The 144,179-nt window shown below is 47.1% G+C and overlaps 1 protein-coding gene across 1 annotated transcript; it reads left to right on the forward strand.

The window, feature by feature from the left end:
• The first annotated feature begins 23,789 nt into the window (after positions 1-23,789).
• Positions 23,790-114,501, forward strand: irs2b (insulin receptor substrate 2b). Its single transcript, XM_072476269.1, has 3 exons — positions 23,790-23,910; positions 29,992-33,324; positions 112,552-114,501. Exons 2-3 carry the CDS (start codon positions 30,108-30,110, stop codon positions 112,554-112,556), a joined length of 3,222 nt encoding a protein of 1,073 aa, XP_072332370.1. The 5' UTR covers positions 23,790-23,910; positions 29,992-30,107; the 3' UTR covers positions 112,557-114,501.
• Positions 114,502-144,179: the final 29,678 nt, after the last annotated feature.

Raw genomic sequence — 144,179 nt, forward strand, 5'->3', positions numbered from 1 at the left:
GGGTAGGAGGGCAGAGGCAGGCAGCTGGGTCTTCACCCCGGGTGGGGACCTGCAGCACCAGGCCCCAGGTGGTCCCACTCCCACCCCAGGCAGAGAGGTGGGAGGATAGAAGGCAGGCATCAGGGCCTTCACCCCAGGAGGGGGCTTACAGCACCAGGCCCCAGGTGGTCCCACTCCCATGCCAGGCACAGGGCTGGGAGGACAGAAGGTGGGGCAGGTGATGTTGAGGATTAGGAAGGAGACTGTGGAGCATTCACCTACAAGTTGTTTGTTTAGAAGAAGGTGAATTTTCAATCAGCTTTAAACAAAGGTTCCACTTGTAGTTACTTGCAGCTGGAGCTTGTTAATTAGTTAATTGGATTAGGCCAGTTTTCAGAGGCTAGATTCACAGTATAAATGTAAGCCAGCTACAGTGCAGACTTTGTTTGCACTGAGTGCTGAAAGTGGGTGCATTTGAGTGCTCTAGTGAGAGTTTGGTGACTGAGGGAGTGCTGAATGTGGGTGCATTTGAGTGCTATAGTGAGAGTTTGGTGACTGAGGGAGTTAGGTGAGGAGGGAGTAAGGTGCTCCTTTAATTTCATTTCCTACATTTCCTCAAAGAGCGTGAAGGGAGCCGGGTGTTTACAGGGAGTGCAGCTGACTGGGAGCAGAGTCGGAGGGCGGAGGTCCAGTTGGTCCACAGTGCAGCTATATTCTGTAAGGTAAGAAGGGATAGAGGCTGGGTCAGTTGCATGCTCCTCCTGTAGGATGTGGGTGGTGAGGGATACCACCGGTGTCCCCGCTGACTATACCTGCGGGAAGTGCACCCAACTCCAGCTCCTCAGAGACCGTGTTAGGGAACTGGAGCTGAAGCTGGATGAACTTCGGATCATCCGGGCGGCAGAGAGGGTGATAGAGAAGAGTTACAGGGAGGTAACCACACCCAAGGTACCGGAGAAGAGTAGCTGGGTTACAGTCAGGGGAAAGAAAACAAACAGGCAGACAGTGCAGGGATCCCTCGTGGCTGTTCCCCTTCAAAACAAGTATACCGTTTTAGATGCTGTTGAGGGGGATGACCTACCGGGGGATGGCCCTAGCGGCCAGGTCTCTGTCACTGAGTCTAGCTCTGGGGCTCAGAAGGGAAGGGGGGAGAATAGAAAAGCAATAGTAGTAGGAGATTCAATGGTTAGGGGAATAGATAGGAGATTCTGTGGTCGCGAGCGAGACTCCCGGAAGGTATGTTGCCTCCCGGGTGCCAGGGCCAGGAATGTCTCGGATCATGTCTTCAGGATTCTTAAGGGGGAGGGTGAGCAGCCAGAAGTTGTGGTGCACATTGGTACCAACGACGTAGGTAGGAAAAGGGGTGTGGAGGTAATAAACAAGTTTAGGGAGTTAGGCTGGAAGTTAAAAGCCAGGACAGACAGAGTTGTCATCTCTGGTTTGTTGCCGGTGCCACGTGATAGCGAGGCTAGGAATAGGGAGAGAGTGCAGTTGAACACGTGGCTGCAGGAATGGTGTAGGAGGGAGGGCTTCAGGTATTTGGATAATTGGAGAGCATTCTGGGGAAGGTGGGACCTATACAAGCAGGACGGGTTGCATCTGAACCAGAGGGACACCAATATCCTGGGAGGGAGGTTTTCTAGTACTCTTCGGGAGGGTTTAAACTAATTTGGCTGGGGAATGGGAACCGGATTTGTAGTCCAGCAACTAAGGTAGCCGATATTCAGGATGCCAAAGCGTGTAGTGAGGCAGTGGGGAAGGGAACACTGACAAAGGAGAGTACTTGCAGGCGCGGAGATGGGTTGAAGTGTGTATACTTCAACGCAAGAAGCATCAGGAATAAGGTGGGTGAACTTAAGGCATGGATCGGTACTTGGGACTACGATGTGGTGGCCATCACAGAAACTTGGATAGAAGAGAGGCAGAAATGGTTGTTGGAGGTTCCTGGTTATAGATGTTTCAATAAGATTAGGGAGGGTGGTAAAAGAGGTGGTGGGGGTGGGGGGGGGGGGGGGTGGCATTGTTAATTAGAGATAGTACAACAGCTGCAGAAAGGCAATTCGAGGAATATCTGCCTACTGAGGTAGTATGGGTTGAAGTCAGAAATAGGAAAGGAGCAGTCACCTTGTTAGGAGTTTTCTATAGACCCCCCAATAGTAGCAGAGATGTGGAGGAACAGATTGTGAAACAGATTTTGGAAAGGTGCAGAAGTCGCAGGGTAGTAGTCATGGGTGACTTCAACTTCCCAAACATTGAGTGGAAACTCTTTAGATCAAATAGTTTGGATGGGGTGATGTTTGTGCAGTGTGTCCAGGAAGCTTTTCTAACACAGTATGTAGATTGTCCGACCAGAGGGGAGGCAATATTGGATTTGGTACTTGGTAATGAACCATGGCAAGTGACAGATTTGTTAGTAGGGGAGCATTTTGGAGATAGTGACCACAATTCTGGGGGAAGGGCAATTATGATGCCATTAGACGGGACTTGGGGGGGATAGGGTGGAGAAGTAGGCTGCAAGTGTTGGGCACACTGGATAAGTGGGGCTTGTTCAAGGATCAGCTACTGCGTGTTCTTGATAAGTATGTACCGGTCAGACAGGGAGGAAGGCGTCGAGCGAGGGGACCGTGGTTTACCAAGGAAGTGGAATCTCTTGTTAAGAGGAAGAAGGAGGCCTATGTGAAGATGAGGTGTGAAGTTTCAGTTGGGGCGATGGATAGTTACAAGGTAGCGAGGAAGGATCGAAAGAGAGAGCTAAGACGAGCAAGGAGGGGACATGAGAAGTATTTGGCAGGAAGGATCAAGGAAAACCCAAAAGCTTTCTATAGGTATGTCAGGAATAAGCGAATGACTAGGGAAAGAGTAGGACCAGTCAAGGACAGGGATGGGAACTTGTGTGTGGAGTCTGAAGAGATAGGCGAGATACTAAATGAATATTTTTCGTCAGTATTCACTCAGGAAAAAGATAATGTTGTGGAGGAGAATGCTGAGCCCCAGGCTAATAGAATAGATGGCATTGAGGTACGTAGGGAAGAAGTGCTGGCAATTCTGGACAGGCTGAAAATAGATAAGTCCCCGGGACCTGATGGGATTTATCCTAGGATTCTCTGGGAGGCCAGGGAAGAGATTGCTGGACCTTTGGCTTTGATTTTTATGTCATCATTGGCTACAGGAATAGTGCCAGAGGACTGGAGGACAGCAAATGTGGTCCCTTTGTTCAAAAAGGGGAGCAGAGACAACCCCGGCAACTATAGACCGGTGAGCCTCACGTCTGTAGTGGGTAAAGTCTTGGAGGGGATTATAAGAGACAAGATTTATAATCATCTAGATAGGAATAATATGATCAGGGATAGTCAGCATGGCTTTGTGAAGGGTAGGTCAGGCCTCACAAACCTTATCGAGTTCTTTGAGAAGGTGATTGAACAGGTAGACAAGGGTAGAGCAGTTGATGTGGTGTATATGGATTTCAGCAAAGCGTTTGATAAGGTTCCCCACAGGAGGCTATTGCAGAAAATATGGAGGCTGGGGATTGAGGGTGATTTAGAGATGTGGATCAGAAATTGGCTAGCTGAAAGAAGACAGAGGGTGGTGGTTGATGGGAAATGTTCAGAATGGAGTACAGTCACAAGTGGAGTACCACAAGGATCTGTTCTGGGGCCGTTGCTGTTTGTCATTTTTATCAATGACCTGGAGGAAGGCGCAGAAGAGTGGGTGAGTAAATTTGCAGACGATACTAAAGTCGGTGGTGTTGTCGATAGTGTGGAAGGATGTAGCAGGTTACAGAGGGATATAGATAAGCTGCAGAGCTGGGCTGAGAGGTGGCAAATGGAGTTTAATGTAGAGAAGTGTGAGGTGATTCACTTTGGAAGGAATAACAGGAATGCGGAATATTTGGCTAATGGTAAAGTTCTTGAAAGTGTGGATGAGCAGAGGGATCTAGGTGTCCATGTACATAGATCCCTGAAAGTTGCCACCCAGGTTGATAGGGTTGTGAAGAAGGCCTATGGAGTGTTGGCCTTTATTGGTAGAGGGATTGAGTTCCGGAGTCGGGAGGTCATGTTGCAGCTGTACAGAACTCTGGTACGGCTGCATTTGGAGTATTGCGTACAGTTCTGGTCACCGTATTATAGGAAGGACGTGGAGGCTTTGGAGAGGGTGCAGAGGAGATTTACCAGGATGTTGCCTGGTATGGAGGGAAAATCTTATGAGGAAAGGCTGATGGACTTGAGGTTATTTTCGTTGGAGAGAAGAAGGTTAAGAGGAGACTTAATAGAGGCATACAAAATGATCAGGGGGTTGGATAGGGTGGACAGTGAGAGCCTTCTCCCGCGGATGGAAATGGCTGGCACGAGGGGACATAACTTTAAACTGAGGGGTAATAGATATAGGACAGAGGTCAGAGGTAGGTTCTTTACGCAAAGAGTAGTGAGGCCGTGGAATGCCCTACCTGCTACAGTAGTGAACTCGCCAACATTGAGGGCATTTAAAAGTTTATTGGATAAACATATGGATGATAATGGCATAGTGTAGGTTAGATGGCTTTTGTTTCGGTGCAACATCGTGGGCCGAAGGGCCTGTACTGCACTGTATTGTTCTATGTTCTATTGTGTATTGAGTCTGACGAGATAAGAGAGGTCTTGAACGAGTACTTTTCTTCTGTATTTACAAATGAGAGGGGCCATATTGTTGGAGAGGACAGTATGAAACAGATTGGTAAGCTCAAGGAAATACTTGTTAGGAAGGAAGATGTGTTGAGCATTTTCAAAAACGTGAGGATAGACAAGTCCCCCGGGCCTGACGGGATATATCCAAAGATTCTATGGGAAGCAAGAGATGAAATTGCAGAGCCGTTGGCAATGATCTTTTCGTCCTCACTGTCAACAGGGGTGGTACCAGGGGATTGGAGAGTGGCGAATGTTGTGGCCCTGTTCAAAAAAGGGACTATGGATAACCCTGGGAATTACAGGCCAGTTAATCTTACTTCGGTGGTAGTCAAAGTAATGGAAATGGTACTGAAGAATAGGATTTCTGAGCATCTGGAAAGACACTGCTTGATTAGGGATAGTCAGCACGGATTTGTGAGGGGTAGGACTTGCCTTCAAGTCTTATTGAATTCTTTGAGGAGGTGACCAAGCATGTGGATGAAGGTAAAGCAGTGGATGTAGTGTACATGGATTTTAGTAAGGCATTTGATAAGGTTCCCCATTGTAGGCTTCTGCAGAAAGTAAGGAGGCATGGGATAGTGGGAAATTTGGCCAGTTGGATAACAAACTGACTAACCGATAGAAGTCAGAGTGTGGTGGTTGATGGCAAATATTCAGCCTGGAGCCCAGTTACCAGTGGTGTACCGCAGGGATCAGTTCTGGGTCCTCTGCTGTTTGTGATTTTCAGTAATGACTTGGATGAGGAAGTTGAAGGGTGGGTCAGTAAATTTGCAGACGGTACGAAGATTGGTGGAGTTGTGGATAGTGAGGAGGGCTGCAAAGAGACATAGATAGGATGCAGAGCTGGGCTGAGGTGTGGCAGATGGAGTTTAACCCTGAAAAGTGTGAGGTTGTCCATTTTGGAAGGACAAATATGAATGCGGAATACAGGGTTAACGGTAGAGTTCTTGGCAATGTGGAGGAGCAGAGAGATCTTGGGGTCTATGTTCATACATCTTTGAAAGTTGCCACTCAAGTGAATAGAGCTGTGAAGAAGGCCTATGGTGTGCTAGCGTTCATTAACAGAGGGATTGAATTTAAGAGCCGTGAGGTGATGATGCAGCTGTACAAAACTTTGGTAAGGCCACATTTGGAGTACTGTGTACAGTTCTGGTCGCCTCATTTAAGAAAGGATGTTGAAGCTTTGGAAAAGGTGCAAAGGAGATTTACCAGGATGTTGCCTGGAATGGAGAGTAGGTCTTACGAGGAAAGGTTGAGGGTGCTAGGCCTTTCCTCATTAGAACGGAGAAGGATGAGGGGCGACTTGATAGAGGTTTATCAGATGATCAGGGGAATAGATAGAGTAGACAGTCAGAGACTTTTTCCCCCGGTGGAACAAACCATCACAAGGGGACATAAATTCAAGGTGAATGGTGGAAGATATAGGGGGATGTCAGAGGTAGGTTCTTTACCGAGAGAGTAGTGGGGGCATGGAATGCACTGCTTGTGGAAGTGGTTGAGTCGGAAACATTAGGGACCTTCAAGCAGCTATTGGATAGGTACATGGATTACGGTAGAATGATATAGTGTAGATTAATTTGTTCTTAAGGGCAGCACGGTAGCATTGTGGATAGCACAATTGCGTCACAGCTCCAGGGTCCCAAGTTCGATTCCGGCTTGGGTCACTGTCTGTGCGGAGTCTGCACATCCTCCCCGTGTGTGCATGGGTTTCCTCCGGGTGCTCCGGTTTCCTCCCACAGTCCAAAGATGTGCAGGTTAGGCGGATTAGCCATGATAAATTGCCCTTAGTGTCCAAAATTGCCCTTAGTGTTGGGTGGAGGTGTTGACCTTGGGTGGTGTGCTCTTTCCAAGAGCCGGTGCAGACTCAATTGGCCGAATTTATGATTAATCTAGGACAAAGGTTCAGCACAACATCGTGGGCCGAAGGGCCTGTTCTGTGCTGTATTTTCTATGTTCTATGTTCTATGTCACCAACGGCGTCTCGGTCTTCCAACGGGCGATGTACCGAATGGTTGACCGGTACGGACTGCGGGCCACTTTCCCGTACCTGGACAACGTCACCATCTGCGGCCACGACCAGCAGACCACGACGCTAACTTTTCAAAATTTCTCCACACTGCCACTCTCCTCAACCTCACTTACAACAAGGAGAAGTGTGTGTTCAGCACGAACCGATTAGCCATCCTCGGCTATGTGGTTCAGAATGGAGTTCTGGGGCCCGACCCTGATCGCATGCGCCCCCTCATGGAGCGCCCCCTCCCCCACTGCCCCAAGGCGCTTAAACAATGCCTGGGGTTCTTTTCGTATTACGCCCATTGGGTCCCTAACTATGCGGACAAGGCCCGCCCACTCATTCAATCCACCGTTTTCTCACTGACGGCCGAGACTCATCAGGCCTTCGACTGTATCAAGGCCGACATCGCCAAGGCCGCGATGCACACGGTCGACGAGACGCTCCCCTTCCAAGTCGAGAGCGACGCATCAGACGTCGCTCTGGCCGCCACCCTCAACCAGGCAGGCAGGCCTGTTGCATTCTTATCCCGCAACCTCCATGCCTCCGAAAGCCGGCACTCCTCCACCGAAAAGGAGGCCCAAGCGATCGTTGAAGCTGTGTGACATTGGAGGCATTACCTGGCCGGCAGGAGATTCACTCTCCTCACTGACCAACGGTCGGCTGCCTTCATGTTCAACAACACACAGCGGAGTAAGATCAAAAACGATAAAATCTGAGGTGGAGGATCGAGCTCTCCACCTACAATTACGAGATTTTGTATCGCCCCGGTAAGCTCAACAAGCCCCCCGATGCCCTATCCAGAGGTACATGTGCCAGCGCACAGGTAGACTGACTCCGGACCCTGCACAACAATCTCTGTCACCCAGGAGTCACCCGTTTTTACCACTTCATTAAGGCCCACAATCTGCCCTACTCCATCGAGGAAGTCAGGGCTATCATCAGAGACTACAAGGTCTGCACGGAGTGTAAACCGCACTTCTACCGGCCAGACCATGTGCGCCTGGTGAAGGCCTCCCGCCCCTTTGAATGCCTCAGCGTGGACTTCAAAGGGCCCCTCCCCTCCACCGACCGAAACACGTACTTCCTCAGTGTGGTCGACGAATATTCCAGATTCCCCTTTGCCGTCCCATGCCCTGATATGACGTCTGCCACCATCATCAAAGCCCTCAACACCATCTTCGCTCTGTTGGGGTTCCCCGCCTACGTCCACAGCGACCGGGGATCCTCATTTATGAGCGATGAGTTGCGCTAGTTCCTGCTCAACGGGGGCATTGCCTCGAGCAGGACGACCAGCTACAACCCCAGGGGAAACGGGCAGGTGGAGCTGGAGAATGGGACGGTCTGGAGGGCCGTCCAGCGGGCCCTATGGTCCAGAAATCTCCCGGCCTCCCACTGGCTGGAGATCCTCCCCGACACACTGCACTCCATTAGGCCGCTCCTGTGCACCGCAATGAACGAAACCCCCCATGAACGTTTATTTGCCTTCCCCAGGAAGTCCACATCCGGTGTTTCGCTCCCAACATGGCTGGCAGCTCCAGGACCCGTTCTCCTCCGTAAACACATGCGACTCCACAAGGCGGACCCGTTGGTTGAGAGGGTACAGCTACTCCACGCCAACCTGCAGTACGCTTACATAGCGTACCCCGACGGCCGCCAAGACACAGTCTCCCTCAGGGACCTGGCACCAGCTGGTTCCCCACACACACACCCCCTCTGCTCCAACACCACCCTCACTTCCCCCGGCGCACCCCGCCGCAGCCCCCGCTCCAGGACAATCTGTCCTCCCCTTTCCCGCACCCGAGGATGAAGAGGATTTCGACACGCTTCCGCAGTCACCGAAGACCAAGCCGACGCCGGAGTCACCACCAGCACTGCGGCGCTCTTGACGACATATCAAGGCACCGGACCGCCTAAATTTGTGACATTTTCTGTGATTTTTAAAAGCAATTTGTATGTATATAGTTCTCCATCATCACCGCAGGATTTATTTTTAACAGGGGGTGAATGTGGTAGTCATCACTGATGTATATATGGGTTTTACGGTCAGGCCCCTGTACTACAGGGGCCCCAGTAGGCGGAGTATAAATGTGTGTGCTCTCCATACAGCAGAAATTTCGTCAGCTGCTGTAGGAGGCCACAATTACATTCTACTCACGTCTCGTCGTAATTGATTGTGCATCACGGGCTACAAACTTAACCTGGGCAAAAGCGAGACATTCCCAGTGAAACCAAAAGGGGGAGGGACAGAGCTGAAGCGGCACCCGTTCAAAATGGCCCAGCACAGATTCTGTTACCTGGGGATCCAAATAGCCAGAGACTGGACTCAGATCCACAAGTGGAACCTGACCAGCCTGGTGGAGGAAGTAAGAAAAGACCTTCAACGGTGGGGCTCACTCCCACTCTCCCTGGCGGGAAGAGAGCAGATGATCAAGATGAACGTACTGCCAAGGTTCCTCTTCCTGTTTGGATCCATCCCGATCTTCATCCCCAAGGCCTTTTTCCAAAACATAGACAGGCTAATCATGGCGTTTGTGTGGGGGGGCAAGAACCCGAGAATTCCCAAACCGACACAGCAAAGAGGGAAAGTCAGAGGGGGCCTGGCTCTACCGAACCAACAGTACTACCACTGGGCAGCAACGGCAGAAAAAGTGAGGGGATGGGTACAAGAACCCGACACAGATTGGGTACAAATGGAGGAGGCATCCTGTAAAGGAACAACACTCCGGGCCCTGGCCACACCAGCACTCCCATCTCCTCAACAAGGTACACAAACGAGCCCAGTGGTAGCGGCCACGCTGAGAACGTGGACCCAGTTGAGACAGTACTCCAGGATAACCAAAATGTCCGTATGGCCCCCACCTGCGGCAATCACAGTTTCCCCCCAGCCATGCTAGATACCACCTTCAAAAGATGGAGGCGGGATGGGGGCACACTGACAGTCGGGGACTTCTACGTAGAGCACAGACAGGCGACACTGGACGAACTGACGAGGAAGTGGAAACTATCAAGAGGACAGGAACTGAGAAACCTCTGAATAAAGCACTTCATCCACAAAGAGACAGTAGGGTACCCCGGGGCCCCAGAAAGCTCACTACTACAGGACCTGATAGGCACAAGCAGGGAGAAGGGGGGGGCGATGTGGGAAAATATACGGACAGCTACTGGACAGAACCCAAACACCACTGGACGGGACCAGACGAAAATGGGAGGACGGACTGGGGACAGAGGTGGGATGGGGACTCTGGAGGGAAGCACTGAGCACTGAGGGTGAGCTCCACCTCCTCCTGTGCAAGGCTAAGCCTAATGCAGCTCAAAGTGGTGCACAGAGCGCACCTGACCAGAACCCGAATGAGCAGGTTTTTCCCAGAGGTGGAGGACAAATGTGAACGGTGCCAGAGGGGCCCGGCCAACCACACCCACATGTTTCGGGCTTGCCCCAAGCCTGCTGGGTTCTGGACAGCCTTCTCCGAGGCAATGTCCAAGGTTGTGGGGGTGAGGATGAAGCCATGCCCAATAGTGGCAATCTTCGGGGTATCGGAGCAGCCAGAGCTACACATGGGGAAGGGGGCCAACGCCCTTGCTTTCGCTTCGCTAATCGCACGCCGGAGAATCCTGCTCGGTTGGCGATCGGCAGCACCACCCAAAGCTGCAGACTGGCTCGCTGACCTCTCGGAATTTCTCCACCTGGAGAACATTAAGTACGCCACCCGAGGGTCAGTGGAAGGCTTCCTGGATACTTGGGGGCAGGTCGTCGGCCTGTTCCAAAACCTGTTCGAGGCCAGGAACGAGGAGTAAGCCAGGGGAAAAAAAAAAGATGAAGAACCAAAGGACTGCGTAACCTGGGTAGGGAAGGGGGGGGGGGGGGAGGGGGCGGGGGATGTCCCTCAAGGGGGCTGAATGTGGCGCAGTGGTTAGCACTGGGACTGCGGCGCTGAGGACCCGGGTTTGAATCCTGGCTCTGGGTCACTGTCCGTGTGGGGTTTGCACATTCTCCCCATGTCTGCGTGGGTTTCACCCACTCAATCCAAAGATATGCAGGTTAGGTAGATTGGCCACGCTAAATTGCCCCTTAATTGGAAAAAAAAATAATTGGGTACTCTAAATTTAAAAACAAATTCTGTCCCTCACATTTTTGTCAAATAATTTCCCTGCCACTGACTTTAAACTCACCGGTCAGCAATTACCTGGTTCGCTCCTACTTGCCTTCTGGAATATTGGAGCCACATTAGCTGCTCTCCAGTTCTCTCCCACCTCACCTGTCGTCAGACAGGATTTAATTTCAGGACCTCTGCAATGTCCTCCCTTGCCTCACACAGCAGCCTTGGATACATCTCATCTGGGCCTGGGGGTTTATCCACTTTTAATCCCACTAAAATCGCTAACAACTCTGCCCTGTTAATGCTAATCTGTTCAATTATATCACATCCCCACTCCATGTTTTCTATATCTACATTGTCCTTCTCCACAGTGAACACAAAATAATAATAATCGCTTATTGTCACAAGTAGGCTTCAATGAAGTTACTGTGAAAAGCCCCTAGTCGCCACATTCTGGCGCCTGTTCGGGGAGGCCAGTACGGGAATTGAACCCACGCTGCTGGCATTGTTCTGTATTACAAGCCAGCTGTTTAGCCCACTGTGCTAAACCAGACCCTCATTTAATACTCATTTAATACCTCACCTATGTCTTTTAGCTCCACACACAGGTTGCCACATTGTTCCCTAATGGTTTCCCTGGTAACACTCGTGCCCTTAATGTACTTATTGAAGTGTTGGGTGCTCTGAGGTACAGACGAACCAACACGGTTGCGATTGGTACAACGCAGTTTTATTCCATTGAACTATTTATACATCAGACTTGGTACTCAGCACGTTGTGACTGTGTGAGTGTCTTGCTTTGAGGTCCTGGCCCTGTGCCGTCTCCAGATGGACTGACTCGGAAGTGTTGTGTTTCTTGTTTTATACTGTGTCTACTTTTGTCTGTGATTGGCTGTCGTGTTATGTGTGCTAATTGATCCGTTGCTCTGTCTATCATTATGTATGTGTTATGATGTATGTTTGAATATCATGACATCCCCCCTTTTTTTACAAGATTATGTGCCTACGTGGTTATAAATATAAATGTATCCTGAGTGCAGCTAAATGTGTGTGTGCGCGTAATATTTACATCATGTACATGGGACTTAACTATATACAAGGGGCGATGTCAGGTGTGACATGCTAACGAGGTTGTACCATAGCAAAAAGAAAAACAACGTGGAAATTTGGAACGATCAAACGAATGCCAGTAATGAGAAAACAGAGACATGTTATAAAACAGTGGTTGCAAAAGTTCAACATGTGAACAGTCTCATAAGTCCAGTCTAGTAGGTGGGCAACGAATTCGGGTTGACCGCCTCAAGGGTGGGTCGAGAACCAGCGGCAGAGGTGCGGGCCTGGCCACGGGCGGCGACAGACGGGGCATGGTAAATGGCAGCTCCACGAAGTCGCTATCAGGAACCAGTGGAGGACACGGCGTCTGTGTAAGGTCCCATTGCGAGCGTGGAAGTAAGCGAAGAGCTCGGCGATTGCGCCTACGGACGGATCCATCAGGCATGCGTACCAGGAACGAGCGGGGAGCCACGCGTCGGAGAACTTCGGGAGGTGCTGACCAGCCACCGTCTGGTAGGTGGATGCAGACGTTGTCTCCAGGGGCCAGGGAGGGAAGATCAGTTGCCCGTGTGTCATACGATCTCTTCTGGCGACCGCGCTGCAGTTGCATCCTATGCAGTACCGGAGCATGGTCTATTGTTGGTGCCAGGATGGAAGGCATGGTGGCTCTAAGGGCGTGACCCATCAGCAGCTGTGCTGGTGAGAGAGCAGTGGCTAGTGGGGCTGAGCGATAGGCCAGCAGGGCGAAGCAGAAGTCCGACCCGGCACCAGCAGCCATGCTTGGCAATGTGAACGCCCTTCTCCGCCTTTCCATTTGACTGGGGGTGCAGAGGGCTGGACGTCACGTGTGTGAACCCATACGAAGCAGCAAAGGACGACCATTCCTGGCTGGCAAAACAGGGCCCATTGTCCGACATGACAGTCATCGGAATGCCGTGGCGAGCAAAGGTGTCTTTGCAGGCCCTGATGACAGCAGACGACGTTAAATCGTGCAGGCGTATGACTTCGGGGTAGTTTGAGAAATAGTCAACTATGATGACATAGTCCCTGCCGAGCGCGTGCAACAGGTCGACACCCACTTTCGCCCAGGGGGACGTCACCAGCTCATGGGGCAGAAGCGTCTCAGGAGGTTGCACCGGCTGAAACCTTTGGCATGTTGTACAGTTGAGCACCATGTTGGCAATATCGTCACTGATGCCCGGCCAGTATACCGCCCCTCGGGCCCTCCGTCTGCACTTCTCGACCCCCAAGTGGCCTTTGTGTAGTTGGTCGAGAACCAGCTGGCGCATGCTGTGCGGAATCACAATCCGGTCCAGCTTCAGAAGGACAACATCAATGATGGCTAGGTCGTCTCGTACATTGTAGAACTGCGGGCACTGCCCTTTGAGCCATTTTCCCGTCATGTGGCGCATCACTCGCTGCAGAAGGGGGTCGGCCGCTGTCTCTCGCCGGATACGGGCCAGACTGGAGTCGTCAGCCGGCAGATTTGCCGATGTGAAAGCCACCTGTGCCTCGACCTGACATACGAACCCCTCCACATCTGGCGGCGTGCTCACTGCTCTGGATAGGGCATCCGCCACGATGAAGTCCTTCCCTGGAGTGTAGACCAGTTGGAAATCGTACCTCCTGAGTTTAAGTAGGATGCGCTGGAGGCGAGGGGTCATCTCGTTCAGGTCCTTGTTTATTTTTAGAAGCTGCTGGCGTAGGCTGCGCGAGGCAACCCCGAAAACGATCTGGTCCCGGATCATGGACTCTGAGGTGGTGTCGTAACTGCAGAACTGCATGAGTATGCGGAGGTGTGTCAGGAAGGACTGAAAGAGCTTATCCTTATCTTGCAGGCGCTGCTGAAAGACATACCTCTCAAAGCTCTTGTTGACCTCAACGTTGAAGTGCTTGTCGAGCTTGAGGAGGACCGTGTCATACTTAGCTTTGTTCTCGCTTTCCGCGAACACCAAGGAGTTGTATACATGGATGGCGTGCTGACCTGCGGTAGTGAGGAGCATGGCAATCTTCGTTTCGTCCGAGGCGCCCTGTTTTTCATTGGCTTGCATGAAGAGTTCGAAGCGCTGCTTGAAGAGCGTCCAATTTGTGCCCAGGTTCCCAGCGACTTGCAACGGCTGCGGTTTGTTGAGGGTGTCCATGGCTCAGGATGGCAGATTTGCTGGTAGGTATCGATTCACTCCTGGTATCATGAGGTGTTGGGTGCTCTGAGGTACAGACGAACCAACACGGTTGCGATTGGTACAATGCAGTTTTATTCCATTAAACTATTTATACATCAGACTTGGTACTCAGCATGTTGTGACTGTGTGAGTGTCTTGCTTTGAGGTCCTGGTCCTGTGCCGTCTCCAGATGGACTGACTCGGAAGTGTCGTGTTTCTTGTTTTATACTGTGTCTGCTCTTGTCTGTGATTGGCTGTCATGTTATGAGTGCTAATTGGTCCGTTACTCTGTCTATCATTATGTATGTGTTATGATGTATGTTTGAATATCATTACACTTATAAAACGCCTCGGGATTTTGCTTTATTTTTCCAAGCAGTGATTTTTCATGCCCCCTCATCCCCCGCCTAATTTAATTTTTAAGTACCCCCTGTACTTTCTATACTCCTCTAGGGCATCTACTATCTTGAGTCCGCTGAATCTACCACAAGCCTCCCTTTCCTTCTTTATCCAATGTTGTGTATCCATTGAGATCCAGGGTCCTCTGGATTTGTTTTTCCCACGCTTTACAGGAACATGTTGACATTGTACTCTCTCTATTTCCTTTCTGAATGACTTCCACTGCTCTGAGTAGTTGCTCCCAGAGCACTTTGTCCAGATCCTGTCTTATCCTATTAAAATTAGCCTTCCCCCAATTCAGAAAACTTGGCCAGGATTCTCAGAGCCTGCGCCGGGTCGTAGAATCGGCAGGGGGGGAGGGGGGTTGGGGGGGGGTTGCACGAAACCCGCCACGCCACTCCGACATGGACCGGCGATTCTCTGGTGACCGGAGAATCAACACCAATCGCGTCGGCGCGGTCACCGCGATGCTGGTCAGGGGCCGTTGACAGAGGCCGAGTCCCACCAGGGTCATCTGCATATGGTCCTACCCTGCGGGACTTCGGCGTTTGGGCGGGGGGGGGGGGGGCCCGTCCTGGTGGGGGGGGGGGGGGGGGAGCCGACTCTGGGGGGGGTCCTCCACTGTGGCCAGGTCCGCGATCGTGAACAATTCCGGGGGAGGCCTATGTTCCTCTGCGTCGGGCCCCTGTAGGGCTCCGACATGTCGCCCGCGGGCCGGCGCAGAGACGGCCGTGGCGGCATGCACGGACCCGCGCCAATCGTGGTGGGCTGGCTGTCGGTGCCGGAGCAGTTCACAGCACTCCGGCACCATTCTAGCCCCCGAGAATGGAGAGAATAACTGGGCCTGAAGATCCGTTGACACCGGCGTTGCTCGCGCCGGTTTTGACGCCGGCGTCAACACTTGGCCGGGATTTCAGAGAATCCCAGCCCTTATTTCTGGGCCAGGGACCTTGATTCGATTCTGACCTTAAGTGACTGTCTGTCTGGAGTATGCACATTCTCCTTGTGTCTGCTTGGGTCCCCTCCGGGAACTCCGGTTTCCGCCCACAGTCCAAAGATCTGCAGGTTAGGTGGAGTGGCTATGATAAATTGAACCTTGGTGTCCAAAGATGAGCAGGTTAGGCGGGGTTCAACAGGATGTCGTCTGGGCTTGAGGGTTTCAACCATGCGGTAGTTATTTTCTCCAATGCCTTCACACCCTTCCTATAGTGCAGTGCATACTGGATGAAATGCTCCAGCTGAGGCTGAGTTAGGAAAAATGTTACTCAAGCTGGACTATGGTTTCATGCTTTCTGTCTTCCTCCTTTCTTCAAAAGAAGTGTTATGTTTTCCAATTGGCTAGGACGTTCCAGAATCTAAGGGTTGGATTTTATAGCAACCCGCCAGTGCATTTGAAGGGGGAGGTCTCGTAAAATAAAGCAGGTGATCAACCAACTATTTTCCCACCCACCCCTGACCAGCCCTCCATATTATGAGGGGTGAGAGAGCAAACATATCATCAGGCAGCCCGCCCTTACAGCTATCAAGGTTCTTAGCGGCCACTTAAGGGTGTCAATCTGCCTCGGACACAATATTCTGGTCTGCGGGAGAAGGCAGGGCTTCACTGCATCCACCAGGGACACCCACCCACACCCTTCCCCCCACTGACCTCCAAGATTGTAAGCCCCATCTATCCCTCCCGTTGGAATCGCTATCCTGATGCCCCACCTTTTCTAGGGTCTGCCAACCGGCCCACAAATAAATGACAGACTTACCTCAAGTCTGGAAGATATCTTCTTGTCTTCTTTGGGACTGCTTGTAGTTTCAGCAGTGTAGCTGCCCCCTCGGAATATCCATCCTTTGGGAATTCTGGAAGATTGCATCCAAGGCACTCGTTATCTCTGCAGACACTTAAGGTGGCACGGTGGCACAGTGGTTAGCACTGCTGCCTTACAACGCCGAGGACCAGGGATCGATCTCGGCCCTGGGCACTGTCCGTGTGGAGCTTGCACATTCTCAGTATATCTACATGAGTCTCACCCCCACAACCCAAAGATGTTCAGATTGGCCATGCTAAAATTGCCCTTTAATTGGGAAAAAAAAGTACAAAAAAAAAATTGCGATAGCCACTTCTTTTAAGATCCTAAGATGCTGGCCAGAAACGTGTTAGCCTTTAGTCCCAGTATTTTTTCTCTAATTATTTGAAGTAATTCCCTTCCTTTTGCCTTGTGATTTTTTCACTATTCTTGGAATGCTATTTGTGTCTTCCACTTTAAGGGTAGATACAAAATACTTGCTCAAAGTCTCTGCCATTTGCCCGTTTCCTAAGCATTGTTAATTCCCCTGTCTCACTCTCTAAGGGAAAATACTCACTTTAGCTGCTCTTTCACTTTTTATATATTTGCAGTCGGATTTACTATCTGTTTTTATATTTCTTGCTAGTTTTCTCTCATAATCTAATTTCTCGTTCTTGAATTATTTTAGTCATCCTTTGCTGGTTTCTAAAGCTTTCCCAAACTTTTGGCCCATCATTAATCTTTACAGTATTATACACCTTTTTAAAAAAAAATACTATCATTAACTTCCTTAATATCCAGTCTTTCTCCTAATGTTGGATAATATGTCATGAGAAGTAACCAGACAAACCTAAAAAATTAGTTGTCAATCTGGTGAAGCTAAAACACAGGACTACACATGTTCTAAACAGTGGTATCAGCAAGCAATAGACAGAGATTAGCAATCCCATAACTAAGGAAACAGATCAAAGCTCTTCAGTCTTGCAACACCCGACAGTGAATGGTGGTGGACATTGAAACAATTTAAAGTTTTAAACTATTAACTGAACTTTCTTAATCAAAAAACATATAAATAGGGGTGGATGGTGGCGCGGTGGTTATCACTGCATCATCACAATGACAGGGATCCGGATTCAGTTCCGACTGATGTGTTAGGCAGGTAGGTTCGATGTGGACTGCACTCGATGCAGGGAAGCTAGAAACAGACGTCTAACACTGGAGAAGATCCAACGCTGTTTTATTCAGTGATAGAACTGATACACATATTCAGCTGTGGGTTGACACTATACTGAACTGACTGGAGACCTTGTAGTAGCCTGACCAGACTTACTAGCTACCGCATGGTGTTTGCACTTGCTAGCTCGTGGACTCTGACTGTCTCAGTGGCTGGGTCCCGAGAGAGGAGGAAACCTAGTGCCCTCTGGCTTTACAGTGGTAGTGACCTGTCTGGTGATTGGCTGCACTGTGTTGTGTGCTTACTGGTCATTCTGTGTGTCAATCACTGTCTGTCTGCATCACATTATATACATGAGTGGATATTATGAGATCTCCCCCTTTTTTTTCGAAAAATAAATACAAAGGTGTGCGTGCATATATATATATATATATATATGCCTGACTATATACAAAAGGTGTCTAAATGAACGTATATACATAGGAAGGTGTCGATAGTGCAGATAGATGGCAAACAAAACAACATTTACAGAGGTTAAATCAATGAAGTCACAAAATGTATAAAAGTTCAGTCTACAGATTCAGTCTTTGTGGTGGGCGACGAATTCTTGTCGATCGCAGCAGAGGTGGATCAGGAGCCGCCTGCAGGTGGATAGGCAGGATCTCTGCCATCGCGGTGGTCGCATGGGCCGGCAGGATTGCTGGTAGATCGGTGGCCTCGTGGCAGAGTACGTCCGGAGGAAGCATCGTAGGCGGTGGGGCACTTCGGTCAGGTAGCGGGCGTGGAACTCTTCGCAGTGCCCGTCTATTGCGCCGTAGCAGGGAGCCATCAGCTATGCTGACAAGGAACGATCTTAGGGCCACTTGTTTGATCACAACAGCTGTGGCTGACCAGCTGCCCTCAGGCAACTGGACATGAACATGATCAGTTGGGGCCAGCTCGGGTAGATCCTTGGCATGAGCATTGTATGTGGCCTTCTGTTGGGCCCATGAGTGGATATTATGACACCGACCTCGAATGACAGTCTGTGTGGACCATGCATGTTCTCCCCTTGTCTGCGTGGGTTTTCTCCGGGTGCTCCTTTTTCGCCCTACAGTCCAACTATGTGCAGGTTAGGTGGAATAGCCATGCTAAATTGTCCCTTTGTGTCCAAAGATGGATAGGTTAGGTGGATTGGTCATGCTAAATTGCCCTTTGGTGTCCAAAGGTTAGGTGGGGATTACAGGGATCGGGCAGGGGAGTGGGCCTAAGTAGGTAGGATGCCCTTTTGGAGAGCTGGAGCAGACGCGATGGGCCCTATGGGCTCCTTCTGTACTGTAGGGATTCTATGGATTCTGTTAGTCATTCAAATCAAAGACATGTTTAAAGTAAATATCACTCCACCTAACTCCTTGAAAGTAACAAATGAAAGCTGTAATTCTAAATAACTAACTTTTATTTGAGACATAACACTATTTGAAGCAGAGTGGAAGAATTCTTCTGGTGTCCTGAGCAATATTTATCCGTCAACAAAGGGGCGCCAGCACGGTGGCACAGTGATTAGCACTGCTGCTTCACAGCTCCAGCGGCCTTGGCTCAATTCTGGCCTTGGGAGTCTATCTATGCGGAATTTGCACATTCTCCCCGTGTCTGCATGGGTTTCTTCTGGGGTACACCAGTTTCCTCCCACAGTCCAAAGATGTGCAGGTTACGTGGCTTGACCATGGTAAAATTTCCCCTTAGTATCCAAACGATGTACGGGTTGGGTGAGGTTATGGGGATGGGATAGTGCGGGCCTAGGTAGGATCCTCTTTCAGGGGGTTGATGCAGATTTGATGGTCGAATGGCCTCCTTCCACACTGTCGGGATTCTATTCTATAAAAACTAAAACAGATTGTGTGGTCATTGACCCATTCTTGTTTGTGGCAGCTTATTGTGTCCAAATTGGCTACATTGTTTTCTAATTTACAACAATGATTACATTTCAAAAATACTAAATTGCATGAGATATTATGGACGATGCCTGAAATTGCATGTACTTTCTTTTAATTAGCCCGTTCTTGAGGCAGCTGTTCCCCTTGGCTTTCCTATCAATGTAAACATCTGTATTTGACTTGGACATTTTTCTTTATTCTCGCTCAGCAGTCTGGACTGACCAGTTCCTTCTTGCAGAGATTTTTATATTGACTACCAGATTTAAAAAGAGTGGCTACTTCTTTACATCTTAAAAGAGTTACAGGGACTTGCTGGATTTTAAATAGTGCACCACTTAAATGTAAAACGAAGCTGTCTCTCACCCACAATCGGAAGTAATCACATAGCATTGTTCAAGAATGTCCTCTGCCAGGACCGCAACCGATGAAAATTGCAAATTTATTTTAAGGTAAGCTTGTTATTAAGCATCTGAAATTCAGCTTTTAAATTTGACTGCTCGCGTACAATGACTCGGTTTTCAAAGCCACATTACACTAAACCAGGGTGTGCATAACTGTAATATGACAAATTCCCACAGGCAGTAACCATTATAGATGTGGGAATAGAATTTATAATGGAAAAAGTTGACAAGAATTGCATGTAGAAATACTATAAATACAAAGAGAAATAGATGTGAGTCATGTATGCGTGATATATATATATTAGGCATATGATTATTATTGTTACTTTAGGGATCCAATTCGACTGTTATCTGTTTATAGTTTGGACTAAGGATTTGTGGTGGCAAATAATACATCAAATTCTCTTATCCGCACGTAGGATTTCAGAATTTTTGCTAGTGTTTGGAGAATTTAATTTTGCGACCCTGTACATTTTTCTGTGAAGCACAAATGAATGGCCTTCCTTATAACCTATGTTCAGCACAAAATGCAGTTGCCAGTATGGATTAAAAGTGACCACCTGGGGGCAGCATTCACAGCTCTGGGTCAGATTATTCTGTTCATTTTCCTTTTTGCGAGAATACAAGAAATCCTGAATTTCAGAATTGAACCATCTTTTATAAATCAGATGGGCAGCACTGAATATCTAATTTATATTTCTGAAAGGACAGCTGTCTCAATAGAATATGGGTGAACTGTACAATACTTTCTTATGTGTCCCAATGTTTTATTACTTAAACAATCTGTTACCTGCACAATGTGGTGGATGTACTTTATTGCATAGCAAAGCGGAGACTGGGAGAATATTCCAACTTACATTTGTGAGTATATAAATTTGAGAACTCGTCAGATAAAATATTGAGAGTCCCACAATTGAAAGCTGGCCTCAAAGCTGTAGGCAAACAATATTTGTGTTTGTCCACTCAGCCAACTTTCAGGTCCTTTAAGGACTAAAGTTTGCATTTTTTATAAATCAAATGCATTTTAATCAAAAAGAACATTCTGCACAAAACTATGATCCAGCAGTGCAGAGAAGTGAAGAACAGAACATGGATATATCATAAGCTCAAAGGATATATAATGTTTGCGATATGGTTTCAAATGTTCCATTGGACTCTTGAAATGTTTAACAATAGTTTCATTCCTGTAATGTTTCATATTGCTCTGAAAACATTACGAACAATGCAGTTGTTATTTTCATCAGCTTGCTGATCAATCATTTGCTCTCATCTTACCAATCCTCAGATCTTGCAATGAGAAAGAAAAACAAATAAGAATAGTTTTGAGAAACACGTTATTCTTCTAAGAGAACATTTCACTTTTGAGATCTTGTCTGTGTGAATTAAGCAGAGATCCATGTTCTATACTTGGCATTTCTCCTGGAGCTGTCAACAGAGGATGAATTCATTTATCTCAACGACACACCCTTCTGAGCTGTCTATATTGATGACGTGACACATGAAAGAATTGCCAAAGCAAGGGTAGCCTTCAGCAGACTTTGAACACCAGTTTGGGAGTGAGGAGGAGTAAGTCTGTCTACCAGACTAAACATCCATAGAGCAGGAGTCCTGCCCACTCAGCTCTATGCATGCCAGACATGGTCTGTGTGCCAGCATCATGCCAAGAAGCTCAACCACTTTCACTTGAGCTGCCTTCAGAGGCTTCTGGAAATCAGGTGATAGGACAAAAAAAACAGACACTGAAAGTGCTCAGCTGATATAGAATGCCAAACATCCACAACATTATGAGACGGGTACAAATGAATTGGGCTGGTCTTGTAGCCAGAATGTCTGACGTTCACTTAGTAAAGCAAATCTTCTACAGAGAGTTTGAGCCTGTGGTTCACTTCCAGGGCAGTCAAAGGAAGCGTGACAAGGAAACTCTGATGACTTCACTAAGGAGTTTTGATATTGGCTTCAAGTCCTAGGAGAAGCTCACCCTGGACGGCTGCACCTGGCGCGACCAAATAAAAAATAGTGCGGTCCCCTTCGAAAGCAAGTGCGCCTTCAGAGGCATAGAGAAAACACATGGAGAGGTAATCCCAAACCAGTACCTCATACAAAACCTGTAGTATCTTATCCAATTTGCAGCAGGACCTCCTGGGAGCAGATTAGCCTCAGCAGTAGCTACTGGAACTCTTATCATAAACACCCCAGAGGGTGAACATGACCATCTTCACCCTGATGGACAAACCAGGTAAAGTACAAAATAATAAGGCTGGGCTGGCACTCTCGCAATTCATTGATTTGACAAATTGATATTTTACATAAGAGGTACCATCAAACAACTAAACAAATCCCTTTTATTCCATTCCGAAAACCATCAGAATTTGCAAGCCGATTATTTCCTTATATAGTTAGCCATCAAAGGAATGAAAATATCCACGATGCAGATAATAATCCTTCAAACTTAAATGTATAGTTGTAGAGAAAACATTGAACACATTTTCACAATCATCAGATTGGGAAAATCAATAAATGCAAAAAATTATTCAGTTATCTTAAAAATAGATAAATAATTAAACAAAGCAATAAATAATAGATTATTCTAGGAGAAAGGGGAATTGTGCTGGAGGGAGTTTAACAGTTAAAGACCAATGACATTTCTTACCACTTTTGTGATAGTGGGGGAAAGAAGGCACTGAGATGTGGGCTCAATTAAGATTTATATATCTGTGCTATATCATAATTGAACCGAAGGTTGTATTAAAAATAACGAATGGTTATTACTTTTGTTTAAACGTCACACTCACTGACCTTTATAGTCAATGAACCTAAGAACCTTTAATGCAATTCACAAAATATGAACGTATTCACAATCGTTCTAAGGTAACTTTCAATTTAAATCTGAAATCACAAAATGGCAATGGAAAAATACCAGAATGAATGAGCGGGTTTTACGGAGGACTGTACCGATTAGCATTAAAAGCGCACGTCAGAGTTTTAAGGCGCAAACCGGAGTTGTAAACAAGGGTAGGGATAAGGCAAGTACGTGTTTAAATAGCCATTTTCGTTTTCTATTTACACTTAATGTGGTTCAATTGCAAACTGTTGTTTGGGAGTTTAACCAGACATGGGATTTCGGTAATAGTAAACAACCTGCAAAGCTCCCCCCCCGCCCCCCAGCTTTGCTGAAGCAACGACGTCAATAACTTTACTTTGTGTGAACTCCACCCCTTTGCCACATCAAAACAACAATCCCCAGGATTTAGTTCGATGCTAGGGGGCGGGCTTGCTTTAGTTTATATTTTATTTACTCATAACCGTGTCAGTAGACGGACAGGCGGGTACAAAATCAACAACGTTACCTGCGGAAACGTGTCCAACTCAAGAGTATTAAATGGTGTATTTTCCTTGCTGCAAATAGGTGTTTTGACTCTGCGTGTGTGCATGTCTATGTGTATATGTGTGTGTGTCTATGTGTATATATGTGTGTGTGTCTATGTGTATATATGTGTGTGTCTATGTGTGTATATGTGACTGTCTATGTGTGTATATGTGTGTGTGTCTATGTGTGTATATGTGTGTGTGTATATGTGTGTGTGTCTATGTGTATATGTGTGTGTGTCTATGTGTATATATGTGTGTGTGTCTATGTGTATATATGTGTGTGTGTGTCTATGTGTGTGTGTCTATGTGTGTATATGTGTGTGTGTCTATGTGTGCGTGTCTATGTGTATATGTGTGTGTGTCTATGTGTATATATGTGTGTGTGTGTCTATATGTGTGTGTCTATGTGTGTATATGTGTGTGTGTCTATGTGTATATGTGTGTGTGTCTATGTGTGCATATGTGTGTGTGTCTATGTGTATATATGTGTGTGTGTCTATGTGTATATATGTGTGTGTGTGTCTATGTGTGTGTGTCTATGTGTGTATATATGTGTGTGTCTATGTGTGTATATGTGTGTGTGTCTATGTGTGCGTGTAGCCTGATCAGAGGGTGGGCAGGTTGTGTGACTTTGTTACGTGTTTCACTACAGGAGGCTCATTTGGCTGAGATGAAAGTGTACCGCCAGCGTCCTGCATTGCTCCTGCAGCTATGGTAACGCTATTGATCTCCAGCTCCGTCTGACGCATTGGTGATAAACAAGGAGCTCCCTGTCTCACTAACGGCAACGAGCAACTTTAAACTAGTCCTAGAACAGCCTGTTCTCAGCACCTTCACATCTTGTGTTCACTTAAAATCCCAGCAATAAAAATAGAAAGAGGGAAGAAAGCGTTCGGCATTTGTGTCTCGAGAGGTATTTATCTATTTAAGATAAGTGCACGATTGTTTTGTTTGGAATTTAAAAGAAATCAGTTATAAACAAGAACCGACGTCCACTGCGCGCCTTTTATTACCTGTCAGTCCGAGCAATACTGGAGGCCAGAGGGTGCTGGCTGGGACCTCCCTCCCCCCTCCATCCTTCTCCCGCTCCGCCCTGATACCCCTCCCGACCCCCTCCCTTTCTCCCCGACCCCCTTCCTCCCCTCCTCCTTCCTCTCCTCCCCCTTGACCATCTCCCTTTGCCCCTCCCTGGTCCCCGACCCCTTCCTCCCTCCCTTCCACCCTGACACTCTCCTCCACTCAGACCCGCTCCATTCCTCCCTGGCCCCCTCTACTCCACCCTGACCCCCTCCCTTCCTCCTCCCTGAGCCCCCTCTTCTCTGCCCTGACCCTCTCCCTCTGCCCTGCCCTGGCCCCCTATATCCCTTCCTCGTTGACGCCCGTCCTCCTCTCCACCCTGACTCCTTCCCTATCTCTGTCACTCCCTTCCCGCCCTTTCTCCTCTCCCACCCCTCCTCTTCCTCACCATTCTGTCTCCTCCACCTTCTCTCATTCCCTCCTTCCTCTCAACCATCATACCCCCTCCCCGACAGCCTTTGAACCCTGCCAGATCCGTCCCCCAACAATTTACCATCAGACTGCCCCCCACCACCGCCAATCCCAGACACCTAATCCCAACCTCCCACCTGCAGATTGGCTAGTAGGATACTAGCCAATGGTCCTGCTCCCTTTTAGATGTGTGGGCATGTATCTGAGCATGCACACTGTACTGACTCTGGATTGCACATGCATAAACACCAACCATGCTCAGGCTGTGGCATGAGGAGACCCTGCCTAGAGGAATCTGGGACAATTGGCATCCTGGGAAACCACACATGGGACATACTGGAAAATCCAGGATGGTTAGTCACCTTGGGCATGGCAGTCTCTGCTGCATTTGCTGCAGGAGAAGTCACTTAACTACTCAACCTTTCTGTGTCCTTTTGCAAACTCTTTGTGTTCTCTACAAAACTTGCAGTATGTAGGTGAATCCTTACCTCCCTCTTATACTTATAATCTAAAGTCTGACCCAAGCCCAGCTGGCTGGAGAAAACGGTCAAGATTCACAACTCAGTACCTCAGTATTCTTTGCACAGTTCCATTGAAAACTTACAAACATCCGTGTCCTTCTCCCTTCAAATTAAATTAATACGTACAAACGCTGCTCCCATAACATCTGAATTGCATGCACATTGTTAACCACGCAGCAGACTACGGGGGCAGATGATCAATTTTGTCCCTGTTCACCCTGCAAGCCACTGCCCCATTCCTAAACACGTCTCTTACAGTCAAAAATCACACCCATGACAAATGATTGTCGCAACCCCTCTCACTTTTGTCTGTACCTTCTTATGTCTTGCAACAATCCCACATTTTGTGGGTTTGTGAACAGTCCATTAACACATGAACGTGTTTCGATGGAGAAAGTTCTAGCTCATCCGAATCATCAGATTGGTGGCTGAGTTTCACTCCAATGAAACAGTTTTTCTGATTAGCAGTTCCAAAGAATGTGGGTGCATACTAAACTCCACAGCTTGTGAGATTGTAAGTACAATTTACAGTTCCACAGTTTGACCATAGGAGTTCAATGGTTAAGACTTTTTTTTGCAAAATAAAATATATACTTTATTTGTAAAATATCTGAGAGTACATTACAAACATTTCAAAATGGCCATCTCAGAAAATGCAATGATATTCAAGTTTTTACAGAGATTGTGTTGCACTCTGAGGTACTTCAATACAGTCAAAGAAACATTGCAGACATTTCAAAATGGTCTTTACAAATGATGCAGTGACATTTTAAGTTGTTTACATAGATCATGTTGCAGGCTGAGGTGCTTCCACACAATTTTGATACTGGCAATCTTCATCTTATATATTCAATGTGAGTCATACAGCCCAGAAGGTTCCATACAATTACCCTCTCCTCGGTGCACCATGACCTTAAACAGTGGTGTTTCCTCATTGCATCACTGTGGCAGCTGCCCCAAGCTTTAATGCATCCCTCAGTTCATAGTCCTGGGCTTTGAAAAGTGCCAGTCTGCAACACTTGGTCGGGGACAACTCTTTGTACTGAAAGACCGATATATTTTGAGCAGACCAAAGAGCATCTTTCACCATGTTGATGATCTTCAGCTCAATGATCCAGACAAATCATTTAATTGGTAGTTGCATATCAGTGTGACCTGATTGCCTCAGCCATATTTCAACTATTCAAGAAGTAATTTCACTGTGTCTGTGTTTCATTTCAAGTTTTGTTTAAGCCCAGTTCCAAAGCCCGGTTGAATGCTGTGAGGTGAAATTTGGTCAATTGTCGACAATTGTCCATTACAGTATTTTTATTCAATACAGTCACTTGAACCTTCAACTTTGTTTTTTTAAAATTTGGATTCATTCTTATTGAATGACATTGCTTTCCCACCTTTCTTTGTATCACCAGCAAGTTTGACGACAATGCACTCTGTCCCTTCATCCAAACCGTTAATATCAATTGTAAATAGTTGAGGCTGCAGCACTAAACCATGTGACACTCCCCTTGTTCCAGTTTGCTAACCTGAAACTGGCCCATTTCTCCCAACTCTATCTTTTCTGTCAGCTAGCCAATCCTCTGTCCATAATATATGTCCTCTGTCACAACTGCATCTTGTGACATTTTGTGGCATTTGTCGAATGCCTTTTGGCTATCCAAGTAGTCTACATCTACTGGTTCCCCTTTACCTATGCCTGCTCATTACATTCTGAAAGGACACTAACAAAGTGGTCAGACTCTAATTCACCTTGCAAAAACTAGGCTGACTCTGCTTGCTTGTATTTTGATTTGCTGAATGTCCCGCTACTGAGCAAATGGATTCCAGTGTATTCCCAATGACAGATGTTAGAGAATTTTTGGTAGAATACAACCAATACATCCATTAGCTCTGCAGCAACTTCTTTTAAGATCCGAACATGCAGGCCATCAGTTCCAGGGAACTTATCAACCTTTACACCCCAGTACTTGCTCTTTAATGATGATAGACTTAACTTACCCATCCCCCCACTTTTCTTCGATCATTATGGGCAGCACGGTAGCACAGTGGCTAGCACAGTTGCATCACAACTCCAGGGTCCCAGGTTTGATTCTCATCTTGGGTCACTGTCTGCGGAGCCTGCATGTTCTCCCTGTGTGTGCGTGGGTTTCCTCCGGGTGCTCCGGTTTCCTCCCACAGTCCAAAGATGTGCAGGTTAGATGGATTGGCCATGCTAAATTGCCATTAGTGTCCAAAAAAGTGAGGTGGGGTTATTGGGTTACGAGGATAGGGTGAGGGCATGAGTGGGGTGCTCTTTCCAAGGGCCAATGCAGACTCGATGGGCCGGATGGCCTCCTTCTGCACTGTAAATTCTATTATAATGCAATGATTATTTGGATGATTTTAGTGTTCTCCACCATGTTTTCATGCAAAGTTCTTTCCTCGCCCACCTCTCTTCTTCCACATCTCCCCTCTGCTCCCAGCACTCTCTCTTCCCTCGCTCTTCCTCACTTTCTGCCCCCTCCTAACTCTCCCTGTCCTCCCTCCATCCATTCCCACCCCCATCCACTGCTTCCCACCACTCTATCCCTCTCCTGCTGCCACTCTCACTCTCTCATCATTCCTTCCTCTCCCATTTCTGCATCTCTTGTTTTCCTTCACAACTTGCTTCTCTCCCCCAAACCATCGTTCCCTCTATCGTCTTCCACCCCTTTTCTCTAACTCTCACCGACGTCCTTCTCCTCCTCTTTCCTCCCACCTTCTTCTCCATTAACTTCCCTTCTCGTCATCCCCGGCTCCTCCCACACTACCCCAGGCTCCCTGCTTTTTTCCTCCTCCCATCCATTCCTCCCGCCCAACTAATCTCGTCCCTCATATCCCACCGCTCCCCTCTATCCCTTCAGTCTCTTTCATCTCATCCTTTCCATATTTCTTCCCATCCTCAACCTCCTCCTCACCATCTCCTCTTCCCCTCCTCCTCCTCCTCCCTCTCCCCATGTCCTTCCTGATTCTCTCCTCCCCTCTACTCCCCCTATTCCCCTTTCTCTCCATGTCTCCTCCCCCATTTTCCCCTCTCCCATTATTCGCTCTTCCCTCAACCTCTCCCGTTCTCCCATCCCTCATTCAACCGATTCCAGCCCTCTTCTTCCCTCCCTCCACTATCCCCTTGCCCCACAATCCTCTACCCATCACCCTCCCCTGCTTTCTCCCCTTCACCTCCTCCCCATCCTCACTTCCTCCTCCCCTCCCGTCCTCCCCGTCCTCCCTCTCATCTTCCCCAATCCTCCCCCTCCCCCTCTCCTCACCTACCCCTCCTCCCCCAATACTCGCCCTCCCGTCCTTCCCCTCATCCACCCCATCTCCTCCCCTTTCCTCACCCTATCCACCCGCTCCCCTCCCCCTCTCCCCTTCCTCCCCTCTCCTCACCCCATCCACCCCCTCCCCTCCCCCTTCCTCCCCTCTCCTCGCCCCAACCTCCCCCTCCCCTCCCCCTCTTCCTCCCCCTTTCCTCACCCCATCCTCCCCCTCCCTCCCCCTCTCCTCTTCCCCTCCTCCTCCCTCATCTCCTGTCACTCCCCTACTCCTCCCCTCCACCCCTCCTTCACCCTCCCCTCCATCAAATCTCGCCCACCAACTGCACCCCTCCCCTTCACCTCCCTTTCCATTTCTCCTCCACCTCCATCCCCTTCCTCCACTCCTCCCACTCCACAGCTGCCCCAGCCCTCCCCTTCTCCTCCCTCAACCTGCCCACCTCCATTCCCTCCCCTTACACATTCTCCCCCTTTACACCCCCTCCTCCTTCTATTCCCTCTTGCTTCCCCCAAACTTCTCCCACCCCCCTTCTCTAAACCTCCCCTTCTCCTTCCCCTCACTTTTCCCTCCACCACGTACCCTTCGACTCCGCCCCCCTCCACTGCCCCTCCTCCTCCACCACTTCCCTTCTCCACTCTTCTCTCCCCCTCACCCTCCTCTCCCCCTCCCCTCCTTCTCCCCCATCACCACCTTCTCCCATCACCTCCTTCTCCCCCTCCCCTCCTCCCCATCACCTTCTCCCCATCACCTCCTTCTCCCCCTCCCCTCCTTCTCCCCCTCACTCTCCCCCTTTTCCCCCTCCTTCTCCCCCTCCCCCTTCTCTCCCCTCACCGTCCCCCTCCTTCTCCCCCCTCGCTCTCCTCCTCCCCCTCAACCTCCTTCTTCCTCCTCAACCTCCTTCTCCCCCTCACCCTCCTTCTCCCTCTCACCCTCCTCCCCCTTACCCTCCCTCTTCCCCCTCACCCTCCTTTTCACCCCTCACCCTCCTCTCTCCCCCCTCACCCACCCCTCCTTCCCCCCTCAACCCTCTCCTCCTTCTCCAACCTCCCCTAAGCCTCTCCTCCTTCTCCCCCTCACCTCCTTCTCACCCCTCCTTCTCCCACCTCACCCAACCCTCCTTCTCCCCCCTCCTTCTCCCCTTCCCCCCTCACCTACCCCCTTCTCCACCCTCACCCTCTCCTCCTTCCCCCCCTCACCCTCTGCTCCATCTCCCCCTCACCCTCTCCTCCTTCTTCCCCTCTCCTCCTTCTCCCCCTCTCCTCCTTCCTCCCTCTCCCACCTCCATCTCCCCCCTCACCCCCACCCCTCCCCCTCTCTCCCCCCCACCCCTCCCCCTCTCTCCCCCTCACCCTATCCCTCTCCCCCCTCACCCTCTAAACCTCTCTCCCCCTCCCCCTCCCCGTCTCCCGCACCCTCACCCCCCCTTACCCTCTCCCCCTCCTTCTCTCTCCCCCTCATTCCCTCACTCACCCTCAACCTCTCTCTCCCCCTTACCCTCTCTCCCCCTTACCCTCTCCCCCTCACCCTCTCTTCCCCCTCACCCCCTCTCTCCCCCCTCCCCCCCCTCATCTCCCCCCTTGTCCTCCCCTCCTCTTGCTGCGCTCGGCACTGTCGATGCTGAAAGCTGCTGTGTGTGAGGAGGTCACATGTTGTTTTGCTGTGCAGCCAGTCAATGTGTGTGTGTGTGTTATTTACAGCTCGCACTTCCACTCTGGTACCGACAGCGAGAGGAGCAGAAAAACAGGAGGGGAAGCCTGAAGCAGAGCAGCAAATCTGTACTCGTGTTGCTGGAGGATTTTCCCTCTTTTAGAGAATGGCAAGTCCGCCAGTATTAAAAGGGGGGTTGGGGGGATACCCCTGCCCCACTAAGGTGAAGAAATGCGGCTACTTGAAGAAGCAGAAACATGGGCACAAGAGATTCTTCGTGTTGAGGGAGCAGAGCGGGAACTGCCCGGCCCGGCTCGAGTATTACGAGAACGAGAAGAAGTGGAGGAATAAGTCGGTGGCGAAGAGAATCATCCCTTTGGAGAGCTGCCTGAACATCAACAAGAGAGCGGACGCTAAACACAAATACCTCATCGCCCTCTACACTAAAGAGGAGTACTTGGCGGTGGCGGCAGACAGTGAGCAGGAGCAGGAGAGCTGGTTTCACGCCCTCACCGACCTGCTGAACCAGGACATGTTGGTGCCTGACGTGTCGCCGCTGTCTCTGCAGCGAGAGGAGCTGGGCTATGGGCTGCTCACTCCCGCTTCTGCCCTTTACAAGGAGGTGTGGCAAGTTAACCTGAAGCCCAAAGGCTTGGGACAAGCCAAAAACCTCACTGGCTTTTACATGCTGTGCCTTTCCAGTAAGAGCATGGGCTTCGTGAAACTTAATTCTGAGGTCCCTTCCGTCAACCTGCAGCTGATGAACATCCGGAGGTGTGGGCACTCTGAGAATTTCTTTTTCATTGAAGTGGGCAGGTCGGCATCTACTGGCCCCGGAGAGCTGTGGATGCAGGTGGATGACTCGGTGGTGGCTCAGCATATCCACGAAACCATTCTGGAAGCGATGAAAGCGATGAAAGAGTTGTGTGAGTTCCGACCCAGAAGCAAGAGTCAATCCTCAGGTTCCAACCCCATCACCGTGCCAACCAGAAGGCACCTGAATAACCTGCCCCCCAGTCAGACCGGTCTTCAAAGGAGGTCACGGACTGACAGCATCACAACCCCTTTGTCAGCCAATAAAATCACGTCGTGCCGCATGAGGACAGCCAGCGAAGGCGATAGCTCCATGTGTCGACCAGAGTCTGTTACTGGCAGCCCCATCAGCCCCAGTATGGTGAGAACACACTTCAGCCGTTCAAATACGATGTCTAGAAATTCAAGAGTGCTCCAGCACAATTCTCTTCACCACAGTCGATCAATGTCTATGCCAATGCCCCATTCCCCCCCATCTGCCACGAGTCCAGTAAGTCTGTCATCTAGTAGCGGGCATGGATCTGCATCGGACACCATACCTCGACCATCCAGTGCCAGTGCATCTGTTTCAGGCTCTCCAAGTGATGGTGGGTTTATTTCCTTCGATGAATATGGTTCTAGTCCTGGGGACTTGAGACATTATGTGGGGAACAGAAGTAATACACCAGAGTCCCTTACCGACACACCACCTGTTCGAGAAGGCAGCGAATTGTATGGGTATATGTTAATGGAAAGACATATTAGTGGCCGGTCTAACCGCAGCTGTTATCAGATGGCTCGGGATGAAAGTACAGAACTCGAGAAGGGCTACAGGAAAAGAACTTACTCTTTAACAACTCCATGCCGACAGAGAGTCACATCACAGGTTTCTTCAGTTTCATTAGATGAATATACTTTAATGAAAGCTACCTGCATGGGCAGTTCAGGACATCTTTCATATACTGTCTCCCCCAAAGTCACCTACAATCCTTACCCAGAAGATTATTGTGACATTGAAATAGGATCCCAAAGGAGCTCCGGATCCACTAACCTTGGTGATGATGGCTATATGCCAATGACTCCCGGTGTAGCACCTGCACCTCACAAAAGTGATAACTACATGCCAATGAGCCCCAAAAGTATTTCTGCCCCAAAACAAATAATTAATCCCCGATCTCATTCCCAAGTGAATGCAAATGGATACAAGAACATTTCTCCAACTGAGAGCTGCTCGCCAGATACAAGTGGATACATGAGAATGTGGTGCGGATCAAAGTTATCGGTAGAAAGTTCCGACGGAAAGTTCACCAATGATGAATATATGAACATGTCTCCTGTTGACTGCTGTGCATCAGTTACTCCTCCAGACTACTTTTTCAACCCTGTAAGTGCTGAACTTCCCAAACCCAGTTACTCATTTTACTCCTTACCCCGATCTTATAAATCTCAGTGCCAGAAGAATGGAGAAAATGATAGCTATGTCCTGATGAATTCGCCGGGCAATGTGATTCTCGAAGAGCCGACATTTAATATGAAGTCGAGCACGTCTTGTGCAGCCAGTCACGCTCTTCATTCACCAATGCGGCAAATTCGGACTGACTGTTTAGTGTCGAGAGGAAGAGCTATGAGACCTACCAGATTGTCACTGGACAAGCTAAGAGCCAGCACATTACCAAGTACAAACGAGCATCCTTTGCCACCTGAACCAAAGAGCCCAGGAGAATATATTAATATAGATTTCAGCAACAAATTTGTCTATTCCCCCACACCTGTGTCACTAGAAGGTCCCTTATCTTCCATGGATTCTGGTAATGTTAAGAGGAGATCCCCAGAGTCTGACTACATGAACCTGGATCTCAATTCTCGGTCACCAAAGAATGGAATCGTTCCTGTCGGTTCCTTTGATGCGGTGACTGGATCGGCAAAGTCGTGCTCCAGTAGAAACCACCCAGCTGACATGTACCTGAAAGGTCAGGTTGTGACATCCTGCCTCTCTAACACTTTGGAAGTCGAGACTGATTATACAGAAATGACATTTGGAATCACCACAACGTCCCCACTACCAGTTTCACCAAAACACGAAAATACACAAGTGGTTAGCCCTACCACTGGTGTGAAAAGACTTTCCCTGATTGATCAGATGCCTGCGGTAGAGGTTTTCCTGCTTCCGAGTTTGCCACCCGATCCCAATCGGGGGGCAAAAGTGATCCGCGCTGACCCTCAAGGAAGAAGGCGACACAGCTCAGAGACGTTCTCATCCACGACAACTGTCACACCTGTTTCGCCTTCATTTGCTCACGATCCCAAGAGGCACAGTTCTGCTTCGTTTGAAAATGTTTCTCTCAGAAAGAATGATGAAGCTGAAGACGAACAAGGAAGCCCAATGTGCCGCAAAACCTCCACTGGTTTCCAGAATGGGCTGAACTACATTGCCTTAGATTTAATGGATGATGATTTGATGAAATGTGAGAAAATAGGACGATGCCGGTCAACTCCTCAAACCAAAGGAAGTATTAATGGTACAGATGCAAGCACGTACGCCAGAATAGACTTTGTCTCCAAGAAGTTTGACCAAGCTGCTGCTGTGGAAGGTTTGTCAACTGTATATTTTACCTATTAAGGTTTTTTTTTCTAAGCATTTATTACTATAGCTTTGAATGTGCAAGTAATCAGGAGGTTCTATTGTGATGAACAGGTAGTTTGATGTTGCAAACATTCACAATTTTTGATTTGGATCAGGGATCTTGTAAAATGGGATTTAGCACTTAGAACTGTTTGGTTATTCCTGTGCCATTTCACTTAGACGTATTGGAGGCATGTCTTCACCTCTACCCATCTCCTCTCCACCCCCGCCCGCCCCCCCCCCCCCCCAACCAGAAAAAAAGCTGTCTGCACTTCTTATTGCTGACTGGAAGCTCTTGGTAATTGCAGTTGAGTCTCAAAGGTGAGGAATACAGACTGGGTACTGTGTGATGTCAAATGCTGAAAAATGGAGCATCCATATTTTCAATATTCAGTTTTGCTTTTGTTTATTTGCAAAAAAAGTGCTGTAGCATTATATATCAAGCATAAAGCTCCTTTTAAAATTAAATGTCCTAGTTCAGCTTGTTACAATGTCCTAGTTCAGCTTGTTACAATTGCAGAGTGGTATTGGTTGTTTCTCTTTTATATTGTGTAAACCTGTAGCTTGTCAGAGGACAAGAGTTCAAAATACAGGGGGCATACAACAAAAGTTAAGGATGGTATACTTATTTTGGATTCAGCCATGCAAATTTCATCTTCACCTGTTTAGAATTTAAGTACAGCCTCAATCGAAAGGAAAGGGGAGATTGAAAGAGGGCTCGTGAGAGTGAGGAGAGAGGGAGGGTCGGTCTGAAGAGGAGGAGAAAGAATGTCTTGGGTGATCCGTTTCATCGTATAAGAGCGGTGATGGAATCTGCAGTAACTGAAAAATGCAGATATAATAATGCAAAGTTTGAACCGTAGTATAGGTTTGTGACATCTTGTGTTGTAAATACTCATATTTGTTAGTTTATATTTGTCTTCAGGAAATGCAGAGTCTGAAGCATGTTCAGTCAGTGGAAACAAATCAGTTTGTTTCTCATTACATCATTGATTTTTATGTACTTTGGGATTTTCAAATGTGCTTTTTCGACAAACTGAAACCAAAAGCTGAAATAGCAGCTGTCTTTTTGGATTTATTTTTGTACTCGGAGGCTACTGCAGTGATAGCCGAGTTTCACACCAGTTGTACATCTGTGCTGAGGCTGACATTCTGATGTTTGGATACATAATTGAGAAGATAAATGTGTCCAGCTAGAGTTTCTGAATGTTTTAACATCGGTGCACCAGGATATTCCACATGTTTTTTTAAATTAATATCATTGTTCATATGCTTTTTGTTAAGGTGTATGACTTGAGCAGTATAAGTGATTTAAGAACATAAGATTTGTGAGATTAACTACTGTGGACATGCCTCCAACCTCTGCTGAAATCTATGTGCCAGGTACTGTGGCCATTTTGATGGAAAAACACACATCTCTGGCGAACACACTTTTGAAAGCAGTTTTGTTAATAGTACAAGCACTTCCGATCAGGATGTTTGCATTCAAACCTGTGGAACACTGGTGACATTATTGTGATTTAAAAAAAACACAAAGTGAAATGTTTTTAGTTTGTTAGTGGACTAGTTGGCACAGGCATTAGATGAAAAGAAAATTGCTCTCGACAAGCTGAGTCTTGTTCAACATGATGTCAGTATGTTATTGTAAGATTCCCATAACACGTTTAATCAGGAAGTTGTGTTATTTTATATGGTGGCTGAATTGATCTGGGTGCCTGGTTAGTAACTGGAGTGATCTGTTGCAACTTTGGATCAGTACCACCTTAACAAAAAGACACCACATTCTGTTCATTCATGTTAAATAGCATGTTTGAATGCCAAAAGGATCTGAAAAATATAGCTTGTTTGTAACTGGTAGTCTAGTACTAGCTGCCAGTCTGTCTGTGATTTATTTACTTTATTAACTGCTCTTGCTATGGACAACGGGAAAGCTGCTTATTTCTGTACGTGGCATAGTTGGCGTATTTTCAAAAAAATCATAGAAATATACAGACCGAGAAATTGCCTCATTTTAGGGAGATGAATATGAGAAATAGGTTGTAGCCTGGACATTGATGGATTGGAATCAGCCACTTTCTGCATTAAGGCTCTTTTGTTGGTCTGTTAATCTGCTAAGAACAAAACGTACAAAGTACATGAAGTGTTTGCATAAGTTCTAGGGCAGTGCTTAATAAGTTGTTTACCAAAGATTCCTGAGAGCATTAGTAAAGTACTGAAGGTGGAAGATGGAAACCGGATCAATACTCTGGAGAAAATTTAAATCCGTTTTATTTAGATATACAATCATATGAAGAAAGGGGACTGAACTAATCACCCGGCCCACAGAAAAACAGTAATTTCACAAAAGTTTAAAGCAGCTTCTCTGTGTAGCCTCTCTTATATCCCACACACCGCTTCATTTTCAGCTGCCATCCTCTGCAATTCCAACTCTAAAGCTTTTCCACATTCTCCCCATCTTTAAGCGTTTGATTAAAACCTATATTTTGACCGTGTTTATGACTACCTCTCCTAAACTCCTCTTTGACTTGGCGTTCATTGTTGACTCCACTTCGCTGAAGCACATTGGGACATTTTTCTCTGTTAAAAGCAATGTCTGAAGAATTTTTGTTGAAAGAGATGCTTTAACTCTTTAATTTCCAATGCTTTTTTGGAAGATACAATTTTGGTTTAATAAATTTGATTTTGTAGTCTTTATTTGTGGTTAGAAAATAATGTTTTAAAAGTATTTAAAACTGTGGGTGGTTTAGCACAGTGGGCTAAACAGCTGGTTTGTAATGCAGAACAATGCCAGCAACGCGGGTTCAGTTCCCGTACCGGCCTCCCCGAACAGGCGCCGGAATGTGGCGACGAGGGCCTTTTCACAGTAACTTCATTGAAGCCTACTTGTGACAATAAGTGATTATTATTACTATTATTATTATTTTTGACCTAAGAGCACTTATAATGTGTAATTTTTTCAGAGAGAAGATAATTCAAATGTAACCAAAAACTGCATTTTTTAATGTTAAAAGCAAAGGCAGTTTGCTAAAAACTGAATGATATGACACAACTTACAAACATGGCAACCTGATCGCACTTGGCATAGGGGGTTTTGAGGTATATTTAGACTAAAGTAGTACCTGTCCCAGGACAGATTAAAATCCCATAGTTTAGTTTGGTTAGCCTGTGGAAGAGAATAGAGGAGGCTGGCGTAGTCACAAGGTCAATTATAGTGTTCACAAAGGCCTGTACCTACCATGAAAACTTCAGAAATAATGTATATTTCCACATTAGAGATATTCTTCAGGCACAAGCAACATAGTCTGAACTGGTATGGATTTTAATCCTTCTGCTAGAAACGCTCCCTAACGAGGCCCCTTGTATTTTATGTCTAGAAATTTTCAGATTCTTGGATCCCATGATCCACAAAAGAATCAATTTAATTACTGGTAATCGTTTCTGTGCAGCAGCTTCTGAATTAAAGCTACTGCTCTATTCCAGTCCACTCAGCAGCCCCCCGTTCTTTTAATAGTGTTGATTCACTGAATTAAGAAGTTTTCCGAGCCCTTTGTCTATGCATTTTGCTGCTGCTTCAGAAATACTTAGCTTCCCCTGGTAGCTCAGTAGACATTCACACCAGGCGGTCTGGTATTGAGAAGGCCAGGAGCACTGCACTGGCTGTAATGCCCCAGGACTTGGAGGGAACATGATCCAGTAACCCCAGATCTGCTGGAAAAGTGCCAGTATGTGGGTGTCAGATGAGGATAGACTCGAGGCTAGCTGGGTGATATTCACATTTCTCGTCAAGGCTCCTGGCTGTGGTACGTACAGAGTAGCCGTTTGGTACTGCCCCTCAGCCAATGATTGCAGCAAGCCATTCAAATCACTCTGCTGTCCACCAGCCAATTTCAGGCAGAAGATTGTCTGGAAATTGTGAAAATGTGGTTGGCAAACTATTAGATGAGGAAGAGGGAAAGCAAGTGACATAAAATGTCTTTAAAGGCATTGTTATGTCATGGAAACAATTGGAGGAATAATGGCTTTTAAATTAAACATTTAATCTTTTGGACGTTAAAGAAAAGACTTGTATACAACATAGTGGGCACGGGTAAAAAAAGAGTCCTGATTTGGGCATATTTAGCGGGTGTTTCTCGGTGCAGCTATCAAATGGAACTCTTTTTTGGCCTTGGTGAGGAACGCCCCACTGAGGCCCCATTTACCTCACTTCCTGCACTGACCAGCTCAGCTACCGGTTGGGGGTCCTTGTGGCCCCCCCTCACCCATCTCATAAGGACAGGGCATTCCCGAACCTGACCCCAGGCACTGGCAACCTGCCACCTTGGCACTGCCAGCCTGGCACCATGGCAGTGCGACAGTGCCCAGGTGACAGTGGCAGTGCCAGTGTTCCTGCCCAGAGCCTGACCACCAGGGGGCCTTCGAATGCCTGGGAGCAGCTCCCCTACCCCGTTCCCACGGTGCTGTTACACCTGGTGCATGTTTGGGTTTGTGTGGAGCAGTGCTAAACGGCGCTATGTCGAGGTCTCCCAGGTGTTGCAGTTCATCCCCAGGCCTCGGCAGCTGAAATATTAAAGTGAGCCTCACTGCTCATTTAAATATATAAATCTGGATCTTGCCCATGAGGGCAAGGTCCAGATCAGGATGTTTCGCGAGATCGAACGAGATCTCATGAGGCGTTCCAAGCATAGCAGATCACTTCAGTACCTGTCAGTACTTTAACTGGGCTACCCTCAGTGATTCAGCACCTTGTCTCTTCCCCCTCTGATGTTAAGTAATGCAGGTTGTGAAGTGTTGGGTGCTCTGCCACACAGATGAACCATCACGGTTGTGAATGGTACAACGCAGTTTTATTTCAGACAACTATTTACATTGGTGAACTGTTCACTGAGGTTCGATCTTGACCTTTGATTCTGTGGACCTATTCCTAATTCTGTCTTGAGGTGGCACTCAGCACATAGTGGGTGTCTGAGTGGCCTGCAATGAGCTCTGTGCCCTGAGCCGTCTCCTGCTCGAGTGCCCAGGAAGTGCGTGTTCCCTGTTTTGTACTGTGTATGCTTTTGCCTGTGATTGGCTATCGTGCTGTGTGTGTTGATTGGTCCGTTGATCTGTCCATCAGTATGTATGTATGTATGTGCTATGATGTGTGCCTGAATATCATGACAGGTTGAATTTCCCTCACGGCTAAATTTGTGATTGCCTGCTTTTGGTGTGAGAGCATACTGAACGCCTTCCATTTTGGGAAGGTGAAGTACTTATTCTCTGTTGCTCTTGGGAACCTATTGGTTGTTGTTTAGTGGCAGTCTTGAGAACACGTAAGTCAGCTGCCTATTTTGTATTGACTGGTCAGACCAAATAAAAAGGGAAGTGAATAATTGGGGAGGAGGAAACATTTATCTTTCTTGTGGTTATGAACTACATTTTGGATATTTGGACATTTAATAATCTTTAATGTCACAAGTAGGCTTACATTAACACTGCAATGAAGTTACTGTGAAAATCCCTTAGTTGCCACACTCTGATACCTGTTCGGATACACTGAGGGAGAATTCAGAATGTCCAATTCACCTATCAGTCTTTCGGAACTTGCGGGAGGAAACCGGAGCTCCCAGAGGAAAGCCATGCAGACACAGGGAGAACGTGCAGGCTCCGTATAGATAGTGACCCAAACCGGGAATCGAACCTGGGACCCTGGCGCTGTGAAGCAACAGTGCTAACCACTGTGCTCCCGTGCCGCCCAAATTTATAATTTGATTGTGTTCTGCATCTTCATCCAAAATGTATGTTGATAATAAAGGGTTAAAGCTTCATTGTGGGAGACTAGTTACCAGTCTTGAGTGTCTGAGTCCATGTTCCGAGTACTGTGATGTATCCTGTAGCTTTTGTTGATTTCAATTACTTTAGCTAATTGCAAGGACAATAAACTAATTGGTGCAAAAATTACTAATTGGAATTCTTTTACCTCTGGCATTTTTCTGATGGAAATTAATTTTGTCTTTTCATTTAGGCCATTAGTGTGATATTATAAGTGCCTTGCCATTCGTGTCAGCAAAGTTCCTTGATAAATAGTTACTAATGAGGTAGACGGCTATAAAAAGGGCTTGCTAAGAAGCTTCACTATTTTAATGAGACATTGTCCTAGTTTAACTGTTGAACTCAAATGTGGCTCTGATCGATTTAATAACGTCTTTAACCTGCTCTACTCTCCCAACTTCAGTGAGGGTAGGCATCTGTTACTTTGTTCCTGCCACAACAGGAAGGTGCAGATAACAATAAACCTTGGTTTACTCCATTCATTAAACACCAAAGGCATAAGGCGGAGGGAGTAGGAAAAAGCTGATGATGGTCCTCATTATGGGTATCATAGGATCAGGTGTGGTGGAAAATCTGCTTCTTGAGAATTTCAAGACTCATTTGTTTTTCCATAAATCCAGTCTGCTGTGAGAGAACCAGATTTGCTGCAGTGTGAAAGGAAAACACCATTACGTGGTGGCTTTCTGTTGAATAGCAGCTGACTGAAGACCTGCATTATATTTAGTTAATCAGATCACTGTTTCTTCACAAATTGTTTTTTATTATTTGTTTTATTCTGTGGCTCCTATTCCAGCCATTCCTTGGTGTGTGTGTAATTGTGATGCAGACAAATTCAAATCAAACATGACAAGAATCTAACACAAACCTGATGGAAGCAGAAGTAAATAAGAAGGGTCCACTCAGAATGTTAAGATGCTGATGAACCTGCAACGTTTCCAGCATTGTTTTTGCTTTTTACTATTTAAACATCTGTTATGCATTTCCTCAGTTGCAGCATTTGTTACTTCAGCAGACCACCATTAATTGGAGCTCGTTTTCTCTAGGTGCATGTATCTTGAAATGCATGTGTGTTTTGTGAGTGTTTTTACTTAAAATCTGCAGTGGGTTTCATGTCTTAAATCATTGTGAGCTGTGGTTAAAATACTTCACAAAAACAAGTGTGTCAGCTGCCTGCCAGTTGTCAGGTATTCTGTTTTCTGACTGGAATTCAGACTGTTCGTCCAAAGGTTGAACTGCTCACTTGTTTTTTGACCGACAGAGTTAGGCAATGGGTGTTTTTGAAATGAGAAGGTTATCATTTTGGAGGTTAATGCGCCGACCAAAACCTTACTCTGTCCCATAAATACCACAGCTGTAGTTTGAACATTCCTGTCAAAGGGGAGAAGGGTTGACTTGGCTCAATTTTTCTCCCTCCAAAGATCTGTTTTACTTGAGTCATCCTAAGATTGTAATTCAATTTAAAAGGAAGAACAAGAATTTCTCTTCTGGTGGATGATTCCTGGCATGATCCCTTTAAAGTCTGAGAATCAGTGTAGCATTTCTGCGTTAAGCTATTTTAAAACAATATGCAAAACAGGAGTATTGAGGTTGAAACATTATCAGTTTCCAATTCTGTGTTCTGATCAGCCAAAATTCGACAATATGTGTGATGGGTCAAAACGCTTATTTTTCCCTACTCCAGCTTCAGCCTTGATTATTGAGGGAGTGGCATATTGTCAGAGAACTGCCCTTTTCGATGAGATGTTAAACTGCCGGTTTAGCTGAAGACTTTCATTTTCAATGTATCGCTATATTTGAAGTCTGTATTCTCTGGATGAGGTGGCATCGCTTAAAAGTGGGCGTGTGAGAGAAAACGCAACTAATTTCATCAGCGAGGTGGTTTTGTTGGGGGAAGTTAGGATCAATTGATTTATCTGATGGTGGTTGAAAATGGCACAGCAAGTTACCCATTTGGAAAGAAATGTAAACTGATGAATGATTCTGGTGGTGTTATCTAACACAGTGAGCAAAAATATAACATTGTGTAGAGGGTTGAGTTTCCTGCCCTCCTTTGGTACGATATGGTGCAGGTGGGGGGGGATTGCAGGTTTTCCCATCCTTGTAAAGTTCCTCCCTGCAACCCCCCCTCCCACTCTTTAATTTCTGGCCTGCCTGCCTATTGATCCCAAAGGAGTGGGGCACTAATTCAAATGACAGTGCTCCATCTGCTTCAGCTCCTGTGCCCCTGAGTTCAAATTGACCCTCTGGTCTTCCATTGTCTTTTGTCCTCGATTATTAATGTAATTTGATGGCAAGAGACTGCAATGGCTTTACTGTGACACAAGGGTTGTATTTATAGGAAAACAGTGTTGTGTTTGCATGCAGCAAGGGCGATAAACAAAATCTAAGTAGTGAACACGCAAGCATTCAAATCTTACCATGTCCTGGTGAGTTCATCCTCCCAGAGTGATACTGACCTAAAGTTGGGTGCAAAAGAGTCACAGCACACAAAGTCATGGTGGAATTACACTGTAGCCAGCCGTCTGGCTGGGTTCAGCAGCTGCAGTGTAGGTGTCAGCCAGGCATAACTCACTTGAGCTGCCTGACTGTGATTAGAATTGAGCCTCCCAGTGCATGCTTGCATAGTCGAAACTCTGCCCCCCAGCAGTTTAGAAATGTTTAAAGGCCCCATGGTCAAGGGCTTCCGCCCTTTGTGAACATATAACTCCAAAAGTGCTCAGGGGTCAAGAACTCCGCCAGTATATTTTCTAAACAAAATTTGACAGAATACTGGAAGTATAAACCTTTTCAATGATGCTAAGCTAGAATATAAATGCAGGGCTAAGTCAAATGAGGGCACTTTGTTGACTGTAAATAGATTTTGGAAAACACGGCTTTGGTATTGCTTCAATCTAGAACTGATAGATTTAAATTGTTCGACGTTTGCTTTGATTTCTCAATGGCTAGCTTTCTTGTGCAGATTCTAAGATTAGTGCTTTTAACACTTGCATGTTTTGATGCTTCTAAGCATTTATCCAACAGTGGCATTAGGATTTTTACAGGACAAGAACATTTGTCTAACAGCAGGGCATAGGTTTACGACAAATGCAAAAAGATTTGAAGGGGCCAGGGAAATGCCTTAACATGAGAGTGTAGAATTGGAATTCTCTGTCTGAAGCTTTTGTTGAATTGGAACGAATTTGGTGCTTTCAAAAGGGAATTGGGTGGATGATTGAAAATATGCATATTAATGTGGGTGCTTTGGTTTCCTCCTACAGTCCAAAGATGTGTGGGTAAGGTAGATTGACCATGCTAAATTGTCCTTCGAGTCCAAAATTGCCCTTAGTGTTGGGTGGGGTTACTGGGTTATGGGGATGGGGTGGGAGTGTGGGCTTGGGTAGGGTGCTCTTTGCAAGAGCCGGTGCAGACTCGATGGGCTGAATGGCCTCCTTCCGCACTGTAAATTCTATAATTCTATGAAATTGATATGAGAATCTAGTCGGAAATTGAGTTTGACTTGGGGAAATTTAAACTGGCACAGACTCGCTACAATAGTTTTTTGATGTCATAATTTGAAATTATTTTTAAAAACCTGATGTATATTAACAGTTTTAACGAGAAGAAAACTGCTGTGTACTGCTTCTTGAAAGAATAATGAAGAGTTGCTCTCCATTTTTATTATATGTGGAATGAAAGCTTTTGTATCCAATGAGATATTTAAGAAGCTTCATGTGTGGGGAGAGAGGTGCTAACTTTCTTTTTTGCTGCCCGCAGTGTATAGCTTTAAACTTGATTTGTACCCTCTTGCAAAAGCAATTCGTGTTCCTTAATTATGAGCAAAGATTTATTTTCCATTTGTTAATATATTGGCACAGGCCTAGGCAAGTGGTAGTAGCATTATTGTTTCTAAGTGCGAAACCTAACCATAGACCTGAGCTCAATTGTGCAGTACCATCTTTCAGATGAGATGTCAAATCAGGTGCATAAGATACAACCCATTTGGAGAAGAGCAAGGAATTCTGCTGTCCTGGACAACATTCCTTCCTCAATCTAAGCACTGATAAAACAATGCCATTCACCTTATTTGTGTTCAAGTTGGCTGCCATGTTTGGCGCAGTGAGTTTTCTTTTGACTGTAAAACACACTCTTTGAGGCACCCTGTGGATACACTTGGGCACCATATGAAAACAGAAGTTTCACAGGCCAATGTGAATCCACGCTGTTTGAACCAGCCTCTGATTATTTTTCCGAGGGCCTCAGCCTACTTTTTTTTGTTTTATAAATTTAGTGTACCCAATTCATTTTTTTCCAATTAAGGGGCAATTTAGCATGTTCAATCCACCTACCTTGCACATCTTTGGGTTGTGGGGGCGAAACCCACGCAAACACAGGGAGAATGTGCAAATTCCACAAAACAGTGACCCAGAGCCGGGATCGAACCTGCGACCTCGGCGCCGTGAGGCAACATGGCTAATCCACTGCGCCACCGTGCTTCCCTCCTCAGCCTACTATTGATCATGTCACTAGAGCATCAAGCAGTAAGATATGTTTTCTTTTCAGATGTCGATTATGGAATTGTTCAAATTTTGGGTTTTTTCTGCCTGAAACAAATATTTATGTATTTGAACTTTAAAAATATATTTTGAACTGGAAAATCTGTAAACACTATCCTCATCACCAATGATGTGTTGGTGTCACTTTTCTATTGAAGTGGATGTGCTCACCACTTCCTGTGGAATCTGGTAACTAGAAAACAAACCAGTCGGAGGTGCAAACAAACCAGCTAGAATTTTAGTCAGGGTAAATAAATCTTGGAACTTGGTTTAACATTAATTGTTCTATAATTTATATACTGGCAATAAAACCATTTCCAAAAGTTTCAATTGCTTGATCTTTTATTCTTGGTTCATATAGGTTACAAAGAAATTAGCTTTGAATTCTAATTCTATCCTAAACTGAGATAGGATTCAATGTTTGTGCTGCTATCATTTCAGTCACATCATTTATCTAGCTCACTTTGTGTGATCCAATTTTGTTGTGTTGTCTACATTGTGAACATGAGGCTGGTTAAAACACAAGTGTTGTCTTGTCCTTGCATTTTCAATCGTTCTCACAAGTAACTGGTTGTAACATATTTCGAGAATCTAGGATTTTAGTATTTCCACTCACCAGACTGTGAATTTTCTGCCCTAGCGCCTTAATGGACCTAAGTCTGATCTATTCTCCATTGTTTTATGGAACACACCAGTATTAGTTTGGAGATAAACTTATATTCTTCCTGGCATTGATTTGGTGACATTTGGGCAGTTTGCCTTCCCAAGAATATCAGGTGTTTACCCAATAATGGGCTTTTATCTCCTCAAATGGGAACTGTGCGTCTTGCTACAAAAGGCAGAGAGTATGGCCATCTCCTTTCATGAAACTACCAACAGACATCACTTGAATCCTCAGCCATATATATTTTCCCTAGTTTGCTGCTTTCTCCAAGGGGGTAAGATCTTACACCCCCGTCTGCTGGGATAACTATAAAGATCCCTCAAGCCTGTTTTGCCATTCATTTAAATCATCGCTGAACTGGACCCTAATCTATTCACCCGCCTTTCTCCATTTCCCTTCATGGCATTAGAAAGTTTTTCTGTGCCAACGTCAGTCAAACCTGAAATTTCTCAGGTTATCCTGGAGTTTGGTTGTGTCAGAGCCAGATGGAGATGTAAGTTTTAGATAACAAATAAAAAAACAATTCCCTTGTGTGTCACAGAAGCTCTTGTCGCTACCATTCAATTAATGATTGGAGACTATATACTGGTGCCACGATGGCTGAAAATTGCCTGTTATTCTGGAGCAGTTTAAGAATTTGCCTCTGAGGCAGACTAAACCTGGCCCCTCGGAGTTTGATTTCTAAGTGGGCGATTTGTTGACCCGGGCCAAGTCTCAGGTCTAGCTTAGGCCAAAGAAAGAATAATTTCTCACAAGTGACACAGCATAGAAAAAAATGTTTTACAAGGTGAAAGACTGATTAATATCGAGCAAAGAAATGTAGGCCCCTTCACGCTATTTTAGGTTAAAGCCAGTAACCATCCAAACATGAATTTTGTTTGAACATTTGGTGGTCTGTCATAATTTAGTAATGCACTGTTTCTAGCTGCTATTGATTATATAATTCGTGTTCCTCCTTTTGAATACCACCAAACGTGACACAGTCTCTGTTCAATTTAAACAAAAAGTAATGTCTGTGTGGCATTGGTTTTAGATTATCCACAGTTCTTTTCAGTGGGAAATCCTTTAAATCCAAATTAAAACCTCACCTACTGGAGGGGTAGCATTCTATATTAACCCACTAATGCATTCCAGCTGCACAAACCATTTGTTCTCCCACTGTTGCCCTTTTCAGTTCTGTTGCCTTAATTTGTTAGGTTATCATTATGATATAATTAAAAATGTTTTGGGTTTTCTTTTTCTTAGAAACTGCAGTCTGCGATAGATTTGATATTGTTTAATAACGTCACATAAAGTTGCTGAATAATTTAATTAAGTAGACCTCTGTTCGAAATTGGGTGAACCAGTTTAGTGTAATCACTTCCATCACTTTGGATTCTTCATTTTTGTCACGTTTGTCATTATTTCAGTTGTTGTGGGAATCAGCACACTTCTGTATTTAAATGATACTGAATTTTGTTTCTCCTGGTGGCTGCTTTCTGACAGTGCTGACTGTGTGTGGTTCTCACAGTAACGTGATTGTGATATTTGGCGGGGGAGGGGGCATTAGACTTGCTGCAGCCTCTCCCACAATCATTGCTGAACTCGTCCTCTTCAACCTTTTGGTAACATCATATGAACATTTACACACTCCGCTTAAATGATTTGGATAGTTTTCGTTCTCTTCTGATGTCCAATTACAGTAAAACTCTGGCTTTTGCAGGCAGCTGCGTCCAGGCTGAAACCATGTATGAATCACTTTGCAATCCCCACCTACTTCTTGAGCTGTGCGCTCGGCATATAAAGAGGGAGGATTTAATTCATTTAGCAGATAACAGTCTGCACTAAGTGTTACAAAGAAGTAATAATGAATGGAACATGCAGCTATTTTTAGGCATTGCGTCACTCCCATCAGGCAGCCCATAAAAGGCTGAAGGGGAGAGGTAAAGTAGAAGTGTTACAGAGGGCAGGCTTCTATTTTGTTGTTTAACAGAGGCACAACCTCTTCAGCATCTCGGCAGAATAAACATTTACTTCCCAGCAGATGGCAGTCCCAGGGCTGTGCACCTGCCATTATGAACACAGCACACAAGTAATCTACCCTTCATCACTGCTGACAATGAACTAATGATTTCAGACCATCTGCCTTGCAATTCAAACAAAATGGGAAAAATATTTGTCCTTCAGCTGGGAAACAACAACACTTAGGAAGGCATGGTGAAGTGGAAAGCATATTAAGAAAGTCCTGAGTAAAGGACCGAACATTTCACACTTTGATCTATCAAAGCATTGTACTTGTTTTCCATTGTACTAGTTACCCAAAACTAAATTCATCCAAATACTGCCCTTTTTTTGCACCCACCATAATGTTTCCAATTGGTGCAGGAGTTTCCATCAAGTGTCTTGGTCTGGATGTGACTCCTGGTTGCTCTTTGCTTTTGAATTGCATTTTAGTCCAGCTAATTAGCTACATTAGGAGTATTTATTTATTATGTATATTAGGAGTATTTATTTATTATGTATAATATATTGAAGTCCTAAATTAAGAAATAATGATTTAGCCAGATCAGGATGTTCTTGCTGAAGATGAAACCATTCATTATGCAGAGTTAGCACTGTATTAGGAAAAATTACATGACGTAGAGATTAGACAAAGTTGAGCAGCCTGCTTTTGTTCTGTGGTCAGTGAAGGGAGGTTCAGTGCTTTTGTGTGTTGCCAAAACAACAGTGGGGCTTGCCATGACCCAGTGATTTCTGTGGCAAGCAGGTCAGCTCTAAAGACAGGGGCCTTGGTAGTGGGCAGTTTTTCCCTTCACCCTGATAGATTCAGACAGTTTGCCAAGCAAAGAAATAGAAATAAGATTAAGGTCTAAGTATAGTAATCAGCTAACTATGATTGACTGGCAACAGGATGATAGAATGTGTCAGTGTTTTATCTGCATTGCCACACAGCATGAGGCTATGTATTTGTTTCTGTAGTGATGACATACAAAGATTGAGGAGAGGCAATATTAAATAAAGTGTACAATTCTAAAGGGAGTGCAGGGGCAGAGAAATCTGGGGGTATATATGCACAATCAATGACAGTGGCAGGGCAGATTGCGAAAGTAGTTAAGAATGCATACAGGATTCTGGGCTTTGGAAATGCGGGCCAAGAGTACAAAAGCTAGGAAGTTATTGTAAGCCTGTATTGTTAAACCCTGCTTTGGCCTCAACTGAAGTATTGTACTGGGAACCACACTTTCAGAAGGATGTAAAGTCTTTAGAGAAGATGCAGGAAAGATTCACAAGAATGGTTCAAGGGATGAGGAACTTAGTTATCTGGATAGATTAGAGAAGGTGGGGTTGTTTTCCTTTGTGCAGAGAAGATTAAGGGGATATTTGATAGAGGTGCTCAAAACCGTGAGTGTCCTGAGTGGATGGGAAGAAACTAGTTTCTACAAAGAACAAAGAGCAAAGAACAGTACAGCACAGGAACAGGCCCTTCGGCCCACAAAGACCGTGCCGACCATGCTGCCCGACTAAACTACAACCTTCTACACTTCCTGGATCCGTATCCCTCTATTCCCATCCTATTCATGTATTTGTCAAGATGCCCCTTAAATGTCACTATCGTCCCTGCTTCCACCACCTCCTCCGGTAGCGAGTTCCAGGCACCCACTACCCTCTGCGTAAAAAACCTGCCTCGTACATCTACTCTAAACCTTGCCCCTCTCACCTTAAACCTATGCCCCCTAGTAATTGACCCCTCTACCCTGGGGAAAAGCCTCTGACTATCCACTCTGTCTATGCCCCTCATAATTTTGTAGACCTCTATCAGGTCGCCCCTCGACCTCCGTCGTTCCAGTGAGAACAAACCGAGTTTATTCAACCTCTCCTCATAGCTAATGCCCTCCATACCAGGCAACATCCTGGTAAATCTCTTCTGCACCCTCTCTAAAGCCTCCACATCCTTCTGGTAGTGTTTCTGTTGGTAGAAGGTTTGAAAACGACAAAAGAAGCAGTGGCGACATGAGCAACACCTTTTTACGCAGCGAGTGGTTCGGAATACACTGCCTGAGACTGTGATGGAGGCACATTCAAGCCAGTCCTTAGAAGAGAATTGGATAATTATCTGAAGAGAAAAAAATTGCGGTGTTATGGGGAAATGGACTAGGTGAGCTGCTCTTGCAGATAGCTGCCACAGACAAAACAGGCTGAATGGCCTCCTTCTGACCTGGAACCATTCTATGAATCAATATTTGTCCTAACATGTATGTACTGACTCTCCAAGTGAGCGTTATTACTTGGTGCCATTCTCCTGCCTTTTCCCCATAACCCTGCACATTCTTTTCTGTTTAAGTAATCATCTAATGCCCTCTTGAATGCCTTGATTGAACTTGCCTCCAACACACTTCCAGGCAGTGCATTCCAAACCTAAACTGTACAAAAAAGTGTTTTCTCTCACCACCTTTGCTTTCATTGCAAATCATTTCAAATCTGTCACCTCTTGTTCTCAACCATTTAGGAGCGGGAACAGTTTCTCCCTATCTACTCTGTCCAGCCCCCTCATGATTTTGAACATATCTATCAAATCTCCTCTCAGATTTCTCTTATCCAAGGAGAACAATCCCAACCGCTCCAACTATCTTCATAACTGAAGTTTCTCATCCCTGGAACTATTCTTGTAAACCTGTTCAGCACTCTCTACAATGCATTCACATCCTTCCTATAGTGTTGCGCCCAGATCTTTGGACAATACTCCAACTAAACTTTAACTAATGTCTTATACAAGTTCAACATAACCCCCTTTCCCTTGTGCTCTATGCCGCTATTAATAAAGTGTAAGATACTCTATTCTTTATTAACTGCTCTCTCCACCTGTTGTGCTACCTTTAATGGCTTAATGCACATATACACCCATGCCCCTCTGCTCCCCTTTCAGAGTTGTATCCATTATTCTATATTGTCTCCCCTTGTTCTTCCAACCAAAATTTATCACCTTGCACTTCTCCATATTGAACTTCATCTGCCACCTATCTGCCCATTCCACCAATGTGCCCATATCCTTATGAAGTTCTACACAGTCCTCTTTACAGTTTACAACACTTCCAAGTTTTGAATTATCCGCAAACTTCAAAATTGTCCTCTTCACGCCAAGATCTCGATATTCATACATATCAGCAAAAGAATCCTTCGGCAGGACAACAAGAGGTACAGAGTAGAAGTCAGACACTTTCCTGGAAGGGAGAGGAAGAAAAATTGCAGCACTCCTGAGGAGTTCTCAGTGATCTAGTGAAGAAATACACTGGTGGAGGGCTTGAGGCAAGTAAACATATCTCTTTTGACTGGAATGCTACCTGAACAAACAATTGAAAGCAAGGAGAGGCTTTGCTGAAGTTAAATAGCTTTATTTTGTGAACGTTTGTACAGTTTATCACAAGTGATGAGGGAATTAACTCATCAGATGGATAAATAATGTATTCGCTAAGGAGCTGTTACAATGCTCCAGTTAAAATTCTGTAAACAGGAGGAGTTGTGATATTTACATTCTATTTGCTGCTCATCTTCAGATAGAAGTTTTCAGTGTTTATAGGTTTTAACTCTGCAGTGTAGAATTTCTGATCGGCAACACCAATGGATAGAATGTTATTGCACTTGGGTTCTACATTCTTTACACAACTAGTTTCTCTTAAACAGATGAATGTCTGTTAAAATGGAGAGTGCAGTTATGGGGCGCGATTCTCTGAAATGGAGACAGTGTTTGCGCCGTCGTGAACGCCGTCGAGGTTCACAACGGCGCGAAACGGCCCCTATCCCGACCCATTCAGGGCCCGAAAATGGGCTAGGAGCGGCACCGCGTCATTTACGCGCGCCAGGCCTTGGCGCCACGTAAAGGCGGCACCGTATACATGACGCGGCCGGCGCCGCATAACTGGCGTTACCCGCGCATGCGTGGTTACCGTCCTCCCTCGAGTCCGCCCCGCAAGAAGATGTCCGACAGATCTTGCGGGGCTGAGGAAGAAAGGGGGTCCTCCTTCAGAGAGGACGGCCCGACGATCGGTGGGCACCGATCGTGGGCCAGACCCCATTTGAGGCCCCCCCCCCGGTGCAGAATCCCCCCTCGCCCCCCCGCAGGCCGCCCCCCCCCCCCAGCTTTCCCGCGCTGTTCCCGCCAGCAGCGACCAGGTGTGGACGGCGCCGAGGGGAACCTGCCGTTTTGGGCAGCCGCTTGGCCCATCCGGCACTGAGAATCGCGGGGGTACCGGTGAATTGCCATTTTGGCTGTCTCGGGCGATTCACTGGAACGCGCCGTGCAAAACGCGATTGTGCCAATCTGGCCGCTTCCGTGAATCGCGGGAGGGCGTCGGATCGGCGTCGCGGGAAAATTTGGCGACCCAGGCGATTCTCCAAACCGGCGCAGGAGCGGAGAATTGCGCCCAAGGTTTCAGGGGCGAAATTCTCCGTTATCGGCGCAAAATCCGCCGATTGGCGCAAAAAACGGTGCAAATCCGACTTGCGTCACGTCGGAAAAATGGGTCGAAAGTCTCCGGCCCGAAATGGCAGCGACATGGACGTAGCAACGACGTAATGGGATCCGCGCTTGCGCACGTGGTTGATGCCGTGCAGCGTCATACGCGCCGCACGGCGTGACGGCTCATAAGGCCGTGCTGCGCCCCCCCCACCCGACCGGAACACCCGACCGGAACACCCGACTGGATGGCTGGCCGCCGCTCAGCCCCGAGGTTCGAGTCACGGGATGTGGAGGCGCTCCTGGACGCAGTGGAGCAGAGGAGGGACGCCCTGTATCCCGGGCACGGCCGCAGAGTTGCCCCACGCCACAGCCGGCGTCTGTGGAGGGAAGTGGCAGAGGCCGTCACCGCTGTGGCCCTGACACCACGGACAGGCACCCAGTGCCACAAGAAGGTGAACGACCTCGTCAGAGCAGGCAGGGTGAGCCTCCCCCATATCCCCCCCTCCCCCATATCCCCCCTCCCCCATATATCCCCTCCCCCATATCCCCCCTCCCCCATATCCCCCCTCCCCCATATCCTCCCTCCCCCATATCCCCCCTCCCCCATATCCCCCTTCCCCCATATCCCCCCCTCCCCCATTACCCCTCCCCCATATCCCCCCTCCCCCATATCCCCCCCTCCCCCAAGGAGGTTTGATTTACGTCGACGTCAACGGTCATCACGTCGACGGGACTTTGGCCCATCCGGAAGGGAGAATATCAGCAGGCCGAAAATCGGCTGCCTTGCGCAGACCCGTGCCATACTCCGACGTCAGCGGCGCCATTAACGGCCCGCCGACTTTTCTCCCTTCGGAGACTTCGGCAACCGGCGGGGGCGGGATTCACGGCGGCCAACGGCCATTCTCCGACCCGCTGGGGGGTCGGAGAATGACGCCCCATATGTGAACTTCATTATCTGCTCCAGTATGTGTTCAAATCTTAATGGCTGCAGAATCACGAAGTGTAATTTGTCCAAGGTTTTTAATCTATCTCTCCTCTACCTCATAGAGAACAATCAACTGACCAGTTCCATTGGTCAGTCCAGCCTCTGTCTTAACTGTCTTTTCTGCTTTCATTCATGAAGGTTTCAGAACTATATGAAGTTATGTTTATACTACAATCAATATGCATGTGGATTTTTAGAACTTCATTATTATGCAATGCGTGCTAATTTGTAAGTTGAGAGAGCGGTACCAAAGCAGGTGGTCTACAACATATTAAAGTGCTGTTTTGCTTTCTCTTTTTTTTAGAAAATATTTTATTGAGGCATTTATAATTTTAACAATTTTAAACATCAAATTTCAACAAGAACAAAAACTCTGCCAGCGAGTTCTCCACCCCTATTCAATGACACTTAGTCACGTTTTTGGGCCTGGGGAGTTTCTCACCTGTTCAGCACACACTTAGAATTTTTTTTTGCACTGGGGAGCTGAACTCCGAGATCGGGCTGTATAACCAACAACCCCCGATAACAAACCCCAGCCAACATGGCTTACACAAACTGTGCCCAGCCCCCCCCATCTGTTGGTTCTCCTGCCCTTACTCATCTCTCCTATTCCTCCCCTTTCACCCACCACCCACCCCTGCTGATAGCTTAATTTTTTTCAAAGAGGTCAATGAACGGCTGCCACCTCCAAGCAAACCCCTGCAATGAATCCCTCAAATCAAATTTAATTTTCTCGAGTCTGAGAAACCCTGCCATGTCACTAACCCATACCACGGACTTCGGAGGCTCCGGGTCCCTCCATCCTAGTAGGATCCGTCTCCGGGCCACCAAGGAGGCAAAGGGAGCCACCCTACACTTACGGATCCACCCTACACTTTCTCTGACCACCCAGGGGTCTCCGTTGGCCCGGGAGACCACCCTTGGGTGCCGTTCCACCTGGTCCATGTTTGTGTGGATCAGCACTGATCGGCGCCCAGCGACAGCCTTGTTGGGAAGGCTGAAGTATCGAAGGAGACAGGCGGATCCCGCACAGGTAGGACTTAAGTAGATTTACGACCTACTTTCGGGAGTGTCATTCGGTCCGCACATTGGGGCAGGGCTCCGACTCCGACGTCTCGCAAGATTTCGGAGAGTCCCAGGAGATGAGGGAGGCTCGCGAGAGGCTTTTCCCGGCATTCTTCTCCTGGTTGTGCCCAACGAGAGCCCAACGCGGCCGGAGAATCGCGCCCTATATATGTGATGGATGTTGTTCATCCTCCCACTCACAGTTTTCTGAATTGATGGCTGGAATTCTCCAACCATTTCTTCCCTCTTTTCCCATTGGCAGCAGACCCCTGCCCAGTTTCCCAACAGTGTGGAGTGGCTTCAATGGGAAATCCCATTCGCAAGCGGCGGGAGTATAGAATCATTCCGCCAGCAGATAGCGCACCACCAACAAACACGTGGCTGGGGAACCGGAGAAACAAGCCTGATGTTTGAGAATGAACAGACAAAATCAAAATGATTCTAGTGCCTCTTTAACAAAGTTCTTTAATAGGGCCGGGCAAGGGGGAAAGGGACCCGGGCGGGGGCCTCCACGCTGGCCGGTTTAAGCCGGCCAGTGAACGGGAGTGAGGTGGGGGGAGGGGCTGCGGCCATCGGAGCCTGGCAGAACAGGGTCCGAGTGGTCTAGCCGGGGTGGAAAGTTGTGGGTAAGGAACCGAGGTTGGGAGGAGGAGTTTTACAAGTGGCAGTGGACAGGAGGAGCTGGAGACTTGGGGGGGCGGGGGGGGGGGGGGCCTGTGTAAGATTAAGGGTGACTACGGGTAATCCCTGATTCCTTTTTGTCATTTGTTTATGTAAACATGCGGGTTGAGGTTTGGGGGTCGGTGGGTAGATGGGATCGTTGTTATTATGGGGATTGACATATCTTGCTGATTATTGTTTATTGTTGATGGATGTAAATGTGGGAGAAAATGTGAAAAAGGAGGAGAATTAAAAAATTATTAAAAAAACAAAGTTCTTTAAATGATCGCAGTATGATAAAATTATGGATTGTTAACAATTCTGAAAAACTTTTTCTATTTAAACTTGAATAAGCATGTGAAAATTGGATTAAATTGCGTGGATGAGGTACATTATTGGATTTACTTTTATTCCTTGTAGCGCATTTGTGCCTTTTGAGACATTTTTACTAGCCTAGTGGTACTGACAACTGTTCTCTCTTGATCTGACACTCTTTTAAACAAATGATTAATTCTCATCATTGAGCTACATATTGCTATAGGAGTTTTACAGTTCAGGGGCGGGATTCTCCGACCCCCCGCCGGGTCGGAGAATCGCCGGGGGCTGGCGTGAATCCCGCCCCCGCCGGTTGCCGAATTCTCCGGCATCGGATATTCAGCGGGGCGGGAATCGCGCCTCGCCGGTTGGCGGCCCCCCCCCCCCCCCCCGACGATTCTACGGCCCGCGAGGGGCTGAAGTCCCGCTGCTGGAATGCCTGTCCCACCGGGGAGAATCAAACCACCTCTCTTACCGGCGGGACAAGGCTCCGGGGTCCTGGGGGGGGGGGGGGGCGCGGGACGATCTGGCCCCGGCGGGTGCTCCCACGGTGGCCTGGCCCGCGATCGGGGCCCACCGATCCGCGGGCGGGCCTGTGCCGTGGGCGCACTCTTTTCCTTCCGCCTTCGCATGGTCTCCACCATGGCGGAGGCGGAAGAGACCCCCTCCACTGAGCATGCGCGGGGATGCCGTGAGCGGCCGCTGATGCTCCCACGCATGTGCCGCCCGGCAAAGTCAGTTTCACGCCAGCTGGCGGGGCACCAAAGGCCTTTCTCGCCAGCTGGCGGGGCGGAAATCAGTCCGGCGCGGGCCTAGCCCCTCAAGGTAAGGGTTCGGCCCCTCAAGATGCGGAGACTTCCGCACCTTTGGGGCGGCGCAATGCCAGACTGATTGCGCCATTTTTGGCGCCGGTCGGCGGACATCGCGCCGATTGCAGAGAATCCCGCCCCTGATGATTGATCCACAGGTGATTGAGAATTTGAGGCAATGAAAGAAAAAGCTGTTAATGCATTGGCAGAAAAGTATTATTGTCTTGACCTTTCATCATCAAAATGTCAGAATTGTGGGGAATATTCTTAAAATTACCACAGCTCATCCTGAGCCACCGTCCTCTCCTTTTAAGACCCATCCCTTAAAAAACACTTTCTTGATCAAACTTTTGGCCTCCTCCTTTATTTCTGACCCTCTTAAAGGTGCTATGGAGTTTGTCATGATATTCAAACACACACATCATGATAGACACACCAACAGACAAATCAGAACACACAACACCACAACCAATGACAGAAAGATATAAAAGCACAGACACGACCCCCGGTGGACAGTATTAGCTGCAGAGGAGGACCAGGACAGATCTGTTACCAAACACACTCAGGGAGACAGCACGTGCAGAGTATCCAGAACGAACTGTATTATAAGAGTTAAAATAAAATAGAGTTGTACCACATACAACTGTGTTGGCTCATCTGTGCACCAGAGCACCCAACACCACATGGTACAGGAGTGGATCAATACCTGCCGGCATACCTCAGTGTACAGAGACAACCAGCAGTGCCCAGGCAAAATGATAGAGCTCCCGGTTCCGCAGCCGCTCCAGTGCTACGGCGATCTCCGCGAAAACTGGCGGCGATTCCGGCAATGGTTCGAATTGTTCCTGGTGGCAGCTGAACTCCAAGACCTGGATGATAGCGAAAAAATTGAATTTCTCCTCACCATCGCTGGTGCAAGGGCAAGAGAAATATTCACAAGGTTCAGGTTCTTCAGGAGGCAGCAAAGGTACGATTACCAGGCAGTCCTGGACAAATTCTCCAAGTACTGTGAAGAAAACGCAATCCAATCGGCAAGTAAAGGTAAGAAAAGCTGCAGTACTCACCTCGTGGCTGGGATCCCGGAGCCCGAATTCCCAGAGGCCGAAATCCCGGGCCTGAGAGAGGGCTGGGTCGAGGTTGGCGGCCATCTTGCTAAAGGTATCACGCTAGCACAGTTGCGCGAGCAGTGCGCAGAACCGGAAGTTTCGTTTGCGCATGCGCGAGATGCTGCGCATGCGCAGTCAAGAAAACGGCCATCGGTAAAGGAACAGCGATCTGAGCATGCGCAGTCGCTTCCTACGTGCTACATACCGAGCGTCAGGATGTCAGAGGCCCCAGACTGCACCAATTTAAAGGGGAAATGTCCCAAATCCAATTTAAAAGGGAAACGTCCCAAATCAAAAAAACAAAGATGTTGAATGTTATATTTGCACGAATGAAAAAACCAAGCACTGCACGAAGTACAACAAATGGTAAAGTAGAGACTTCGGCAACAGCATCACCTCCAACAGTCCAAGGTGAACCAGTGTGACCCCAAATCTCCACAGCTGAACCGGCTTGAGGACCAGCCCATTCTTGAGGCGGTCACCCATTAGACTGGACTTATAACGCTGTTCATACGTTCAAAAAGTCAAACACTTCTGTATTATAACCTGTTGTTGTTTATTGTTCCAGATAGCGTCTGACCAGACCAATGTTCAAGTTTTTTTTTTCTCTCGCATCCAAGTTTTGTTATGGTACAACCTTGTTAGTGTGACGCACCCGACATCGCCCCATGTAAATAGTTACGTCATATACACACGCTGTACACAACACACACACACACTCTTAGATGCACTCACGACACAATTATATTTATAACCACGTAGGCACATATCTTTGTAAAAAAGGGGGGATGTCATGATATTCAAACACACACATCATGATAGACACACCAACAGACAAATCAGAACACACAACACCACAACCAATGACAGAAAGATATAAAAGCACAGACACGACCCCCGGTGGACAGTATTAGCTGCAGAGGAGGACCAGGACAGATCTGTTACCAAACACACTCAGGGAGACAGCACGTGCAGAGTATCCAGAACGAACTGTATTATAAGAGTTAAAATAAAATAGAGTTGTACCACATACAACTGTGTTGGCTCATCTGTGCACCAGAGCACCCAACACCACAGCGTTATGATCACTCGCATCATCACACCATTCCACATTGCCACAGGCCAGCTGTGTAATGTTGATTACATTTTTTTTGGCAGTGGGTAATGTATGTTGTTAACCAGGAAATTGTCTTGTCTGCTGATGTAAAATCCCATCTGGCACTTATGCAAATCAGGAACATCAGCGTTTCATTGGAAACTTTCCCATGCCAGTTTTTCGAGTGGGAATTATTTTTCAGTAGGTTAAAACTATAGACTCCTTTCAGCAATGGAGCTTTGGTTTAAATTTAGCTCGGGGTAAAGAAATGCAAACCTTAGATGGCATTTTGGTACGGTTGCTGACAATGTATCTTTGGTTTCATCAAATAACCTTCAGATTCCAACTACCCCACCTCCGATCTGTGCCCTCTCGTTCTTGATCCTTTTATGAGCAGGAACAGTTTCTCACTACCTACTCTGTCCAGATCACTTATGATTTTGTCCACCTTTATAAAATCTCCCCTTAGTCTTCTCCTCTCCAAGGAAAACAGTCCCAACCTATCTTTAGTAGTCAAAGAGGAGTCAAGAAGGGAGAGTCAAAAGAATGGCTTATTACCAAAAATAAAGTATTTACAAGTAACAGTACCGGTTGGGACTATGCTGCAATACAGCTCCTATCTGGGCCGGCTTTTAATGAACTAGCCACTGATGGGCCTCCACCCCTCAGCGGGGTAGCTCACTCTCCAAGAGAGTCACGGGGAGATTAATTGTGTCATCCCCATGGGTTTCATGGGGGTTCTAACTCTCCAATCTATCTCCATAACTGAAATTAAATCTGTTCTGCACGGTCTTCAATGCGTTCATACCCTTCATAAAGTGTGGCATCCAGAACTGTAGACAATACTTCAGCTGAGGTCTAACTAGTATTTTATACAAGTTCGCATAGTCTTCTCACTTTTATACTCACTTTTATACTGTCAATGAAGCGCTTGTCCACCATCTACAAGGCACAAGTAAGGAGTGTGATGGAATGCACTCCCTTGCCGAGATGAATGCAGCTCCAACAGCCATTCAAAATGCTCAATACCATCCAGAAGAAAGCACCATCAACATTCACTCCCTCCACCACCTGCACACAGTTGCAGCAGTGTGTACCATATACTAGATACATTGCAGTAGCTCATCAAGGCTTTCAACAGCAGTTTCCAAACCCACAACCTCTCCCACCTAGAAGGACAAGCGCAGCTGGTGTATGGGGATGCCACCTGCAAGTATCCCTCCAACCCACACATCATTCATTGTGCCTTGAAACTAATTTGCTGCTCCTTCACTGTCACCAGATCAAAACCTTCCAACTCTCTTCCTAACAGCAACGTGTGTACATAAGAACTGCAGTGGTTCAAAAAGGCAGCTAACCACCACCTTCTTGAGGGCAATTGGGAATGGGCAGTAAATGCTGGCCTGGTCAGCGGCACCCACATCCTATGAAAGAATAAAATAAACTATTGCTGGCCAAATAATTGAGGGTTAAAAAAAATCAGTAAAGTGCAATTGTAAATAGGTAAGTCGATGCTAACTTCATTTATGTTATTTATATATGGCTTATTAATATTTAGATGAATATAGAAGGTAGAGATAGGGAAGTTGATATGTTTTGATGAACTGACCTCTGACAAACATCAGCAGGAATAAACAGACATTACATACTGCCATCTCCCCCCTCCCCCCCCACCCCACCCGAGTCCTTTTTGTGTAGGGATTTGAATTTTTGGTTGAGAATGTTGGAACACTCTGTTAATGGAGTTTTGCATCTTTGAGTAGCAGGTGGTGGAGGGATTTGCACTACGAAACCCAGTTGCTTGTTTGGACACGTGTTCCAAAAATTTGGACTTTTTTACTCCTGTGTTTATTATGGAGATATAGGATTAAATTTTAGTACAAAATGGGTCGATTTCTTTTGTATGAGTGCTTCTATGTTGGACAGTTTCGATTCTGTACTGTTGGGTTTGAGCCCATTTAGATTTTGTCTTTACCTTTTCAGTAGTTAGTTGAAGGTTCTGCTAGGTCAAGGACAGTTTGACGATAAAACTGTAATGGAGAAGGAGACTATGATTTTAATCTGCGTCCACGCAGACAGAATGAGAAACAAAGGGATAATAAACAGCCCTTAATATAATGTGTGAGGAATGTAAACAAGAGTGAGCTTTGTGACAGGAGGCTGTGCTGGTGGTCATCTGTCGAAGGCATTTGCATGAACAGCGAGTAGTTGGCAAGCAAGTATAAATTAAATTTGTTTCCAGCCATGATAGCAAAATGCTAGAAAATTCGACAATGATTTCTTTTAAATTGTAAGTGTGTGCAGCAGTTCATGTCACTTGCGATGACTGTTAATCTCAAGTAAATTGGATTGTCAGGATGAAAGAGCAGTGCCTGAAAACTTTGCAGTTTGCAAGGATCAAGATGAAACCATGAGTTATTGAGCAAGAAAATAGTTCCTTATGCATTTGTAATGGTAGCCAGACAGCAAGTCTTGTAACCCGAGTTGGGAAACTTGAGTATATTGCTCCATTTTGTTAATGCCATCAAATGCACTCAAAAAAGGAAACCCTGGATAAAGTTGCTCAGTAAAAGATCCAGTTGCAACTTGGCGTTGTTACCTCCTGTTCAGCTAAAGCGTTTCATCCATTACAGTCGACTGATAATTTAAAGTTAATTTTTAGGTTACAAAAACATATTTCATTCAATAATTTGAGTTAATGAAAGCAGGAATATATTGTGAAATAATATTCTGCTTTTAATTTGTTTTCTAGAATGTGAATATTGCTGCCAAGGCAGACTGTATTGTCTATCACGAATTGCCCTTGAGAAGGTGGTGGTATAGCCATTGCCTTAAACTGCTAAATTCCATGTAGTGTAGGACCACCCACTGTGCTGTTAGGGAGGGAGTTCCAGGATTTTGACTCAGTCACATTGAAAAAATGCCAAGACAGTTCCAAGTCAGAATGGTGTGTGGTTTGGTGAGGAACTTGCAGCAGGTGTGTCCCCATGCATCTGCTGCCCTTCTTCTTCAAGGTGGTAGAAGACAGAAGACACGGGTTTGGAGAAAAGAGCCTTGGTGAGTTGCTGCGGAGCATCTTGTAGATTGTACACATTATTGTCACTATGCATGGCGATGGAGAGATTGTATGTTTAAGATGGTGGATGGGATGCTGATCAAGTGCGCTGCTTTGTCTTGGATGGTGTCAAGCTTCTTTAATTTTGTTGGAGCTGTACTCATCCAGGCACGTGGAGAATATTCCATCAAATCCTGACTTGTCCCTTGCAGATAGACAAGCTTGGGTATGTGCGCATATGTGGGAGGGGTGGGGGTGTAAAGGTGAGATACTCGGCACAAATGGGGCAGCAAGGTAGCTCAGTGGGTAGCACTGTTGCTTCACAGCACCAGGGCCCCAGGTTCGATTCTCTGTTTAGGTCACTGTCTGTGTGGAGTCTGCACGTTCTCCCAATGTCCCAAAAGACGTGGGGCGGGATTCTCCGACCCCCCCCGCCGGGTCGGAGAATCGCCGGGGACTGGCGTGAATCCCGCCCCCGCCATGTCCCGAAGTCTCCGCCACCAGAGAGTCGGCGGGGGCGGGAATCGCGCCGCGCCGGTCGGCGGGCCCACCCCCGCCGATTCTCCGGCCCACGATGGGCCGAAGTCGCGCTGCTGGATTGCCAGCATGGATTAAACCACCTTTTGAACGGCGGGACAAGGCGGCGCGGGCTGGTTCCGGGGTCCTGGGGGGGGCGCGGGGCAATCTGGCCCCGAGGGGTGCCCCCACGGTGGCCTGGCTCACGATCGGGGCCCACCGATCCGCGGGCGGGCCTGTGCCGGGGGGGGGCACACTTTTTCTTCCGCCTTCGCCATGGTTTTCACTATGGCAGAGGCGGAAGAGACCCCCTCCCCTGCGCATGCGCGGACCCGCGTCGCCCGGCAAAGACCTTTCGGCCCCAGCTGCTGATAGGCCTTTCTTGTCAGCCGGTGGAGCAGAAAACGCACCGGCGCGGGCCTAGCCCCTCAAGGTGAGGGTTGGCCCCTAAAGCTGCGGAGACGTCCGCATCTTTGGGGCGGCCCGACGCCGGGGTGATTCCCGCCACTCCATCACTCCGGGACCCCCCACCCAGCCGGGTAGGGGAGAATCCCGCCCATGCTGTTAGGTAATTTGGACATTCTGAATTCTCCCTCTGTGTACCCAAACAGGCGCCGGAATGTAGCGACTAGGGGCTTTTCACAGTAACTTCGTGGCAGTGTAAGCCTACTTGTGACAATAAAGATTATTATAAGATTATTATTACAAGATTCCTGGCCTCTAACCTGCTCTTTTGCATTCATAATATTTATGTGGCTAGCCCAGTTCAGTTTCTGGTTATTGTAACCCCCCAGAATGTCAATAGTGGGGCATTCAGTGATGGTATCAAGAAGGAGATAGATATATTTATGATGTAAAAAATGGGTTCAATGGATATAGGGAATAGTCAGGGAGATGGATTTGAGACCAGGAAGAGATCAGCAATAATCTGATTGAATGGCGGAGCAGGCTCGACGGGCTGAATTGCCGACTTCTGCTCCTAATTCTTATGTTCCTCTGTTCCTCAAGGAGAGATGGTTAGATTATATCTTGTTGGAGATGATTATTGCCTGCGTTATGATCAGATGGGGAGGGTTTGAATGGCTCCCCTGTTTGCCCTCCCCTAGTTTGACTTGCCAATTCAGTGAATAATAACTGTTTATGTGCTGTGATCAGAAAAGAACCAATAAGGCAGGTTTTCTTGAGTTTAGCTAAGAAATCAGTTAGCTTTATTATACTTGAACCAAATCGAAGTTTTTAAAAAAAATATGCAGGAACTTCGGCACACATGCACTTCAGGTTCCCACACACACAAATTACAAATTTCAAGATGGGCAGGATAGATTGGCCAAATTAGAATCTAGGAAAGTTAAAGGGAATTCACATTCTGTGGTTTGGTGGCTCGGCTAACATCAGGCTGAATTTGGTGGCCTAGCGGCTTTCACTCGATCTGCTTTCAGCATCGAAGTGGTTTGAAACTTCAGATAGATGATCTACCTGTTCTTCTGAAGACACAGCTGTAGAATTTAACAGAAAAATAATAATTTTTAGAGTACCCAATTCATTTTTCCCAATTAAGGGGCAATCCACCTGTCCTGCGCATCTTTGGGTTGTGGGGGTGAAACCCACGCAAACACGGGTAGAATGTGCAAACTCCATACAGACAGTGACACCCAGAGCCGGGATCGAACCTGGGACCTCGGCGCCTTGAGGAGCAGCGCTAACCACTGTGCCACCGTGCTGTAGAATTGAGTTCTTTCTTTAAAATCTCTGCTGCACATGGAGAGTGCACATGGGGTTAGGCAATAGCAGAAAGGCTCAAAATCTTTCAAGTTGGGTGGAAAGAGAGAGGGAGGAGGATCTCTCTCAGCATGCTCAGCTTGTCCTCAGTTCTGCTGAGAAAACATGCTTAAAAACAAATAAAAAGAATTGACTTGTCATGTGACCACCCCCCTCCTACTGATCAATCACTCAAACATGAACATGCATTCCAATTGTAACTTGATTAGACCAGGATTCCCCTCTCTTAGCCAGGTTCAAAGGATTCAGTTTGATGTTTTATCTCTACCCTGGTGAGTATCTGGATGTTGTGCTAATGGAAAATAAATATGGTGCATTCACAGTCCTTTAAAAAAGATTTGGGGTTTTTGCAGACATGTCACCTTCATCTCACTGAGATTGGAATGTGGAATGTACAGTAAGAAAATTATGTAATCGTCTTAGCTGTGAATTCAACTCTTCTTAGTCTGTATTTTTTAAAAGTCTGCTTTTTAAAAGTTCAATTCATGTTTCCAGCCATTGGATTAAAAATCATTTTGCATAAAGCACATCTTCCTGATACTTGGCCCTTGTGTGGCATAAATGTTACTTGCCACTATCAGCCCGCTCCTGAATGTTGCTAAGGTCTTGCTGCAAGCAGGTATGAGCTGCTTAAGTATCTGGAGAGTTGTGAATGGAACAGAACACTGTGCCGTCATCAGCAATTCTGGAGGGAAGATCATTGATGAAACTAGCAAAAATAGTTGCACCTAGGACACTACCCTGAGGAATTCCTGTAGCAATATCCAAGGATTCAGATGATTGGGGCGATCACTCTCAACTCAACTCTGGTATTCATGTATGGACTAAACCTGTAAATGAGGAGCTTGTGGTGGACCTGCTCATTCTGAACTGGATATTAACATGCAAAGGAGAACCAGATGTAATCTCCACAGCCCCTCGAGTCTGCTCTGCCATTCAGTAAGATCCTAGCTGATCTGTCTGTGTTTTGAGCTGCACAATTCTATCCTATCTGCTCCTGATAGCCTGTATCTACCTCTGCCTTAAAAATATTCAATGACCCTGCTTCCACCGCATTCTGAGGGAGAGAATTCTAAAGTCGTACAACTCTGAGAGAAAATAATTCTCTTCATCTCAGACCTATAAAGGCGGCCTTTTTAATTTCAAAACAGTGCCTTTTTGTTCTGGACTCCCCCACAAGAGGAAACATCCTTTCCATGTCCACCTTGTAAAGAATATTCAGGTTCTTATATATTTTAATCAAGTCATCCATCACTCTTTTAAGCTCTAGTGAAAACATGTCTGCCCAACCTATTCTCCATAAGGCAACCCGCTCATTCCAGGTATCAATCTAGTAAGCCACCAATTGTGGCTGCTGTAATGATGCTAGTGGCATTTCCTTGATTGAAATGAGGGTATGGAATTGTGCCTATCCCACACCAGTTAGGTGCTACTCCTTTCCCTTTCTTTTATTATTTCATAGGATGTGGGCATCATTAGCTCGGTCAGCATTTGTTGTCCATCCCTAATGACCCTTGAGAAGGTGGTGGTGAACAGGTTGCTTGAACCACTGCAGTCTATATGATATAGATACACCCACAGTGCTTTTAGGATGTAAGTTCGAGGATTTTGACCCAGCAACAGTGAAGGAATGGAGATGTAGTTCCAAGTTGAGATAGTATGTGTCTTGGAGGGGAACTTCGAGGTTGTGGTGTTCCCATGAGTCTGCAGTCCTTTCTCCTTGCTGGTAGAGGTCACTGGTTTGGAAGGAGCTTTCAAAGGAGGTTGGGGGAAAGGGCGGGGGTGTGGGGCCTAGGTAGCATGCTCTTTTGGAGCGTTGGTTCAGAACCGTTAGGCTGAATGGCCTCATTCTGCACTGTGGATGAATTCTGTGAATTCTAAGTGAGCTACTTTGTTCTGGATGGTATTGAGCTTCTTGAGTGTTGTTGGAGTTGCACTCGGCATGGAAAATGGAGAGTATTCCATCACACTTCTGATTGGTGCCTTGTAGATGGTGAGTAGATTTTAGGGGGTCAGGGTGTGAGTTAATCACTACAGAATTATCAGTCTCTGACCTGCTTTTGTAGCCACCGTATTTATATGACTAGTCTCGTTCAGTTTCTGGCCAATGGAAATGCCATTGAATGTCGAGGGGCGACGGTTAAATACTCTCTTGTTGGAGATGGTCACCTGGCCCGAGTATGGCATGAATGTTACATTTCACCATCAACCCAATTCTTAATGTTGTTCAGGTCTTGCTGCTGCTTCAACCAAACTTGAGAAGCTCAACATCACATAGAACAAAACAGCCCACTTGATCAAAATCCCAACCACTCCCTTAAGCATTCATTACCTCCACCATTGGTGCACAATGGCAAAAGTGCGATTCAGATGAAGGTGGAATGCAGTAAATTGCAAAGGATCCTTCACTAGCGCCTTCCAAACCCGTGGCCTCTAACACCTAGAAGGACAAGGGCAACAGACGCATGGGAACACCCTCATCTGCAAATTTCCCTCCAAGCCACGTGCCACCCTGGATTGGAAATGTATTGTCGTTCATTCATTGCAAGAATTGGGGAACATAAGATGGAAACAGGAACTGTCAGGGATAGGCACAATTGAGATGTGGAGCTTGTTCAAGGAGCAAATACTGCGTGTCCTTGATATGTATGTCCCTGTCAGTCAGGGAGGAAATGGTCGAGTGAGGGAACCATGGTTTACAAAAGAGGTTGAATGTCGTGTCAAGAGGAAGAAGGGGGCTTATGTAAGGATGAGAAAACAAGGTTCAGTTAGGGCACTTGAGGGATACAAGATAGCTAGGAAGGAGCTCAAGAAAGGGCTTCGGAGAGCTAGGAGGGGGCATGAGAAGTCCTTGGCGGGTAGGATCAAGGAAAACCCCAAGGCTTTTTACACTGATGTGAGGAATAAAAGAATGACCAAGGTGAAGTTAGGGCCAGTCAAGGACAGTAGTTGGAACATGTGCATGGAGTCTGAAGATAAAGGGAGGTCCTAAATGAATACTTTTCTTCAGTGTTCACAAAGTAGAGGGGCCATGTTGTTGAGGAGGATAGTGCGATACAGGCTGGTAGGCTGGAGGAGGTATTCGGAAGGAAGATGTGTTAGAAAATTTGAGAAGCCTGAGGATAGATAAGTCCCCTGGGCCTGATGGGATATATCCTAGGATTCTTTGGGAGGCGAGGGATGAGATTGCAGAGCCTTTGGCTTTGATCTTTATGTCCTTACTGTCTACAGGAATAGTGCCAGAAGACTGGAGAGAGGCAAATGTTGTCCCCTTGTTCAAGAAAGGGAATAGGTATAACCCTGGGAATTATAGGCTGGCTAGTCTCACTTCGGTCATAGGTAAATTATTGGAAAGGATCCTGAGGGATACGATTTATGATCATTTGGAAAGATACAGCTTAAACCAGAATAGTCAGCACGGATTTGTGAGGGGTAAGTCTTGCTTCACAAGTTTGATTGTATTCTTTGAGGAGGTAATTAAGTACAGAGATGAAGGTAGCGCAGTTGATGTCGTATACATGGATTTTAGTAAGGCGTTTGATAAGGTGCCCCATGGTCGGCTCATGCAGAAAGTAAGGAGGCATGGCGTACAGGGAAATTTGGCCGATTGGATCAGTAACTGGCTATCACATAGAAGACAGAGGGTGATGGTAGATGGTAAATTTTCATCCTGGAGCCCAGTCACCAGCGGTGTACCACAGGGATCAGTGCTGGGTCCTCTGCTATTTGTGATTATTATCAATGACTTGGATGATAGAGTTGAAGGTTGGGTTAGTAAATTTGCTGATGACACCAAGATTGGTGGAGTAGTGGATAATGTGGAGGGCTGTTGTAGGCTGCAAAGAGACATTGATAGGATGCAGATCTGGGCTGAAAAGTGGCAGATGGAGTTTAACCCTGATAAGTGTGAGGTGATTCATTTTGGTAGGACAAATTTGAATGCGGATTACAGGGTTAACGGCAGGGTTCTGAAGAATGGAGGAGCAGAAAGATCTCGGAGTTCATATCCATAGATCTCTGAAAGTTGCCACCCAAGTGGATAGAGCCGTGAAGAAAGCCTATAGTGTGTTAGCATTTATTAACAGGGGGATGCAACTGTACAAGACCTTGGTTAGGCCACATTTGGAGTATTGTGTGCAGTTCTGGTCACCTCATTATAGGAAAGATGTGGAAGCATTGGAAAGGGTGCAAAGGATATTTACCAGGATGCTGCCTGGATTGGAGGGTAGGTCTTATGAGGAAAGGTTGAGGGAGCTCGGGCTTTACTCATTGGAGCGAAGGAGGATGAGAGGTGACTTAATTGAGGTGTATAAGATCATGAGAGGGATAGATAGAGTGGACGTTCAGCGACTTTTTCCTCGGGTGGATGTAGCTGTTACAAGGGGGCATAACTATAAGGTTCATGGTGGAAGATATAGGAGGGATATCAGAGGTAGGTTCTTTACTCAGAGAGTCGTTGGGGCGTGGAACGCACTCCCAGCTACGGTAGTGGAGTCGGACACTTTAGGAACTTTCAAGCGGTTATTGGATAGGCACATGGAGTGCACAAGAATGATTGGGAGTAGGTTGATTTCATCTTAGTTTCAGACTAGTTCGGCACAACATCGTGGGCCGAAGGGCCTGTACTGTGCTGTACAGTTCTATGTTCTATGTCTCTGGGTCAAAATCTTGGCAGTCCCTCTAACAGCACTGTGAGTGTACCTATACCTTTTTGAATACAGCCGTTCAAGAAGGTGGCTCACCTTATCGGCGCAATTAGGACTGGAAAACCTTTTAGAAAAGCACACATCCTATTCATCGAATTTACAGTGCAGAAGGAGGCCCTTCGGCCCATCGAGTCTGCACCGGCTCTTGGAAAGAGCACCCTACCCAAGGTCAACACCTCCACCCTATCCCCATAACCCAGTAACCTCACCCAACACTAAGGGCAATTTTGGACACTAAGGGCAATTTATGGACACTAAGGGCAATTTATCATGGCCAATCCACCTAACCTGCACATCTTTGGACTGTGGGAGGAAACCGGAGCACCCGGAGGAAACCCACGCACACACGGGGAGGATGTGCAGACTCCGCACAGACAGTGACCCAAGCCGGAATCAAACCTGGGACCCTGGAGCTGTGAAGCAATTGTGCTATCCACAATGCTACCATGCTGCAAGCCTTAAAGAGTAAAGAAAATGCTTCTTTATAATTGTTTATTGTTGCAAAATAGTCTCAAAACATGTCATTCACCAAGACAATGTTATCATCACAGAAAATCAGCATTTAATGAGTGACAACCATAACCTTCACTTAGATATCTGTCAAATTAATGTTCAACTGTGGGTGGATCAAGTCTAGAAGGAATATTTCAATTCGTTAATCAGGGAGCCATTCAATGAATGAACTATCTTAAGCAGTTGATCAGCGTAGAGCTGCAGTATCATTGTATCCTCCAGGAAAACATATTTCTGTTGGCTGAAAACAATCTGATGGAGAGCAAAAAATGCCAATGGTAAATATCGTAAAGCCATTCAATTCACTTGCTGTTGTTATTATCTGATGTCAGCTTGGGTATTTGCCATTCTATGAATCAGTATTAGGCACAGTAAACGCAGCTGCTTTTTCTGCAGTTAGTGGTTTAGCATCCACCTTGAATGAGGTGTCAGAGTAAATGGTAGGTTAAATTGATATCTGCGATTAATGACTCCTTCCCAATTGAAATGAAATGAAAATGAAGATCGCTTATTGTCACAAGTAGGCTTCAAATGAAGTTACTGTGAAAAGCCCCTAGTCGCCACATTCCGGTGCCTGTTTGGGGAGGCCAGTACGGGAATTAAACCCGCGCTGCTGGGCTGCCTTGGTCTGCTTTAAAAGCCAGCTATTTAGCCCTGTGCTAAACCTGTAAACATCCATGTAGTCAGTCTTTGGTGGGGAGGGGTGGGTTTAGGGGAGTTGGTGGTGGATAGGGTGAAAGAGTGAGGGAAGTACAATTACTTTTGGAGCATCAACAATGGTTATATAGAAATTTCATGTGCTTGGTATGTCCCCGGTGGGCTACCGGTTTAGCTCAATTGGCAGGACAGCTAGTTTGTGATGCAGAGCAAGGCCAACAGTGCAGGTTCAATTCCCGTACTGACTGAGGTTATTCATGAAGGCGTTGCCTTCTCAACCTTGCCCCTCACCTGAGCTGATCCTTACCCTATGGTCATGAGGATATTCCCAGTGCTGAACATAGAAAATACAGCACAGAACAGGCCCTTCGGCCCACGATGTTGTGCCGAACCTTTGTCCTAGATTAATCATAGATTATCATTGAATTTACAGTGCAGAAGGAGGCCATTCGGCCCCCTGAGTCTGCACCGGCTCTTGGAAAGAGCACCCTACCCAAACTCAACACCTCCACCCAACACCAAGGGCAATTTTGGACACTAAGGGCAATTTATCATGGCCAATCCACCTACCCTGCACATCTTTGGACTGTGGGAGGAAACCGGAGCACCTGGAGGAAACCCACGCAGACACGGGGAGGATGTGCAGACTCCGCACAGACAGTGACCCAAGCCGGAATCGAACCTGGGACCCTGGATCTGTGAAGCAATTGTGCTATCCACAATGCTACCGTGCTGCCCTTAAGAACAAATAAATCTACACTATATCATTTTACCGTAATCCATGTACCTATCCAATAGCTGCTTGAAGGTCCCTAATGTTTCCGACTCAACTACTTCCACAGGCAGTGCATTCCATGCCCCCACTACTCTCTGGGTAAAGAATCAACTCTGATATCCCTCCTATATCTTCCACCTTTCACCTTAAATTTATGTCCCCTTGTAATGGTTTGTTCCATCCGGGGAAAAAGTCTCTGACTGTCTACTCTATCTATTCCCCTGATCATCTTATAAACCTCTATCAAGTCGCCCCTCATCCTTCTCCGTTCCAATGAGAAAAGGCCTAGCACCCTCAACCTTTCCTCGTAGGACCTACTCTCCATTCCAGGTAACATCCTGGTAAATCTTCTTTGCACCTTTTCCAAAGCTTCCGCATCCTTCCTAAAATGAGGTGACCAGAACTGTACACAGTACTCCAAATGTGGCCTTACCAAAGTTTTGTACAGCTGCATGATCACCTCACGGCTCTTAAATTCAATCCCTCTGTTAATGAACGCGAGCACACCATAGGCCTTCTTCACAGCTCTATCCACTTGAGTGACAACTTTCAAAGATGTATGAACATAGACCCCACGATCTCTCTGCTCCTCCACATTGCCAAGAACTCTACCGTTAACGCTGTATTCCGCATTCATATTTGTCCTTCCAAAATGGACAACCTCACACTTTTCAGGGTTAAACTCCATCTGCCACTTCTCAGCCCAGCTCTGCATCCTATCTATGTCTCTTTGCAGCCGACAACAGCCCTCCTCACTATCCACAACTCCACCAATCTTCGTATCGTCTGCAAATTTACTGACCCACCCTTCAACTCCCTCATCCAAGTCATTAATGAAAATCACAAACAGCAGAGGACCCAGAACTGATCCCTGCGGTACGCCACTGGTAACTGGGATCCAGGCTGAATATTTGCCATCCACCACCACTCTCTGACTTTAATCGGTTAGCCAGTTTGTTATCCAACTGGCCAAATTTCCCACTATCCCATGTCTCCTTACTTTCTGCAGAAGCCTACCATGGGGAACCTTATCAAATGCCTTCCTAAAATCCATGTACACTACATCCACTGCTTTACCTTCATCCACATGCTTGGTCACCTCCTCAAAGAATTCAATAAGACTTGTAAGGCAAGACCTACCCCTCACAAATCCGTGCTGACTATCCCTAATCAAGCAGTGTCTTTCCAGATGCTCAGAAATCCTATCCTTCAGTACCCTTTCCATTACTTTGCCTACCACCAAAGTAAGACTAACTGGCCTGTAATTCCCAGGGTTATCCCTAGTCCCTTTTTTGAACAGGGGCACAACATTTGCCACTCTCCAATCCCCTGGTACCACCCCTGTTGACAGTGAGGACGAAAAGATCATTGCCAACGGCTCTGCAATTTCATCTCTTGCTTCCCATAGAATCCTTGGATATATCCCGTCAGGCCCGGGGGACTTGTCTATCCTCAGGTTTTTCAAAATGCCCAACACATCTTCCTTCCTAACAAGTATTTCCTCGAGCTTACCAGTCTGTTTCACACTGTCCTCTCCAACAATATCGCCCCTCTCATTTGTAAATACAGAAGAAAAGTACTCGTTCAAGACCTCTCCTATCTCTTCAGACCCAATACACAATCTCCCACTACTGTCCTTGATCGGACCTACCCTCGCTCTAGTCATTCTCATATTTCTCACATATGTGTAAAAGGCCTTGGGATTTTCCTTGATCCTACCCGCCAAAGATTGTTCATGCCCTCTCTTAGCTCTCCTAATCCCTTTCTTCAGTTCCCTCCTGGCTATCTTGTATCCCTCCAATGCCCTGTCTGAACCTTGTTTCCTCAGCCTTACATAAGTCTCCTTTTTCCTCTGAACAAGACATTCAACCTCTCTTGTCAACCATGGTTCCCTCACTCGACCATCTCTTCCCTGCCTGACAGGGACATACATATCAAGGACACGTAGTACCTGTTCCTTGAACAAGTTCCACATTTCACTTGTGTCCTTCCCTGACAGCCTATGTTCCCAACTTATGCACTTCAATTCTTGTCTGACAACATCGTATTTACCCTTCCCCCAATTGTAAACCTTGCCCTGTTGCACGCACCTATCCCTCTCCATTACTAAAGTGAAAGTCACAGAATTGTGGTCACTATCTCCAAAATGCTCCCCCACTAACAAATCTATCACTTGCCCTGGTTCATTACCAAGTACTAAATCCAATATTGCCCCTCCTCTGGTCGGACAATCTACATACTGTGTTAGAAAAGCTTCCTGGACACACTGCACGAACACCACCCCATCCAAACTATTTGATCTAAAGAGTTTCCACTCAATATTTGGGAAGTTAAAGTCACCCATGACTACTACCCTGTGACTTCTGCACCTTTCCAAAATCTGTTTCCCAATCTGTTCCTCCACATCTCTGCTACTATTGGGGGGCCTTTCGAAAACTCCTAACAAGGTGACTGCTCCTTTCCTATTTCTGACTTCAACCCATACTACCTCATTAGGGTAGTATGCTGAAGTCTACCTCAAGTGTTTGATTGTTAGCTGCTGCCTCTATGGTGTTGACGCTTCTTGAGATCAGGCAAACTGTTCTCAGGCTTCAAAGTTTGCTTGAAATGCGATGCAATAATCATCATCTAAGACATAGTACGTATACCCACGAGAATCTACTTTAGTGTTATTTTATTGGCAAAAACGGTCAACATTAACAAATATTTGAAATCAATGACATATTTGGTACTGATACAAGGCTATATCAGCTCATTTTCTCAAAACAAAAACACACGCTATCACCCCTCGCAGGTTCATCAACAGAAATGGAAGATAAGCCTGAGAATGTGGTATCATGTCCAGAACTTTGTTGCACAAGTGAGCAGTTCATCAATGTCATACTTGTTGGTTGTTCCATGTATCAGTGCCACTCCTTCCAGGAGCCGCAGCTGTTCAGGCCCTCCCACATGGCCCAATCTCACCAGAACCAAATCCTTGCACCGACATATTCCACTGGCGCTCAAGGTGCAGTTGAAATTCCTTGACTTCCAGCATGTTTATCGTCATCAGGTTGGTCACTTAGATCAATGTCGGGCACCAGGTCTTGCTTCAAACCTGGTTGCCTTCTGGAATCATACGACTCCCTGAGCCAGGTGTTCCAGGTTCCAGGTCACTTAGAAAAAATTGTCCTTCTTTCAGACTACTGAAAAAAAAGGAAACAGCAGCAGCAGACTCCAGGTACTTGCTGCTACAAGCAGCAGCAGCAAACACAACCTGCAGTGCCACTTATCACAGAATCATAGAATCCCTACAGTGTAGAAGAAAACCATTCAGCCCATCGGGTCTGCACCGATCCTCTCAGAGAGCAGCCAACCTAGGTCCATTCCCTGCCCTATCCCCGTATAGCCCACCTAACCTGCATACTAAGGGGCAATTTAGTATGGCCAATCCAGCTAACCCACACATCTTTGGACTTGAGAAGAAACAGGAGCACCCAGGTGAAACCCACGGAGACACGGGGAGAACGTACAAACTCCACACAGACAGTCACCCAGGGCCGGAATTGAACCCGAGGCCCTAGTACTGTGAGGCAGCAGTGCTATCCCCTGTGCCACCGTGCCATTCCACTTAAGCAAATTTTTTTATTGGTAAAAATGGTCAACATTGACATTATGTAACATTCCGAGGAAACCTCACCGTCCCATATTATTACCATTACAAAGCTATAACTGCTCGTTTTCGCAAAAAGAAACATATAGGGGGCTGGATTCACCGTTTCTGAGGCTAAGTGCGGATGTTCTGTGGCGTTTGATGTCAAAATGATTGGCGCCTCCCCCTCACCGATCCTGCGATCAGTGAATGGCTAGCAGCTGCGCTGCATAAAACTCCTGGCTCCCACGATAAAAGCATCTGGAGAATGGCCGGGTACGCGGCTGCGCATGCGCATGGCGAAGACCTGCAGCGATCACGCTGTAAAACATGGTGCCGGCCGTGTGAGGACCCGACCTGCCAGATAGTGTCCCCCGGCCACCCCCCACTTGTGTCCCCAGCCCTCGTGGAAACCCCCCCCACCACTGCCAGGCAGCATGGTTCCCGCCTGACTGTGGTGGTGCTGGACATAGTCCGCATCCGCCACGCCGTGTTCCCGACAGCTGAGACCACAGGTCAACCACACGGTGGGGAACTCGGCCCATCGGGGGCGGAACATTGGGGAGGGCCTTCAGATGACGCGCTAAGGTTGTCCCAACGGCGTGCAGCATGCGACGCGATGATGCCATTTCGCAGGACAAAATCTGTGTCAACAGGCGCCTCGCCCCGATTTCGACATCAAAAGGGATTCGCCACCCGATCGCTGATTGCAAAATCAGCGCCGGGGAACGGTGAATCCTGCCCATGGTATCACTTCTCGCAGGTTCCTCAACAGAAACAGAGGATAACCCTGAGAATGTGTCATCATGTCCTGAACTTTGTCGTAGAAACGATCTGTCCATCAATGTGTTATTCATTCCACGTATCAGTGCCAGGAGCCGCGGCTGTGCAGGCCCTCCCACACGCTCAATCTCACCGGAACCAAATCCTGACATTGACATATTTATTCCACTGACGCCCAATGTGCAGTTCAACATCCTTGACTTCCAACGTGTTTAACCCGCGGCGACATGCTAGTTATATGCAGCACTTACCACTCCAACAACAAAAGAATCAGCAATCTGCGAAAGCATTTCTTCAGTGGCGTTAGCAGGTGGCCCATTTGGAACAATGTCATGCACCAGGTCCCGCAGCACCTTCTTACTTCAAACCGGATTGCCTTTTGGACTCGTACGTCCCCCTGAGTCCGGTGATCCAGGACCCAGGTATCTTTTAAAAATACCCTTCTTTCTGGCTACAGGAAATGAAGAAAACAGCAACAGCAGCCTTCAGGCATCTGCAGCCACCAGCAGGAGCAAACAAAAAACACAAGCTGCAACTGCGATGTGCTCTCAGATCTAACCAGGCCAAGTCATTTTTAGCAATAGCCTTCAGCTGTGAAGCTAGAGGCTGCACAGTCAAGGGGAGTTAAAGTGACCTTCAGCATATAACCAAGAGCAGGGCTCTGTCCTGGAAGTGATTGGTAGGACAGACAGGCCAGCTGTAGTTGCCCCTATTATGGGTATCCATAATATTGGCGGACGGCTTGAAGGCTTCACAGACAAAAAGCCCTCAGGATGTTGCCGTCCCCCTGGCCTAGGGGCGACCCCCGACAAAACCCCCTGAGGGGTCCCCCCACCCACTCGAACACTCAGCCAGAAGCTCCATTTGCCAAAGCTGCATGCTGGAAAATGGAAATGGCTACTCACCTTCTTAGTTCCTCTCAGCAGCCATTGCACTAACTTCACGTTTTTAAAAAGGAGTTCTGAATGACGCCCATGTGATTTCTCGCTGGGGAGCCAGTTCATTCCCTGGAGGCCCGTTATATTCAACTACAATCTCACTAATGAGATTGAAATTGATGCAAATTGGGGTTAATTATATGCTCAGCATATTTGGATGTGATTCGGAACTTACCATCGTGAGCGGGCCGGTTAGATCGAAAACTGCTTTGCACCCAGCCGAATTTCAATTTTGGCATTTCCCGCCCAGATCAGAATTGGGCGCACTGCGGTGGTTAAATCACATCCTGAATCTTAAAAGTTGAACTTGCAAAACCTTGCTTCCCTGAAGAGTTGATATTGCAGTAAACAGGAATATATTTCATAACTGAACATTTATTTATAAAAGTTGTCTTTATCTTGTAAAAGGTAATGAACTAGAACCAAAATGATTGCTGAGTGCCCCAATGTTTCAAGTCAATCTGAATCCCCATTACTGAATTGGGAAGCCAGCCAACTGGAACGCATCATGATATTTACTCTTTATACACGTTTAGCATTTAAATTGGCCAATAACCAGCATAAATAACAAAGCTTTTGTTTGTTCATATGCTGATGCACATAAAATATCCCAGGAAGCTGTTCCTGAATCCTGTTTTATAGACTCGCATACAGATGTCCTGTTAGATAGGTTGATCAAAATTCATAGTGAACAACAAGCATTTTGACAGGCTGATTTAGATTGCCTGCTGAGGTAAAATGCAAGTTTTCAGAATTCCATGTTTGCATGTAGAGTGACAGCAACCCAATAAATTTGTTGGAAGCATTCTTTGAGTACACATTTTTCGAAGATGGATGTTATCTCTTGGAAACTCAGTATATTATGAGCACTGCTAGAAGACAATTCTTAGATGCAGAAAAAAAAGGGTTTTAAAGTCATCGGGTACGATCTTCCCGAAATGGAACAAAGTCCCCTAGCGAGCGCATTTAACCGCGTGCTTCACGGCACTCGCAGTGCTGAGAAACACATGGCTATTCAACGTGACTCATGTTGAATAAGGGGCCTAAACGTGGAACATGCGGCTGAGGCTGCACATAGTCCCGTTTTTTTACTATGGGGAGCTCCGCACGCCGGAACTCCCCATTGAAGCGAGAGATCGGGTGCATTTTTAAATCGCCATGGCCCACAAAAAAAAATCCACCACTGCCAGGGTGCCCAGGTGGCACCAGCAGTGCCAGGGTACCACCCTGTCCAAAGGACATGCAGCTGGGGGCCTCCGATCTCCTTGGAGAGCCTCATGAGTGCCGTTCCCTATGGTCCCCATTTGTGGAGACGAGTTTTTTATTTTCAAAAAATATACTTTATTCATAAAATCTATCATAAACATTACAGAACATTTTGAATTGTCTTGACTGTACATTTCCATCAGAGTTACACATTCCCTTGACTTTCTTCCATTCAATTTTGATAACGTTACACACATATCGCTCTTTACGTTACAATTCCTTCTTAAATATTTACATTGTCATGTTTCTTTTCTACATTGGAGTGTTAATGACCCAGACCAAGGGGGGTTTACACTGTTACCCGCCCCTCGGTGTACATTTGCTGGTAAGACCTTACACAGTGGTGTTTCCCCATTGCGCCTTGGCGGCAGCTGCCCCAAGCTTGAGTGCGTTCCTCAGCACATAGTCCTGGACCTTGGAATGTGCCAGTCTGCAACACTCGGTCGAGGACAGCACTTTGCTCTGGAAGATCAGCAAGTTTCGGGCAGACCAAAGAGCGTCTTTCACCGAGTTGATGACTTCCAGCAGCAGTTGATGTTTGTCTCGGTGTGTGTCCCTGGAAACAGTCCGTAGAGCACAGAGTCCTGTGTCACAGAGCTGCTCGGGATGAACCTTGACAAATACCACTGCATCTCTCTCCAGACCTTCTTTGCAAAGGCACATTCCACAAGGAGGTGGGTGACTGTCTCATTTCCCCCATAGCCACTCCGAGGGCAGCGTGCAACGGCTCTGAGCGTTCGGGTGTACATGAAGAATCTGACGGGGAGGGCTCTTCTTACCAGCAGCCAAGCTAGGTCTTGGTGCTTTTTTGTACGTTCTGGTGATGAGGCGTTCTGCCAGATGACTCTGACAGTCTGCTCAGGGAACCGTCCAACGTCCTCCACAGTCTCCTTTTCCCTGAGGGCCTCGAGGACATTACGTGCTGACCACTGCTTCATTGCCTTGTGGTCAAAGGTGTTTTCTGAAAAAACTTTTCCACGAGAGACAGGTGGTACGGCACGGTCCAACTACTTGGAACGTTCCGCGGCAATGAGGCCAGGCCCATCCTTCGTAACACCGTTACGAACCTCAGTATGTAGTGACACTTGGTGTTTGCATACCGGGGGTCCACGCACAGCTTGATGCAGCTGCACACAAAGGTGGCCATCAGGATGAGGGAGACGTTGGGTACGTTTCTCCCTCCCTTATTCAGAGGTTTGTACATGGTGTCCCTTCGGACACGGTCCATCTTGGATCTCCAGATGAATTTGAAGATGGCCCGGGTGACTGCTGCGGCGTAGGGTCGTGTAATGGGCCAGACCTGCGCTACGTACAGTAACACCGAGAGTGCCTCACACCTGATGACCAGGGTTTTGCCCGCAATGGAGAGGGAGCATTGCTCCCACCAGCCCAGTTTCTGTCTTACCTTGGCGATGCGCTCCTCCCAGTTTTTGGTGCACGCCCCAGCCACTCCGAACCATATCCCCAGCATCTTCAGGTAATCTGACCTGACAGTGAAGGGGACAAAGGACCGGTCAGCCCAGTTCCCAAAGAACTTCGCTCTTGCCGCGGTTTACCTTGACACCCGAGGCCAGTTCAAACTGGTCGCAGGAATTCAAGAGCCTGCGTACAGACGCGGGATCCGAGCAGAAGACGGCGACGTCGTCCATGTACAGGGAGGGCTTAACTTGCACGCCTCCGCTGCCTGGGATCGTCACTCCTCTTATACCCGGATCCTTCCTGATGGACTCGGCAAAAGGTTCTATGCAGCACACAAGCAGGGCCGAGGAGAGAGGGCAGCACTGCCTGACTCCTGATTTGATCTTGAACTTTTCTGATTCCCACCCATTGATTGAGACTGCCCTATAGATGTTTGTGTAGAGCAGTTTGATCCAATTGCGAATTCCCTCCCCAAACCCCATTTTGGAGAGCACATCCATCATGTAGGTGTGCGATATTCTGTCAAAAGCCTTCTCCTGGTCAAAGCTGATGAGGCAGGTGTCCACCTTCTCACGTAGGCGATCGTATCCCTGAGTAGCGTGAGGCTATCAGAGATCTTCCTGCCGGGTACAGCACAGGTCTGGTCAGGGTGGATCACCGACTCCAGAGCAGACCTGACCCGATTGGCGATGAGCTTGGCTAGAATTTTATAATCCACATTCAACAGTGAAATGGGTCGCCAATTTTGAATTCCTTCCCTTTCCCCCTTTTGCTTGTAGATGAGGGTGATGACATCTTTCCTCATGGATTCTGACATGCTGCCGTCCAGAAGCATACTCTCGTACACTTCCAGCAGGCCTGGGCCCATCCAGTCCCACAGAGCCGAATACAACTCAGCCGGTAAGCCATCGCTTCCGGGAGTTTTACTCGTCTCAAAGGACCTGACGGCCTTTGTCAGCTCTTCCAGAGTTAGCGGTTTGTCCAGGTTTTCCCGCTCGTTATCGCCTAAGACCTCCATGATAGACGACAGGAAGGTCTGGGAAACAATGTTATCTGTTGGCTTCAGATCATACAGTCCGGCATAAAAGGATTTGCTGATCCTCAGGATGTCAGACTGCGATGACTTTACAGAGCCATCTTCTTCCTTCAGGCTGCTGATCACAGAGGTCTCTCTGTGCACCTTTTGGAAGAAGAAGCGTGAGCACTTTTCATCCTGCTCCACGGAGCGGACTCTGGAACGGAAGATAACCTTGGAGGCCCCCGAGGTGTAGAGCGAGGCTTGCTGGCTCTTCACCTCTTGAAGATCCTCCTTGACATCAACCCCCATCGACTGCAGCTGGAGCAAATTCTGCATACATTTCTGGAGCCTGGACATGGCACCTCATCTCTCTCTCACCTTTTGAATGCCTTTCAGGATGAAAAACCTTTTGATGTTCCCCTTGATTGCTTCCCACCAGAGATGTGGAGACTCAAAGAGGGGTTTCACAGTTCTCCAACCTTTGTAATCCCTTTTAAGTTCCTCGAGGTTCTCTGGAGCCAACAGTTTTACATTCAGCTTCCATGTCCCCCTGCCCGCCCCTGGTTTTCCTGCTGGTGGCAGTCGGCCAGTAGGAGGCAGTGGTCTGAGAAGAACACCGGCTTAACGACGGTGGACCTGACCGTGAAAGCACGGGACACAAAGAAGAAGTCTATCCTTGAGCGGACGGACCCGTCTGGCCGTGACCATGTGTATCTACGCTGCGCTCCGTCTGCAGGGTTGCCGAAGACGTCGAGCAGCTTGGCGTCTTTTACCGTTTCCATCAGGAGCCTGGACATAGCGTCTAGTTTGTTGTTGGCTCTGCTGGATCGTCCAGCCGCATCGATGATGCAGTTGAAGTCACCGCCCAGAATGACAGGCTTGGAGGTGGCGAACAGCAGTGGGAGTTGCTGAAGGGCTGCCAGCCGCTCACTCTTTACGGCCGGGGCGTACATGTTAATGAGTCTTAACGTCGGAGATGGTGAAGTTGCCTCCCCGCAGCAGAATACCCAGGCCGGAGGAACGGCAGTCATTTCCTCCTGACCAGCTGGATGGCCCGTGGGACCACCAGCTCAACCAGCACCCGTAGTTGCTGAGGTGAGGAATTTGTGGAGACAAGTACCAAACGGCGCTCACCCGAGGTCCCCAAGGCGAAGGGTTTGAATCCCAAAGCCTCAGGTACCTTGGGAATCTGCACATTAGAGTAAAGCTTACTGCCTCGCTCTAATATGCAGATTTGCCAAAAACTGATTCTGCCCATTGAGGGCGGGACTCCCCTTGAAATGTCTCGCGAGATTGCGTTGAATCTCGCGAGGCTTAGCGAGCCGGGTAGAACCCAGGAGCGGGGTCTCCCGGCTTTCACTGGCCACGCTGTGCCTGAGCACAATGCTTTTCTGTCGTAGCGTAGCCGGAAGATCGCGCCCATCGTGTCTCTCGGTTTAATTCTTTCCATCTAATTACTGAGGTAGGGTGAGGTGGAAGAGGGGACACTGGAAAGAGGAAGTGCAGACCTACTTCCTGTTTGATTGACAAAGATTAACTCTCACAACAGCTAATCACTCTGGAATTTGTAGTTGAACACAGATGTTTTAGCCTACACCATCCATTAGAGAGTTTTGCAGGAGCCCAAGGTCATTCTCAGAAGATCATGTGAAGTTCAAATCATGAAAGTAAGGTTTTGAAGAAACATGAGGGGCCACAGTTAATATTACTGCTGAAAATATACTCTCGCATTTGAATGAGCTCCTAGGCTACTTCAGAAACTTGTGTTTATATGGCACCTTTAACATAGTAAATCATTTTGCGAGAGTTTTATTTTGCGAGAGTGGTATTTTTAAAAAATTGATACTGAACCACTTAAGAATTCAAGGCAGATGTCCAGAAGCTTGGCTAAAGAAAGGTTTTAAGCATCGTCTTAAAGGAAGAAAGCAAGGTTTAGGGAAGAAATTCCAGAGTATAGGGGCTTAGCAGCTGAAAACATGGCCACCTGCGATTAAAATTGGAGGTGTTTGAGAGCCTGAATTGGAGAAGTGTAGATACCTCGGAGCGTTATCGGGCTGGAAGAGATTACTGAGGCTCGGGAGGTGTACGACTGGACTGATTTGAAAACAGGGATAAAAATGTTTTAAATTTAGCATTGCTGAAGCAAAAGCCAACGTACGTCAGCGACCTTCGGAATAATGGGCAAACTACATTTGGTGTGAGGTAGGGCAAGGGCAGCAGCATTGTAAGAGACCTCAACTTTACAAAATGCCAAATATGGGAGCCTGGTCAAGAATGTATTGGAATAGTCAAGCCTTGAAGTTACCAAAGGGGATGAGTGAGCATTTCAGCAGCAGATCAGCTGAGACAGGGCAGAGTTGGGCAATGTTTTGGAGCTTGAAATAGACCATCCTTGGAGGTGAATATGAAGTTGGAAGCTCATCTTGGCTAAATAACACACCAAGAATGTGAATCATACTAAGCGTGCAAACAATCTGGTTCAGAGGCCTTGGGACTCTGATAGAGGGTCTGATTTTAACAGAGGTTAAGGTTTTGAATTGGTTAAAGTGGGTCTTTAGTGTTGGGTTGCAGGAATGTTTAGACGACAATAGAAATGAGCAGCAGTTATCTTTCCCCAGGAACGTTAATGAATGAGTTAGGTTTTTACAACTTTCTGATAACTTCCATCAATTGTCAGCTTTATTCAATTCAGTTTCACAACTTGGTGATAAGAGGACATGAACTCTTACCTTTGTGTAGAAAGTTGTGTGCCAACCATTACCCTGTCACTCTCTCATTGAAATGAACAACTAAAATCAATTGGGATTTCACAAATTATTACCTGGGAATACAGGTGGGAGTTGGAGAGCAAGGGTGTATTGCTTTTGAGGTGGAATTTACCAGCTGTCCACGCCGGCGGATATTCCGGTCCCACCAACAGTGCAACGGGTTTCCCGGCGACGAGGGCTGCAGTGCCGGGAAATCCCATTGACAATGACAGGACCAGAAAATCCCGCTGGCAGACCTCCTCCGCCACTGAAAAACAAGCGGCGGGTTGGTTGGTAAATCCCGCCCGTTGTCTGTAACCTGAAAATGGCTTCTTAAGCATGTATTGAGTGTCTTACTCAGCAGAGATGCTGTCACCAGACATGTTTTAAGAGCTGCATAGCTAGCAATCTAGGTCCATGGAGATCAGACAACTCGTAGCTGGCAAAGGTGGGATAGAGAGGAAAAGGGGGGCACAAGAAATCAAAGTCAAAGAAACAATGAGCTCAAAGAACAAAGAAATGTACAGCACAGGAACAGGCCCTTCGGCCCTCTAAGCCCGTGCCGACCATGCTGCCCGACTAAACTACAATCTTCTCCACTTCCTGGGTCCGTATCCCTCTATTCCCATCCTATTCATGTATTTGTCAAGATGCCCCTGAAATGTCACTATCGTCCCTGCTTCCACCACCTCCTCCGGTAGCGAGTTTCAGGCACCCACTACCCTCTGTGTACATCTACTCTAAACCTTGCCCCTCTCACCTTAAACCTATGCCCCCTAGTAATTGACCAGTCTACCCTGGGGAAAAACCTCTGACTATCCACTCTGTCTATGCCCCTCATAATTATGTAGACCTCTATCAGGTCGCCCCTCAACCTCCGTCGTTCCAGTGAGAATAAACCGAGTTTATTCAACCGCTCCTCGTAGCTAATGCCCTCCATACCAGGCAACATTCTGGTAAATCTCTTCTGCACCCTCTCTAAAGCCTCCACATCCTTCTGGTAGTGCGGCGACCAGAATTGAACACTATACTCCAAGCGTGGCCTAACTAAGGTTCTATACATCTGCAACATGACTTCCAATTCTTATACTCAGTGCCCCGGCCAATGAAGGCAAGCATGCCGTATGCCTTCTTGACTATTTTCTCCACCTGTGTTGCCCCTTTCAGTGACCTGTAGACCTGTACTCCTAGATCTCTCTGACTTTCAATACTCTTCAGGGTTCTACCATTCACTGTATATTCCCTACCTGCATTAGACTTTCCTCACATTTGTCCGGATTAAACTCCATCTGCCATCTCTCCGCCCAAGTCTCCAAACAATCTAAATCCTGCTGTATCCTCTGACAGTCCTCATCGCTGTCCGCAATTCCACCAACCTTTGTGTCGTCTGCAAACTTGCTAATCAGACCAGTTACATTTTCCTCCAAATCATTTATATATACTACAAACAGCAAAGGTCCCAGCACTGATCCCTGCGGAACACCACTGGTCACAGCCCTCCAATTAGAAAAGCATCCTTCCATTGCTACTCTCTGCCTTCTATGACCTAGCCAGTTCTGTATCCACCTTGCCAGCTTCACCTTTTGTACTAGTCTACCATGAGGGACCTTGTCAGGCCTTACTGAAGTCCATATAGACAACATCCACTGCCCTACCTGCATCAATCATCTTTGTGGCCTCCTCGAAAAACTCTATCAAGTTAGTGAGACACGACCTCCCCTTCACAAAACCATGCTGTCTCTCACTAATACGTCCATTTGCTTCCAAGTGGGAGTAGATCCTGTCTCGAAGAATTCTCTCCAGTAATTTCACTACCACTGAAGTAAGGCTCACCGGCCTGTAGTTCCCTGGATTATCCTTGCCACCCTTCTTAAACAGAGGAAGGACGTGGAAACACAGGAATTAGGAGCAGAAGTAGGCAATTAAGTCCTTTGAGCCTGTTCCCCCATTCAATCAGATCATGGCTGATTTATTATTAAATCTTTCTTTTCCTTCTTGCCCTTTTCATTCCTTTCCCTTTATTCTTGTCCTTCCTTTCCATTTGAGCTACATTTTGTTCCTTTTCTATATATCTGGTTCACCTTGTAATAGACTGGTAACAGACTGGTGGAATGGGCAGGCAGGTGGGAGATGAAATTTAATACTGAGAAGTGTAAAGTGATATATTTTGGTGTAGAAAACAAGGCGAGGCAAGAAAAGTAAGGGGCATAATTCTGAAGTGGGTGCAGGAGCAGAGGGACCTAGGGATTATATATGCATACATACTGTGAGGTGGTAAGGCAGGTTAAGAAAGTGATTAAAAGGCAGACAAGATCCTGGGTTTTAGAAGTGGATGATTGGAGTTCAAAAACAAGGAGGTTATAGTGAATCATTACAAAATTCTAGCTCAGTTTAGTTAGGATTGTTTTGGCCAGTTCTGGGCACTACATTTCAGGAAGTGTCATGATATCCACATCAGCATATCATGGTGCAATCACACACACACTGATGGGCAGGTAGTTGGACCAACCAACACACACACAACATCGCAGCCAATCACCAGTGAGAGCACACGCGCTATAAAACAGGGAACACCACAGTTCCCGCTCATTCTACCAGGAGATAGCTCAGAGCACAGAGCGTGCCACTCAGACATAGACCATGTGATGAGTGCCTCACCAAGATAGTGATAGGGCTGGGTCCACAGGTTAGTTGGTGAAGCACGAACCTAAGCCAGCAGTTAGTAGTTGTCGTTGTTTAAGACAATAAAACAGAGCTGTATCATCTACAGCGGTGTTGGATCATTTGTGCATCGGAACACCCAACACGACAGGAAGGATGTGAAGGCTTTAGGGTGGAGGCAAAAAAGATTTTCGAGAATGGTTTGAGAGATGAAGAATAGATTGGAGAAGCTGTCACTGTTCTCCTTAAAGAAGGGAATGTCGACTGGAAATTTGACAGGCCTTCAAAACCATCAGGATTCTGGACAGAGCAGATGGGAGAGCAACTTTCCCATTGATGGAAGGATCGAGAGCCAGAGGTCACCAATTTAAGGTGATTGGTAAAAGAACCAAGGGCAACCTAAGGAAAAACGTTTTAACGCAGTAAGTGGTTAGGATCTGCAATGTACTGTCTGAGAGTGTGGCAGAGGCGAATGCAATCATGGCTTTTGGAAGGATGTTGGATAATTACTGGAGAGAATACAGTTGCAGGAGCATAGGTAAAAGGCAGTTGAGTAGGACTAGCTGAATTGCTCTTGTGTAGAGTTGCCTCAGGCATGACAGGATGACATGCCTCTTTCTGTGCTGTAACCATTCTATGCTTCCATGATAATTGGTATAATACTGCAGTATATCCAGGTAATTGTCAAATCTTATACAAACCAACTCTAATTTGTACTTAGTAGCTCAAGTAATAAAATGTCCACGAAACCCAATACATTATTTTTGGAAAACACATCCATTCATTCGGAACATATGGATCCATGTGCTATTTACATATTTATTTCTCATTGGTTAAAATAACAAATCAGTTTTGTCAAACTTTCATTCCCATGTCCACAGTTATAATAGGAACAGCGATGTAAACTTGTCTCACCTTAATTACATTCTTGAACCTGTAGTGCTTTGATTTTATATCTCTCAGCCGATACTGTGGAGAACTGCTTACGTTGCAACAAACAGGTGGTCACAGTGGTTAGCAATGTTGCCTCACAGTGCCAGTGACCCGGGTCCAATTCTGGCCTCAGGTGACTGTCTGTGTGGAGTTTGCATGTCTGTGTGGAGTTTGCATGTTCTCTCTGTGTCTGCCGGCCGGTGTCCCGGTTTCCTCCCACAGTCCAACAATGTGCAGGTTCGGTGGATTGGCCATGATAAATTGCCCTTAATGTCCATAAGCTTATGTTGGGTTATTGGGTTGTGAGGATAAGGTGGGGGTGTTGGCCTAGGTAGGGTGCTCTTTCCAAGGGTCAGTGAAGACCCTATGGGCTGATTGGCATCCTTCTGCACTGCAGGGATTCTATGACCTATTAATTCTGCTTTCCAAATTGCTACAGAGCTATAAAACACTATTTAAAATGGTGACTGAATAACATCCACAATTCTTGGTTGGATTTTGGCTACCCTCTTAGTCTGCCCCACCTGAACACTACATTTGGTTTCAAATCTCTATGTTCAACACCATGGGAAGCTGACTTGCTTCCTGTACACTTCAGCTGTCACAGTTCTTTGGGCATGCCATTTCATGAGTGAGTTGATAGTGTAACAAGTGCAAAATAACAAACATTAAAATACTACATAACTACCTTATTGGACTATATAGAATATGATTTTTAAAAATATATACAATAGCAGTGTTCAGATCCTGGATGAGAATCCAACTATTTTCAATTTGTGAAATTGTGAGGAAAGGTTACTGCACCACAGGGGTACACTGACCAATAGGTATCTTTTACGTGAAAACAAACTTTAATTTAAACACATAATTAATCACATTAGCAACAAAGAAGTAGCTTTACAGTTAATAGTTACAACAGTTGTCAATTAACTTGCTTCCTAAACCTGCCACTATATTCCAATTAAGGAAGCCAATATATTTCAAATATCACTCGTGAATAAATTTAACAGCCGGGTTTCTACTTGCTTTTCTCTCTGCTGAGTCTTTGGAGAGAGAACCATTCGGGACCAAACTGAAACATCTCTGTTCAGATGAGAGTTCCATAAAGAATTGACTTTGCAAACTGATCTGGCTCCTCCCAAAGCATAAGGAATTCTTGTGTCTCGTCTTCCAAGATGCCCCCTGATTTGTTGACAAGGAACAAACACAGTACTTGTCCTCGACTATCTTCAAACGTAAACAATATTCCAATAACTACCTATCTGTAAATAAGTAAATGGTTCTCAAGACCTATTAGCAGAACACTTCACCTGCAAATCAATGATTACCTTACTTTTACGACACCTTAATTACAACCCTAGCAGTTATACTGACTGTATACATCTTAACCCAGGTTTTAATAACATTACTGCAAAAAATATAAAATATGACCATTTCCTACATTCATCACTAGAATTATAAACCAGCTATAAAATTTTAATTTTAATTATTGAGGAGGAAAAGCTGGGATAGTGCCTTTCTTGACCACTTGATACAGCCAAACAGCAATGTGAAAATTACCAGAGAGTGTGTTTTTGTGATGTGGATTGGCCAGGATAACACTCCTGCTCTTGAAATAGTGTCATGGGATGTTCGATGTCCAACAGAGAAGGCATACCTGGCCTTTCCAAAAGATGGTTACTCCCTGAGAGTTGGCCTTGATTTTTGTATCATTGAACACCTAACTTTCTGACTCAGAGGCGGTTTGCTGACACACCAAATTTCATTCCTTGAGGACATAATAGCTTTTCTGTGTTGATACTAAAAGTAAGTTGAAATGTCATGAGATAAGGCACCACCTATGAATTTACCTAATTTGACTTGATGATGAAAAATTTGTGTAATTGTTTGCAACTATTAAAGAAAAACTTAGCAGAGCAGGAATCATTCATGTAATGTGGTTTCAAGTGTCCCTATACTATGTAGATTATCTCATGATCATGTTGCGCTGCAGTTTATAGTTTATTTATAGAATTTACAGTGCAGAAAGAGGCCATTCGACCAATCAAGTCTGCACCAGCCCTTGGAAAGAGCACCCACTTAAGCCCACACCTCCAACCTATCCCAGTGACCCCACCTAGTTTCTGTGCAGGTTTCTTGAGCGATGTCTTTGGAGAATACTCACAGCGCCAACCTGCCCCCGGGGGCACTGTGACAGTGTGGCACCATTAAAAGCAGTTATTTGTGAACAAACCTTTTCCCCAATATTTTGAAACCTGCTTTCACTTCACCTCAGTACTTGAAAGAAAATCACATTGTCCTGTTAAGTCTTAAAATTACTCTCTGATGACTCATGAGAAATGTATGAAATCACATAGAAGGATAGATTGTTTGGTTTTGTAACAACCTTTTATGCCTTTGTTGTCAAAGGCTTAAGTGAAGCAGTTATTGGCGTTGCAAATGAACTAGTTAGTGGTGAGACTGGAAGTGAATGAGTATGTTGGTAAAGGCAAGACAAACAAATGAGTTAGCTTTCTATCTGTGCTGTGCAATGGAAATCTGACAGAAGTGAATGATGACTTATCAGCTGCGTAACAGTTGCACAGCACTGCAGTCATCTACCAAGCAAATGCGTGAGTTTGCTTTCATGCCTCTTTAAATGCTCTGTGCATGAAATACTTGAGAGGTTGCTGGGCTATTTGCCATGAATTAATCATGGCCCCCTCCCAACCTCCCTCCCACCCCCATTTTAAATGATCTTTCCTAAGGATCTGTAATTATTGCATGGGTAAACATTTTTTTTACATATATGGAGGTTCTGCCATTAATTTGCCTTTCAAATGTTACTGGTTCAACTCACTCCTTTCTGCCATTCTCAAGTGTCGCAAAGTACAAAAGAAGCAATTTTCACCATGTGCTCCTGATAAAGTGCCCCAAAATAGAAAAGGGTAGGGGAACATGGAGCATCTGACCTTGTACTGGCATCTGTCAGCCTCAATAAAACATGGAGTTGAAACAACTTGAGGACATGCTGGTAAATGCTTTTTTTTCAGGAAAAAAATAAACTTAATCAAGACTTCAAGAAGTTTTGACCCACCATCGTCCATAATTCTTTTCATCTAGATGATTTTTTTTTTTGCTTTTGTGCAGCGTTGCATAAAAGGTGAATTCATGCATTGAATTAAATCATTTTTAATATCAGAGCCCCCTATTAATACTTTTAAGTGGAATTTGGGATTAAAATTAATTGAATTTTATCATCTGTTAAATGAACGCTTTTGTGTTTTTTGAACTTGCCTTTTCACAACACCCATATTCTAATCAAAAATGCTGCTGCAATCTTCCACTCTGGTCCTTTTCGCCTTCATTTTTTTAATCCCTTCTTCCATTATGCAAGTTGTTCTACCATTAAATGAAATTCTAATAAGTGAAGTTTCAAAACACCTATTTCATTATACTTTAAATGAATATTTACCATGCGACTCAGGTTTTTTTTTTAAACGAGCAAGAGGGAAAAAGCAAAGTGGGGAGAGGAAGAGCGGCGATTGGTTTTAATTTAACTTATTCTGTTCACACTCCAACAGATGCCAGGCAATTTAGAAATTGATCCATCCCCGTAAACTAAGGTCCTTTTGTTAAAACTGCAAATTAACTGAGCAGTAGTCTTCTACCTTTGAATTTTGTTCTTTTTTCTTTCAAATAAGCTGACCTGGATCTAGTGGATGAGGGGTGGGGGAGAAAAACCTTTGATAGTTTTAACAGAAAAAAGCAAATAACTTTTGTTTGTTTAAAGAAATAGTTCTGGGCGGTGAAAGTTGAAACTATAGAAACTAACTTGAAGGAAATGGGGCATCTCCACCTGCTTTAACCCTAGATCTCTTACCTTGCTAGAAATAGCAGTTTGATACCTTTTCACGAGTTCATAAGATTTAGGAGCAGAATTAGGCCTTTTGGCCCATTGAGTCTGCTCCGCCATTCGATCATGGCTGATCTTATTCTGGCCTTATCTCCACCGTTCTGCCCGTTCTCCATAACCCTTCAACCCATTACCAATTAAAAATCTGTCTCACTCCTCCTTAAATTTACTCACTCGCCCAGCATTCACCGCACTCTGGGGTAGCTAATTACACAGATTCACAACCCTTTGGGAGAAGTAGTTTCTCCTCACCTCCGTTTTAAATTTGCTCCCTCTTACCCTAAGACTATGACCTCTCATTCCAGAATGCCCCACAAGAGGAGGCGTCGCCTCCACGTTTACTTTATCCGTATCATTTATCATCTTGTATACCTCAATTTGATCTCTCCTCATTCTTCTAAATTCCAGAGAGTACAGGCCTAAACTGTTCAATCTCTCTTCATACGACAAACCCCTCATCTCTGGAATCAATCTAGTGAGCCTCCTCTGAACTGCCTCCAATGCCACTACATCTTTCCTCAAATAAGGGGACCAAAACTGTGCACAATACTCCAGGTGCGGTCTCACCAATGCTTTGTATAGTCGCAGTAACACCTCCTTACCTTAATACTTAATTCCTTTAGCTATAATTGTCAACATTCCATTTGCTTTCTTTATTATCTGCTATACCTGCATGCTAATTTTCTGTGACTCATGAATGAGGATCCCCGGATTCCTCTGCAACAGAACCCCAAAATCTCTGCCCACTTCGATAACAAGTTGCCTTTTCATTTTTCTGACCAAAATGCATGACCTCACACTTATCCATTTTGAACTCCATCTGCCACATTTTGGCCCACTTTCCTAACCTATCTATATCCATTTGTTGGGTTCTTATTTCCTCATTGAAACTTACTGTCCCACCTATTTTTTGTGTCATCTGCAAATTTGGCTATAGAACCTTCTATCCCTGTATCCAAGTCATTTATATAGATTGTAAATAGCTGTGGCACCCCACTAGCTACATCTTGCCAACCAGAAAAAGACCCATTTATCCCGACCTCTCTGTCTTCTTGTCCGTCAGCCAGTCTTCTATCCAAGCTCATAAATTATTCCTAATCCCATGTGATCTAACCTTGTGAAGTAACCTTCTGTGCGGCACCTTATCAAATGCCTTCCGGAAATCCAGATACATCTCCAGAATCCCTATTATCCACTTTGCTTGTTACACTTCAAAGAGCTCTAGCCAATTAGTCAAACATGTTTTGCCCTTCTTAAAACTATGCTGATTCTGAAGGATAGCGTTTTGACGTTCCAAATTTCCTTATTCTACCAGGGGGTGAGGGCATCACTGGCTGGGCCAGCATTCATTGCCCATCCCTAATTGTGCAAAGGTGCTTGGCTGACTTCTTGAACCATTGAACCATTAAGTTTACGTTAATGATGGAAAGGGATAAGTATGTTTACGTTAATGATGGAAAGGGATAAGTAAGTTTACGTTAATGATGGAAAGGGATAAGTATACACCGCAGGGCAAGAGTTATAGCTGGGGGAAGGGCAATTATGATGCCATTAGACGTGACTTGGGGGGGATAAGGTGGAGAAGTAGGCTGCAAGTGTTGGGCACACTGGATAAGTGGGGCTTGTTCAAGGATCAGCTACTGCGTGTTCTTGATAAGTATGTACCGGTCAGACAGGGAGGAAGGCGTCGAGCGAGGGAACCGTGGTTTACCAAGGAAGTGGAATCTCTTGTTAAGAGGAAGAAGGAGGCCTATGTGAAGATGAGGTGTGAAGTTTCGGTTGGGGCGATGGATAGTTACAAGGGTGCGAGGAAGGATCTAAAGAGAGAGCTAAGACGAGCAAGGAGGGGACATGAGAAGTATTTGGCAGGAAGGATCAAGGAAAACCCAAAAGCTTTCTATAGGTATGTCAGGAATAAGCGAATGACTAGGGAAAGAGTAGGACCAGTCAAGGACAGGGATGGGAAATTGTGTGTGGAGTCTGAAGAGATAGGCGAGATACTAAATGAATATTTTTCGTCAGTATTCACTCAGGAAAAAGATAATGTTGTGGAGGAGAATGATGAGCCCCAGGCTAATAGAATAGATGGCATTGAGGTACGTAGGGAAGAGGTGTTGGCAATTCTGGACAGGCTGAAAATAGATAAGTCCCCGGGACCTGATGGGATTTATCCTAGGATTCTCTGGGAGGCCAGGGAAGAAATTGCTGGACCTTTGGCTTTGATTTTTATGTCATCATTGGCTACAGGAATAGTGCCAGAGGACTGGAGGACAGCAAATGTGCTCCCTTTGTTCAAAAAGGGGAGCAGAGACAACCCCGGCAACTATAGACCGGTGAGCCTCACGTCTGTAGTGGGTAAAGTCTTGGAGGGGATTATAAGAGACAAGATTTATAATCATCTAGATAGGAATAATATGATCAGGGATAGTCAGCATGGCTTTGTGAAGGGTAGGTCATGCCTCACAAACCTTATTGAGTTCTTTGAGAAGGTGACTGAACAGGTAGACGAGGGTAGAGCAGTTGATGTGGTGTATATGGATTTCAGCAAAGCGTTTGATAAGGTTCCCCACGGTAGGCTATTGCAAAAAATACGGAGGCTGAGGATTGAGGGTGATTTAGAGATGTGGATCAGAAATTGGCTAGCTGAAAGAAGACAGAGGGTGGTGGTTGATGGGAAATATTCAGAATGGAGTTCTGTCACAAGTGGAGTACCACAAGGATCTGTTCTGGGGCCGTTGCTGTTTGTCATTTTTATCAATGACCGAGAGGAAGGCGCAGAAGGGTGGGTGAGTAAAGTTGCAGACGATACTAAAGTCGGTGGTGTTGTCGATAGTGTGGAAGGATGTAGCAGGTTACAGAGGGATATAGATAAGCTGCAGAGCTGGGCTGAGAGGTGGCAAATGGAGTTTAATGTAGAGAAGTGTGAGGTGATTCACTTTGGAAGGAATAACAGGAATGCGGAATATTTGGCTAATGGTAAAGTTCTTGAAAGTGTGGATGAGCAGAGGGATCTAGGTGTCCATGTACATAGATCCCTGAAAGTTGCCACCCAGGTTGATAGGGTTGTGAAGAAGGCCTATGGAGTGTTGGCCTTTATTGGTAGAGGGATTGAGTTCCGGAGTCGGGAGGTCATGTTGCAGCTGTACAGAACTCTGGTACGGCCGCATTTGGAGTATTGCGTACAGTTCTGGTCACCGCATTATAGGAAGGACGTGGAGGCTTTGGAGCGGGTGCAGAGGAGATTTACCAGGATGTTGCCTGGTATGGAGGGAAAATCCTATGAGGAAAGGCTGATGGACTTGAGGTTGTTTTCGTTGGAGAGAAGAAGGTTAAGAGGAGACTTAATAGAGGCATACAAAATGATCAGGGGGTTGGATATGGTGGACAGTGAGAGCCTTCTCCCGCGGATGGATATGGCTGGCACGAGGGGACATAACTTTAAACTGAGGGGTAATAGATATAGGACAGAGGTCAGAGGTAGGTTCTTTACGCAAAGAGTAGTGAGGCCGTGGAATGCCCTACCTGCTACAGTAGTGAACTCGCCAACATTGAGGGCATTTAAAAGTTTATTGGATAAACATATGGATGATAATGGCATAGTGTAGGTTAGATGGCTTTTGTTTCGGTGCAACATCGTGGGCCGAAGGGCCTGTACTGCGCTGTATTGTTCTATGTTCTATGTTCTATTGCGGTTGATGTGATATAGGTACACCCACTGATTTTTAAGTAGGGAGTTCCAGGATTTTGAACAAGTGACAATGAAGGAACAGTGATATGTTTCCAAATCAGGATGGTGTGGAAGGAGATCTTGCAGGTGATGGTGTTCCCATACATTTGCTGCTCTTGTCCTCCTAGGTGGTAGAGGTTGCGGGTCTTAAGTTTCTGTCAAAGGAGTTTTGCTGTGTTGCTGCAGTACATATTGTAGATGATACTTACTGCTGTCACTGTGCATCAGTGGTGGAGGGAATTTATATTTAAGGTAGTGGATGGGATACCAATCATGAGGGCTGCTTTTTCCAGGATGGTGTCGAGTTTCTTGAGTATTGTTGGAGCTGCATTCGTCCAGGCAAATGGAGAATATTCCCTCACACTCCTAACTTGTGTCTTTTCGATAATGTGCATGCTTTGGGGAGTCGGGAGGTGAGTTAACCACTGCAGGATTCCCAGCCTCTGATGAGCTCTTGTAGCCACAGTATTTATATGCCTAGTCCAGTTCAGTTTCTAGTCAATGGTAACCTCCAGGATGCTAATAGTGGGGGTTGAGTGTTGGTAATCGCATTGAATGTCAAGGAGGCATGGTTAGATTGTTTCTTGTTGAAGTTGGTTATTGCCTGGCACTTTGGTGCCACTTATCAGCGCAAGACTGAATGTTGCCAGATCCTGCTGCATATAGACACAGACTGCACATAGACACAGGAGTCGCAGACCATGCTGAACATTGTACAATCAGTAGTGAACTTCCCCACTTCTGACCCAATGATGACAGGAAGGATATTGATGAAGTATGAAGCAGCTGAATATAGTTGGACCTAGAACAGTATAAGGAATTCCTGGAGTGGTATCTTGCGACTGAGATGATTTTTTTTTTGATTTTTTTTTTTTAATAAATATTTTATTGAAAATTTTTGGTCAACCAACACAGTACATTGTGCATCCTTTACACACTATTATAACAACACAAATAACAATGACCTATTTTATAAACAAAAAATGAATAAATAATAAATAACAAAAATGAAAGCTAACCCTAATTGGCAACTGCCTTATCACAAGTAACACGCTCCAAAAATATAATTTAACAGTCCAATATATAATTATCTGTCGCAATGACCTATACATATTATACAGTATATATTAACAACCCTGAGAGACTTCTGGTTCCTCCTCCCCCCCCTCCCCCCCCCCCCACCCCCGATCCTGGGCTGCTGCTGCTGCCTTCTTTTTCCCATTCCATCTATCTTTCTGCGAGGTATTCGACGAACGGTTGCCACCGCCTGGTGAACCCTTGAGCTGACCCCCTTAGAACGAACTTAATCCGCTCTAGCTTTATAAACCCTGCCATGTCATTTATCCAGGTCTCCACCCCCGGGGGCTTGGCTTCTTTCCACATTAACAATATCCTGCGCCGGGCTACTAGGGACGCAAAGGCCAAAACATTGGCCGCTCTCGCCTCCTGCACTCCCGGCTCTTGTGCAACCCCAAATATAGCCAACCCCCAGCTTGGTTCGACCCGGACCCCCACTACTTTTGAAAGCACCTTTGTCACCCCCATCCAAAACCCCTGTAGTGCCGGGCATGACCAAAACATATGGGTGTGATTCGCTGGGCTTCTCGAGCACCTCGCACACCTATCCTCCACCCCAAAAAATTTACTGAGCCGTGCTCCAGTCATATGCGCCCTGTGTAATACCTTAAACTGAATCAGGCTTAGCCTGGCACACGAGGACGACGAGTTTACCCTGCTTCGGGCATCTGCCCACAGCCCCTCCTTGATCTCCTCCCCCAGCTCTTCTTCCCATTTCCCTTTTAGTTCATCTACCATAGTCTCCCCTTCGTCCCTCATTTCCCTATATATATCTGACACCTTACCATCCCCCACCCATGTCTTTGAGATCACTCTGTCCTGCACCTCTTGTGTCGGGAGCTGCGGGAATTCCCTCACCTGTTGCCTCGCAAAAGCCCTCAGTTGCATATACCTGAATGCATTCCCTTGGGCAACCCATATTTCTCGGTCAGCGCTCCCAGACTCGCGAACTTCCCATCCACCAACAGATCTTTCAGTTGCGTTATTCCTGCTCTTTGCCACATTCCATATCCCCCATCCATTCCCCCCGGGGCAAACCTATGGTTGTTTCTTATCGGGGACCCCCCCAAGGCTCCAGTCTTTCCCCTATGCCGTCTCCACTGTCCCCAAATCTTCAGTGTAGCCACCACCACCGGGCTTGTGGTGTAGTTCCTCGGTGAGAACGGCAATGGGGCTGTCACCATAGCCTGTAGGCTAGTCCCCCTACAGGACGCCCTCTCTAATCTCTTCCACACCGCTCCCTCCTCCTCTCCCATCCACTTACTCACCATTGAAATATTAGCGGCCCAATAATACTCACTTAGGCTCGGTAGTGCCAGCCCCCCCCCTATCCCTGCTACGCTGTAAGAATCCCTTCCTCACTCTCGGGGTCTTCCCGGCCCACACAAAACCCATGATGCTCTTTTCAATCCTTTTAAAAAAAGCCTTCGTGATCACCACCGGGAGGCACTGAAACACAAAGAGGAATCTCGGGAGGACCACCATCTTAACCGCCTGCACCCTCCCTGCCAGTGACAGGGATACCATATCCCATCTCTTGAAATCCTCCTCCATTTGTTCCACCAACCGCGTTAAATTTAACCTATGCAATGTGCCCCAATTCTTGGCTATCTGGATCCCCAGGTAACGAAAGTCCCTTGTTACCTTCCTCAACGGTAGGTCCTCTATTTCTCTACTCTGCTCCCCTGGATGCACCACAAACAACTCACTTTTCCCCATGTTCAATTTATACCCTGAAAAATCCCCAAACTCCCCAAGTATCCGCATTATTTCTGGCATCCCCTCCGCCGGGTCTGCCACATATAGTAGCAAATCGTCCGCATACAAAGATACCCGGTGCTCTTCTCCTCCTCTAAGTACTCCCCTCCACTTCTTGGAACCCCTCAACGCTATCGCCAGGGGCTCAATCGCCAGTGCAAACAATAATGGGGACAGAGGGCATCCCTGCCTTGTCCCTCTATGGAGCCGAAAATATGCAGATCCCCGTCCATTCGTGACCAGGCTCGCCATCGGGGCCCTATACAACAGCTGCACCCATCTAACATACCCCTCTCCAAAACCTCGACTGAGATGATTGACCTCCAATAACTACAACCATCTTTCTTTGTGCTAATTATGACTCCAACCAGTGGAGAGCTTCCACCCCATTCCCATTTACTTCAATTTTACTACGGCTCCTTTATGCTACACTTGGTCAAATGCTTCCTAGATATCCAGGCCATCACTATCACTTCATTGCATGAGTTCAGCTCATTAGAACATAGAACATAGAACAATACAGCGCAGTACAGGCCCTTCGGCCCCGATGTTGCACCGAAACAAAAGCCATCTAACCTACACTATGCCATTATCATCCATATGTTTATCCAATAAACTTTTAAATGCCCTCAATGTTGGCGAGTTCACTACTGTAGCAGGTAGGGCATTCCACGGCCTCACTACTCTTTGCGTAAAGAACCTACCTCTGACCTCTGTCCTATATCTATTACCCCTCAGTTTAAAGTTATGTCCCCTCGTGCCAGCCATATCCATCCGCGGGAGAAGGCTCTCACTGTCCACCCTTTCCAACCCCCTGATCATTTTGTATGCCTCTATTAAGTCTCCTCTTAACCTTCTTCTCTCCAACAAAAACAACCTCAAGTCCATCAGCCTTTCCTCATAAGATTTTCCCTCCATACCAGGCAACATCCTGGTAAATCTCCTCTGCACCCGCTCCAAAGCCTCCACGTCCTTCCTATAATGCGGTGACCAGAACTGTACGCAATACTACAAATGCGGCCGTACCAGAGTTCTGTACAGCTGCAACATGACCTCCCGACTTCGGAACTCAATCCCTCTACCAATAAAGGCCAACACTCCATAGGCCTTCTTCACAACCCTATCAACCTGGGTGGCAACTTTCAGGGATCTATGTACAAAACATTAGTCCATGTTTTGACCAAAGATGTAATGAGACCAGGGATCCAGTGGTCCTGGCCAAACTGAGGGTCAGTGAGCAGGTTATTGTTGAGTTAAGTGTTGCTAGATAGCACTGCCAATTTGGCTAGGAGTGCGACTAGTCCTAGCACACAAACCTTTCGTACTATTGCTGGAATGTTGTCAGGACCCATAGCATTTGTTGATCCAGTGACTTCAGCCATTTCCTGATATCACATGGAGTGAATCGAATTGGTTGAAGACTGGCATCTGTGGTGCTGGGGACCTCTGGGATGCCAAGGGGGATCATCTACTTGACATGTATGGTTGAAAATAGTTGCAAATACTCAGCATTGCCTTTTGCACAGAGGTGCTGGCTTCCCTTATCAGATTGGGATAGTTGTGGAGCCTTTTGATTCACTTAAGTGTTTAATTGTCCACCACCATTCATGTCTGGATGTGGCAGGACTGCAGAGCTTGAATCTGGTCCATTGGTTGTGGAACCGCTTAACTCTGACTATCACATGCTGTTTGGCATGCAAGTAGTCATGTGTTGTAGTTTCATCAGGTTAACACCTAATTTTTAGGTATGCCTGGCATTGCTGCTAGCATGCCCTCCTGCACTCTTCTTTGAACCATGGTTGATCCCAGGCTTAATGGCATGGTAGAGTGGGGGATATGCCGGGCTATCGGCTTACTGCAGAATTTTGCTGCTGTTGATAGCTCATAGTGCCTCATGGTGTTCAGATTTGAGTTGCTAGATCTGTTCGAAATGCCACACAACATGATGGAAGGTATTGTCAATGTGAAGACTGGATTTTATCTCCATTGGGACTGTGCACTGTGCGGTGGTGGTCACTCCTACCAATGCTATTGGTTTTCCCTCTTGCTGGGCGCCGGGAAACATGCGGCTAAACACGCTCACTATAGGACTTTGTTCCCATTTAGTTAAATTGCACTCATGGAGTTTTTAAAAATTGCCTTCTTTATTGTAACTCAACAGTTGGTGTTTATCTGAACCAGTTTCAGCATAGAAATGTGGTCGTGGTTGCACAGTGCACACGTAATGTGAGATCTATAGCAAACACCAGTGTTTCTGCAGTTGCTGGTGATCAGCATACTTGGAGTTCAGCCAATGCTTACTTTCACAATGTTGTCTGTTGTGGAAGATTTTGGTTTTTGAACTGACTTTTTAGTAAATGTTCCAAACTTATGCAGTGATGTAATGTTGATCTTTTTTTCCAATTACTTGGAATTTCAATATACACAAATACTACAGTTACCACACAGCATGTTTAAGTGTCTCCAAACTAGGTTGCTGCAACAAAATGCAGGTATTTTCTGTTTACCAAATTTCAGCGTTCACCCCATGCCTGTAGGGGTACATCTCACTTACGCGTGTCAATTAGACAGAGAGAGACCAGCCAAAGAAGCACCCTGCCAAAAATCTCACTAGCAAGCAGAGAATTGAGGTTAGCTTTCATCCACTGATTTGAAGAACCAAACCAAAACTTCACTACAGGGCTTCAATTGCGCCTTTACTGAAGTAAGTTCAGAAACATGCTGCTACAAGCAATAAGCTACTGCAAATCTGTTGCTGGAAATTTCCATTTTCTGGACTCTTAAGATCTAAATGCTTAATCACCTTTTTATGTGCGTGCCTGTGTCTGTGTGCATGTGAGTGTCAAACATTTTGCCTTTAAAATCTCTATCTATCATCTTCAAACGGTGGAAAAAGGGGTGAACCATCCTACCATTTATTCCAGGTGCATGGCAGCATTTAGAGCCACCTTGGCCCCAAAGAAAACTATCCTTCCCTCCCAACATCTGTCTCCTTCCACAAAGACAATGTTCATTAGACAGTTGTAAAACTCTAATTTGAACTTTCATTATGTGCTAAGCAGGTACAAGCAAATCCTCAAGAGCAGCACAGCCAGCAAAACAATTCACCCATGTAAAGGTGTGATGCTTTCCCACAACATTGACTTGCACCTTACTACATGGAATTCTGATTTCACCAGTAGAAGTTGCAGGGTTTCAGAAGCTAGTTGCTGTGAGGCCAAAACATTGAATGTTTTCAAGAAGCACTTGGATATAGCACGAACGGGATCAAAGGATATGGGGGGAAAGCGGGATTAGGCTATTGAGTTGGCTGATCAGCCATGATCATAATGAATGGCGGAGCAGGCTCGAAACGCCAAATGGCCTCCTCCTGCTCCTATTTTCTCTGTTTTTATGGATAGACAAAGGTGTATTCCTGTATTTCGCCGCTTGGAAGACACCCAAGATAGCTATGGAATTTCTTCACTTTCTATAAGACTGATATCAGCTTTCACTGATAGTAGCCTCGGCACTTAATGCAGAAAATCATGGTGTGGCAACAATAAACAAAGTGCATAGAATGTTGAATCATATTAAATGACTAGAGCAAGCTTCTGGCTTAGTGGTAGCTACCTCTGAGCTAAAACCACGTGCTAAAACCCTGTTGTAGCATGTGGGTGCTTTTTTAAAAAATATATATATTTATTAAAGTTTTTTAACAACACAATTTTTCTCCCTTACAAACAATAACCCCCCCCCCCCCCCCCCCCCTGCCCCCGGAACAAAATAACAAGAAATCGCACTGAGCAAGATATATACATGGCAAAATGGTATATTTACATAGCTTTGTACACTGGCTCTCTCCCGCACGTGCCAGTTTCCCCAACCCTTCATGTTATCTCTTGCTCATCCACCCCCCCAAGCAATCCCCCATTCCGCCCCCCCCCCCCCCCCTCCCAAGACGCCCCCCCCCCCTGGGTTGCTGCTGCTGCTGAGCGACCTTCCTCTAACGCTCCGCGAGATAGTCTAGGAACGGTTGCCACCGCCTGTAGAACCCCTGCGCAGATGTTCTCAAGGCAAATTTAATCCTCTCCAGCTTTATGAACCCAGCCATGTCGTTTATCCAGGCCTCCACGCTAGGGGGCTTCGCCTCCTTCCACATTAGCAACATCCTTCGCTGGGCTACTAGGGACGCAAAGGCCAGAATGCCGGCCTCTTTCGCCTCCTGCACTCCCGGCTCGTCCACTACTCCAAATATTGCTAGCCCCCAGCTTGGCTTGACCCGGACTTTCACCACCTGAGATATTGCTCCCGTCACTCCTCGCCAGAACCCCTCCAATGCCGGGCATGACCAAAACATATGGACATGGTTCGCCGGGCTCCCTGAGCACCTTCCACATCTGTCCTCTACCCCAAAGAACCTGCTCAACCTCGCCCCCGTCAAGTGAGCTCTGTGAACCACCTTAAATTGTATCAGGCTGAGCCTGGCACACGAGGAGGAGGAATTAACCCTACCTAGGGCATCAGCCCACAGACCTTCCTCGATCTCCTCCCCCAGCTCCTCTTCCCATTTACCCTTCAACTCTTCTACCAGCGCTTCCCCCTCTTCTTTCATCTCCTGGTGTATTGCCAACACCTTGCCCTCCCTGACCCACACACCCGAGATCACCCTATCATGAATTTCTTGTACCGGGAGCAACGGGAATTCCCTCACCTGTCGCCTCACAAACACCCTCACGTGCATATATCTAAAAGCATTTCCCGGGGGTATCTCAAACTTCTCCTCCAGTGCCCCTCGACTCGCAAACGTCCCGTCAATGAACAGGTCCCCCATTCTTCCAATCCCCACCCAATGCCAGCTCTGGAACCCCCCGTCCATCCTCCCCGGGACAAACCGGTGGTTGCCCCTGATCGGGGACCACATCGAGGCTCCCATTGTACCTCTGTGCCGTCTCCACTGACCCCAGATCCTTAGCGTTGCTGCCACCACCGGGCTCGTGGTGTACCTTGTCGGCGAGAGCGGCAGCGGTGCCGACACCAACGCCCCCAGGCTCGTTCCTTTACAGGACGCCATCTCCATCCTCTTCCATGCCGCCCCCTCTCCCTCCATCACCCACATGCGGATCATCGCCACATTTGCTGCCCAGTAATAGCTCCCTAGGTTTGGCAGCGCCAACCCTCCTCGGTCCCTACTTCGTTCCAGGAACCCTCTCCTTACCCTCGGGGTCCTATTCGCCCTCACAAACCCCATTATACTCCTGCCTACTCTCTTGAAAAAGGCCTTGGTGATCACAATGGGAAGGCACTGAAACACAAACAGAAACCTCGGGAGGACCACCATTTTGACCGACTGCACTCTACCCGCCAGCGAGAGCGGTAACATGTCCCATCTTTTGAAGTCCTCCTCCATTTGCTCCACCAACCTTGTCAGATTCAGTTCATGTAAGGCCCCCCAACTCCTGGCTATCTGGATCCCCAGATACCGAAAACTCCCCGCCGCCCTCCTCAGCGGTAGGTCCCCTATCCCTCTTTCTTGGTCCCCTGCCTGTAATACAAAGAGCTCACTCTTCCCTACATTGAGCTTATAGCCCAAAACCTCCACAAACTTCCTTAGAGTCTGCATGACCTCCACCATCCCCTCCATTGGATCCAACACGTACAACAGGTCATCCGCATATAGCGACACCTGATGCTCTTCTCCCCCTCGGACCACCCCCCTCCATTTATTGGACTCCCTCAATGACATGGCCAAGGGTTCGATCGCCAATGCAAACAACAGGGGGGACAGGGGGCACCCCTGCCTCGTTCCTCGGTACAGCCGAAAGTACTCCGACCTCCGCCGGTTCGTCACTACACTCGCCACCGGGGCTCTGTAAAGGAGCTTAACCCAACTGATAAACCCTCCCCTGAACCCAAACCTACGCAGCACCTCCCAGAGATACTCCCACTCTACTCGGTCAAAGGCCTTTTCCGCGTCCATAGCTACCACTATCTCCGCCTCTCCCTCCTCCGATGGCATCATTATCACGTTTAAGAGCCCCCGCACATTAGTGTTTAATTGCCTGCCCTTTACGAATCCCGTCTGGTCCTCGTGGATCACCCCCGGGACACAGTCCTCAATCCTCGTGGCCAGCACTTTTGCCAACAACTTAGCATCCACATTGAGGAGCGAGATCGGCCTGTACGATCCACATTGCAGTGGGTCCTTGTCCTGCTTTAGGATCAAAGAAATTGTCGCTTCCGACATTGTCGGGGGCAGGGTCCCCTCCTCTCTTGCCTCATTAAAGGTCCTCACTGGTAGCGGGGCTAACAGGTCTACGTCCTTTCTGTAGAACTCCACCGGGAACCCGTCCGGCCCCGGGGCCTTCCCCGCCTACATACTCCCCAAACCCTTGCTCAGCTCCTCCAACCCAATTGGTGCCCCCAAACCAGCCACCTCTTGCTCCTCCACCCGCGGAAATCTCAGTTGGTCTAGGAATCGTCTCATCCCCTCTTGCCCCGCTGGGGGCTGGGATCTGTACAGCTCTTCATAGAAGGCCTTAAATACCTCGTTTATTTTCGTCGCACTCCGAACCGTGGCTCCCCTTCCATCTTTGATTCCCCCTATTTCCCTCGCTGCAGTCCTCTTACGGAGCTGGTGTGCCAGCATCCGACTAGCCTTTTCCCCATACTCGTAGGTCGCCCCCTGCGCCTTCCTCCACTGTGCCTCCGCCTTCCCTGTGGTCAACAGGTCAAACTCCGTCTGGAGCCGTCGTCTTTCCCCAAGTAATCTTTCCTCCTGGGCCTCTGCGTATCTCCTGTCCACTCTCAAAATTTCCCCCACTAACCTCTCCCTTTCCATGCCCTCTGTCTTCTCCCTATGAGTCCTGATGGAGATTAGCTCTCCCCTGATCACCGCCTTCAACGCCTCCCATACCACCCCCACCCGCACCTCCCCGTTGTCGTTGGCCTACAAGTACCTTTCGATACACCCCCTCACCTTCCCACACACCACCTCATCTGCCAGCTGTCCCACATCCAGCCGCCACAGCGGGCGTTAGTCCCTCTCCTCTCCCAGCCCCAGTTCCACCCTGTGCGGGGCGTGATCCGAAACGGCTATGGCCGAATACTCCGTCCCCTCCACCCTCGGGATGAGCGCCCTGCCCAGAACAAAAAAATCTATCCGGGAGTAGGCTTTGTGCACGTGGGAGAAGAAAGAAAATTCCCTGGCCAGCAGTCTTGCAAACCTCCATGGGTCCACTCCCCCCCCCATCTGATCCATAAACCCCCTAAGCACCTTGGCCGCCACCAGCTTCTTTCCAGTCCTTGATCTGGAGCGGTCCAGTGCTGGGTCCAACACTGTATTGAAGTCCCCTCCCATTATCAGGCCTTCTACCTCCAGGTCCGGAATGCGCCCCAACATGCGCTTCATGAATCCAGCATCATCCCAGTTCGGGGCATATACATTTACCAACACCACCCACGTCCCTTGCAACCTACCACTCACCATCACATATCTCCCTCCATTATCCATTACGATAGTCTTGGCCTCAAATGACACATGCTTTCCCACCAATATTCCACCCCTCTATTCTTCGCGTCCAGTCCCGAGTGGAATACCTGTCCTACCCATCCCTTTCTTAACCTGACCTGGTCCGCCATCTTCAGGTGTGTCTCTTGGAGCATAGCCACGTCTGCCTTCAGTCCCTTTAAGTGCGCGAACACTCAAGCCCTCTTCACCGGCCCATTCAGGCCCCTCACGTTCCACGTTATCAGCCGGATTGGAGGGGCTCTCACCCACCCCGCCGACTAGCCATCTCCTTTTCTGGGCCAGTCCCGTGTCCGCGTCTCCCTCACCCTCCAGTCGCCCAGACGGGGGCCCCCGTCCCGACCACCTCTTCTGTGTCCCATTCCCTTTCGACCAGTGCAGCAGCAACCCTTTTTCTCCCTCCCCCCGCTAGACCCCTGTCTAGCTTTTTTGCTCCCCCCATATCACTCCCGTAAGTCAGCTGACACCTGCTGACCCCGGCTTCCCCCGCCGTCTCTTTGACCTCCCCGTTCCTTCGTTCCCCTTCCCGTCTTTCTTCCCGCGCGCGGGAAAAACCCCGCGCTTTCCAAAGCCTGCCCCGCCCCCTCTGGCGCAGCTCCTGTCGCGGCCTTGCCTCTCTCCCCCAGCCCATGTAACATTTCCTGTGCGTGATTGACCCCCTATATACAACAACCATCACACATCAAACCTCAAACATCCCCCCTACCCTCACAAACCCTCAGTTAGAGTCCAATTTTTTGGTTTGTATGAAGGTCCACGCCTCTTCAGGCGTTTCGAAGTAATAGTGTTGGTCCTTGTATGTGACCCACAGTCGCGCTGGCTGCAGCATTCCAAATTTCACTCCTTTCCGGTGCAACACCGCTTTGGCCCGGTTGAAACCCGCTCTCCACTTTGCAACCTCCGTGCTCCAGTCCGGGTATATTCGGATCTCTGCATTGTCCCACTTGCTGCTCCGCTCCTTCTTGGCCCATTTCAGGACCCTCTCTCTGTCCGTGAACCGGTGAAATCTCACCACCATCGCCCTTGGTGGCTCATTTGCCTTGGGCTTCCTCGCCAGCACCACCCGGTGTGCCCCGTCCAGCTCCAGCGACCTCGAAGGGGCCTCCGCGCCCATCATCGCCCCGATCATCGTGCCCGTGTATGCCACGGCATCGGCCCCCTCCACTCCTTTCGGGAGACCCAGGATCCGCAGATTCTTTCTCCTCGACGTGTTCTCCAAGTCTTCGAGTCTTCCCGCCCACCTCTTGTGTAGCGTCTCGTGCTGCTCCACTCTCACCGCCAGGCCCAAGAGCTCGTCCTCATTCTCACTGACTCTTTTCTGTACCTCCTGGATCTTTACCTCGTGGGCCTTCTGGGTTATCCCTAGTTACCGTCAGCATAGGCGCCAGCATCTCCTTGCGCCGCTCCTCGAAGCAGCGCTTGATGAATTCCTGCAGCTCCGGCCCGCACTCTGCTTTGTCCCCGGCCGCTGCCATTTTGATTTTTTTTCCTCGCTTCTCCCGCTGCTCCAATGCCGCTTTTTTGGCCGTTGCACTTCTGGTCCAGTCCATAAAAGTTGGAGGGGGACCTCTCTCTTCCCTTCCCCACGGGTTGTCTTCAAAAAAATTCCGTTGGGGCTCCTCCAATGAGCCCGAAAGTCCGTAATAGCGGGAGCTGCCGAATCGTGCGGCTTAGCTCCGCACAGCCGCAACCGGAAGCCTTGTGTGTGCTTTTTTAATGAGTGTGTGTAAGATCATGTGTGTATAGGTGTATAGGACGCATTACCCTGTTGGTTAATAGAATGATTGCTGTGGCCATGGAGGTTTGTCTGACTGTTAAGCATCCTGTGAAACCTTCTACAACCTTACACGTCTAAGAAAAGAGCATGCGAGTATGGAAAACACAACCAGAATAGAAATCAAATTCTCTTATTCTTGTTGATAGTGCAAATTTAAATATTGTATGGTTTTGGTTATGAATGAAAGCAGTGCATAGAAGAACTGCAAATTATATGAGAGGATTGGGTTTTGAGGGAAACTTAACAAAACTCTGTTGATGAATGGGAGGAGACCTTGTAAATTATGTAAAAGATGTAAATCAAAGTTGGCCCTATCAGTAGTATTGGAAGCGCTGGCTAATACTGGTGGACGGCCAACATCAAACTAACTCCTTCACACAGAGGTCAACATGATCTTCCTGTTTGAGCAGTGAAGGTAAAACCTCAGATTTATTAGCGATTCAGTTGGTCATTTATGTGACTTATTTGTTAGACATTTGATCGGTGTTTTTTCATGTTTTGGTTAAAATTTGGCCATTAAAAAATCTAGCCTGAAGCTATTTATTCCTGGAAAATTGGCTGAATGGTCAATCTCATTTATATTAATTTTGTGACCATGAATTGTGCTACCTCATCATTTTGAACTTAGGCTCGCTGACAGTGCTGTGGCTATGTGGTTCTTGTAACCTGATCTTATTTTCACCATCAGTGAACGTGAGCGGTCTACTGAATCTATTGCAGAACCCAGCAAGAACATCTTTACAAACAAACTTTGCTTGTTTAACTCTTTGGTGCCAGTGCTTAAGCAGAAATAGAATGATACTAATTTATATTCAACAACTTCACCAAAGCTCTATGGAAATACAACTGCTCCAAGGCACTTCACAGCAGTGTTACTAAAATAAATGATCCACATAAAAAGATAAGAGCAGCACAGTGACACAGTGCAACTGCTGTCTCACAGCGCCAAGGATCCGGTTTCAATTCCAGCCTTGGGTGATTGTGTGGAGTTTGCACATTCTCCCCATATCTGCGTGAGTTTCCTCTGGGGTGCTCTGGTTTCCTCCCACAATCCAAAGTGTGCAGGTTAGGTGGGGTTGCGGGGGTAGGGTGGGGAGTGGGTCTAGGTTGGGTGTTCGTTCAGAGGAGCTGTGAAGACTCAATGGGCCAAATGGCCTCCTTCTGCACTGTAGGAATTCTATTGTTCTATCAGGCAGATGATCAAACGCTTGGTCATAGGTAAGCGGTATTTTAAAGGAGGGAAGAGAGTTAGCAGCAGCGTGGTGTAGGGAGGGAATTCTTGAGCTTAAGGCCCAACTAGCTGAAGCATCACCACCACTGCTGGTGCGATTAAAATTGAGGATGTTCAAGAGTGTGTATGAGCTGAGGAGATTACTGAGATAAGGAAGTACAAGGTCACAGAGGGATTTGTAAATGAGGATCAGCATTTTAAATACGAGGTGTTTCTTAACTGAGAGTCATTGTTCATCAGCAAGCACAGGAATAATGGGTGAGTGGAACTGAGGTAAATTAGGTGACGGACAGCAGAGGTTTAGATGATTTCAAGTTTATGGAACATAGAATATGGAATGTCAGCCGGGAGTGCCTTGGAATAAGTCAGGTTTAGTCCTAACAAAGGCATGAATCAAGGTTCCAGGTGTGGATGAGCTGAGGTAGGGTGAAATTAGGCGATGTTACTGAGGTGGAAATAGGCAGTATTAGTGACTGCATGGAGTTGTGGTTGGAAGTTATGTCTGGATTTAACAGTCGGATTTAACCTCAGACAGTTGTCAAGAAATGGGATGAAAAGAGAACGGACAAATAAATGGTCTTGGTTTGCCCCAAAGCAGTTGCACTTCAAAAGTACTTCTTTGGCTGTAATCTCGATTGAAATGTTGGTAAACATGGCAATTAGGTTACACAAAGCAGGCTCCCCCATGAACAGCAGTGAGATAAATGACTCGTTAATTTCTTAAATGATGGTTGAGGGATAAACGTTCCTGCTCTTAAAACAGTACAATAGAATATTTTCCAGCCATCTGAGAAGATAACTGAATTCTTGGCTTGACGTCTCATCCAAAACACAGCACCTTTTGACATTGCCGCATTCCGAATGTCAGCGTGAATTATGTGCTCAAGTCTTCTGACTCTCGATGTGCGAACTGTACCACTTCAGTCAAATAAATGGTTAAAACGGTGTTAACCAGTCAGACAAAACCGATTTTGCATATTGTCACATGACACACATTTAACTTGGAGCTCCATTACCGATTATTTTTGTGGTGGTGATGATTAGGCAAAATCTTTTATAATCCAATTACTGCTCATTTTATGCTGGTTTTCAACATTGCAGGAAAATGAAATGTGTGTTGAATGCCACGGGCCCGATTCTCCGAGCCCCGTGCCGGGCCGGAGAATCGGCGCAACTGCGCCATGCCGCCCCGACGCTGGCGCGCGATACTCCGAGGTGCGGAGAATCGGCACCATTTGCGCTGGCGCGTTTGACGCGGCACGGGCCGCTGTACGCGGCGGGGCCGCCGATTCTCCGGCCCCAATGGGCCGAGCGGAACAAGCAGAGTCCCGCCGGCGCCGTTCACCCCTGGTCGCTGCCGGTGGGAACTCTGCACAAAGGGTCGGGGGGCAGCCTGTGGTGGTGGGGGGGGGGGGGGGGCTCTGTCCCCGGGGGGCCCCCGATGGGGTCTGACCCGCGTTCAGGGCCCACTGATCGGCGGGCTGGCATCTCCCCCCCGAGCCTACTTTGTTGCACAGCCGGAGCCTGAACCCCCACGCCATGTTGCATCGGTACCGGCGCGCTGAAGAGCTCCCCCGCGCATGTGCGGGTTGGCGCGGCCCAATTGCGCATGCGCGGGTTGGCGCAGCGCCCATTTGGCATCGGGAAGAGAGGCTGGAGCGGCGTGAACCGCTCCAGCGCCAGGGGGCCAGAATCGGTAGTCTGTTTTGCACCGTTGTGAAACGCGACAGCGTTCACGATGTCGCGAACACTCTGTCTCTTTTTCGGAGAATCGCGCCCCACATCTTTTAGCTGCTGCATCAGTCTATTAACATCCTGCTTAGTCATGCTAAGCAATGCTATTACCATGCGTAATTGGTAACCATGCAGTAAATACTTTCATTGAGGTGATTTGGCTTTGGGTACGTTGTTTTGGATGAATTTCTGGTAGCTGTCACTGTTTTTAACCAAATATGCTGTGTGATTGCTTTACACTCTCACAACTAGATAATTTCAAATATCAATTCAAACTGGCAATTGTTGTAATCAGAGTAAATTAACTGAACATGCAGAATAATGTTAGACAATAGAACATAGTGCCAGTGACCCAGGTTGAATTCCGACCTCTGATGACTGTCTGTGTGGAGTTTGTAATTTCTCCGCATGTCTTCGTGGGTTTCCTCCGGATGCTCCGGTTTCCTCCTACAGTCCAAAGATATGTAGCTAAGGTGGATTGGCCATGATAAATGACCCCTTGATGTCCAGCGGGGTTGCGGGGTGGGGCAAGGGAGTGGGCCTAGGTTGGGTGCTCTTTCGGAGGGTCGATGCAGACTCGATGGGACCAGCGGCCTCCTTTTGCACCGTAGGATTCCATAATTTATTCTCTGAACTAGGATCAGGAATAGGCAATTCAGCCCCTCGGGCCCATTCAATACGATCATGCTGATCATCCCTCAGCCTCAACTCCACTTTGCTGCCCGTTCTCTATAACCCTTCAACCCATTATTAATTAAAATCTGTCCATCTGCACCTTAAATTTGCTCAATGTCTTGGCATCCAAGGCACTCTGGGGGTAGTCAATAGCTCTGACAAGTTGTGAATTTACATTGCAAGGTGGTATAAAAGTTGGGTTGTGCATGGATGAGACTCCACTGAGAGTACTGTGCAGTTTTGGTTGCCTTACTCAAGCACGGGTATACTTGCATTGGAAGCAGTTCAGAGAATGTTCATTTGGCTGATTCCAGGGATGAAGAGGCCATATTATGAAGAAAGTTGAGCAGGGTGGTCAGTGGGGTAGTGGTATTGTCGCTGAACTTGTACTGAGACCCAGGGTATTCTGGGGACCTGGGTTCGAATCCTTCTAGGGCCGATGGTGGAATTTGAAATTAATAATAAATCAGGAATTAAATGGCGAATGATGACCATGAAACCATTGTCAATTTTTGTAAAAACCCATCCGGTTCACTAATGTCCTAGTCTGGACTTCATGTGACTCCAGAACCACAGCAATGTGGTTGACTCTTGCATGCCCTCAGGGATGGGCAATAAATGCTGAGCTAGCCAGTGACGCCCACATCCCATAAATGAATTTTTTTTTTAATTCACAGGACTTTAGAAGAATGGGGTGATCTTTTTTAAAAATTCAGTTACAGGATGTGGGTGTCGCTGGATAGGCCAGCATTTATTGTCCACCCCTAGATTCCTTTCAGAAGTGGTGGTGAGTTGCCTTTTTGAACCGCAGCAGTCCTTGAGGTGTAGGTACACCCACAGTGCTGTTAGGGAGATGTTCCGGGATTTTGATCCAGCGACAGTGAAAGAATGGCGATATATATCCAAGTCGGGGTGCTGGATGACTTGAGGTGGGGGGGGGGGGGGGGGGGGGGTCCTCCAGATGGTGGAGCTCCCACATATCTACTGCTCTTGTCCTTCTAGACGGTGGTCTATGTGAAGGTTATCTATGTGAAACATATAAGAATCCCAGGGGATTGACATGGGAGATGCTGAGAGGATGTTTTCCCTCATGGAGAAATCTAGAAAGGGTCACAGTTTAAAAATAAGGGGCGTCATTCTCCGCCGGCGGGAATCTCCGTTCTGCTGGCGCTCGGGGGTTTCCCGACGGCGTGGGGCTGCCTCACAATGGGAAACCCTATTGACCGGCTGGTGTTACGGAGACTCCCGCCGGCCGGTCGGCGCAGAAATGTGGCGGGGCGGGTAGGAGAATTTCGCCCAAGGTTTTTCGCTTTTTGGAGATGGAGATGAGAACAATTTTTTTTCCCCGAGGGCTGTTAATGTTTGGAGTTCTCGTCCACAGAGAGAATTGGAGGCTGGACATATATTCAAGGCTGAGCTGGACAGATTATTGATCGACATGGGAGTCGAGGGTTATGGTGGTAGGTAGGGAAGTCGGGTTAGAGCCATAATCGGATCTGCCATGATCTTCGGGTGGATCGTATGGCCTCCCTATTCCAGCTCCTATTTCTTATGATCTTATTTAAATTTAGTAACTGTTTATTTAAATGCCTATGAATGCTGTTGGACTGTTATACAACTGCAACAGACTCACTACTGTCCTCACTAATGTCCTTCAGCGAAGTGGAACCAATTATCTTGATCTGGTTGATCTGAGTCCACACTTTATACAATTGACCGCAAATATGCTCCACATTAGTTGACACATCTGCAGAAATGAGGGATGCCATTTACTAGGAACAACAAAATGAAAAATAGGAACTCTATGCCTGCATTCTCTCTTTTCAAATCATTTTTTTCAAAATCCATGTAATATGTTTGTTAGGGATTTCTTTTAGCAAAGGAACATGTGATTTTTCAGGTGATGGCACAGTGAGGCATTGGGTGACGGTGTGTGTGGAGTTTTCACTTGCTCCCCATGTTTGCGTGGGTTTCCTCCCATAGTCCAAAGATGTGCAGGTTAGATGGATGCTAAATTGCGGCTTAGTGTCCAACGGCGTGCAGGTTATGTGGGATTATGGGGTTACGGGGGTAGGGTGGAGGAGTGGGCCTAGATAGGGTGCTCTTTGTGGGTCGGTGCAGAGTCGATGGGTCGAATGGCCTTCTGCACAGGAGGAATTCTATGATTCTTGATGATTCTATTGTTGAAGGCCATAGGCTGACAGTCCATGATTATAGTGATGTACTCTAAGGGTTGAATTTCATACTGGGGCCGGCTTCTCCCTCTTTTTGCCCCCCCACCCCCACCCCCTATGGAAAGGCCAGCAGTGAGCCCACCTCTGCTTGGCTCACTCTCCCACAGCATTTCTTGGCTGGGAGGTTTTTAATTGGCTTGAGGTGGCTGGTCAATCAAATTGGTGGCAGATCTCTTATTCCAGTCTCTCAGTGTCAATGGAAGTAATGGCCACTGTGGTGTCCCCTGCTGAAATTGAACCACGGAGCCCAGATGAAGGCATGTCTGTGGTCTCTCCAGACAAGGCTGCAGGCTCCGGTGAGGAGTGTGGGGTGCCAAGATCATAATGGAAGGAGGGAGGGAGGGGGAACCCAGTGAGGAGAAACCTTGGGGGAGGGGGCCTGATAAGAAGGCACCTACCTTGCCCACCCTTGCTACGTTTCACATGGTAAGCTAGACACCTGGCACTGGCCTTCCCAGCCATGGTAAAATCCCAGTGACAATGGAACAGGCCCTAGCCATCAATTGGTGGCTGCAGGCCTTGATAGGTAGTTCCATGCGTGAGAAGATCACTCCATGTCTCCACGGCTCTAGTAAAATTCCTGTGAGAGCCTGTAGGCGATGGGCATGGCCCAACTGCCATAGTGCCCAATTTTAGACCCCCCCCCCCCCTCAACTACCCCCCCGGTAATACTATCCCAGACACGGTGGATGGCGGTGTCTGGTCACGTTCGTCCATGCCATCAGCACAGAATCAGCTCTTAGTCAATGAACAGCCAATATTTCACTGTGTCTGTTTTAACTTTTGATTATCTGAGAAAATATTGCCAAGAGTTTTAATTTCCAACCAAGCTAAAGTGGCAGGAGCCTAGGAATCAAGAAAAAAAGAGTTTGTACTATCATTCTGTGAACTCCGTGACAGGAAAAATAGGCGAAGTGTGAAAATCAGATTCCAAATCATTATGTACTCATTTCACATTGCTGATGAGAACTAATGTCACCCCCTAAATGTTTGTCTTGTGGTCATACGCTTCAAAAACCTCCTTTCAAGGGTTTCACTTTCCAGCGGCAGATTGTTCTGCATCTGACACTCATTATGTTCTGGATTTCTTCTGTTAAAATTTCAATAGGATGTCAAAAAACAAAAGAAGCTTGTGTTCAGGCTCCTGATAACTGCACTTTAGGAAATTGAAAAGAACTTGTGCCAACAGTAATATTTAGAGCACAGTATTCCCATTGTAAACACCAACGCAATACTTTCCAGAAACTTCTCTCACTGTTTGGGCACTGATTTTCTTCATTTGGTTTAAAGGTCAAACTTGAATCTCTTTGAGGCTTGAATCTTTTGTTTTTAGAGTTAATTGCACCTATTAAGTGTTATTCATGCAGGCACAATGCAAAGCTTTTAAAATATAATGTTGAAATAGTGAAGCTGCGTATCTTTATATGGGAAACTTGGAGCACCAAGTTCAAGGGTTAGACGCAGTTCCACTTTTCAACTTCAGTCAACCTCACCATTTAAAACAAAAATGAAGTGAAATATACATGTTCTCAAAAATAGAGCAGAGAGATTTTGTAGATTGGAATCACATACTAATCAATGCATAGGCCTGACTTCTGGGCGTATTCTGTGTCAGTCCTGCAGATTGCTCAGAGCTCTTAATGTGGACTCTCGTCCCAGGACCCTGAAATTATAGCTGCAGTACATGTTATATAAAGATGGGTTTTGCATTCTGCACTGAACTCAATTGCACTGATCTCTAAATTCCTGGTCTTAATCCTTAAACTCTTGCTCTGCAGCAGAAATAAACATTGCCTCGAAAGCAACATTTCCCATGTGAATTGTTGCTGTGCTTAGATAGCTAAGCAAACAACTTTTAGGAGAGGGATAAAGGATACAGGCTCGAACACTAGAAATAGATGCAGCTGGTTATCTAAGCTTTCTGTATATCCAAATTGTTTGTTAAGTAAATAAAATAACTGCAAAGAACCAACCTAAGCAAAATAAACATGTGTGAATGTCTAAGTTGCTAAGTTTTTATTGCTGAAAAGAGAGACATGTTGGCAAAGCTTTTCATCTTGCACTTATCAGGAAAAGTACAAGAATACTAAATTTCAAACAATCACAGCAATTTACATTACAGGAGAGAAGGGTGCTGCTCGATTGGCAAATTGATTCTGATTGGCCGAGGTGTTGTCAGGAGAAAGCAAAGGGCAACTATAGGCTTCTCGTACTTCCAGGTTAACCAAGAAGGGCACAAAGCTTGAACATATTCTTGTTGTTTGCAGAGAATAGGTTCCTGCATATGTATGTATGTATGTCACTTCCAGCAAACCTAAATAAGTCACGTTACGAGCTTGATCTAAAATGGTTGTTGCTATAGCTATCAGTGCACTCAGGATTGTTCAAGTGCTGCCCAATTTCGGAATCACAACTGACAGTAGGTGTCTTGTTTTGGGTTTTGCAAGTGTGGACTGGTTGAGTACAGCCTATGCTCTGCCTATCACAAACAGCCAAAAGTCAATCAGACTCAACTTGCCAACCAATTCCTGCAAAACTTTCTCCTGTAGTATAAATTGTTGTGACCGTTTGAAATTTGGCATTCTTGCATTGTCCTGATGAGGGCAAGACAGAAAGCTTCCGCAATGTTCAAGTTCGACACTAGCTAGTGACTGCAAGTTTATATTATGAAATATTGTTTCAGGCAACATTTTTCTTTTCTCTTATTCAGACTGACAGACCTTTCAACATCTCTGGAACTTCAAACAAGCGATGCTGCTCAGCAAACACCTTTGTGGAATGCTGCTCAAGTTTACCTTTTTTCCTCATTGTGAATGGGTAACCAATAATGCCTCGAGACCGTTATAACACTGCAATGCACAGCCTACCTTCAAGGACAAGGAAGCTTTCTGCCTCATTAATTTCTGTTATGGATATCGATCATTCTCTTCCTTTACTAGGTGGAGTGCACTGAAGCAGTACTTATTTAGCAGTATATTAGTTGTTGCCAGTTGGGCCTTTCTTTAGGCTGCGATATGGCCACAATTTCTATTACTTAATTTTCCAATCTGGTAACACCTTGACCACATTACCTTTCTGAAATGCTTCTCACACCAGGAACAGACTGAACTAGAATGTTACTGACCTGGTATCAATCCTACCTCATTTAAATACTAAAGTCAGCCTTTTATGGGAGAAGGAGCACAAACTTAGCTTTATTGCTGCTGAACTCCTGATACACAAACCCTAGGCCTTAACACCTCGTTTAATGTCTTGAAAATAGTTTAACTGCGTGACAAGCCAGAACTTTGGGCTTGCCATGTTCAAGAAGTTTGAATAGTTTGAGCCTAACTTAAAAAAAGAAAATAGTCTGACAGATAGGAGGAAAGAAAAGTGCAATTTCAGGACATTGGATTTGGATCAAAAGACCCATAAAAGAGAGATCAAGATGCAGAGAAGTGTTTTCACTAAAACCAGAATGGTAACCTTCCATAAGTCATTATAGGGAGAGAAAATGATTACGAATGTGGACGATATTTTGAGCTGCATCAGAATGTAAATATTAAACACAATTGAATGCAAAACATTGTTAACTGTACTGCTTATTTAAAATGTAAATTTGATTCCTTCAGAAGAGAGTCAACAGTTTTTGTTTAAAAGATATATAGAAGATATAGTTCTTGCTGTTTCTTAACCACGAGTGCTTCTTATGTTGAATGCAGAACTTTTGGACTGCTTTGGTGAATGTGGCTCCTCAAGACCTTTCTGCTGATTTATTTATTAATATTGGAACAGTTGATGAAAGTGCCAGAAAATTCTGAATGGAGATGTGATTTTCTGCAATGCCAGTAATTGAAGTTTCACTATAGACTTGTGTAAAGGTCTCTGTATTACCAGAGGTCAATTCCATTGTAGTTATGCCTAATGGTGTGTGTAAATATACTGTATAAAGAAGATCTGTACCATGAGCATTGCTAATTTTACATGATATAAAAATGGATCAGAATTAATCTTGACAAAGTGGCCGAATCTGTATTAAAAGCCACTTCTAGCCATGGCACTGAAAGATAAAATGCTGACCACAAATTTCATTACCTGAGACAACGGCAGAGTATGGAATGTACTGAGATAAGTGACACTTGCCACTAACTACAGTTTTCATAGCTTCACTGTATCAAATTATTTAAACGTACAAATCAGAAACTGCAATATTTTACATCCTTAGTTTACAGTTTGGAACACAATTTAATATGTACCTGTATACACGCTAGTTACAAAGTGCACTAGAGTGTACATCAAAGTTTGCTATTTGTATATTTTGCCCCTTGAAATGAAATGAAATGAATGAATGAAATGAAATGAAATGTGTGCTTTCTTTTCTCATGATGCTGTATAAACTCTAAACAATGTAAGAGCAGTGTTTCATGTTACCTCTTACTTTTCAGATGTTGGGAAATATAACATTATGTGATATTTCTTTTTGTGACCAGACAAGAGATAATTGTAACTTTAACATATCTTGCTGTGTCTTCCGTTGTATATATTGTATATAAGGTTGAATGTAATGCTGCCGGAAGATGAAAAATTAATTTAGAATAGTATATTGTACTATATCTGTATTGACCTTGAATGCTGTCTCAATAGCCATATGCAATAAAATAGCGTACAATATTTATGAAAACTGTTGTTTCTCAGATTTCATTGCATAAATACAGGAGTTTTTCTGCAAATCTTTACGCCAATTGGTATATTCCCTTTATCCAATGTTTCCATCAAATGCATACTAACAAAGCATAAGCGTTGATTGTGGTTAACATTCACTGTAAGAATCCGCCCCCAGGTGCTAGATGGTGGTAGCGAATCAAGTATCATGTTCCATGAAGCTTGGGGGGGTGGGGGTGGGGGGGGGGGGGGGGGGAAGAGAGAAGGTGAGTAACAAGTCAATGCTGCTGGTGAGGATCTTCAGCTGCTGACATTACATATCAGAAATTGTAACATACACAACCAATCATTTACCAAATGTTCAATCGGGAACACTTCTTCTGGTATTTCAGACCCATAAATATGCCCCGTAGGCGTAATAAATGCTGATGGTTGGTGGTTATATATGATGTATTCAACAGCATAAAGAGAATGGAAAATTTGAACTAATTCAAGTTTATGGTCATCTTTGCCCTGTTTCCTGTTGCTGTGTTCTTGGATAAATTGTTTTTTTTATTCAGGAAGTCCTTCTACATAAAGCTTTGGCCTACAAATATTTAATTCCTTATTTCTTGCTATCTTTTCCTTTCCTGTTATTGTCTTAATCATTTGTTTACTCCTCTTCAATATTTTAACATTAGTTTCTTTCCGTTTTCTTTCCGCACCATGGGCGGGATTCTCCCATCCGTGGAACGGGCCGGAGAATCCCCGCGAACGGGCCACGCTGCCCCGACGCCGGCATACGATTCTCCGCAGAGTGGAGAATCGGCGCCATTGGCACCGGCATGGTTGGCGCACCGCCGGTCGCGAGCTGCTCTCCGTGGCCGGCCGCCAATTCTCCAGCCCGGATGGGCCGAGCAGCCGTAAAAAAAGAGCCGAGTCCTGCTGGCACCATTCTAACCTCTGTGGCTGGGGGCCTTCTTTCCTACGCGCCGGCCCCTGTAGTCCTGCGCCATGTTGCGTCGGGGCCGGTGCGTTGAAGGAGGCCACTGCACATGCGCGTGTTGGCACCGGCGCCACTGCGCATGTCCTCGTTGGCGCCGGCGCAACTGCGCATGCACAGATCCCACGGCGCACAGTTCACACCGGGATTGGCAGCTGGAGCGGCGCGAATCGCCCCAGCGCCGTGCTGGCCCCCTGTAGGGGCCAGAATTAGTCCTGGGAGCGGCCCGTTCACGCCTTCGTAAAACGCAACGGCGTTTACGATGGCGTGGACACTCTGCTGCGGGATTGGAGAATCACGCCCCATATCCTTTGTGTTGTAACCTGCACAGATCCTATTGGGTAGGGACAATTGGTTACCCCATGGATCAAAGGGAATAGGAGTTTCCCCAATAATAATAATAATCTTTATTAGTGTCACAAGTGGGCTTACATTAACACTGCAATGAAGTTACTGTGAAAATCCCCCAGTTGCCATACTCTGGCGCCTGTATGGGGACACTGAGGGAGAATTCACAATGCCCAAGTCACCTAACAAGCACGTCTTTCGGGGCTCGTGAAAGGAAACCGGAGCACCCGGAGGAAACCCATGCAGACACGGGGAGAACGTGCAGACTCCGCACAGACCATGACCCAAGCCGGGAATCAAACCCAGGTCCCTGGAGCTGTGAAGCTACAGTGCTAATCACTGTACCACCATGCCGCCCTAGGTGGCGGGGCAATCATTAACCTTTTCTGTTGTACAAATAGAGCCAGCCAGTTAGGTACCGGCTAGAGAGTAGACCAGTAGTGAACTACTGGTACTGTGTAAATAAATTTTGTTTGACTCACAAAATCATGTTGGACTCTCTGTGACCCTCACAAAACTTTGGAAAGGCTTTTTCGTAACTATGGGCTCTATTTTGGTTTGCTTTATTTTATTCAAAGAATTTACAGTACAGAAGGAGGCCATTTGACCCATCTGGTCTGCACTGGTCCTTGGAAAGAGCACACTACTTAAGCCTATGCCTCCACCCTATCCCCGTAACCCAGTAACCTGACCTAACCTATTGAAAAGGTAGTCATAAATTATGGGCTCGCACCAAAAAAACAACCATGCAAGATTTTGCACTGGTCTACAAACCCAGCTGGTTACATATCGGGCGGAATTCTCCGACCCCCCGCCAGAGAATGGCGAGAAGCGGCGCAACGCAATGGGCCCCGGGGCAGCCCAAATTCTCCTGCCCGCGATGGTACTTACTGGCGGAACCCGGCACCGCGGGTGGCCTTCGGGGGGGGGGGGGGCGTGGGGTGAGGATCTGGCCCCGGGAGGTGCCCCAATGGTGGCCTGGCCCGCGATTGGGGCCCACTGATCCACGGGCGGGCCTGTGCCATGGGGGCACTCTATTCCTCCGCGCCGGCCGGTGTAGCAGTCCGTGATGGCCGGCGCGAAGATGAACCCCGCTGGCGCTCCCACGCATGCGCCAACTTGCGCCGGCCAACGGAGGCCCTTCGGCACCGGTTGGCGTGGCGCCAAGCCCCTTCCGCGCCGGCCGGCACGGCGCAAACCACTCCGGTGCCGGCCTAGCCCCTGCAGGTGCCAAGGATTCCTCACCTTCGGGGCGGCCCGACGCCGGAATGGTTCACGCCACTCATTTGAGCCGTTGTTGCCCGCCCCACCGGTTCGCGGAGAATCCCGTCCATTGTTCCTAGAAAGGAGAGTGTCTTGCACCCATATCCAGTACAGCCTACATCTGATTCCACTCACTCTACGTGGTTGACTCTTAATGAATTCTGAATTGGCTTCATCAGTCACATAATTCGAAATAGGTGCCCCGTGATTAAGTTGTGAGAATAAAATTGGCATCCCAGCATAGATTGCAGCAGTTCAAAGGCAATTCCCCCGGGCCTGACGGGATATATCCAAGGATTCTATGGGAAGCAAGAGATGAAATTGCAGAGCCGTTGGCAATGATCTTTTCGTCCTCACTGTCAACAGGGGTGGTACCAGGGGATTGGAGAGTGGCGAATGTCGGGCCCCTGTTCAAAAAAGGGACTAGGGATAACCCTGGGAATTACAGGCCAGTTAGTCTTACTTCGGTGGTAGGCAAAGTAATGGAAAGGGTACTGAAGGATAGGATTTCTGAGCATCTGGAAAGACACTGCTTGATTAGGGATAGTCAGCACGGATTTGTATGGGGTAAGTCTTGCCTTACAAGTCTTATTGAATTCTTTGAGGAAGTGACCAAGCATGTGGATGAAGGTAAAGCAGTGGATGTAGTGTACATGGATTTTAGTAAGGCATTTGATAAGGTTCCCCATGGTAGGCTTCTGCAGAAAGTAAGGAGGCATGGGATAGTGGGAAATTTGGCCAGTTGGATAACGAACTGGCTAACCGATAGAAGTCAGAGAGTGGTGGTGGATGGCAAATATTCAGCCTGGATCCCAGTTACCAGTGGTGTACCGCAGGGATCAGTTCTGGGTCCTCTGCTGTTTGTGATTTTCATTAATGACTTGGATATGGGAGTTGAAGGGTGGGTCAGTAAATTTGCAGACAATACGAAGATTGGTGGAGTTGTGGATAGTAAGGAGGGCTGTTTTCGGCTGCAAAGAGACATAGATAGGATGCAGAGCTGGGCTGAGAAGTGGCAGATGAAGTTTAACCCTGAAAAGTGTGAGGTTGTCCATTTTGGAAGGACAAATATGAATGCGGAATACAGGGTTAACGGTAGAGTTCTTTGCAATGTGGAGGAGCAGAGAGATCTTGGGGTCTATGTTCATACATCTTTGAAAGTTGCCACTCAAGTGGACAGAGCTGTGAAGAAGGCCTATGGTGTGCTCGCGTTCATTAACAGAGCGATTGAATTTAAGAGCCGTGAGGTGATGATGCAGCTGTACAAAACTGTGGTAAGGACACATTTGGAGTACTGTGTACAGTTCTGGTCGCCTCATTTTAGGAAAGATGTGGAAGCTTTGGAAAAGGTGCAAAGGAGATTTACCAGGATGTTGCCTGGAATGGAGCGTAGGTCTTACGAGGAAAGGTTGAGGGTGCTAGGCCTTTTCTCATTAGAACGGAGAAGGATGAGGGGCGACTTGATAGAGGTTTATAAGATGATCAGGGGAATAGATTGAGGAGACAGAGACTTTTTCCCCGGGTGGAACAAACCATTACAAGGGGACATAAATTTAAGGTGGAAGATATAGGAGGGATATCAGAGGTAGGTTCTTTACCCAGAGAGTAGTGGGGGCATGGAATGCACTGCCTGTGGAAGTAGTTGAGTCGGAAACATTAGGGACCTTCAAGCAGCTATTGGATAGGTACATGGATTACGGTAAAATGATATAGTGTAGATTTATTTGTTCTTCAGGGCAGCACGGTGGCATTGTGGATAGCACAATTGCTTCACAGCTCCAGGGTCCCGGGTTCGATTCCGGCTTGGGTCGCTGTCTGTGCGGAGTCTGCGCATCCTCCCCGTGTCTGCGTGGGTTTCCTCCAGGTGCTCCGGTTTCCTCCCACGGTCCAAGGGTGTGCAGGGTGGGTGGATTGGCCATGATAAATTGCCCTTCGTGTCCAAAATTGCCCTTGGTGTTGGGTGGAGGTTTTGAGTTTGGGTAGGGTGCTCTTTCCAAGAGCCGGAGTGTAGGGTGCTCTTTCCAAGAGACTCAAAGGGCCGATGGGCCTCCTTCTGCACTGTAAATTCAATGATAATCGATGATTAATCTAGGACAAAGGTTCAGCACAACATCGTGGTCCGAAGGGCCTGTTCTCTGCTGTATTTTCTATGTTCTATGTTCTAATTCTTCTCATCCTAATCAGTCCAAACTGATAAGAAATCTTCCAACACCAGTTTAAAGTCCAACAGGTTTGTTTCAAATCACTAGCTTTCGGAGCACTACTCCTTCCTCAGGTGAATCTCAGGTGAAGGAGCAGTGCTCCGAAAGCTAGTGATTTGAAACAAACCAGTTGGACTTTAACCTGGTGTTGTAAGACTTCTTACTGTGCTCACCCCAGTCCAACGCCGGCATCTCCACATCAAGGCCAAACTAGAGATGGGCAATAAATGCAGTCTTTTCAGCATCGCCCACATAACTAAAAAACATTAAAGAGAAACACTAACAAGCTACTCATCTCTGCATTGTGTTGTTCAAAGGATTCCTGCACCTTCAAAAGTTGACTAATGGAAAAAACTTAATGAAATGTGAGAAGGAATATTTTCCTTTTAGCTTAGTGTCCTCACATTCCGTTCTCTGAAGTCCTGCCTCATGGCTGACGCACTAAAAATCAGTTTACCAATAAGAGCACAGACTATCATAACTTCACATCTAAGGCAGCATAATTTTACATTTAATGTTATCTCTACATCAATGAAAATGGATAACAATTCAAAAAACATTTTATTTTCCATAAATTATAACACGGAACAGTGTGTTCAGCCTCCACACAAGCAGTACTTCTAATCCAAAATGTTTGCTCTAGTCCCATGACCCTTGCCTTCTACTGCCTATTAAACATTTTTTAAAGGCTGACTGAAGGAGAGCTTTAAAAACTTGTCAAGGTAGGTGGGAACTTGAAACTGTCAGCGCACAAGATAGCCAGCAGAAAATATGCCTTAAATCTAAGTGCCATCTTCACCTTGTGGGAGCGTTTTGTGGGTCAGTGGGTCTGCCATTTCTAAATGCTCTCTAAGCCATAGAGTCATACAGTACAGAAGAGGCCCTTTGGCCCATCGATTCTGCACTGACAAAACTATGCTAAATCCACACTAATCCAGCATTCCCGTACTTGGCCCATAGCCTTAAATGTTATTAAATTTCAAGTGCTGATCCGAATACCTTTCAAAGAGGTTTTCTGCTTCTACTGCCCTCCCAGGCAATGGATTCCAGACTCCCAGCACCCTCTGGGTGAAAAGCATTTTAAGATATCCCTCAAATCCCCTCTAAACCCCATGCCACTCACCTTACAATTATGCTCCCTTGTTGTTGACCCATCAACTAAGGAGAACAGCTGCTTCCTATCCATCCTGTCCATACCCCTCATAATCCTATACACCTCAATCTTCATTATTTATTATTAATAATCTTTATTATTAATCTTTATTGTCACAAGTAGGCTTACATTAACACTGCAATGAAGTTACTGTGAAAAGCCCCTAGTCGCCACATTCCTGCGCTGTTCGGGTACGCAGAGGGAGAATTCAGAATATCCAAATTACCTAACCTGCGTCTGGACTGTGGGAGGCACCCGGAGGAAACCCATGCAGAGATGGGGAGAATGTGCAGACTCCGCAGACAGTGACCCAAGCTGGGAATCAAACCTGGGACCCTGGTACTGTGAAGCAACAGTGCTAACCGCTGTGCTACAGTGCCGCCCATATCAGATCCCCCCCTCGGCATTCTCTGCTCTAAAGAAAACATCCCTATACAGCCTCCCTTCTTAACTCAAATGTTCTATCCCAGGCAGCATCCTGGAGAATTCCCTCTGCACCCTCTCCAGTACAATCACACCCTAGCTATAGTGAGGTGATCAGAACTGCACACAATACTCCAGCTGTGGCCGAACCAAAGTTTTGTACAGCTCCAACATAACCTCCCTGCTCTTATAATTTATGCTATGACTGATAAAGGGAAGTGTCGCGTATGCCTTCTACCCTGCTCACCTATCCTGCTGCTTTCAGGGGCCTGTGGACATCTCAGCCTCCTTTTTCACAGTAACTTCATTGCAGTGTTAATGTAAGCCTACTTGTGACACTAATAAAGATTACTATATTAGTGTCCAGCTATACATTCAGTAATCCCTTGTATTGTAACTCCTTCCAAAGTGCATCACCTCACACTTTTTAGAGTTAAATTCCATCTGCCCATATGACCAACCTGTCTATATCTTCCTGCAACCTAAGACCTTCTTCCTCATATTAACCCCCTTGTCAATATTCGTGTCATCTGCAACCTTACTTATCATCCCCATGTCTACATTCTCATCTATATCGTCTGTATATATCAGGAACAATAAGGGATCTAGCACTGATCCCTGTGGTACGTCACTGGACACCAGCCCCCAGTCACATAAACAGCCTTCTACCACTGCCCTTTGTCTCCTAACACTCAACCAGTTTTGGGTACAGTTTGCCAAGTTACCCTGAATCCCACTTCTTTATCAATCTCCTGTAAGTTATGGCAACTCTCCATCCGTGCCAGTTAGGGCAACATTGCTACAGAAATGGCAAGACTTACAGACATTTTAAAATAAGAAAGCTTTCCTGCAAAAAGCCTGCAACAAAATGGCTGGAAGCAGCCAGACAGAGAGATACACATCACAAGATCATCCCAGAGAAGAACAAAGGGGACAACGGGCCAGGGCAGGGCCAACAGAAACATTATGCCAGGTATGTGGATGGCTCATAGTGAGCTGAGGATGACAATGACTATGGAACTGAGTTAGAACATAGAACATAGAACGATACAGCGCAGTACAGGCCCTTCAGCCCACGATGTTGCACCAAAACAAAAGCCATCTAACCTACACTATGCCATTATCATCCATATGTTTATCCAATAAACTTTTAAATGCCCTCAATGTTGGCGAGTTCACTACTGTTGCAGGTAGGGCATTCCACGGCCTCACTACTCTTTGCGTAAAGAACCTACCTCTGACCTCTGTCCTATATCTATTACCCCTCAGTTTAAAGCTATGTCCCCTCGTGCCAGACATTTCCATCCGCGGGCGAAGGCTCTCACTGTCCACCCTATCTAACCCCCTGATCATTTTGTATGCCTCTATTAAGTCTCCTCTTAACCTTCTTCTCTCTAACGAAAACAACCTCAAGTCCATCAGCCTTTCCTCATAAGATTTTCCCTCCATACCAGGCAACATCCTGGTAAATCTCCTCTGCACCCGCTCCAAAGCCTCCACGTCCTTCCTGTAATGCGGCGACCAGAACTGTACGCAATACTCCAAATGCGGCCGTACCAGAGTTTTGTACAGCTGCAACATGACCTCCTGACTCCGGAACTCAATCCCTCTACCAATAAAGGCCAACACTCCTTAGGCCTTCTTCACAACCCTATTAACCTGGGTGGCAACTTTCAGGGATCTATGTACATGGACACCTAGATCCCTCTGCTCATCTACACTTCCAAGAACTTTACCATAAGCCAAATATTCTGCATTCCTGTTATTCCTTCCAAAGTGAATCACCTCACACTTCTCTACATTAAACTCCATTTGCCACCTCTCAGCCCAGCTCTGCAGCTTATCTATATCCCTCTGTAACCTGCTACATCCTTCCACACTGTCGACAACACCACCGACTTTAGTATCGTCTGCAAATTTACTCACCCACCCTTCTGCGCCTTCCTCTAGGTCATTGATAAAAATGACAAACAGCAACGGCCCCAGAACAGATCCTTGTGGTACTCCACTTGTAACTGAACTCCATTCTGAACATTTCCCATCAACCACCACCCTCTGTCTTCTTTCAGCTAGCCAATTTCTGATCCACATCTCTAAATCACCCTCAATCCCCAGCCTCCATATTTTCTGCAATAGCCTCCTGTGGGGAACCTTATCAAACGCTTTGCTGAAATCCATATACACCACATCAACTGTTCTACCCTTGTCTACCTGTTCAATCACCTTCTCAAAGAACTCGATAAGGTTTGTGAGGCATGACCTACCCTTCACAAAGCCATGCTGACTGTCCCTGATCATATTATTCCTATCTAGATGATTATAAATCTTGTCTCTTATAATCCCCTCCAAGACTTTACCCACTACAGACGTGAGGCTCACCGGTCTATAGTTGCCGGGGTTGTCTCTGCTCCCCTTTTTGAACAAAGGGACCACATTTGCTATCCTCCAGTCCTCTGGCACTATTCCTGTAGCCAATAATGACAGAAAAATCATAGCCAAAGGTCCAGCAATCTCTTCCCTGGCCTCCCAGAGAATCCTCGGATTAATCCCATCAGGCCCCGGGGACTTATCTATTTTCAGCCTGTCCAAAATTGCCAACACCTCTTCCCTACGTATCTCAATGCCATCTATTCTAATAGCCTGGGTCTCAGCATTCTCCTCCACAACATTATCTTTTTCTTGAGTGAATACTGACGAAAAATATTCATTTAGTATCTCACCTATCTCTTCAGACTCCACACACAACTTCCCATCCCTGTCCTTGACTGGCCCTACTCTTTCCCTAGTCATTCGCTTATTCCTGACATACCTATAGAAAGCTTTTGGGTTTTCCTTGATCCTACCTGCCAAATACTTCTTGAGATCCTTCCTCGCTACCTTGTAACTATCCATCGCCCCTACTGAAACTTCACACCTCATCTTCACATAGGCCTCCTTCTTCCTCTGCCCAAACCAGACAGAAACCTATTCCACTAATGGCAAACTAATTCAAACTGTCCCAGTATCTCCTAGGAGCCATTTGTGAGCAATCAGGCACGTTCCCGAGACGTCATCAGCTATTGCAAAGAAACTGATCAGGTTAACTTCTTCCTGAGAGTGATTAGCGCGCCTTTTATCTTTGAAATCGATCAGTGAGAGGAGCCAGCCGGCTCCATTGAAACAGGTGCGCTTAAAGATACAGGACACAGACAAGTGAGGGAGCGATCTTGGGTAGACTTTACTCAGAAGTTCCGATTGAGAAGTTTTGCACAGAAGTTTGGGCTGGAGGAGATTTGAGAACAAAGAATAAGAAACCTCCGAAGGGACCACCACAAGGTAGAACTATGGGCCCAACAGGAGAAGCAAGTCTCCACAAACCAGGTGCAGAGGCAGACCGTAACGAACTAGGACCCAAGAAGCCAGAGGGGAGCCTGAAGATTTTGTGTGTTTTTAAACAGACCCATTCAGCTAGGAAGTGGGGAGTATATTTTGTCAGCTTACAGAAACCCCCAATTAGGCTAGTCTTGTTGAGGAGGGGTGATAAGGAACAGTTTCATAGAATTTACAGTGCTGAAGGAGGCCATTCAGCCCATCAAGTCTGCACCGGCCCTTGGAAAGAGCACCCCTACCCAAGCCCACATCTCCACACTATCCCTGTAACCCCACTTAACCTTATTGGACACGAAGGGCAATTTAGCATGGCCAACCCACCTAACCTGCACATCTTTGGACTGTGGGAGGAAACCGGAGCACCCTGGGAAAACCCACGCGCACACGGGGGGAACGTGCAGACTCCGCACAGACAGTGACCCAAGCCGGGAATCGAATCTGGGACCCTGGAGCTGTGAAGCAACTGTGCTAACCACTATGCTATCATGCTACGGTATATAACAACCTCTTGTAAAACATTGCTAAAACTGTTTCAAGTAAGGATTTTCATTGTGCTGTTAGTCCTAGTTCTCATAGACATGATTGCAAGTGTGTGTGTGTAGATTTCAATTTGGGTTGTGGATTTCATAAACTGGACTTCCTTTTTCTTGATTAAATTACTTAATTTTAATTCACCTTGGTTGTGGTCTCGCCCGTTCCCTCATCGCTCGCCCTGGCCAAGTCACACTCAAGTGCCAGGACATAATTCCGCAGTTGAGAATCTTTGAGGGGGTCTGGGGGTCTTTGATTTCAAAGCCTTCAGGAGAGAGATACCCACAGCTATCTGTGATACTCAATTCCAGCCTGTTGTGGGGTAAAAAGAACACCCTTCTACAAAATGGCAACTGCGGTGGACTGGCATGTGTGACTTACCAAAATGGGTAAGATAAAGGTCAAGGATGGAAGAGAGGATTTCCTCTTATTTGCTCAAGAAAATAAACTTGACAAAACCATGAGCATTAGCTCTCACAGGAGCGGAACAGCCAGTACAGGCTGCAAGGGAATGGACAGAGAGTAAGAGCCATGATAAAAACCAGGAAAAGGCAGTCTGGCTAGTATGCTTGTCCCAGCAGGTAGCAAAAATGGAAAAGCAAATTATTGAGTTGGGGAGCCAACTTAAGGTAGTACAGCGAAATGCTGAGGAAAGCGCTAGGGCAGAGGAAAGAACATAATAGAACATAAGAACTAGGAGCAGGAGTAGGCCATCTGGCCCCTCGAGCCTGCTCCACCATTCAATGAGATCATGGCTGATCTTTTGTGGACTCAGCTCCACTTTCCGGCCCGAACACGATGACCCTTAATCCCTTTATTCTTCAGAAAACTATCTATCTTTATCTTAAAAACATTTAATGAAGGAGCCTCTACTGCTTCACTGGGCAAGGAATTCCATAGATTCACAACCCTTTGGGTGAAGAAGTTCCTCCTAAACTCAGTCCTAAATCTACTTACCCTTATTTTGAGGCTATGCCCCCTAGTTCTGCTTTCACCCGCCAGTTGAAACAACCTGCCCGCATCTATCCTATCTATTCCCTTCATAATCTTATATGTTTCTAGAAGATCCCCCCTCATCCTTCTAAATTCCAACGAGTACAGTCCCAGTCTACTCAACCTCTCCTCGTAATCCAACCCCTTCAGCTCTGGGATTAACCTACTGAATCTCCTCTGCACACCCTCCAGTGCCAGTACGTCCTTTCTCAAGTAAGGAGACCAAAACTGAACACAATACTCCTGGTGTGGCCTCACTAACACCTTATACAATTGCAGCAGAACCTCGCTAGTCTTAAACTCCACCCCTCTAGCAATGAAGGACAACATTCCATTTGCCTTCTTAATCACCTGTTGCACCTGTAAACCAACTTTTTGCTACTCATGCACTAGCACACCCAGGTCTCTCTGCACAACAGCATGTTTTAATATTTTATCATTTAAATAATAATCCCTTTTGCTGTTATTCCTACCAAAATGGATAACCTCACATTTGTCAACATTGTATTCCATCTGCCAGACCCGAGCCCATTCAGTTAGCCTATCCAAATCCCTCTGCAGACTTCCAGTATCCTCTGCACTTTTTGCTTTACCACTTATCTTAGTGTCGTCTGCAAACTTGGACACATTGCCCTTGGTCCCCAACTCCAAATCATCTATGTAAATTGTGAACAGTTGTGGGCCCAACACTGATCCCTGAGGGACACCATTAGCTACTGATTGCCAACCAGAGAAACACCCATTAATCCCCACTCTTTGCTTTCTATTAATTAACCAATCCTCTATCCATGCTACTACTTATCCCTTAATGCCATGCATCTTTATTTTATGCAGCAACCTTTTGTGTGGCACCTTGTCAAAGGTTTTCTGGAAATCCAGATATACCACATCCATTGGCTCCCCGTTATCTACCGCACTGTTAATGTCCTCAAAAAATTCCACTAAATTAGTTAGGCACGACCTGCCCTTTATGAACCCATGCTGCGTCTGCCCAATGGGACAATTTCCATCCAGATGCCTCGCTATTTCTTCCTTGATGATAGTTTCCAGCATCTTCCTTACTACCAAAGTTAAGCTCACTGGCCTATAATTACCCACTTTCTGCCTACCTCCTTTTTTAAACAGTGGTGTCACGTTTGCTAATTTCCAATCCGCCGGGACCACCCCAGAGTCCAGTGAATTTTGGTAAATTATCACGAGTGCATTTTCAATTTCCCTAGCCATCTCTTTTAGCACTCTGGGATGCATTCCATCAGGTCCAGGAGACTTGTCCATCTTTAGCCCCATTAGCTTGCCCATCACTATCTCCTTGGTGATAACAATCCTCTCAAGGTCCTCACCTGTCATAGCCTCATTTCCATCAGTCACTGGCATGTTATTTGTGTCTTCCACTGTGAAGACCGACCCAAAAAACCTGTTCAGTTCCTCGGCCGTTTCCTCATCTCCCATTATTAAATCTCCCTTCTCACCCTCTAAAGGACCAATATTTACCTGAGCCACTCTTTTTTGTTTTATGTATTTGTAGAAACTTTTACTATCTGTTTTTATATTCTGAGCAAGTTTCCTCTCATAATCAATCTTACTCTTCTTTATAGCTTTTTTAGTAGCTTTCTGTTGCCCCCTAAAGATTTCCCAGTCCTCTAGTCTCCCACTGATCTTTGCTACTTTGTATGTTTTTTCCTTCAATTTGATACTCTCTCCTGTTTCCTTAGATATCCACGGTCGATTTTCCCTCTTTTTACCGTCCTTCCTTTTTGTTGGTATAAACCTTTGCTGAGCACTGTGAAAAATCAATTGGAAGGTTCTCCACTGTTCCTCAACTGTTTCATTATAAAGTCTTTGCTCCCAGTCTACCTTAGCTAGTTCTTCTCTCATCCCATTGTAATCTCCTTTGTTTAAGCACAAAACACTAGTGCTTGATTTTACCATCTCACCCTCCATCTGTATTTTAAATTCCACCATATTGTGATCGCTCCTTCCAAGAGGATCCCTAACTATGAGATCCTGAATCAATCCTGTCTCATTACACAGGACCAGATCTAGGACCGCTTGTTCCCTCGTAGGTTCCATTACATACTGTTCTAGGAAACTACGCGGATACATTCGATAATCTCCTCCTCAAGGCTGCCTTGACCGACCTGGTTAAACCAATCGACATGTAGATTAAAATCCCCCATGATAACTGCTGTACCATTTCTACATGCATCAGTTATTTCTTTGTTTATTGCCTGCCCCACCATAATGTTACTATTTGGTGGCCTATAGACTACTCCTATCAGTGACTTTTTCGCCTTACTATTCCTGATTTCCACCCAAATGGATTCAACCTTATCCTCCATAGCACCGATGTCATCCCTTACTGTTGCCCGGATGTCATCCTTAAATAACAGAGCTACACCACCTCCCTTACCATCCACTCTGTCCTTCCGAAAAGTTTGATACCCTCGGATATTTAACTCCCAGTCGTGATCATCCTTTACCCATGTTTCAGTAATGGCCACTAAATCATAGTCATTCACGATGATTTGCGCCATCAACTCATTTACCTTACTCCGAATACTACGAGCATTCAGGTAAAGTACACTTATGTTGGCTTTTTTACCTCTGTCTGAATCATAACACCTCGATCAGTAACCTCTCCTAAGTTATATTTCCTCTTAACCTTTCTCCTAATTTTCCTTGTCGTCGAACCCACATCTTCCTGTAACAACCTGCCACGTCACTTACCATTATTGTTTTCACTTCCCGTTTTATTTATTTTAGTATTCCTGGTCCTATTCACTGAGCTCCCCTCAGTCACTGTACCTTGTACTGTCACCCTTTTTGATTTTTGACTGTGGCTTCTCTGCCTTACACTTTCCCCCTTACTGCCTTTTATTTCTGTCCCTGTTTTACTACCTTCCAACTTCCTGCATCGGTTCCCATCCCCCTGCCACATTAGTTTAAACTCTCCCCAACAGCTCGAGCAAACACCCCCCCTAGGACATCGGTTCCAGTCCTGCCCAGGTGCAGACCGTCCGGTTTGTACTGGCCCCACCTCCCCCAGAACCGGTTCCAATGTCCCAGGAATTTGAATCCCTTCCTCTTGCACCATCTCTCGAGCCACGTATTCATCCTCTCTATCCTGGCATTCCTACTCTGACTAGCTCGTGGCACTGGTAGCAATCCTGAGATTACTACCTTTGAGGTCCTACTTTTTAGTTTAACTCCTAACTCCCTAAATTCAGCTTGTAGGACCTCGTCCCGTTTTTTACCTATATCGTTGGTGCCTGTGTGCACCACGACCACAACTCCCCCCCCCCCCCCCCAGAATGCCCTGCAGCCGCTCCGAGACATCCTTGACCCTTGCACCAGGGAGGCAACATACCATCCTGGAGTCTCGATTGCGTCCGCAGAACCGCCTGTCTATTCCCCTTACAATTGAGTCCCCTATCACTATAGCCCTGCCATTCTTCTTCCTGCCCAGCTGCGCAGAGGAGCCAGCCACGGTGCCATGAACCTGGCTGCTGCCTTCCCCTGGTGACCCATCTCCCTCAACAGTATCCAAAGCGGTATATCTGTTTTGCAGGGAGATGACCACAGATGACACCTGCTCTGCCTTCCTCCTCTTGCTCTGTCTTTTGGTCGCCCATTTTCTATGTCCCTCAGTACCTTTCACCTGCGGTGTGACCAACTCGCTAAACGTGCTATCCACGACGTCCTCAGCATCGCGGATGCTCCAAAGTGAGTCCATCCGCAGCTCCAGAGCCGTCAAATGGTCTAACAGGAGCTGCAACTGGACACACTTCTTGCACGTGAAGGAGCCAGGGACAGGACAAGGCTTTATGAGGAGTTGTATGAAACCAAATAGTTCATTCAGCAGGTGAATGAGTCTAACCAGAATACCCAAGAGTATCTCCAATGCCAAATAACAGAGGCAAAGGCGAGGGAGAGAAATTTCCAAGAACTCCATGTTCAGGGTACCCAGAAGTACAGGGAGCTGGAGGGGAAATTTAAAGGCATCTGGGCAGCGTACAGGGTGGCCTGCAGTGAGCTGGGGGATAGTGATCACAGACCTTGCCAGTTGAGAATTGAAAGGCTGGAAGAGGCTCTGTCCCAGGCAAAGGGACGGATCTGCCTGATAGGACCGGGAGGGTCCCCAGGAGATAGAGGGCTTCAAGCAGCAGACGATTCTCCAGGGGCAAGGGGGGTTAGACCGCCTCCTGAGTTGCCGGTAATGTGTCAGGATCTGCAGGTGGGGTTCGGGCCGTTCAGGGAGGGACAGGTCCAAGGGGGGTCAGGAGAGCACCCTCAGTTAGCGGCATCTCTGCCATGTGTAGCACACCAGGGGGTGGAGTTACTGATCATGGTGGGAGAGCCTGAGGTAGGAGAATTAGAGGGGCAGCAGTCCCAGGTAGGGGAGATGTGCCTGGTAAGGCAGCGCAAGTATGGTGCCCCAGTGGGACAGGCAGACAGGGGACTGCTAGAAAGTGACATTATCATTCCCCACGGGACGCATACACTAAGGGGAATGGTGACCCACATCCCAAAATTGACCAGGACTGGGGACCCTTGGTTACACTTTATGGAGGTGCAGCAGGCAGCCAATATAAATGACTGTGATGAGGTAGAATAGGTAAAGCTGCTACTGATGACTTTGGACTCCTATCTCTGCAAGGCAGTGACCTCCCGGGAAGGGGGAAGACCTGCAACAGTGGCGGCAGTGCAGACTGCTGTTTTCATAGAATCATAGAATTTACAGTGCAGAAGGAGGCCATTCGGCCCATCGAGTCTGCACCGGCTCTTGGAAAGAGCACCCTACCGAGGCCCACACCACCCTATCCCCATAACCCAGTAACCACACTCAACCAACCCTAAGGCCAATTTTGGACACTAAGGGCAATTTAGCATGGCCAATCCACCTAACCTGCACGTCTTTGGACTGTGGGAGGAAACCGGAGCACCCGGAGGAAACCCACGCACACACGGGGAGAACATGCAGACTCCGCACAGACAGTGACCCAAGCCGGGAATCGAACCTGGGACCCTGGGGCTGTGAAGCATTTATGCTAACCACTATGCTACCGTGCTGTTTTGGAGGCCATGGGATTAAATCAGGGTAACCCATTTGTGAGGGTGTGGGAGACGAAACAACAGGTAGCAGAGTCCCAGACATGTTCGCAGACAGGCTGTGGACAGTATACGAGGGGGCGTACGGGGCTCCCCTCGATAGGCAGAATTTAGATGGTAGGGCAGCCCACTGGCTTAAAACACGAGTGGCTGTCTCCCCAGGATTGGAGCCAAGGCAGAAAATTGGTTCGACCCGCAAGACCCAAATCTCAGGAAGGATGAGGTGATCCGTAAGCTCAGCCTGGCATACCGGAATGGGGAAAGGGATGAGGAAAACCCCTCCAAGGGAAGGGTGCACGAGATTGCACCAGCACCCTCAAAGAGAAGGGAGTGGAGAAGGAAGGCAGCAGAATCCCAGACAAAAGGCCGGTGTGCTGTGGATGTGGGAAACCCGGACACTTCAAGAGGGATTGTTGGAGCCCTAACAAGCAAGTCGAGGAGAGGGCTCCTGTAGTGATAACCCCAACACCAACGTTAGGGGAACCGGGATTGGGGATGATAAATATGAAGGATTTATTGTCATATATACAATCTAAAGCCGTAGAATCAGGACAGGTGGCCATGGCAACAGGCCAGGGTGCACCAGTATCCATACCTCCGAGACCCTTATGACTACCCTCGAAACAGCCCACCTATTTATGTCCCTTAGAATATGACCCGTGCGGGCGACCATGGGTCAGGATGGAGGTGCAGGATGTGGTCGGGAGTTACCTGCTGGACACAGGTGCTTCCAGCACAATAGTCCACATGGACAATCCCAGAGCATCCCCTCTATCCAGCAGGATGCCTTACAGTTTTGTCGATTTCACAGGGAACAAGAAGACTGGGTTTTTCTCTGTCCCTCTGTCCATTCGGTTAGGAGCACTCCAGGCTCAGTGGAAGTGTGTCCTGATGAGTTGGGAGCAGGCAGGGAAGGGAATACTAGGCGCCGACTTTATAGTGGCACATCAGGTCTTAGTGGACTTGAGAAACCACTGTCTATGGGACATAGCAGGTGAGGGGGCTGAGAGGGAGATGATGATCATAGAGGGAGTGCCGCAAAGGGGGGCTCTATGCACAGAAAAGCCAAAGGAGGGCTACGATTTAGAGTCCGTAGTTAAAAACGCTCAGTAGATTATCAAGGATATGTGCAGCAAAACCTCGCTGCATTTGCCACCCACAAGCATGACTGTGGGAAGGTCACAGGGACAGAGGTTGGGATAGATGGGGATCCCATGTCTAGGCAGCAGAAGCAGTACAGTTTCCCCAGGGAAGCTGAGACAGATTTAGAAATAGCTTTGGGATCGTTAGTAAAGCAGGGCATCCTAAGACCCATAGCAACACATGTAAATTCACCACTCTGACCAGTCAGAAACCCAGACAACTCATGGAGGGCCACTGTAGATTACAGGATTCTCAACAAAAACATCCCGGCTTGCGCTCCAACAGTGGCAGCCATGGCAGACTTACTGGGGGAAATTCCAGCATCTTCGTCCGTATTTACTGTGTTAGACATTTCCAACGGCTTCTGGTCCATCCCGGTCAGGCAAGAGGATCAGTACAAATTCACCTTCACCTTTAAGGGGCAACAATTTACTTGGAATTGCCTCCCGCAAGGGTTTCATAACAGCCCCAGTATCTTCCATCAGTGCATGTTTAAAAGGGTTTAGTGAGCCCCACAGGATCATCCAGTAAGTGGATGATGTGCTGCTGTTCACAGACACTGGTGAAGAGCACAGCCCCTCAGTCAGTGAACTGCTGGAGCTGCTCTGTAAGAGCAGTTTCAAGGTTAACCCTAGGAAAGCGCAGACAGGGTTAAGGGAAGTAGAATTCTTGGGGCTGACAATAAGAGCAGAAGAACGGGCCATCGATGAGGCAAAGAGGCAGGCAGTGCAGGAACTCCCTGTCCCCACCAACGTAAGGGTGGTGAGATCTTTCTTAGGGGTCGCAGGCTACTGTAGGGATTTCATAGAGGACTATGCCACTACAGCAGCCCCTTTGCTCAGACTCCTAAACAAAGGAGTTGAGTGGGAATGGGACGAGCAGTGTGAAACTGCCTTTGTCCAATTAAAACAGGACCTACAAAGAGCACCAGCCCTGGGAGCCATCGATCCCAAGGGGGAATGTTTTCTGGAGGTAACAGCCAGCAGTGTCAGCCTGAGTGCTGTGCTGCTCCAGGAACGGCATGGCAGGTTAAGGCCAGTAGTCTATTCCTCCAGGGTCCTCACAGAGGTGGAGGGGGCATACTCCAACTGTGAGCAACACCTCCTAGCCACACACTGGGCAGTGAAGAGGGTACAGGTCTTTATAAGAATGAACGCCATCACTTTCCTGACACACCATACCCCGACCAAAATGCTGTTAGATGGTAGAATTAAAGATGGGACAGTGAGCAGTGCGAGAGTCACCCGCTGGACTCTCAAATGGCACTGCAGGTTAAGGGGCTATGTGAGCCCAAGCTTGCAGCCAATTTGATGTACCCAGGGGAGCCGCACCGATGCTCAGTAGAAGGGGTATGGGACGTGGGTAGGTTTGCATCCCACAGGCAGCGAGATTTATGTGGACGGGTCGAGCACAGTTGCTGAGGGCACGAGGCTCACAGGCTGTGGGATATGGGACCCCGAGGCAGGGATAGCCTTAGCCCTTAAACTCCCCCATACTTTAAGTGCTCAGCAGGCAGAGATAGCAGCAGTAATGTATGTGGTCACCCACCCTGAACATTTCCCCACTCCATACACCATCTGTTCAGATAGCATGTTCACGTGCAATTCATGCACCGAGTACCTGGCTATCTGGTCCTGCTGGGGATACACCTCCTCAGATGGGAAGCCCTTGACAAACAAACCCCTGCTACAAAAGATTGTAGCAGTAGTAGGAGAGGGTGGGGATAGGTACAGCCATTAAGTAAAAGCCCACTCCAAAACGGAGCCATGGGCCGAGGGGAATCAATTGACCAAAGAGGGAGCTAGAACCGGTGTAACTTGGGACCCCTATGAGGAAGGGCAAGTAGCTGCGGTCAGGGGGCAGCCTCAGGAAAAAGGGAGCGCAGGGGTGGGTTTGGCCCCAGACCTTGGTACAGTCCAGGCACAGGATCCCATCCTGAAGGATACCCTGACTGCTATCTGCAGGCAGGAAAAGGTAGAGGGTCCATACCGAGCTGCAGATGTAGCTGGAAAGGAAGGCATGCTTTTTAAGGGTGATAAATGGGATGTTGTTGCCATTACAGAAACCTGGTTGAGGGAAGGACAGGATTGGCAGCTAAACATTCCAGGATTTAGATGTTTCAGGCGGGTGAGAGGGAGATGTAAAAGGGGTGGCGGAGTTGCGCTACTGGTGAGGGAAAATATCACAGCTGTACTACGGGAGGACACCTCAGAGGGCAGCGAGGCTATATGGGTAGAGATCAGGAATAAGAAGGGTGCAGTCACAATGTTGGGAGTTTACTACAGGCCTCCCAACAGCCAGCGGGAGATAGAGGAGCAGATAGGCAGACAGATTTTGGAAAGGAGTAAAAACAACAGGGATGGAGACTTCAACTTCCCCAATATTCACTGGGACTCACTTAGTGCTAGGGGCCTGGACGGGGCAGAGTTTGTAAGGATCATCCAGGAGGGCTTCTTAAAACAATATGTAGACAGTCCAACGAGGGAAGGGGCTGTACTGGACCTGGTATTGGGGAATGAGTCCAGCCAGGTGGTAGGGGTTTCAGTAGGGAAGCATTTTGGGAACAGTGACCACAATTCAGTAAGTTTTAAAGTGCTGGTGGACAAGGATAAGAGTGGTCCTAGGGTGAATGTGCTAAATTGGGGGAAGGCTAATTATAACATTATCAGGCGGGAACTGAAGAACCTAGATTGGGGGAGGATGTTTGAGGGTAAATCAACATCTGACACGTGGGAGGCTTTCTAATGTCAGTTGAAAGGAATTCAGGACCGGCATGTTCCTGCGCAGAAGAAGGATAAATACTGCAAATTTCGGGAACCTTGGATAATGAGAGACAGTGTAGGCCTAGTCAAAAAGAAAAAGGAGGCATTTGTCAGGGCTGGAAGGCTGGGAACAGACAAAGCCTGTTTTGAATATAAGGAAAGTAGGAAGGAACTTAAGCAAAGAGTCAGGAGGACTAGAAGAGGTCACGAAAAGTCATTGGCAAATAGGGGTAAGGAAAATCGCAAGGCTTTTTACACATACATAAAAAGCCAGGGAAAGAGTTGGCTCACTGAAGGATAGGCAAGGGAATCTATGTGTGGAGCCAGAGGAAATGGGCGAGGTACTAAATGAATACTTTGCATCAGTATTCACCAAAGAGAAGGAATTGGTGGATGTTGAGTCTGGAGAAGGGTGTGTAGATAGTCTGGGTCACATTGAGATCCAAAAAGACGAGGTGTTGGGTGTCTTGAAAAATATTAAGGTAGATAAATCCCCAGAGCCAGATGGGATCTACCCCAGAATACTGAAGGAGGCAAGAGAGGAAATTGCTGAGGCCTTGACAGAAATCTTTGTCTTCAGGTGGACTGGAGAATAGCCAATGTTGTTCCTTTGTTTAAGAAGGGGAGCAAGGGTAATCCAGGGAACTACAGGCCGGTGAGCCTTAAATCAGTGGTAGGGAAATTGCTGGAGAGAATTCTTCGAGACGGGCAGCACGGTAGCATTGTGGATAGCACAATTGCTTCACAGCTCCAGTGTCCCAGGTTCGATTCCCGGCTGGGTAACTGTCTGTGCGGAGTCTGCATATCCTCCCTGTGTGTGCGTGGGTTTCCTCCGGGTGCTCCGGTTTCCTCCCACAGTCCAAAGATGTGCAGGTTAGGTGGATTGGCCATGATAAATTGCCCTTAGTGTCCAAAATTGCCCTTAGTGTTGAGTGGGGTTACTGAGTTATGGGGATATGGTGGAGGTGTTGACCTTGGGTAGGGTGCTCTTTCCAAGAGCCGGTGCAGACTCGACGGGCCGAATGGCCTCCTTCTGCACTGTAAATTCTATGATTCTATGATTCTGTGAGACAGGATCTACTCCCATTTGGAAGCAAATGGACGTATTAGTGAGAGGCAGCATGGTTTTGTGAAGGGGAGGTCGTGTCTCACTAACTTGATAGAGTTTTTCGAAGAGGTCACAAAGATGATTGATGCAGGTAGGGCAGTGGATGTTGTCTATCTGGACTTCAGTGAGGCCTTTGGCAAGGTCCCTCATAGTAGACTGGTACAAAAGGTGAAGTCACATGGGATCAGGCTGGCAAGGTGGATACAGAACTGGCTAGGTCATAGAAGACAGAGAGTAGCAATGGAAGGGGGCTTTTCTAATTGGAGGGCTGTGACTAGTGGTGTTCGGCAGGGATCAGTGCTGGGACTTTTGCTGTTCGGAGTATATATAAATGATTTGAAGGAAAATGTAACTGGTCTGATTAGTAAATTTGCAGACGACACAAGGGTTGGTGGAATTGCGGATGGCGATGAGGACTATCAGAGGATACAGCAGGATTTATATCATTTGGAGACTTGGGCGGAGAGATGGCAGATGGAGATTAATCCGGACAAATGTGAGGTAATGCATTTTGGAAGGTCTAATGCAGGTAGGGAATATACAGTGAATGGTAGAACCCGCAAGAGTATTGAAAGTCAGAGAGATCTAGGTGTACAGGTCCACAGGTCACGGAAAGGGGCAACACAGGTGGAACAGGTAGTCAAGAAGGCATACAGCATGCTTGCCTTCATTGGCCGGGGCATTGAGTATAAGAATTGGCAAGTCATGTTGTAGCTGTATCGAAACTGAGTTAGGCCACACTTGGAGTATAGTGTCCAATTCTGGTCGCCACACTACCAGAAGAATGTGGAGGCTTTAGAGAGGGTGCAGAAGAGATTTACCAGGATGTTGCCTGGTATGGAGGGCATTAGATATGAGGAGCTGTTGAATAAACTCGGTTTGTTCTCACTGGAACGACGGAGGTTGAGGGGCGAACTGATAGAGGTCTTCAAAATTATGAGGGGCATAGACAGAGTGGATAGTCAGAGGCTTTTCCCCAGGGTCGAGGGGTCAATTACTAGGGGGCATGGGTTTAAGGTACAAGGGGCAATGTTTAGAGTAGATGTACGAGACAAATTTTTTACACAGAGGGTAGTGGGTGCCTGGAACTCGCTGCTGGAGGAGGTGGTGGAAGCAGGGACAGTGACATTTAAGGGGCATCTTGATAAATCCATGAACAGGATGGGAATAGAGGGATACGGACCCAGGAAGCGTTGAAGATTTTAGTTCAGACGGGCAGCATGTTCGGCACGGGCTTGGAGGGCCGAAGGGCCTGTTCTTGTGCTGTACTTTTCTTTGTTCTTTGTTCTTTGTTCTTTGTTCTATACAGAAAATAGTTTTTGAAGCTAGCCCATGAGGGCCCAGGGACCAGAGACCACCTGGCAACGGGTGGAGATGGCAGGATTGTGGCCAGGTATTAGGAGGACATCCGCGACTTTTGTGCGGGCTGTCTGGTTTGCACAGCAAACAACCCAGATCCCCAGAAGAGGAAGGTATCTATGGGACACCTCAGGAGGGTGGAGGGGCCATGTCAGTTGGTATAGATCGATTACATAGCACCCCTTCCAACCGCACGGGGAGGCTATAAGTACTGTTTAGTGCTAGTAAATATGTTCTCGAAGTGGGTAGAAGCCTTCCCCTGCCGAACAGCCACTGCAGAGGGCACAGCAAAAATTCTGGTTAGAGAAGTGTTCTCCAGGTGGGGACTCCCGTAGTTTGTGGAGTCGGATCAGGGGAGTCACTTTACAGGACACGTTATGCAGGCGACACTTGAAGTACTGGACATAAAAACCAAATGGCATGTGGCTTATAGCCCCCAGTCCCCAGGCCCAGTCGAACGGTTAAACTGGACCATTAAGGAAAGGATAAGGAAAGAAACCGGTGATTCATCCAACCGGTGGGTGGAGGTTTTGCCCTTGGTGCTTATGGAGATCAGAGCCAGCCAGTCTAGGGGTACGGGGTACTCCCCCCATGAGCTCATGACGGGACGGGTTATGAGGATCCCGGTCCATCTCATGGTCCCAGCCCTCACAGAAGGACAGTTGAGGGAGGTAAACAGGGACAAGATTGCAAAAAGGCTGTTTCAGCAGCTCAAACAGATTCACTGGCAAGTTGCCAGTAATATGGGGGCCCAGCACCGAAGGAATAATCTACTGTAAGAATCTCGCACACACCGCGAGTGGGCAGTGGGTGACCAGGTAATGGTCAGGAGTTATGCTCGGGTAGGGTCCTTCGAACCCTTGTAAACTGGCCCACATAGCATAGTGGATAAAGCTAGTCCGATGGTTTATGCCATCCAACTCCCCCGTAGAGTCAAATTGTTCCACATCAACCAATGTAAGTTGTTTGATCCCACAAGGGCAGGAAAGAGCAAAAGGGGAGCGCGGGCACAGGAGCAGGGAGGTGAGAAGGCTCCTGTAGATGTGGAAACCATAGGGGAAACAGCTAACCCTGTCCCCCTGCATTCTGAAATGGCTTGCTGCCGGTGTGAGGCAACACAAGGGTCCAGAAAGGTTTTAAAAGGGATCATGGAACAGGCTGCAAGCCTGAGTGAAGGGTTTAAGGAGACAGTGTTGAGGGCGGTAAGCCTGTGTAAGGACACTGACTCCAGCCTTCCACAGGCAGGTAAAGTAAACTGCCTCAGGGAGACAGAAATGGCAGAAGGAGAGGAGATGGAGGTGTTATCTCTGGTGTGGGAACCCCCAGTCAGGCGAAAGAGTAGCAGGGTCTCAAAACCCACAGTAAGGTGGTCCCCATCACTAATTTCACCTGGGATCAGGGCCAGAAACAAGAGGGCCAGGAACGAAGGGAGCTCAGCTTGGGCAGGGAGCCCAGGGGGACCCCGAGATCCGATAGCAGAGGAAAAAAGGGACAGGCAGCCCCCCCAGAGAGAAGAGTTCTGGCTAGCACAGCCCAGCCAGCCAGATGAATGGCCTCACTTAAGTGAAGGCAGGTTTTAAGCTGGCCACCCGGAGATGGGGGGCATTGTACATCGGATTTGGGTTTGGTTTTTTTCCTAGAGGGAGGTTTTGTAGTGTAAAATACGTTTGTAATGTGTGGAAATTAGTTTAAACGGGATTTTATTAGTTTCAGAAACTGGTGTAAGAAAGGGTCCTGTTCAGGCAGCAGAAACGACGGGCGCTAGGACCTTGGTCGAGCTGTGCTGTGAGTATATAGAACAGACAGCCAGCAAAGGCGATTTCAAGTCAATTTCCAAACTTCAAAGTGGTAGCTGTTGCTGCCGCCTGAATAGAATTCATGCACTTTAAGTCAGGGTGTGTTTTAGGGAGGGTAGGTAGTACTGTAGAGCCAGGGATGTGTTTTGTCTGTTTTACAGATGGGGCACCCGACGATGTGGATCTTGATGGCGATGGGCATACAGGTGTGTGCCGGGCGACGAGGGGACACAGAGGAGTCCCTGGTCTACGGGTGCTCTGGGGACAGGGCACCTCTTGTAACAGCCGGGCAGGGGAACCCGGTAGCGGACGGCCAGGCCAGCTGTTCCCATGAGGGAAGATGGCCTGGATGGCCGGGGTCAAACTCGACCAGATTCTCCAGCCACAGGAGCTTTGAATACAGAGAAGTATCAGTCCCTTGTGCAGAAATTAAAGTGGTGACTGACTGGGTTAGGGTGACTGAAGGCAGGCGGGTGTGCTTGACCTGTGATGCGCAATCAATTAATCTCAAAACAAGGTGAGTCATAACTAATAGGCTTTAATCTGCTAGAACTCTTCCTCAGCAGCTTCGATACAGTAAAGTGAAGGCTGCTGGGATGGCATTGGTTCTTATACTCCGCCTCTCAGTGAGGAGGTATGTACATCAGCCAATGGTAGACTCCTGGGTCTAACCAATGGTCATCCACCTCTCAGGTACCGCAATACCTGGTATTACCATAACCTGTGAGGGGGACGTTCCTTTTGGGAGATGGTAGTGGCTCAGGAAGCTGGGCTCGGACATGAGGGATCGATCCTCGGACTGGGAAAGACTGGACAATAAAAACTACCGGACCATCACGGGGTCACTAGGAGGGGTCACTGTATGTTGGGAGAAATGGTGCGCATATGACCAAGGGTTATATTTGTGTTTATGGGGTCTGTCAAAGTGTGTCCCGAAGGGGCAGCAATTACCTTTGTGAGGTGGTGGCAGGACCCTGGGAACGGGAATTGGGACCGCAGTGGGGAAGCATGTGTAGCTCCCAGGGCAGGGATGGCAGTGAAAGCCACCGAACTGCTGGTTCAGGTGAAGAAGCCCCTACCCACAGCCCAACCGATCGACCCTCACAACTGGCCAACCACCACCCAGGGGCCCAGGAATGGGTTAGTAATCATTCCCACAGATAAGCTGCTCAATCAGGGGGTACATTACGCTGTGGCTTCAGTGGTTTTAAACCTGACAGGGGTACGGTTACCTGCATGGTGTCTTTGGGAAACAGAACTACTGTAACCAAGCCTTTCTGAAAGACATGTTTCAAAAAGTTTTATAATCTGGATTTTGGGGATGTAAATATTGATCAATTGTATAAACAGGAAAATGTTTTTACATAGGGACCAGGGAGGCAATGACAAGAGCTGGCCAATGATGGCTTCACAGCATTTAATACTGGCGCATCAATTGTCAATAATGTAGAATTGGCTCTACAAACGAACAATTTAAAGAGCCAGCTCAGGAAGATTTGGGGGGATGAAAATGCTGTGGTAGGGTCAGGGTTACATGAGGAGGTGGTGATGACTTTGCATTTAAAAGAAATTATAGCACAATTGGAGACACATGCCAAAACTATAAACGCTTTAATTAGAGAGGATCGGAATGCATCAGATCAGGCTTAACAAAATGAGGTGTGTGGGCTCTATGGGGCTTGGTTGCTGGGAGACGGGAGGAACAATCTGGAGGATTTGAGACAACCAGTACCTAGCAGCACTACACCCTTATAACAGCACATTGAGTCACTGCCAGCTTTGTGTAGCCTCAGAAGCCTACCCTGTGGATTGTGGGAAGTCCAACCACACAATCATGGGAGTACTTGTGAGAATCCCGGTGATGGGAACCTCTGCACAACCAGCTACCGAGTGGAGAATGTGGGAGTCATTCGTGGGGGTGTACATATTCGTTACAGGGAGGTCCCGCCCTATGTCATTGTGTGGGAGCACATTGTGACAGGCACTGACCTTTCGGGTTGTCGGAGCAAGGGAGCACAAGTGATCTTGTGTCCCCAGCACATGGACGCCTATGCTAGACCTCAGTGTAGGTTCAGTACTGCTGGGGCAGAGCCAACAAACTGCACCATGGAAGCAATGGCTGCGAGCCATGTTCCTCCACAGGTGGCATACATAGGGGGTGGGACATACTGTGTTACCACCAGTGCCCAGCGGTATCAGCACGGACCACAGCAGTGATGCCCGATATCGCACAGCAGTTTCCGTTTTAAACCCTGGGCGGAGGTTCATGTGGCACACCAGCGAATCGTACCCATCCCAGAACCATCCTGCATTCACATTACGGTACAGGAGAATTTTACTAACTTTGGGTATGATATTCCCCCTGTAAAGGAGAAGCTCAAGGAACTGCTGGCGGCAGTTGAGCTGTCTCACAAACACTTCTACATTTTAGAACAGAAAACAGTAGATATTGCGAAGGACATAGAAAATATTAAAACCCCAGACTGGTGGGATTTGGAGGCGTGGGTGGTAGTCCCAGCCTGGATCCGTATAACCTCGCATATCTTGATAATTTGCCAATTATTAATTGTCGTGTATCTATTGGTGACAAACTGTAGACTTAAACGACAAAGGAAGATAGCCAAACTCCAAAAGATTATCAACCGGACAGCACAGAAAGCTCAACAGACAGGATCACTACTGGAGTGAATAAAATTGTAAATGTCTTGCAGGCGAACCGTGTCAATATTAAAGCATCCACCTGCCAATGTAACTCGCGGGCATCACGCTGTAGTAAAAACTGTCCTGCATGAATGTATATACCGTTATCTGGGGAATGTTGTTTGATGCATTTGTTTGTTTTTCGTTGCACTTTAGTTTAGAAGTAAGGGGATATTGGGGCTATGGGACGGGATTCTCCGACCCCCCGCCGGGTCGGAGAATCACCGGGGGCTGGCGTGAATCCCGCCCCGCCGTGTCCCGAAGTCTCCGCCACCAGAGAGTCGGCGGGGGTGGGAATCGCGGCATGCCGGTCGGCGGGCCCACCCCCGCCGATTCTCCGGCCTGCGATGGGCTGAAGTCCCGCTGCTGGAATGCCTGTCCCGCCAGCGTAGAGTAAACCACCTTTTGAACGGCGGGACAAGGCGGCGCAATCTGGCCCCGGGGGGTGCCCCCACGGTGGCCTGGCCTGCAATCGGGGCCCACCGATCCATGGGCAGGCCTGTGCCGTGGGGGCACTCTTTTTCTTCCTCCTTCGCCATGGTCTTCACTATGGCAGAGGCGGAAGAGACCCCCTCCCCTGCGCATGCGCGGGGATGACGTCAGCAGCCGCTGACGCTCCCGCGCATTCGTCGCACGGCGAAGACCTTTCGGCCCCGGCTGGCGTGGCGTTAAAGGCCTTTCCCGCCAGCCAGTGGAGTGCCGGCTCCGGCGCGTGCCTAGCGCCTCAAGGTGAGGGCTTGGCCCCTAAAGGTGCGGAGATCTCCGCACCTTTGGGGCGGCCCGACGATGGAGTGGTTCCCGCCACTCCATTACGCCGGAACCCCCCGCCCCGCCGGGTAGGGGAGAATCCCGCCCCTTGTTTCTGAGGCTGATAGAGTTGCTCATCACTTTAGTTGATACAGTCTGAACAGGGTCTGATTGTATTGAAGGGGCATCTGTAAGTTATGGCAACTCTCCATCCGTGCCAGTTAGGGCAACATTGCTACAGAAGTGGCAAGACTTACAGACATTTTAAAATAAGAAAGCTTTCCTGCAAAAAGCCTGCAACAAAATTGCTGGAAGCAGCCAGACAGAGAAATACACATCACAAGATCATCCCAGAGAAGAACAAAGGGGACAATGGGCCAGGGCAGGGCCAACAGAAAAATTATGCCAGGTATGTGGATGGCTCAGAGTGAGCTGAGAAAGACAATGACTATGGAAATAAGTTCATACCCAAACCGAAACCTATTCCACTAATGGCAAACTAATTCAAACTGTCCCAGTATCTCCTAGGAGCCATTTGTGAGCAATCAGGAAAACTCTGGAGACATCATCAGCTATTGTAAAGAAACTGATCAGGTCAACTTCTTCCTGAGGGAAGAAGTTGTCTTTGTCTTTTGTCTTTTGTCTTTGAAATCAATCAGTGGGAGGAGCCAGCCGGCTCCATTGAAACAGGTGCGCTTAAAGATACAGGACACAGCCAAGTGAGGGAGCGATCTTGGGCAGATTTTACTCAGAAGTTCCGATTGAGAAGTTTTGCACAGAAGTTTGGGATGGAGGTCATTTTAGAAGTAAGAAGAAGAAATTCTAAAAACCTACGAAGGGACCACCACAAGGTAGAACTAAGGGCCCAACAGGAGAAGCAAGTCTCCACAAACCAGGTGCAGAGGCAGACCGTAACGAACTAGGACCCAAGAAGCCAGAGGGGAGCCTGAAGATTTTATGTGTTTTTAAACAGACCCATTCAGCTAGGAAGCGATGAGTATATTTTGTCAGCTTACAGAAACCCCCAATTAGGCTAGGCTTGTTGAGGAGGGGTGGTAAGGGACAGTATATAACAACCTCTTGTAAAACATTGCCAAAACTGTTTCATGTAAGGATTTTCATTGTGCTGTTAGTCCTAGTTCTCACAGACATAATTGCAAGTGTGTGTGTGTAGATTTCAATTTGGGTTGTGGACTTCATAAACTGGACTTCCTTTTTCTTGAATAAATTACTTAATTTTAATTCACCTTGGTTGTGGTCTCGCCTGTTCCCTTATCGCTCGCCCTGGCCAAATCACACTCAAGTGCCAGGACATAGTTCCGCAGTCGAGAATCTTTAAGGGGGTCTGGGCGCCTTGAAACGCTCACCCAGGAGGAACCAGCTGGTTAGGGATAAACAGGGATTCCTCCTCTCTCTCTTGTGAAGCAGCCGTAGCGAGGCACTTACAGGGTGGCAGTTTTCGCCACCGACAAGAGAGAGAGTCACACAGGTGGCGGTCAGGATAGCTGGTGTGGCATAAGGACAGGGTCACCGGTCAGGTATAAGGGGTGACCCTTGCTCACTCTCCCTTGCGAAGCGGTCCCAGTGTGACGCTTGCGGGTCTTTGATTTCAAAGCCTTCAGGAGAGAGACACCCACAGCTATCTGTGATATCCAATTCTAGCCTGTTGTGGGGTAAAAAGAACACCCTTCTACACTCCCATGTGGGACT

Source organism: Scyliorhinus torazame, chromosome 15 (genome assembly GCF_047496885.1).
Source record: "Scyliorhinus torazame isolate Kashiwa2021f chromosome 15, sScyTor2.1, whole genome shotgun sequence".
Taxonomy (NCBI): Eukaryota; Metazoa; Chordata; class Chondrichthyes; order Carcharhiniformes; family Scyliorhinidae; genus Scyliorhinus; species Scyliorhinus torazame.

What these genes read in the sequence shown, in the direction of transcription:
- irs2b (XM_072476269.1), top strand. Translation starts at nt 30,108, where the DNA reads ATGGCAAGTCCGCCAGTATTAAAAGGGGGGTTGGGGGGATACCCCTGC.